At 48.3% G+C, this 140,551-nt stretch overlaps 7 protein-coding genes across 7 annotated transcripts; 5 read left to right on the top strand and 2 right to left on the bottom strand.

Annotated features, from left to right (window-relative positions):
* Positions 1 to 10,668: 10,668 nt before the first annotated feature.
* Positions 10,669 to 12,338, top strand: GFER (growth factor, augmenter of liver regeneration; the record flags this gene model as incomplete). The annotated part of the gene is made up of 3 exons (XM_079542866.1): positions 10,669 to 10,875; positions 11,092 to 11,297; positions 12,176 to 12,338. The coding sequence occupies 3 exons, from the start codon at positions 10,669 to 10,671 to the stop codon at positions 12,336 to 12,338; spliced, it is 576 nt and encodes a 191-aa protein (XP_079398992.1).
* A 9,696-nt stretch (positions 12,339 to 22,034) lies between these two features.
* Positions 22,035 to 38,766, top strand: SYNGR3 (synaptogyrin 3; the record flags this gene model as incomplete). The annotated part of the gene is made up of 4 exons (XM_079542925.1): positions 22,035 to 22,133; positions 31,386 to 31,626; positions 36,980 to 37,122; positions 38,557 to 38,766. The coding sequence occupies 4 exons, from the start codon at positions 22,035 to 22,037 to the stop codon at positions 38,764 to 38,766; spliced, it is 693 nt and encodes a 230-aa protein (XP_079399051.1).
* Positions 38,767 to 45,486: 6,720 nt separating this feature from the next.
* ZNF598 (zinc finger protein 598, E3 ubiquitin ligase) lies at positions 45,487 to 57,874 on the bottom strand (the record flags this gene model as incomplete). Its single annotated transcript, XM_079542813.1, has 12 exons — positions 45,487 to 45,834; positions 46,080 to 46,224; positions 46,467 to 46,602; positions 46,919 to 47,679; positions 48,347 to 48,419; positions 49,590 to 49,771; positions 50,798 to 50,915; positions 51,344 to 51,561; positions 51,858 to 52,069; positions 54,037 to 54,166; positions 55,242 to 55,354; positions 57,677 to 57,874. 12 exons carry the CDS (start codon positions 57,872 to 57,874, stop codon positions 45,487 to 45,489), a joined length of 2,634 nt encoding a protein of 877 aa, XP_079398939.1.
* Positions 57,875 to 69,297: 11,423 nt separating this feature from the next.
* On the top strand, positions 69,298 to 70,746 carry NPW (neuropeptide W; the record flags this gene model as incomplete). Its single annotated transcript, XM_079542991.1, has 2 exons — positions 69,298 to 69,681; positions 70,711 to 70,746. 2 exons carry the CDS (start codon positions 69,298 to 69,300, stop codon positions 70,744 to 70,746), a joined length of 420 nt encoding a protein of 139 aa, XP_079399117.1.
* A 6,563-nt stretch (positions 70,747 to 77,309) lies between these two features.
* NHERF2 (NHERF family PDZ scaffold protein 2) lies at positions 77,310 to 103,266 on the top strand (the record flags this gene model as incomplete). Its single annotated transcript, XM_079542817.1, has 7 exons — positions 77,310 to 77,519; positions 82,018 to 82,275; positions 97,635 to 97,811; positions 99,238 to 99,391; positions 101,236 to 101,279; positions 101,598 to 101,660; positions 103,108 to 103,266. The coding sequence occupies 7 exons, from the start codon at positions 77,310 to 77,312 to the stop codon at positions 103,264 to 103,266; spliced, it is 1,065 nt and encodes a 354-aa protein (XP_079398943.1).
* A 3,037-nt stretch (positions 103,267 to 106,303) lies between these two features.
* NTHL1 (nth like DNA glycosylase 1) lies at positions 106,304 to 111,021 on the bottom strand (the record flags this gene model as incomplete). Its single annotated transcript, XM_079542922.1, has 6 exons — positions 106,304 to 106,427; positions 107,067 to 107,172; positions 108,627 to 108,786; positions 109,321 to 109,491; positions 110,361 to 110,581; positions 110,958 to 111,021. The coding sequence occupies 6 exons, from the start codon at positions 111,019 to 111,021 to the stop codon at positions 106,304 to 106,306; spliced, it is 846 nt and encodes a 281-aa protein (XP_079399048.1).
* Positions 111,022 to 111,959: 938 nt separating this feature from the next.
* Positions 111,960 to 140,275, top strand: TSC2 (TSC complex subunit 2; the record flags this gene model as incomplete). Its single annotated transcript, XM_079543106.1, has 41 exons — positions 111,960 to 112,097; positions 112,945 to 113,031; positions 113,674 to 113,784; positions 114,503 to 114,647; positions 114,780 to 114,897; positions 115,329 to 115,377; positions 115,786 to 115,911; positions 116,238 to 116,311; positions 116,631 to 116,757; positions 117,397 to 117,540; positions 117,763 to 117,900; positions 118,112 to 118,215; positions 119,027 to 119,108; positions 119,989 to 120,144; positions 120,455 to 120,571; positions 121,089 to 121,211; positions 121,442 to 121,548; positions 121,991 to 122,087; positions 122,813 to 122,935; positions 123,265 to 123,399; positions 123,891 to 124,080; positions 124,505 to 124,598; positions 124,926 to 125,028; positions 125,227 to 125,321; positions 127,851 to 127,979; positions 129,658 to 129,822; positions 130,426 to 130,578; positions 130,760 to 130,872; positions 131,335 to 131,556; positions 132,364 to 132,579; positions 133,708 to 133,776; positions 135,640 to 135,800; positions 135,959 to 136,461; positions 137,288 to 137,363; positions 137,500 to 137,586; positions 137,824 to 138,010; positions 138,498 to 138,637; positions 138,840 to 138,918; positions 139,276 to 139,367; positions 139,642 to 139,740; positions 140,153 to 140,275. 41 exons carry the CDS (start codon positions 111,960 to 111,962, stop codon positions 140,273 to 140,275), a joined length of 5,397 nt encoding a protein of 1,798 aa, XP_079399232.1.
* Between the last annotated feature and the right edge of the window lie 276 nt (positions 140,276 to 140,551).

Here is a 140,551-nt window from a genome sequence, read left to right as displayed (position 1 = left end):
ACCACTACGCCTTTGTTCAGAGAGAGCTCGTCTGCTTTCTGCGACTCATAGGCCCGCATGACAAAGTACAGGCTGCCTGGGGGGAGAAGGGAAGGCTGCGTTGTCTTACAGAGGGAAAGTTGGGCAAGAGCTCTGCCAACCTCCTCAGAACCCATTCTGTGAAGGATGAGCAAGGTGTGACCTTGAAACCAGAGTTGCTGCCTCAGCACAGAAGCATACTCACCCTCCTCATCTGAACTCCTGACGTTCTGGATATCCTTGTGAACACTCATCTGTTCCAGGTATGAGGCTGGGAACCAGGCTATCTGCTTGTCTGCATTTTCCACAAGCCACCACCCTGCAGCAAAGAGTAGAACAAAATTTGTAAAGCCAGTAGAAAGCAGAGAGATGATCAATAACACCTCAGGGTAGGGGCACAGGCAGGAGCCATAGGCAGATGTTCCATGGACCAGCTCAGTGCTGGCACTTTGGCAGAGCTCTATCTAGACCAGAGTGCAGCATGCAGATGTGTTGGGCTCTGCAAAGCACGAAAAGCTTTCTGTTGGGAATAAGGTCCTAGGTCTCAGCTCAGACCCATGCATCCCTCGATTAGAAAAGAACAGACCACTTGTTTCCTCCTGTTTAAATCCAGGTAAACACCCTACATGTACCAACGTCACCCATGTGCTTGATGTTACAGCCTTAATGTTTGCCGAGCCTTAAATCAATCTAGAAATCTTTCAGCACGCATCCCTGAAATGGAAGGATCTGAATCAAACCTACCAGTCATGTCCTTCAGTAACACTTCAACAATTTCCTTCTTAGCGACGTTGAAAGTCTTGTTCTTTGTGTCTTTGGTTTCAAAGGTTTCAATGCATCGGTAGCTCTGAGACACCTGAGGGTACGTAATGGAAAGCTGCTGCTGCTGCTGCTGCTGCTGCACCTCTTTCTTCTTTTCCCCTCCAATTTCTGATGGCATGATTACTACACTGAAAAGCAAAGTTTGATGTTGGTTTACTGAAAGCTCCCGTAGAAGGCTGTCAAGTAGTAATTTCAGTAAAATCATGGTTATTCTGTAGACTAAGAGCAGCTTAGATATCAAAACAGTAGAAAATTTGGGTAGAACATCTCTGCTCTTCTGCTCCAAAATGTAACTGGTATTTCTCTGTAACATTTTTACGAAGAGATACACAAACAAAAAATACAAATAGGATTTCACACCTGTCTTCAGGAAAGCAGGGATCGAGGTCTTGTGTTTGTGCCTTGAAAAACTGAATCACATCTTCACCCTGGGAGATTTTAGCATCCACTTTCAGCAGTTCCTGCGAGTAAGTTTCCAGCAATTTCAGTCGCTCCAGGGACCTGCTTATCTTCCCACTCTTCCTCTGTTTCCCATTTATATCTTCAAAATAACAAAAGCAAAGTTGATCCAAGACAATAGCAGACCTGGATCAGAGCAGCTGTGCCTGAGCACAGCACTGCCCCGCTTACTGCACCCCCACCCAAAGCATATGCAGCTGCCTCTGCCTCCTTGTTTTAAATAGCTCCTGATAACATTTTTGCCTATCTAAAATTTGTTGTAGTTCATCTGTAAATGTTACTAAGAGACAGAAGCCAATAAAAGTGTAATACTCATCTACCAAGTGCATTTATACCCAAAACCAGGTGTTTCTACGCTATTGTAAGTCAATGGCAGCTAGTGACTAAGGTCTATGTCATCCACAACAGCTGTTCCCAATGGCTGTGTTGTGTCTGCTGATCCCTCAGTGAGTTTTCCTCCCTACCTTTAAACCTGGGTATGATCCGGTCAGATCTCCTGAGCGATCCACTCTCAATGGGGAATTTTCTCTTCAGTTCTTTCTAAAAGTGAGACAAAGCAGTGAGTAGGGATGCTGATCTCCTTCCTCCTTCCCCAGGATGTGGATGTTATTTCAGGGAGATATTCACTTACATGGAATCTCTTAAATTCTTCAAGTGTCCGGTAGATGAGAATGTTGTTTTGATCTGACCAGGACACGAACATCATATACTTCTGGGAAAATAGAAGAGAAAAGGAATGCATCCTTATCATGATGTTCAATACTGGATGTTTTCAAGCAATGAGCATTTGACGGGATCTGTGATTTAGTTTTTTGTTTGGGCTGCCAGACTGTCACATAAGAGATGAAATTAAAAACTAAACCTACCAAGATATTTCCTTAATTTTAGGGTCCCAAATGAGCATTAAAAACAGAAAGAAAGTCTGAAACAGCAAAAAGGAAAACAGCAGAGTCTCAGATAACCACTTTCTTATGAGCTGGACAATTATAAACAAGTCTAAGGGACCCACGTCCTAAATAATAACACTTTAATAACACTGAAGGTTAATGAGCATGCATACTCCTGAAATAACTAAAAATAAATAACATTTAAGGAAAAAAAACCATATCAGGTTAAAATACCTTTTGCTTTCTGCATTGCATCAAGCCTACAGCCTTCACATCCACTGGGAACCGGCTCATCTTCCCTCACTGCCTGTCCTGCAGCTGGAGGCTGAGCAGGGCACGGCCTCCTGCAGTTTAAATACTGTGGGCTGGAGGGAGGGCACCGGCTCTTTGGGCCACACTCCTTCACTGCTTCCTCCTCCGCCCAGCAGCTTGAGGAAAAACTCTGTCATTTTGCAATTATCGCATGCCTTTTTTCTGCTCCCCTGTCTTTAATGTGCAAATACTGAGCACAGGTGGTGGGGCATAGTTCAGGGAGCTGGAGAAAAGCGCTTTATCTTATCGCATGCTTTAGAGAACGGTGCCTGTAAATGGTCCTCCCTGCTGCCAGGAAGGTTTGTCATCGCTAGGTGCATCATTTCTGGGTTTCTATCATCCTTGGGTTTCTGTTATCACTGGGTTCATCACCCCCTGGCGTTAGCAGAGCTCTCTGGGCAGCAGCAGCAGCTGTTCTCAGACAGCGCACTGCGTTTCCTTCAACGGATGCATTTATGGCTCTGCTGCACCAACGCCCTTATGGGAGCCATCCGTGGCCATAACAGCTTAGGCTGCAATCACAGCAGTCCCCAGAGCTGATCACGAACATGGTTGTAAAGAACAAATCAGACAGGATTTCATGTGCATGCCAGCTGCTACAAATCTCTCTTCTTCACGAGTGATTCCTACCTGTTTAGTAAAAGGTGCTCGACTCCAAAAGGAGCCCTGGTAGCCCTATCCACACTCGTATTGAGAAAGAAATGGGAGACACTGATGCTTACACTGCTACAGCAAAGGGTGAACGGGTCCCAGGGGCATAACTGAAGAAATCCCAAAGATTTTGATGTGTTTAAACATGCACCTAAAGCACCCTGAGGTCCTGCCTCAGGCCTGGGCATCCACCTGCACTCAATGCAGTAGACAGGGAGGTGGAGAACCACTCCCAGGAGAGCCCCAGGCCTATGGATCAGCAATGGCAGCCAGCACTGCGCAGCACAGCCCGCCTGGTGGGAAAAGCTGAGCGAGGAGATGGATTTGCTTCATTGCAGCAATTGCTCCTTGCTGCCCTCAGGCACTGCCTGGTTGGTAATTACAGCCCTGGAAGGCCGTCCTCTCCCTGACCTGTGGCTGTGGCATGCCTCAGGTTATGGCTTGGTGTAGGGGCATCTGTGTGATCTGGCCGCTTGCCCTGCCTGCTCTCCATTCTTTGATGAAGCCTGAATTGAATCATTATCATTATTGGAGCCCAAATGGAGAGGCTCAGCCCTGCCTTCCCTTCCATTTTCTGATTACACTGGGCTTCTTAAATCCCTTAGCAACAGGTGCAGAGTACCTTTCATCTATTAAAAAAAATAAAAATCACAATCAACTGATACAGAATCCCATTGGGAAGTCAGACAAAATGACTTCGGAGCATCTAGAAAATACACTAATTAGGGCTTTGGTTTCATGAAAACATGTGAGGCTGCCCCTGCCTGCAGGGTGGCAGCTGCTGGGGACAAAGGAAGTGTGTTGGTGAAGTCTGATCTATTGCTGCTGGACCCCTGGTCTCCTTTGTTAAGGAAAAGTTGTACAGCAAGCACTTCGGTCCCATGCATGCATCTGGTGGGAAAACCCCTTCCCTGCCTTCTCTGGACACTCCCCGGCTGATAGGGTGACACGGATACAAGGCAGACTTGCTGCACGAGGGTTAGATCCTCCATCTCTGCTTGCAGCTGGTCAGCAAAGTCACGTGCTGCTAAACCTGGCTGGCTTTTGTGGCGAGAGAAGGAGATCTTTGCATCCAGAGAGATTGTTCTTTATGACTGTTAGCATTTGCAAGCCACCAACAGAAGTGGCAGCTCCTCCAGCAGCACAGCTGTGCTCTGGGATGGGGTCATGTGTGCTGGTGCCATTGAGTGGCCAACACCAAGCAAAACACGCCGTGTTGGTTTTCTGTCCCAGAGAAAACACAAACTCAGTGTATTTCCAAAAGTGTATAGGTTTAAAGCTGTTTACCCTAAGTGGAAAAAGCCAGAGACAGTCGAAGTCTTCAGAAAATCTGAACTCTGAACACGTACCAAACCGCTGGAGGAAGTTTAGACATATTTTCATTCTATGTAAATACTGTGATTGCCAGTAATGCAAGAAGAGTAGGTAATGGCCTTGTGTTTGACAATTCCAAAAGCTTTGCCACATTTCAAAGCTCTCAGTGCAATCATGTAGAGGGGTGGCTGTAAAGCAGAAGTGAGATACAGAAAGCATCACTCAGCGCCACAACATAAGGGTGAGACTATGTGGAGGCTTGGGATCACCTGGGGCTGGCAATCCACCCCACTGCATGGAGAGCTGATGTTCTGAGATAGACTGCTTGGTGACAGGGATCTCAAAGCAAAGCATGAGCAAAACTGGTGCCCGTGGTACTGCTCCTAGAGCACCCTCAAATCACTCCAAAACCATGGCAGGTCAGTGTCACGCCTGCAGAGAAAAATGGAGAACGGTCCAAAAAAATCTATTAACTCCACTTCTGCGTGGGCTCATTTGGGCACACATCTCCTCAACAGCGTGTTGTGCTTACTGTGTCTCCTGCTACTTCCACACCACCCTGCCCAGAATCAGTACCTGCAGGTGTGTAACTATTAGCAGCAGTCAGAAATGACTGCCAGGAAGGAGAGCATTTGACTCCAAGTATCAGGAGCTGTCATTGCATCATCAGTGTATATTTACACAGTTTTTGAGATACAGCAATTAATTTGTCTTTGATCGTTTTATGGGGTACAAAAGAGATCATCAAATAGCAGGTAATACATAGCAGGGGACTGTCCAGCTTTGAGAAAGCAGCAAAACCTGGATTTTTCTCCACAATTACCTCTGCCTCTGCCTGAGCATGAGAGCAATAGCAGAGCAGCTGCCTCTAAAAGCCTGCAGTCTGATAACTGAGCAGAGCTCATTTGGTGCTGCTGCAGGGCTGCACAAAGGCCCAGAAGCTTTCCCTGCCGTATTTCAATAGCAAAAACAACTTTCCATGTGTAAAAATGTCCATATGAAATAGACACCAAGGGATTTACTTTTCATTTCATATGAACCAGGAATAACTTTTAATTGGTATATTGAACTGGAGGGCAAACAGACAGAGTGAGAGAATCATCTGAACCAATCCTACATCCACAAGAGCCGGAACTTGAGCCTTGCAGCAGCCTCTTTTAAACCCCAACAAGCAGTGGTCACCTCAAATACACAAGGATGAAAAAAAAACAAACCCGTGTTACAAACATCCTCTTCTACACATAGGATTGGGTCTGAGCTGCTCAAGCTGAGACCTGAACTCATGCATTTATCTTTTTACGTCCAACACGGTAGGAACTGCTGGACTCAGTGATCCCCTGCAAGCTCTCTAGGGAAAGGCAGAGAGACAAAGTCCTCAGAGCACACTTAAGCTCCTGTAGCTGCAAGACAGAGAGCAGAAGGAAGGTGCTGTACCATGGGCAAGGCAGAGGGGGGCATTTGCTGGGAGTGATGCTGGTATGAGAGCTCAGACTTCATGAGAGCTCAGACTTCTCCCCCATCACCTTCAGGATCAAAACCTGCCCTTTGCTGTTCTTGGAGGTCACCTTATGTGATAGCACATAACCTATCAGCACCTCTAATGAAAAGGCCAGCTGCTAAAAGCTGATTTTAAGAGTACAAAGAGGTTTTAGACTTCTATTAAATAGATAAACAGACACTGATTAAAAGGGAAAAAAATCAAACACCAGAGTTGACAGTAATATCCTTCACTTCATGAACAATAAGAAGTCCAACAATCACAAAGCCTGGGATGAGAGATTTTACAGTACTTAATCCAGAAGAAGGTATTTGATTTCCTCCTAACTCCTGCAGCTGCTGCACAGAATGAGGCATTTTTCAGCATGCAGCTGAATCCAATTCAGGACACGGCAATCCCCAGGGCTGAACTTCAGCAGTGGCTTCACTCCCTCATGAAAGATTTCCTTAATGATAATCAGTGAGGGACTGAGCAAGAAGAGCTGTGATAATGACCTCATGTGTGTAACAACTGGAGCCTGATGCAGTGGGGCTGCAGGACCTCTCTGTCTAGGTGATGAACTTGCAGAGTCTGCCCAGCACCAAAAATGCATTCTGCAATATCCAGCAGTGGAGTTTTCGTTTGAATCACAGCAAATTGCCCACGGTGCAGGCTGATCTGCCATGGGCAGGTGCCAGGAACACCCCCATCGTTGTCTCCATGCTCTGGGGTCCAGACCATTCTCAGGCCACTGGCAGCACAATCCCAGCCCCAGTTGGTAAAAACCATTGCAGCATGGCAACCCCCAGACCTCACAGCCACCACTGAGGGTGAAAGTACAGAGCAGATTTGTTGGTTTTCCCTTAAATGCCCTCAGCACACAGCTGCCAAGGGCAGGGGGAAAGCCGCCTTCCTCATCTGGTGTGCTTAGAACCCATAAAATACTAAAAGGACATTTACAAAGCACCTGTTGCAACCATAGCTCCTTTGTAAAAGCTGTGTGTTTTCCTAAGGTCATACAAAGGGCAAAAACGTGATTCAAGAATAAAGCTTCCAGGAAGGATAAGAATGAAACTTAAGCCTGTGACAAGAGAAAGTTTCCTGCATCATTTCCTAGAGCAAAGAAACAAGAGGTGTTTGATGAATGCTTTTTGTGGTAAGAGCACAGTGTGTTTGTGCTGAGACCCACGGCAGGGCGGGATGGAACCTCAGGAACCCTGTGGGGATCCTCAGAAGCACAACCCAATGGAAACCAAGCAAGGATTGGCCAATGTGCAGAAATACTCTTTTGAAGCAGGTAAAATCTATTCTTGCTTCACACTAAGTGTGGTAAAATCTGGTCACAGACAAAACCACTGTATTCCTTGCAGATTAGTCAGAGAAATGCTAATTCTTCTGTTATCCTTTCCTCATTCCCCACCACCAACAAGCAGAATATGCAAAGTGTCTTACTTATCTGTCTGGAGTTTCCTCCAGCTCTGGGAGTCTAACTTAAAAATGCACCTTTATTTCAGAGTGAAGACTACATGTTTGTGTTCCTATTTCTTTTCATAAAGCAGAGAAATTAATGCTTCGTCCTCACTCAACAATGTAGTGTAGAGAAGAGTCTACTGGAAAGCAAACTGTTGCTTTGTGGTGTTAATCCCTAAAAAGTCAACACGCTTTCATCAGAATTGTTATATGAGGAAAATCTCTTCCTCCACCACCTGTTAAGATTTACTGCTGTCTACTTGCTTTGACCTACTTCTGGAAAAAGGAACCATGCAAAAGTCAGGGAGAGCTGCAGAAGGGTGAGGAAGAAGACTGAACCCCCAGCAGCACTGATCCCATACAGTCACTTCTGAACAGATCTCAGTATTCCAGGACAGATGTGGTCAGGGTCTGATGTCTCTGGCAGTGAGGTGTGAGGTATGGCAGTGAACTCCTTCCTGATAACAGGAGACAGGTTCGTGTCTTGTGAAACTCTGCAAGCAATGTTTTTCTTGGGTAAAGCTGTTCAGTATATATGAATCATATACCTAGAAATATACACTGTGTTTTTCAGCTGCCATTTCCTAGTTCACTGTGAGTTCTCAGCAAACTGCGTGACTAATTCTTAATGTTGTCTTTCTAATTAGTTGGACTTGTGGCTCACATTCTGACCCGTGCACAGGTGTCAACTTCCTGGCAGAGTAACTGTTATATTCAACTGGAAGTATCTACACAACCATCCCAAAAATGCAGTGACAGTCCTGAGAGACATAGGGTAAGTCCTGAGAGGCATGGGGATGCCCTGAGAGATTGTGGGGTCTCCCCTCTAGACTTGTCCAGTCCCACCTGGATGTGATGCGGGGCATCTGCTCTGGAGCAGGGTGGGACCAGAGGGACCCGGAGATGCCTCCAGCCTCAACCAGTCTGGGATCCTGTGAAAATTCTCTAAAGCACTTAAAATACATTCATGAAAAGTCAGTGATGTTTAGGTTCCAAAGTGAAGCAAAAGCCTCTGCAAGTATCATTCCCCATTCTCTGCTCAAAATCTAGTTACAGAGACAGTTACAAGCCAGCAGGCTGCCTGGACTGAGTATTACCTTTCCATATCCTTTGCATCCTAGAAAGTGGGCCATAAGGGTAGCAGCAAAAGTTGTGTCCTCTCTCTGTTAGTTGCACCAATTATCTGTGAAAATTAGCAGGTTTTCTGTCAACGTAACCATACCCGAATGCACACGCACCCGCTGTAGCTGGGGGCCCAACTGCAGTGAGAAGAGCTGCTTCCTTGGTGTCTCCCTTCCTCCCCTCTTCCCTCCTGCCTTGCTGCTGCTTTCAGCCCCCACTCCTGTGTGGGACTTGGAGGTGCCCAATCCAGCTGGCCAGAGGGTGAGCAGCAGGATGCGTGCCTGGCCTCACGCACAGCTCAACTCCCACTACTGCCCCACTTCTGCTTCCTTCCCTGTGCAGTCGCTGTCATCTGCCAGCTTGTGAGCTAATTTAATGAATGCCAAGATAAGAGCAGAACATCAAACAGCAGTCTTCCTCTCAGAAACACAAACACACCCTTCACTTTTTCTCCAGAACAGAGTTTACCAATGCTTCCTGGTAATTAGCGTCATTACATCCCCTATTCCAGTTACTGAGCGACTGTTCGGAAGATGTACCTATCCAGTAAGCTTTGGTGAGCCCTGTCTTCCAGATACAATTACATTAAGCAAGATATAGGTGTGTTGTTAGCAGAGCCTGCTGCAGGTTACTGCGTGCCCGGACTGGGGCTGAGGAAGCCTCACCTGGGCAGTACAAGTATGCTTCATCCCCACTGCAGGAGACAGTCAGACTGCACTTAGATTCAGTCAGAGACAGGAAAGTGGATTTCCTCGCTATTATTTGTATGTGAGCATTGCAATGTTTCCAATGTTTCTGTTCTTCTTGCTCCCTCTGACCAGAAAAGGGGCAGGGAGAACAACACTGAGCACAGATCGCACATTAGGCGACAGCTTTCTCTGAGTTTATGAACTATTTGCTTTCAAATAAAAATCAATCTTGCTTATAATTTAACTGACTACATAAATGTAATCACTAACAAGAAAGCAAACAGACTGTTAACAGTCAATCAAGGACGCTGCTTTGACTTACAAGCATCTCTGCAACTACGTAATTGTCAGAAGGCTGAGCAGTAAGGAGCTGCAGGAAATTCCCATGATGTCTCTTCTATATACCAGCATACTCTTTTTTTCAGAATTTGAAAAAAAGCATGAGGTCATCAGCATCACTTAAATATTTACTGGCAGGCAGGAAAACAAATATAAAGACTATATTTTCCTTTACTAGGTTGTCCCTTTCATACATGAGATATTTTTGTATTTATGGTTGTCTGCGACTTCAGACAAAGCCAGTAGCTGCAGTTGCTCATGTTTCTTCTCCTTCCCTTGTGAATGATTGAAACAAAATGTTTTCATGAAATTGCAAATATGAATAACAGAGCCAGGCCTGAGGACAGAGATCATCAATGCAGTGCTGTGTGGACCGGGAAACACATGGGCCATTCCCATGCAGAGCACGCTAAGTTTTGAAATCTTTTCTAAGGGCAAATCTTTGAAGCATTTTCTTTGATGCATTATCTACCAAAAACGTTTCACCACGCTGGGTTAAATATATCAGAACGTAAGAGCTGAAAATGAGCAGTACTTTTCCAGCCCCTTTCATGCAAATCGTGTCTCTGCAGAATCTGCAACAGTACAGCACTTAATTTAACATCAGAGAAAAGACTCAGGGTGCATTTCAAGTAGCTATAGAACATCCAGGAAGGAACAGCGTGTGGAGATGTGCAGGGACATGGGAGGATGGTGCTGTCTGAATGGGAACTGGGCTGTGTGTCAAAAATCCTACACAAACTGATGATTTAAATCATCCTAAGCTGCTGTTTTGGCCCACCTTCATCCCAGCCACTCATGTATTAAAGAGAATGCTGTGTTTTTCACTTGGCCTGCGGGACATGGAGAGGTGCAAACTGTGTTCTAGAGCTCATGGTGGGATTTCCACCCTACAGCCTGGAAACCCCTCTGAGGGCACAACAGCACTGAACCAAACGAAAGAAAAGAGCAACCCTCTCACTTCACATCCTCAAAACCCCCTTCAAAATCTTGAGGGGCACTTCCATGACTTTTAGACCCAAACCGCCCTCCCAGGGCCGGGCAGTCACAGCCCCGCGCTGCCAAAGGACGCGGCCGCCCCCGGCCCACAGTGCACCGCGGCGCCAAGATGGCGGCGCCCAGTGAGGGCCGGCCTGGCCGCGGCGCCTCGACGTTCCCCGGCACTGAAGGCGGCCCTTTCGCTTTTCCTTTCACTGTCCCTCCCGGGGCTGCCGGCTCCGGAGCGGAGGACCAACCTAAGAAGCCTTGCAGGGCCTGTACGGATTTCAAGAGCTGGCTCCGCGAGCAGAGGAAGCAGGCGGAGGCGAGCGGCGTGGTAAGGCGGGGTGTGGGCCGGGGTCGTGGCGAGTAGCGGGCTTCCCCCCCGCCCCCAGCGCTGTGGGGCCGCACCCTCCCGCTTCCCCCTCCCCGGGGGTGCCAGGGAGCTCACATTTTCTCCCCGTCGTGCGTGTGGCTCTGGGCTCTGTTGCCATCCCTTCACCGCGATGCTTTCCTCCGCCGCCCCCACAGCTCTCTCCCTCCCCTCCCTCAGGCAGCGGTGGAAGAGAAGGAGCCGCCCCCCGACTGCCCCCTGGACAGCGAGCAGCTGGGCCGCAGCACCTGGGCCTTCCTGCACACCATGGCGGCCTATTACCCTGAGCGCCCCTCGGGCACCCAGCAGCAGGAGATGAGGGACTTCATCCACCTCTTCTCCAAGTTCTACCCGTGTGAGCACTGCGCTGAGGATCTGAGGGAAAGGTGGGTTGCCTCATCGGTTTCTTCTGTTTTTTTTTGTTTTGTTTTGTTACTGCTGAAGGGGACTGAAGTGCTGGCCTGCCGTGGGTATTTGCATATCTTTGCTCTTCCTGCTGTTGGGGTTTATAGACAACTGAACTGGTTTCTTCCGCTGCATAGATCAAAGAAAGACTTATTCAGAAAACAAATACTTTTAATAGTGCTGCTGGTTAAGTAGTGCTGCCTCCAAGGCCTCCCTGAGGCAGTTTATGGCCTTCTGGTTCAGACTAGACTTGCACGCAACCTGGACTTGAAATGATTCAGGGTTTGGTAGGCAAGCGTGCTTATATTTCAGAATAGCCACAACCTCACAGCAGGGGAGGCAAATACTTGAAACGAGCTGTTGTATGTGGTAGTTTTCTGCCCCTGTCACCATCAACGTGTTTCTCAAAAATTTGAACTTTTCTTTTCTTTTTTTTTTTTTTTGGATAATGAACATGAAAAAAACACTTGAAACAAAATTATCAAGTATGACGTGGCAAAAAACCTGCTTAATGTTTTTCATGTATTGCTATGCTAAGAATCCTTAAAAAAAAAAAATCAGTGTATTGATGACCACAGATAATTCTTGCTGTTTATCACAGCTAAGCCTTTTGATGCCTCTGCCTTTTACAATTGACAAGACTAGGAGCTGAATGAAACCAGGTTAGTTGTGATCACTGGCATTTTACTGTGGAGATTCAGCCTCTGAGAATTACAGTGTGCTCTGTCCTAGGGTCCATTTTGTGTTCCTCTCATGGTAACAGAAATGGAGACTAGCTGTCTGCGTGCTACGTGCCTGATTTGGGTATTGAGATTGGTGACTAAAGCAGTAACACTTGTTTCCTCTTCCCTGTTTGCAGATTGCGAACAAATCAGCCTGATACTAGCAACAGAAATAACTTCTCCCAGTGGTTATGTCTTCTTCACAATGAAGTGAACAGGAAACTGGGCAAATCTGAATTTGACTGCTCTCGTGTGGATGAGCGCTGGCGAGATGGTTGGAAAGATGGTAGTTGTGATTAATTCATAGGGGTCTGCTTTGGAAATCCAACAGATTCTCTCTGGTGTTGAGTCACATGTAGAGATGGGCAAGTAAATATGTGTGAGCGTGTGTGTGCATGGCTGAGATAACTTGTGGAAATAAAGGTGGAACCAATTCTGAAAGCCAATTTGAACATCTTGTGCTAACCTTGATAAATGGTCATATCAAATGCATTGTCTGAGGAACTGAGGCCTTACAGGTGGCACAGAAATTGCCAGAAATGTGTTAAACTGAGTTACTTGACAAACTTGTGGATACTTTTTCATTACATTTCCTTATTATAGGGGCATTTGCTGTATCTTTGACTTGAATTCCTGTTACTTGCACGCAGTTGTAGAGAGCTGCCCTGTGACATTTCATGCTTGTTTGCAGTTGCTATCCTGATGTGTTAGAAATTTCACTGTCATTTTAACTTCTTTTGTTCTGATAGGGCAAATTCCTGCTGTCTGTATCCCTTAAACTTCTTTTGAGATCTCTGTTGCTTGTTAGACTTGCTAAAAGACCTGAAATCAGGTATGTTTAATTTAAATGCTAAAATCATGGAACCTTGATTTCTCATTTTATTTTTGTGTTTCAGTTTAGCATGTAAGAAGGTATCATAGAAAAAGGAGACTAGAACAGGACCAAAATAATTATCATGAAGTTTCAGCTGGTTTAAATGCAGATGTTTTAAATTGATTCCTCTTTTTCTTTCAATTCAGAAGCAGTATGACAAGTTCTGCTGAGCTGTTTGCTTTTAAAAGTGATAACTTTTCATCTCTGCTATGAATTTTTGTCAATTGTGAAGATCGCTGTAATGTTCTGAGACTGATATCTGTAATGAAGCACATTCAGATTTAGCATTCAGTGTTTCTGAGGCATTGCTTGTGTTTTGAAATTCATGATTGTTACTTACTGATTTGGTTGATATTTTGGTGTTTTTACCTAGATAAAAATCTCTCTGTAACAAAAGAGCTTTAAATACCCTTACAGTATTTGAGTCTTCCTTAAGACTGATGTCAGCTTTAGATAGAATTATTGCACAGAAGACTCAAAGGATTCCCTCTGTAAAACTGGTCTGTTCCATTGGCATTTTCTCTTTGTCAGCAATATTGCATCAGTGTTACTGATACATAAGTGTGAATTTCAGTTTCAAGTGAAATAGCAGCATAAATGATTTAATGAGTATAAATGCATTTCTCTTTAAAGCCACACACACAAAGAAGTCTAAATACTTTCAAACTCTTAAAGTATGTAGTGATTTTATGCCCTTGTTGCATTTTTGTCTGGGAAAGTTTGCAGGAGTTTGCACAACTTGTGATAATAGGGAGCTTTTCCTTCTGTACTTCCTGCTGAGCTTTTCCTTGTGTGTTTTAGTAAGCTTCCTTATTTTGTGCACTACAGTGGGTTTGTAAATCTGCTTTTGATAGAGTGAGAGGTTCGTGGAAATGGTGATAGTACTTTTATAACAGTACTAGGGTGATGATAGCCTGTATCTGAGAACTTTGATCCCCAAACCTTCACGTGTGGAGCTCCTTACTGTTTAGAAAAGCAATCAGAACTTTGGAAATACGTTTGAATGTTTTATGGTGTACTGAAGCCCTTTCAAGTCGGAGCTGTTAAAACAGTGAGACACAAATTTTTATGGACTGGTTATTCTGGGAAGTTCTATTTATCAATGCTTCTAAACTCAAAACCAGCAAAACTGGTAAGTGTTGTATGAAGTATGCAGTCTGACTTCCTACCTCATGGTGTTGTGTGGGCTATTAAAAGTGCTCAGAAAGTTTCCCTCTTGGCATGTTGATGTCCTTAGAATAAATAAATTCAGCCCTTAATTCTTGTTTTTTGTTTATAAAAATAAAAAACAACAAACAAAATTCCCCAAATACATCGCCACTGGGTGGGGTGAAGACCAAGAAAAAGGATGTAGAAAGAAAAAGTACCCTTCTCCTTGTCAGGCATGGCTTAAGTTGCCCAGTTCTGTCACAGTTTTAGCACCTGGGGTGTTGACAGGCATTTTCTTCTGCACTTGGTTGTGCAGAAGAAACTTGCTATTCTTCTTTCCTAATTTGCCCTCCACTACTCTGTGACAGTTCTGTTGCCCACTATGAGATTATGAGATTTCTCACTGATTTGCATCAGCATAAATGAGCAGGTTGGTAAAGCAACAGCCTTGTCCCACTTCATATTAATACTAAAAATGAGCTAGGCCAGAGAACTGTGCCAAGTGTGCTTTGCTGGTAAGTCCTTGGACCTGCTGTTCCTTGTGCTGGCCAGCAGCTGGTGGTACGGAGGAGGGCTGGTGCTTCTGTCCATGTCTTAACAGTGTGGAGAGGAAAAAAGATTAAAAAATTGTGTATCCCTCTCAAAATCAGAGAGAGTGGCTGTGGCAACACAGAACCTTTGTCTCCTTGTGTTGTGCAAGGAAAAGCTCCTGCCAGCAGGTGCTGCTTTGTTCTGACAGTGGTGCAGAGGAGGAATTGCCTTAAAGCTGAAGCCATCGTTTTCAGCGGATGAGTCCATACAATGAGGGCACAAGCTCTGACTGCCAGGATGTTATTAGGGCAGTTTGTAACTTTGCTAAATGGCCATTTGGTTAAAATTTATGCTTACGCTCTGTTCTCTCATATTTGTGGCTTTGCAGAAGAGCTCTAACTTACTGTTTCTCAGACATAAAATCTCTGTGAACTTGCCTGTCCAAGGGAGGATGTTTTGCTGCTCGTTTATAACACATTCAGTGTTTTAATTGTATGTATGGAATTTCTATTGAAGGTTTGTGTACATAAAAAGAAGGGGAAAAATGTAAATTCTAAATGCACTTGATTAAACCTAGTTTTAAAAATAACTGTATTCAAATCATATTTCCTGTCAATGTGAAAATAATAAAGCAACTGAGTTTATTCCTAGCTTCCCTGCTGCATGAAGTCTTAGGAGGAGGTATCACAGTGTAGTGGTATACCTAACCTTCTGCTGTCTGTGTTTGACTGCTCTGCTGAAGTGTGTATTGATTGGCTGAGGTGGGGCTGCAGCTGATTCTTTTCTGTTGTGCTTCCGAGTTCAGGCAATTCCCTTCAAACCATGAAGCTATAAAAAATAGCAGTGATTTTGCAGACCAGGTCCTCGCCTGTTTATTTAGAGGTGTTTGTTTTGTTTTTTTTTTTTTTTTTTTTTTTTTTTTTTTTTTTTTTTTAATCTGGGGACCAGTAGGATAGTTTTTGTGATGTGCTTCTAGCAGCAACGAAGGTAGCATTGCAGTTGTAGTAGCTTAAATCTTGCTGCATTTTTGCAAGATGGCAGTTGAGGGTGTCATCCACTGGAGGGCGAAGTCTTTTAACTGCAAATTCACGGCCATGCAGAGACAGTGAGGGGAAGCTGCTTCCTATCAGTATGAGGAACCCTTGGCAAGAAAAGTGCAGTCAGCAGGTGGTGCTTAAGGAGAGGTTGTGAGACCTTGCTCGGTCAGTGCTGCAATGTAACTGGCACCTAGATAATCCTTCAGCTTCACAAAGGACTTGATGTTTTCATGGACTGGTTCCCATTCATGACTGACATCTCTTTCCTCTAAAAGCAAAGAGCAGGGAGCCACAAGGGGATTGTCTTCATGAATGGGAAGCAGATTTGCTCGAGCAAGTGGCAAGTGCAGATGTTGACGGAAGCAACGCTATGCCTTCAACATTTGTTCAGGGATTAGCTGTTCCTTTGCAGTGTGTTGGGTGTATGCAGTCTCCAACTTGCATTAAGATTCTCTGGAGTGGCTTTGAGTGCAGGTCTTTGCAGCCTGCTACAGGTTGTGGGTGTTATTTCTTCCTGTTGCAGTTTTGCTTGGAGAGGGTAAGGGGTTTGCTCTCCCCCATGCTCCCCTCTCTTTCAGCATTATCTTTTGGTTGTTTTTTTTTCCCCCATTCTATGAATGGCAGTTCAGGCTTTTTGTCTGAGTGATGGAGAGGAACTGCTCAGTATTTTGTATAGTCAGGAATAAGCACTTCAGTAGAAACTGCAAGTAAGATTGTGTGAAGTCAACTCTTTTTTTAAGGCTAATAGAAGAATGGAGGTAAAAGAAGGAAAGCAAAACCTGTAGCACATAAGGTAGCCATCAGCTAGAACAGGCAGGACTGTCAGCACTGAATTCAGCTGGAGCTCTGGCCTGTGTTGGCACACATTGGGAGGAAGGGATATATTCCCTTTTGGGAATAGTAGCACCATGCTACTTTCTTGCCAGCTCAGGTGTTTGTATCAATGCACAATGAATTCATAGTCAAGGTTATTGAAGGCTAATCCAGCCCTGAAAATTGCACTGATGGACTCTCAGCATCCAGCACTGTCTAGGCAGTGACACTGGCATTCAGGCCTGTTGAGTTCTGCTCCTGTTTACTGTGGCCTTGTTTCATTGCTTGCTGCTGAAAGGTGCCCTCTGTCTCTATGCTTTGTCCTTGTGCAGGCTGTTGGGTTTTCTTTAGAGCACTCCTAGTGCAGAAGTCTCTTCCTAGCCCAAGATTTTTTTCTCCCAAATATTACATACCATCATGCATCTTAGCTTGCGTCATCTGTTACTGCAGCATTCTTCTCAGGTCTGTAGTGTTAACTACAGAGAAAATTTGCTTTGACATTAACCATATGAACAGTAGAGGGCAACAAAGTGTGTGTTTAGTTGGCTTTCCCATTTCTTTCTTCCTCTTCTTTAGAACAGCAAGCTGCTTCAGTCTCTTTTGTGGGTCTGTGGGTGGAGATTTTGGTAACTTCAGTTACTTTGTAATACGTGCAATACCTCTTCTCTAATTGCATGAGTTGTGGGCAAATAACTTCTGCTGTGACCAGCCCTCAGAAAGAAAGGGAACAGCTGAGTTGAATTACTGTTTTTCCCACAGTGGACACCAGGTAGCAATCTCACGAGTTCTCTCAGAGCTTCTGTTTTACCCAGAACGCCAAACTTTAGTTCTAACTTAAGTCCTGGTGCTTGGTGGGGACTTTCTTATAAAACACAGAGTTCGGTCAGGCAAAGCCAGGCTTTCCCTGCTTCCTCTGTCATTGACATGTCGCTCACAGTAGAGTGAACAGTGGATACTGAGACTGTGCTTCACATGATGCTTCTTAGGTGGGGTAAAAGGTGAGACAGATGAGATGAGGCCCGTGTGGGCAGAGCATGTGGCTGCAGAATCTGACTTCTTGCTAAATTCCAGGTCAATCACTTTATCTTCTGTAGCCACACTTCAACTTCTGCAAAATGGGGATAAAAATAGCCGTTTCACCGGCCTTTGCTTGTGTTTTGCATTTAGATGGCAGTCTCTTTGAGGGAGGCTATTTTGAAGTGTTTGCACTGCGCAGCCCTGGGTCCCAGGTTGTTCAACTGTAATAAAATCACTCATCTTAATCTGTCCCACAGATCTACTTTATGTCGGGTTACATCTTTCTTTGAAGTCCAAGGACCCTATTTGATATTTGCTGTGTTAAGCAAGAAGGCATTTCTTATTTTTGGTATGTCACTAAAGTGCCATGTTCACTGTGCAAATGTTCTAGCCCTTTTTTTGCTCGGAACTTGCACTGTGGGTTGCAGTGTAACACAGGTAGAAACAACAATAACAAAATACTTGAGATGAGTGAGCTCTTTTGAACACAGAGCTGAATGTAACTCAAATGAGAACTGCAGAAGCTGTGCATGTCAGAGCACAGCTTGAGCTGTTCAGAGGCTGCCCCGTGTCCTTGTAGCTGTCAGCTCTGCTCTCATTACCATACCTCCTTAGCTGTAACAGCATCATGCAGGTAGCAGAATACGAGCAATGAAGTCAACTTTTTTGACCAAGACCTACACAGTGTGACTGTTTGTCGTGGTCCTAATGAAATCAGTTTGGAAAGTAGCGAGGGATCTTATTTCCCTCTTGCCTCGCTCTTTGCGGTTTGTTTGCTATCACACAGCAGAGTTCAGCCCAGGTACTGAATCAGGTCAGATTGATTTGCAGAAAGCCCCAAACTTTTTGTGCTATGAAATATTTTGAGAAGAAACAAAGAAGTATAGCAGGTAAGATATCAAGCCTGCAACTTCACCACTGAGAGCATTTGGAAACCTGGTTCATTTTTCACGCAAGTTCTGACATCTCTCCTAAACAAATGCTATCTTGATTAATTGAACTCTGCTACCAAGATCTTCCCCCAGTGACTTCAGTGAGTAAAGCTTTCTGAATGTTTTTGTAGCATACTTTTGTTTATACTTCCATGGTAAGTGCTGAATCCCACCTAAGAAATGGCTGCATTTCAGAAGTGGATGAGTAACCATCTAATAAGGGATCTTCCAGGTATTTTTTTGATCTCTTAGAGCGCGGGGCAGGAAGTAGGTTTCTAGGGATGCAGTTCTAAGGTATTGATAATCAGGACATCCACTCTCTCTGTTACTGGATCCTGAATTTCTAAGCACCTCTCAAAAAATAATTTCATTGGCTATCCTGTTTTCTAAAGACCAATGGCCAAAAGCAGTGTTAGCCAAGCTCTAATGAATGTAATGCAAAGCATTTCAGAGTAAGAAGTAAATGAACATATATCAAAAGGGCTGCTTCAAGCATGCTGTTCAAGCAGTGTAAAGGGCAAGCTCTTCTACCGCCTGCGCCTGTGGAAAAGACATCAGGCCTGGTGGAACTGCTGAAATCAATGGGCTGTAAACCATGGCTGAAGCCTGCCTGTCTCCCTCGGGCCATGCTGCTGCTGCAGAGTGCTTGCTTTCATTTGAATTGCTAGGCTGAAGCAGCTTCGCTGTAAATACATTGTCAAAGCTATTCTGTGGGCTGGGCATCTTCACATCAGTATTTTTCTTTGGGGTTATTGAAGTAGTAATTGAGGCCAACCGGTTGGTTCATTTGCAGTAGCAGTGGGGCATTTCACTGCTCCCCTCCGCCACAGAGAAAACCTGATCTGTCTTGCTGGAAGAACTTGTGTTAACTCTTCTTGTCCGTGACCAGATCCCCAGGTGTGGCAGCACTCACAGTGTGGAGCAGGATGCATTAACCTCAGCAGTCTGCTGGGAAACTTTTGCGAATAATGTTCTGCATCACAGAATGGTGCTGGCATAGCTTATGGTCATTAAGCTGACAAAGTGGGAAGCTTTCATACATTGGTTATGTTCAGTCATACGCCCTTGAACAAGGCGTTGCCACTCTTACCTCTGTGGAGCTGGCTGAAACCAGCCCTTCACTGAGTGAGCAGAGCTGACCTGAACGGGTTTGGAAGTGGTGGCCCCTCATCTTGTTTCCTCAGGGTCATTGTGTCCAGGTACTTACCCCACATGAAAAACAAACTGGGTTTTTTTTTGTGTGTGCACTGGTGGCAAATTAGGAAGTTGCTGTGATTATAGGCAGCATGAGGCAAATCCTTGTTTTGCACCACTGAACTCATGTAAAATGGAAATGTGTGCATATCTCATATAACCTGTCTGCTTGCTGCTCCATTTTTTTTTCCTTGTCACTGAAATCTGGGGGGAACAGTAAATGCAAACAGCTTGTGAAAGCTGAATGAATGCTCTGGGAAGTGCATTTCCAAACACTTTTTCCCCATTTGATGAGGAAAGTATTCAAGATCTTTGCCTATTGCTGCTGTCTCACTGTACCTGTGAGCTTATTTGCAGCAAGAGGAAGTGAAATAGAAATACAGTTTACATGCAGACTAGAGATGGCTACTAAACAGATTCAGGCAGTACCCTGGTCTTGTTCTTTGTGTCACCCAGAACGTGCCCTGATGGCCCAGCTGGGCAGCAGAGCTGTGGCAGTGGGAGCAGTGCTGTAACCCTGGGCTAACAGAGACAAGATGACTTTTTCTCAAAGCATCAAAATGATTTTTGAGCTCACTGCAACAGCGGCTTGTAAACTTTTGAAGCTCTTTGAAAATTTCATCTGTGATAACCCTTTAGGTGAATGTTTTCTTAGCTCTTAACCTGCAATTCAGATGATGCTCTTGGTGCTGGGGTGAAAGCCCTGGCCAGGCCCATGGGACTGCTTTCTGTGGGAGGAAAGCAGAAGGTCCCAGTGTGGCATTTTCTTCTTTTTCATGTAGTAAAATGGGAATTGTACTGAGCTGGTGGCATTGAGGAATGAAAGGCTGAATCATGCTTTTCCTACTGAGAATCAGAAATAAACCCTGATGCCACCAGCCAGAAAGAACAGACTCGCAAACGTGCAAGAGGCTCCAGTGAGCTGGAGATGTGGCCCAGCATGTGGCAATCCTCTGCTTTTTGCAGTATTTTGTGCAATAAGGGATTAGCACTCCTGCTCCACCCATACCCCATGTGATCCAGCAGCAACAGCACAGGTCCCCCTGCAGGGACAGTGAGCTGCACAGGTCTGAGGGAGGTGGTGATGGAGCCCCTGCAGCCCCCAGCTTTGCCTGCAGGCCTGCTGAGTGCCAGCCGTGCATGCGTGCTGCTCCCTGCGCCTTCCCTGCAGTTCCTGTCCGAAGCAGAGATGATGTCAGAGTTGTCATGGTATCGGTATCTATGGAACCAGCATCATCGTCACGGTGCTAAAAAAGCTAAGGAGCCAGGTCCTGGAGCTGTGGGGGAAACTCCCTTTGTAATAATTAAGGGTTTCCCTCTGTAAGCTTCTTGTCCTTCCTCTCTTTTGTCTTCTCTGGGAAAGGGATGGTTCTTGGCCTCTTCCTCTCCCACAGCTCTGGTTGCCTCCCTTCACACTCAAGCAAAGTGGGAGCTCCATCTCCATCACTATTTACTCTCTGTTTGTGCTTGGAATCACGGCACCTCTGCTCCAGCGGCACAGGTTGCTCTGGCTCTGCGTGGTGACCACAGCTGTAGCAAGGTGTTCCAGCTGCAGTGTGGTTGCTGCAGCAGGCTGGCTGTGTTCAGCAAGGTGGCCTCAGCCACAGCACAGCGACTGCTGGATCATGGGGGACTCCAGCAGCAGCAGCACATGTTCCTCAGCTGTAGCACTGTGCATGGCTGTCGCTCAGTGATGATGGCTGCAGCATGATGTCCCAAGTTACAGCACAATGTCCCTGATTGTAGTGTTTTCATCATGGCTGCAGCACGGTGCCTGTGGCCATTGCACGGCGTTCCTGTCTATAACTTGCTGTCCCGGTCATTGCACAGCGCTCATGGTTATTGCATGATATCCCTGGCTGCAGCATCATGCTTACAGCCATTGCATGGTGTCTCTTGGCTGCGGTACAATGTTTTTAATCATTGCATGGTGCTCATGGACATTGCATGGTGTCTGTAGTAGTAGTATGGTGCTTCTGGTCATTACATGGTGTCCCTGGCTGTGGCACGATGCTCATTGGCATGGCATGGTGTCCCTGGCTGTAGCGTGGTGCTCACGGCCGTTGCATGCTGTCTCTAGCTGTAGTATGCTGCTCACGGGCATGGCACGACGTCCCTGGCTGTGGCATGACGCTCATGGCCGTTGATGCCGTTTGAGGTCATTGCGCGGTGTTCCCGTCTGCAGCGCGGTGCCCGTGCCGATGGCCCGCAGCGCCCGCACCGCTCGCTGAGCTCGGCCTCCCGCCATGAGAGGCGGTCGCGTTGCGGTGAGCGGCACGCCGGGCGCGTGCACCTGCCGCCGCCCCCCCGCCCCTCGGCTGCTTCTTCCCGCTGCCCGCGCGCGGCGCTGCGGACGAACCCACGCGAAAAGCGCGCGGCCGGCGCGAGGAGCGCGCGCGGCTCGGCTCGGAGCGGCGCCGGAGCGGAGCGGAGCGGGCGGTGGGGGAAGATGGAAGGAGCGTCCTTCGGAGCGGGCCGGGCCGGCGGCGCCGTCGATCCTCTGGATTTCCTTAAGCAGCCGCAAACCATCCTGCGGGCGACGGCTTGGGTAAGGCGGGGAGGGCAGCGTGCGGTGGCCGGGCGCGGAGCGGCGCCCGTTGCAGCGTGCGGTGCCCGTGCGGTCTGCAGTGCCCGGGTATTGTGCGTGCGGTGCGCGGTGTGCGGTGCCGTGCGGCGTGCAGCCTGCAGGCACCGTGCAACGGGCAGCGCTTTGGCCGCTGGCTCCCGTGGGAAGTTCGGTGGGGACGGGCACGGTGCGGCGGGTGGCCGATGCCGTAGCCCTGCAGTGGTTTTATCCCTGGTGTTTGAGCGTGAGAGAGCAGGGTGCAGCACAGAAGCAGAGGACATTTTCTTCCCATCCGTGCTCTCTGTGTGCATGTGTAAGAGAGATGAAATCTTACAGCCAGCCCTGCCCAGCTCCCCCTGTTCATCCAAATCGATGTTATGTTTGCTGGTCCTTTCCCATACGTGAGTTCTGCCGTGCAAGGGGCAACAAGAGGTGGGATCCGTGCTGCAGCCACTCAGTGAAGTCTTTGCCCATTGCTGCTCCATGAATAAGCAGCCAGAGAGCTGTGCTGCCAGGCTGCAGTGCTCAGCTCTCACCTGCTACAATCTAAAAGTGTGCATGGCTGGAGAGCTCTGCAATGCCCAAAGTCCCCGGCATGGAGTCTCAGCCCTGCTCCTGCAGGCTCTGGTTCTCAAAGCTGGGCCCTGGACGCTCATCCTCGCTCGTGCATGGAGGCCATGGCTGCTGGCTCTGTGTCACCTTCAGCAGTGCCACGTGCATGCAGCAAGGGAAGGAGAGGTGTTGAGGGAAGGGGCTGCCTGTGCAGCTGCCATCGCACTGTGCAGGGGGACCCTGGGGTGCCTGAGCAGCATAACATGGGAGCATGCACTTATCTTCAAGCACATGAGCAGTTCCAGCGGCAATCACATGCCTAAAGTTCAACCACATGCTTAATTGTTTGGCTGGATTGGAGCCAGTGAACTTGCCAGGGCTTTAAAAAAGCCCTTTGCTCCATTACTGGAGGAGAGTGGAGTTTATGGATATGGCGCATCCAGATGTGGGGCAGGGTTTGTGAGGCTCCTGCTGGCAGGCATTTCCTAGAAGTATCATTTCAACCTGGAGTACTTGGTTGGGATCCAGTGGGATCCTCCACAAGGCAAATCATTGGCAACATGTTGGTTTGGGCATGGTCAGATAAATCAGTGGCCAACAGGTGTTGAGTTGGGCTCCCTTTAAAAAGATCTGCCAGCACCCAGCCAGAGAGCTCACCCTTCTAGGACTTATGGGCAACAGGAACAGCATATAGGAGATGAACTAAAAATTCCAGCTTAGAAGATATGTGTGTGTACTTGTTGGCTGTTCAGTAGAGAAGTCATTCATTTTGTAGGTTCTGGGTTCAGAAAACTGAACATGTATAACTACAGAACGGGTCAACTTTAATCAGGTGGAGGGGCCCTTTGGCTTTCATGAACGTGACGTGCACAGGGTTTGCAACGTGAAGATTCAATAAGGCTTAGAAAGTACATGTTGAAGCCATGTGGATGCTTCCCTTGTCTCACTTCTGCTGGAAGATCTGTTGTGAATCTCCCTTGCAGATGCAGCACAGGGGTGTGGAGTCCCCATGCTGTGATGCTGTGACCCAGCTGTGTGCCACTGGCTGCCCTTCAGCACAAGCAGGGATGTGGTCGGTGTGAGCTGGGTACTTGGGGCCAGTTTCCGTTCCACCTGGTGCATGGCTGCTGTTACTTCTTGCAAAGTGTGCCCAGGCTCTTTTTAGCTTTACTGCTCGTGCCAGATCAAACCCACAGCCTGTTTTAAGATGGAGAGCTTGGACGGAGGCGGCAGGCGATGCACTACAAAGCAGTATCTGTTTAAGATCTTGCTCCCTTTCTGTTCCAACTTGAAGCTTCCCTTTGCCAGGCTGGGGTGTGCAGCACAACCCCACAGCCATTGCAACACTCCATTACTTGCTTCACAACCTCCACCTTTGCTTTGCATAGCCACAGCAGAGCTTGTTCAGAAACCCCTTGAGCTGGGTGTAGGTGTGGGGGCATTTTTTTTTAAAATGTGATTCCCCTTCCTATTGCTTGTTGTCACATCTTTTTAAGCATGTTTAACCCGTGTTGTAGGAGCAAACCTTGGAGGCTTAATCCTTGCTGCCATTATAGAATCACAGAATGGTTGGGTTGGAAAGGACCATAAAGCCACCCCAGCCTTCTTTTCTCCAAGCTGAACACCCCCAGCTCCTGCAAGCTGTCCTCACAGCAGAGGTGCTCCAGTCCTCTAAGCATCCCCGTGCCCTCTGCTGGCTCTGCTCCAACAGCCCCACTTTTTGCCCCAACCCAAGTGCATTACTTCACATTGGGCCTTGTTGTACCTCATTCAGTTCTTGTGAGCCCACGTTTCAAACCAGTCCAGGTCCATCTGGATAGTGTTTCTTTTGGAGGAGGGAGCTGCCTTGGTGGCCCTTTGAGATGTGCTGGTTCAAATGAGATGTGAGCAGTGGAGACCCTCGCTTTAAGCAGCCAGTCAAAGCAGGCTGCTGCCTGCTGATGGGGTTTCACAACCTGTCATTGCCAAGCAGGATGCAGCTCCTGTTCTGCAGCTCCATTCTGCAGTTCCAGCGGTTACTTTGGGGCTATGGGTTCAGCTCTGGTGCTTACAAACATCTGAGGGACCTGTGGGTGAATGGTGACTTTGGGTTAGAAATTCCCAAATGTAAGTTTTGGTGAAAGGGGATTCCTGATCCTACCTCATACTGTGACCTCTCCATACATTGCAATTCTGAATATCTGAAAGGAAAAAAAACCTATCCTGGTATAAGCTGTAAAACCAAAAGCTGGACAGAACCATTTAACAGTTCCTCATTCATCTCTTCCCCCTGTGTCTGATGCAGTTTGTCAGAAGAAGATGTGATCACTCTTGTGGTTTCCTTTTTGGGCGTTTTTTGCACAACAAAACAAAGTTGGTGCTCACCAAGGCCTGCCTGCAGAACCATGAGCTCCCTTCTCTGTCATGCCACGGCTGTACGTGCTTCTAAGCAGCCATGCAGCTTTTAAGGGGAATTGTTTGCTTAATGCACCTTTAGATTTGACTTTTAAAAGCAGTTATGGTAAATATGCTATTAAAGTAAATGTTTTTAGTAATTGGTATGAATTTCAATAACAGCAACACTAAAAGCCTTTTTCCTTGACATGTCAGCTTTCAACCCAAGAGCCTCAGCATGTGTGCTTTGGGGTTTCTTCTGCCATGCTGGATCTCTGCAAGTTTCCTACAGCTTCAAGGGCTTCAGCATTTCCTTACAGTGACTTTGGTGTGACTCAGAGTTGCTCCACTTACCCAGGGTGTGTGCCATGGTACAGCATTGCCTGTGGCTGGCACTTGCCCTGCCCTGCCTAGAGCCTTTCTGGTTTCCTAAAGCTGAATGGAAGTGTAGTGCATCACCTGTTGGCTGGTGCAGCTCCAGCCCAGGGCCCAGTGGGGGCTAAAATGCCCAGTGCTGGGCAGGATGTGGCCTGTGTGTGTCTGACCTTGGTAATTTTTCCTTCTTGTTTGCTGCCCATCCTCACTCAGGGATGGTTCAAGGAGCAGAGGGGGCTGGAGAAGGCAGCATCTGACAAGAGCTCGCCCTGTTCCTGTACAGTGTTAGCTCATTGAGCCCAGCATTTTGCCTTTAGGAGCATAACCTTTATTACAGGATGGACCAACAGCAGCCAAAACTGATTGCCTAGCCATGGGCATAGCAAGTGGAAATCCCCATAACCTTTGATATGAGGTAGTGAATTTATAGGACCAGAGAATGCTTTGGCTCAGATCCGGGAGAAGTCTTTATGTGCTGGCTTTTCACAGAGCTGTGTATTAGTCCATAATGTGGTAAATCATTATCTTTCAGTGAGACACGTGTGCTTTGCTGAGGGATGAGTTAGGTAAGAACTGGGATGGATGTGTTATGGGTAGGAGATTCATTCTTGGAGTGGGCAGTGGGCCCTTTCTGCCCTCTTTCAGGTTTGTTTGGTTTCTTTGGGAGGGTGAAAGGTGCTGCTGCCTGCTGTGTGCTCATTGTATAGGCTGCTTGTTTTTAGCAGGAAAAAAAAAGAACAGCATAGGAGCAGAGCAGCCAAACTGCAGCAGGAGAGCAAGGGGTGGCCACTGTGCTGCACCCTGGGCATGGGAGGGAATCAGGCAGTGTCCCTCCTGCCTTCCTGAGGAACCTCTGCCCCGGCTGCAGGGTCGTCCCCAGCATGGAGGGCTTGTGGCTCTCAGAGAGGGGCTGCATGGCTGGGCTGTGCCTCAGGAGCTTGTGGCAATGCTCAGAGTCAGTGCTGTGATCTTGGCTGCCCTGGGCTTTGTCTAGCACTAGCTGCTTTCAGTAAGGTCACCAGATTTCCGTCTTAATTTTCCTTTTCCGTGGGCTGTAGATATTAAAGGCTGACCTTTAGCTTTACATTTTTGTTAATGAAATTATACAGAAGTTTCACCACATCTGAGCTTAAAATGCAGCTGAATTTCCGTTTTCCTGTCATCACTGATTCCAAACACTGTCAGTTTGATGCGTGCTCAGATTGTGCCACTAGACCATGAACTTTGAATGGATGCTTTGTTTCAACCAACATCTTTTGCCGCATTAGAAAAGGTAATTCAGTACAAAGCAGTCATGTGGTCATCAACATACATCCTTCACAGTCTGATTAGCCCATTAGACATGTCCATAACCTTATTAGGGTTGCCATCACGCTATCCGGTTCTGTGCCAGAAACTGCATCAGGTCTTTCCTTTGTGGTCACATCCTCAGTCCTCATGGGAGATCTGGCAGTGCTTAGGTTGGTTGTTGGCCTTCACGTACCCCAGTAAATTATGCAGCTGCGTGCAGAAAACTTTGCTGTTACTGACAGCTGTAAGGATGAAATGGGGAGGACAGGGGCCTAGATTCCCCCAGAATTTGAGCTTGGAAGGTGTGAAGCACTGAGGTGCAGCCCAGATCCAAGCAGGGTGTCCTTGTGGTACAGGGCAGCTCCAGCCCAGGGCCCAGTGGGGGCTAAAATGCCCAGTGCTGGGCAGGATGTGGCCTGTGTGTGTCTGACCTTGGTAATTTTTCCTTCTTGTTTGCTGCCCATCCTCACTCAGGGATGGTTCAAGGAGCAGAGGGGGCTGGAGAAGGCAGCATCTGACAAGAGCTCGCCCTGATGTCGGTGTTGGCTCTGTCCACCTGGGTTGTGCCTATCACCACTGACTGAGAGCTACTGCAGAGCAAATTAGGGGTAGATCATTCTTCTCCATGCGTCAAATTTCCTCAATGTTAACGTTAGCAGTTGCTTGTGTGTGTAATCAAAGCAAGGTTCTGCAGTCTCCTACAAACCCACACCTTCTGGCAGTGTTTTTTCATAGGCCCCCGATTGAAGCACAGTGCATCAACACTGGAAACATCTCACCTTAAAATGGCTGACAGCTCACACACTGGTGCTTTCAGCTCATGCTCTCGCATTTCTTGCTTTTTGTTTTCCTTGTGATGACTGTGCTTAGATTGTCAGAACTCCATATGCACATTTCAGGTGCCTGGGTGACAGAAGGCTGAAAGCAGTGTGGATAGAATACCTGCAGGTCTGGGGTCTGGCAGACTGATGCTGCAGGAAGGAATGTAAATCTGCAAAGTGTGATGGCAGACCCAAGCCAGGGCAGCCTGGCCAGCCATCCATATCCAGATGGCAAAAGCCTGGTGTGAGCAAACTCTGTGGCAGGCTGCTCCTTCTCTTTAGAAGAAAGTAGGTGTCATTCAGCAGTGTGCTGCCCACCAACTGGGCGCTGTCACCTGTCTGTCCCAAAGCCCCTGGGGTGCACCACTGGAGCACTGGTCATAGGGCGATGCTCAAAGCCCTCTGGTTTCAGCTGTGTAGCAGTTGTTTTCCAGAGTCATGGTCTGTACTCAAACCCCATCATAGGTTGCTGTACTCACACCCCTTTGACCTGTGCTACAGGAGAGCTTGCTGCCTGACAGTGTCCCCTCTTGCTCAGGGATACTGGACAGCTCTGCATTTGCACAAGCAGCTCATCTGTGTTGCAGTGTGTACAGCTCTTCTTGCATCCTCCTAACCAGAGTGCTTCTCCAGCCACTTGTGGAGAGTCTGACCTTGCATTTTCTCTCTCAGGTCTCTGATGAACTGGTTGAGAGCTTGAGCAAGCAAGGGCTGTGGAGGTAGTTAGGGACTGGCACTTGTTTTTCATGAACTTAAAAAAGTCCTGTGGGTTTTACTTTTCCCCCATCTACTCCCCTTTCCTTAACTTTCTTTTAACCTACACATGGCAAAACAACACCAAGTCTATTCTCATTAAAATGAGAATTACCAGCAGCAGTTGTTGTTTTGTTTTTAAAGAAAATTAATATCAATCATGAGGAGAGGGAGAGAAAAAACATGGAAAGACTTGTTCTCACTGACAAGCTTGTTTTGACAGGCGTCCTTCAGTCAGCATGATGATTTTGTACCTCCATCCAACACATGCACTCACTGTTGCTGGGCTGTGCATCCGATGGCTGTCTCACCTCTCAGCCCCTTTCTGCGGGATGCTCCAGCTGCAAGACAGGTGCAATTCTCTGCACTGAACAGAGCAAAACTCACTGGAAGTTAAAGCTAAGCAGTAGGATATCTGCAAGTACCATCTCTGGTGACATCTGCATTGGTCCCAGGTGTGTGCATTACGGGCACCTTTTGGCTTTTGTGCTCCTCCATGATTGCTCTCTGGGCATTCTCCTTTAACAGACCTGGGTATCCGATCCTGCCTTCCAGCCATGATCCTTTTGATGTGCTCTGCTCAGCATAGGTTTTGCTTTCCCCCAGGAGCAGCACCAACTCTGTGGGCAACCATGGTACTGCATCACCCAGCCAAGCTGTGAGCACAGGAGGCATCTGAAAGCACCAAGAAATAAGGCAGGTTGCTAATCCTGGGAGGATTTAGTAAAAACACTTATCTGAGAAGCTAAGTGCAAGTTCACTGGCCTGCCAGAGAAATAATCGAGTGGAATCAGAGGTTCTCAATTATTCATGTTTTCCAGAATCACATTATTTATTCCAGGGGCTGTTTTATAAATGCTGCTGCTATTTCTGATAGTAAATAACAATTTTGCATTATTTATGAACAGATTTTTACAACTGCTGATATTACAGCTGCTGCCAAAGCTCTGGGAAAATTATTATTGCTGTTTGTTGTTGTTTGTTGCTTCCTTCTTACAATGCAGCCCTGTTGTTCTTTACATGATGATGCGGCCGTCACGGTGAGACGAGAAGCTGGGTGTGAATGCAGGCAGTGACTCACGTTAGCAGTGAGCTTGTGGTGGTGCTTGGGGCTGAGAGGAGTGGGGAAAGAACCCCAGGCCTTGGTTAAATTTGAAGATGAGGGGATGCTTGGAAGGAAAGCAGGATGTCTGGGTAGCACGGAGATGCCTGCTCAATTGACAGGCAGGTCCTAGAGCATCTCCAACATCCAGCATGGCCCAGCAGTGAGCTAACTTGAAATGCAAGTGCAAGAGGAGTGAGCTCCTAGCTGACAGTTTAAAGATGATCTCTGTCCTTGGTTGTCCTGCTCATGGGTTTGTGGAACTGGGAGTGAGCATGGGGCAGGTGCTCTGGTATCTGCTTGCACACCTAAGGCAGGATGTTCTCTAGGGACTGTTAGCACTCCTTCTGCTCATCATTTATTTCAGATGATGCCTCACAGAGAAAGAAAATACCCTGCACCTATCTGTCATGTTTGCACTCCTGAAGACATGCTTCTTTGTTGTTCCCTCCAATATGGAGCGGAGTTAGTGGAGAGGATCTAAGACAGGTTTGCTGATGAGACATTTGCATTTGCAAGTATGTTCAGTTGGAACTGCCTCTGTCCCAGCTTCAACCCAGCTGGGAAGAGTGTGGAGGAGAGGGAGAAGGGCTGTCCATGTAGAATACTGCAGGGTAGCCAGGATAGAGACACGTGGCCAGTGCTCGTGCTGTCACAGCATTACATTGCAGTGCTGGAAGCCTTCTGAATGGTTTGTTTGTTGTTGGTTCTGCTGCCCCTATGCACTAGGGAGCAAGGTGAAGTGTCAGCAGGCAGTTACTGCAAGAGCCGTGGACTGCAGGTGGCTGTGAGCTGCTGCATCTGGCTGTCGCTCGTTTCGGTCTTGTGTCTCAGTACAGGGCTGTGACTGCAGAGAAAGCAGTGAGGAGCTGTGTGTGGTCTCTGCCTGGATACGTTGCCTCTGGATGCATCCTGGGAGCCAGCAGGGTAAGGAGGTATGCAGCGATCCTGTGGTGCTGGCAGCAAGTGACAAGATCAGAGATGCACAGTGTGGTGCAAGGGCATCCACAGGTCTTGCTACTCTAAGCCCAGCAATGGAAGCAGCAGCACAGTGCTTCCCAGGTTGCAAGAGTGAATGCAGCTGGTCCTGTGGCTTCTGCTTGCTGCCTTTGGTTTTGGAGAGGAATAAGGGATTTACCTAGGCGTGCAGCACTGTGAATGGCATTCATGGACACAGCCACATGACCCAGCTATGACCCAGCTCCCTTTCTGCAGCCAGGATGTGAGGCAAAGCCCTAGGGAGCTGGAGTTGAAGCTACTGTGGAGCAGCTGCTTCTCTCCATTGCTGTGTGCTGGGGGGCTGGGAAGCTACTCTTAGCTCTGCTGTGGGTCCCAGCAGTCAGCAGTGGGAATGGGGCAGCCACCAGTGAGCTCCTTCTCTACTGTCCTTTGCAGGGCTGGAACTGGGTCACTGCATAACAGATGCAGGCACTGCATCCTTCAGCCTCTGCTATGGGGTTGAATTGGCCAATGTTTGCATGGCAGCACAACCATAACTTCTTCCTCCTTCCCATGACACCCACGTGAGCTGCTCCCCATGTCCCCAAGCACCCCATCCACCCTCCAGTGTGCATTCAGCATCTCCATTATCTGTAGCTTCATTTCTCTCTGCTCTGCAGTTACACAAGGGGGTTCATTGAGTGCGGTCTGATGGTGCAAAGCAGCACAAGCAGAAAGACTGTTCAGAGACCTGACCAATCTGTTTAGTTTCCCTTCCCCTCCTTCCCCATCTCTTAAAACACACTGCAAGCCAAACCATTGAAAACAAGCAGGCTCACAGCATCTGGAGCCCTAGATGCCATCCGCCAGCCCATCGCATAGAACCACCAGCCAGCTGAGTGTGGGGATCTATCTAGCAAATGCCATGTTGCTGTAGAGCCTCACAAGACTGAATCCAATTATTTTGCTGTTGGAAAACAGAGTTAAATGTAAGCAGCTGCAAGTTGTGTTTTCTCCTTCCTTTTGCAGATCTTTTCCATCGTGGTGTTCGGCTCCATTGTGAACGAGTGCTATGTGAACAAGGATGGCACAGACCCTGAGCTACATTGCATCTTCAATGAGAATGAGAGTGCCTGCAGCTATGGCATTGCCATTGGCATTATTGCCTTCTTCGGATGCATCTTCTTCCTTGTTGTGGACCTCCAGTTCCAGCAGATCAGTAGCGTGAAGGACCGCAAACGAGCTGTCCTGCTGGACCTGGGCTTTTCAGGTACAACTTTGGCTTTGCTAATGGACACTGTTTGTCATGGACACTGCTGGTTCCATGGGGTGTGCAGGGTCATTGCAGTGCCTGCAGCTCCATGCTTGAGTCCTGCTCTCATCTCTCAGGCCATGGCACAACTCATGTCTTAGGGAGAAGGATGGGTTGTCTTGTTCAACAGTGAATCCAAAGGCAGCAGTGGGGAAGCCAATGTGTGGTAGTTTGAGGTCAGTGGGGTGTCCTGCTCACTGGTGTTGCTTCTGAAGCTGGGATCACGGGGGTCACTTGGGGAAGAAAAGCTTGGCAGTCACATTTTACCCTGTCACATCTCCTGTTTCTGCCTCTTAACAAGAGTCACTTCATCAGTTACATCTGGATCTGTTTTCACTTTGTGCATGTGTTTCTGCACAAAGCAGAAGTGTGCTTCTACAGCAGGAGCTAAGACACCATTGCCATCCGTCACTGCCTCCAGGGCTGGGGTTTGCTAGTAGCTCTGGATTTCCCAAGGACTCACGTGGATTTTCTGTGCTGTCCCAAGCCCTTGACTCAGCCACATGAACAGGAGCTGAAGGGCTGTGCTGTGCTGGGAGACACTGTCCTCTGCTTGGCTGCTCTGGGAGTTTTCTGGCTGAATTTGCAGCTGATGTTCTCGATTTCCAGGTTCTTGTGTTAGCAAAGTCTGAAGGTGATTTATCCAGCACAAACACAGCTGATGACTCTGGTCCCAGATGAAAACATCCATCATCATCTGCCTGTGCTTGGCTGTAGTTAAGAATGTCCTCTCCTTGCTGGAAAGCTCATTTCCATGGTGCTAGAGCTTCAGTGCCCAGCCATTGTGAGCTGGTATTTACAGCCCTTTCTGTGGGGCTTGGGGCCTGCAGCTCTGCAATTCAAATGGGAGTGTCCACATCCATCTTCTGCCTGGATGTGTGTCTTGGTGTGAGGCTGTGATCCTTCCCTGATTTTCACCTTGTACCAGCTGCACTGTCCCTTGCCAGGCTTGTATGAAATGGGGCCATCTCTGCCTTGTTCCTCTGTTGTCCTTGTCATACAGTGTGCATAGTCATGGGGCTCTGCAGAAAGCTGCAGAAGATGGGCTTCTGCCCACAGGCATTGCTCTGCTCATGGGGACAGGCTCCAGTATTGCACCAGGGCTCTGTCCTGGTAAAATCCTCCCCATCCACAAATTTCAAATACGGTTGACCTGCCAGTGCTGACTTTATTACTGGGACCAGGGGATGAGTGTGCTACTCTCGAGTGCCTTGTGTCACCTGCAAGGCTCCTTCCTCCTCCCTTGCTTCTTCCCCTCTGCATGCATTTTGGTAGAAAACGGACAGACCACTTCCATGTTGCAAAGCAAACCACTTACAGGCAAGTTGTGCTGCTGGGAGGGATGTGTGAGTGGCAGCATGCTTCTTACTCAGCTGGGTGCCAGTGTCTGCCAGTGACCTTCCCCTGCTGCTTGTGCAGGCTTGAGTTGAGGGTCTCGTCATGGGACATGGGTATGGAGGGGACTTCCAGCTCTTTGGCTTCAGACCCTGTTTTTGCACCGTGTATCCTGCTTCATACCTTAATCAAACTCCTTCTTGGAACTCTCATTTGCTGATTGAGAGCCTCACTGCATGTCTCCTCACACCAGATGGACTCTCTGTTCCCTTCCACATGCCTGCAGTTCGTACCTCAGCTTGTATTTGTCTCTCTTGATCATGGGTGGCCAGAGCTGTGCATGTGGAGCTGTTATTAGTGCCCTTGGTGTGCAAAACACCCTTCTGCTGCAAGTTTTCACATTTCAATGGGAGATCTCAGGGTGGATTCATGCCTGCTGCATCTTATTCCATTCCTATTTCTGTGCCTTCATTTTTCTAAGATTATAGCTGCCCCAAACCTTCTGTATTACTGTAGCCCATACACACGCTCGTGCAGAAACTCCAGGCAGTTGGTTGATTCCAGAAGCAGATCTTGCAGCACAGATCAAATTCAGGGTTTTGCTGGCATGTGAACCCAAGCAGCCTGGGGCTTGCAGCCCATGGGCTCTGTGTCCTCAGAGCCAACCTGTACATATGTGATAGAGTGCAAACTGCAAGTTATTTGCATTGGCTGCCTCTGTATTAATCTCTAGGAACTTTATCTGTGGGACTTCTACACTGCACCCTTCCTCTTCTTTTCCTCCTTGGCTCTTGATTTCCTCCTACTTGTGACTGTTTCATCCTTTCTCTCTGCATGTCATCTCTGCATTACTGTATGCTTTAATATAAAAGCTGAAAATGCATTTGGGAAATAAGAGGATGAGGAGCATCAAGTAGGAAGTGGGTGGGGTGAGAGAGAAGAAGGTCACTTCTGTCCCTGTGCCTGGATTCCCCCAGTGCGTGGTGCTGGCTGCACGGAAGCAGAAGTGGCAGCTGCTGCCTATGAAGGTCATGGGAGGAGTTGGTCTAATTGCTAACCCACAGCTTCCTTTCACTTGAAGGAGGGAGGATCAGTGGTGGGTGAGAGGGCTTATACCGACAGCTTGCTGCTCCCACCCCAGCTGTACAAGGAGCATTAGCTGCCTGCAGTACAAAGGTTGTCCCCACAGTGGGCTGCCCCACGGGGCACTGGGGGCTCTGCCTCTTGCAGCCCCTGAGTCCACAGGTAGATGATGCTGGGTGCAAGCAGGACAGCCATAGTGCTATGTGCCACAGTGGCACTTGCAACTTCATCCTCCATCTGCACTTACAGCTGCTCCTGTAGATGTGCGTTGCTTGGAACCAGGCTGTAATTACGACTGTAATGTATATTTCCTGGTGTTTGCATTCTGTTGTCTGCAATCCTAAAACTATAATTAACAGCTATTCCTGGTATTTTCCTTCTCTCTGGTATGCTGGAGGGTGCAGAGCTGCTCCTGTGTGTTTCCGCCAGGAGTCAGGAGCGGTGCTTGTGGCCACAGCAACCCACTGTCAGAACAGCCCCCTCCTCAGGGTCTTGAAATCCATGAATATCAACCCACACCTCCCAAATGCCCATTTCCACTTGGTCCTGGAAATATACTGAAGCTATGAGATGGTACCCAGCTGGCACCAGGGCAGCCTGGACCCTGGGATATGCAGGTGAGAGGAGGCAGCAGTGATCCCAGGCATGAGTCAGTGTTGGGCATAGAGTCTCATCGCACAGGAGTGCTAACAGAGGGTGAACATGATCACAAATGGAAACGGGTGCTGGTACAGAACAAAAATAGTTCCTCCTAGAGCCCACTGGGAAGCCTGATCTCACACACAGGCATGTGTCAGCTTTTCAAATGGCATAAACACCGCCTGGTACTTCTGGAGGTGCTCTGAATACCTGACACTGTCTTGTCCACTGGCAGCAATACTGCATTTCCCCTTTCCCAGAGCCTGCAGAGAACCAGTTTTCTTCTCAGAAACTCAGCAGAGCTGTCCTGATGTCAGGAGGACAGAGGCTTGTGTGCATCGTGAAACCTCAGTGAGGTGCACGTGGGCAGCAGCAGGAGCAACACCACTCAGGCATTTCCCACTGAAGGTCTCAGACCCCAGCAATCAGCACTGGGCAGGTCAGCAGCTCCAGTATCTGTGTTGCAGAGGAAGTTGTTAGCTGCAGTACCCAGCACAGCCGGTGCACGGTCAGAGATGTGCATGATGTCATTTTAAGTCCTGAAAACCCTTGGAAGATACTGCTGACACACTGACAGATGGAGCTTAGAGCACTGGGCGGTGGGGAGTCCCTGTGTCATGGCTGTGCCACAGCATCAGCTTTGTGACACTGAGATTCTTGCAAACAATTCCACTCCCTGTAAACCAGTGATGAAGCCTAATCCTGCTGGAGAACCCCACTGTCCCTTTGTGGATGGCCCCAGAGGAACGATGCCCCTGAGCATGCACAACAATGGTGTGAGTTAACCTGCTATGAGTTGCTCTCACATTTCATCTCTGGTCTTTCATCTTCCCAATACTGCTGTGTCCAAAATGTGTGGATTTGAAGCGAGAAACTTCTTCCTGAATTTTGCTCTGTGAGCATGGGAGGTCTCGTTTACCACTGAGGACAAGTGGATCATCCTGACGGTGAAGATGGATATACAGAGGTGGCTTTGGTAGCAGGCATTAGCCATCTTATGCAAAAAAAAAAAAAAAAAAAAAAGCTGTTTTGTTAGTCTGAGATTTGGAAGAGGAAGGTAGGGGTGATCCTAGCTGGAGGGTGTGTTGCTGTAAGAGCAGATCAAGGGCCTGACTTGGCTAAGCTGTCCAAAGTATCTTCCCCAGGTCCAGTTGTGTAAGAAAAGGAAACAAGGAGCGTGTTTTCCAAAATTGCAGCTAGGCACAAATTCTAAACTAAAGGCAAGAAGCCTTATAAATCTTGCACAGTGTTTGGACGAGCATGCATCTTTTATTGTACTTTAGAGCTGGTAAGATAAAGAGGGGAAAAAAGGAAGCTGCTTGCCTCTCCCTGCGGCCAGACTGTGCTATGCCCACAGGGCTGGCAGTGTGGCTGCTCACTCTGATGTGCTGATAATCCCTGGGAAGAGGCTTGTAGCTCAGCATCCTGCTGCTGGGCCTGGATCTCTGTGTGCACATTGGCAAATGCAGGGAGCTTTGTGCTGGGGATGCTTAGAAAGCTGGAGGCCCTTTAAACAGCATCATGGAAGGCTCCAGGTTATGCAACTTCTTTTCACAGCGCTGTAAAGTGTAACTGCTTGTTATTACTGCTTGTTACAGTGTGTGCTTGTGGGTAGCTTTGTGTCTGTTCCAAGCTCCCTGACATCAGGCAATGCTGTTGGTTGGTGATTGAATTAGAGGAGCTGCAGCCCTATCTTGATAAGCCAGCCTTGGTTCCAGTAAGAAATAATCATTGGAGCATTTTCACTTGATCCCTGAAGCGCAGTGAGGCTGGGAGCAGGCACACAGCCCCCTCCACCTGCTGAGCAACTGTGCAGTGCCCAGCCCTAAGGTTCTGAAAGCCACAGGTTTCCAGGAAACAAAAGGTGAGCAGCACAGCAGGGTGCTGGGGAGTGGGCTGGCAGCATCTTGGTGCCTGTGAGCAGGCTGCAGTCCCACCGAGTGCAAGAAGGCTGTGTCTAGAGGTTGTGCTGTCCCTGCAAAGCTTAAGATGAAGGTAAGATTTAAACTGAAGATAGACAACAGACAAGATAATGCTACAAGTTCCTCCAGTTCAATTTTTTCAGCAATTGTAAATTCACCTCTTTCAAAATAGCTCTGTTTGGGTCATGCCAGAGGATAAGGCACCCAGGACCTCTGTTGCTGCTTGAATGTCTTGGTGGCAGTGTTTGTGCATCAACACCCAGATCTCTGGGGTTCTTGGAGCAGAGGAGGTGATGGCAGTATCAGCACTGACTGGCTCTGTTCTCCTCCAGGTTTCTTGTCCTTCCTTTGGTTTGTAGCCTTCTGCTTCCTAGCAAACCAGTGGCAGCGGACAACAATGAGCAAAGGGGCTTCGCAAGGAGCAGATGCTGCCCGGGCATCAATTGCCTTCTCCTTCTTCTCCATCATCGTCTGGGTGAGTTCAGCTTCTGGACTTTTCAAGGGCCCTACCTGTGAGACCTGCAGCTTTTTATGTAGGGGTACAGCTACTGCACCCAGGGCATTAAGGTACAAGTGCTGCCTACCACTGTCATGGCGAGGGTCCAATACGTGGGGCAGATACTTATCCCCAGAGCTGGGCTTTGTCCACAGGGCACAGATTTAATTACAGAAGAAACTACCCAACTCAGCTAGGCTGGGGAGAGGAGAAATGAAACCTACTGCAGGCTCAGCAGTGAGCTGAAGGAGGAATCTGGGGCACAGTTTGGGGAAGTGAAGCCTGGTGAGTGGTGAAGGGCTGTACTGAAGGAACCTGCAGTTCGTCCTTCTCCCTCTGCAGGGAGCTGAAACTGTGGTTGCTTACCCAGGAAGCCCCAGCTCCAGTCCCCTCTCCCTGGGAACTTCCAAACTTCTCCTCCTGCAGCTAGCAAGTTGCATTTCCATCAAAAACATGTTGCTGCCCACGTGCTGCCCTCGTTTCAGACCCCAGGGAGGAGTTTGGTTTGAAGCAAATGAGTCCCCAGGAGTACACCATGATGTGCCTGTCCCATAGGGTGTGGGGGATTTTGACAGCCCCTCGGGGAAACCAGACTGTCTGCTCTGCTGCTTTCCTCAGGAGAGGTGCAAAATGCTGCAGCAAATACATAAGGTCCATTGCAGACAGTTGCTGCCAGGGCCAGGGAAACAGTGTTGGGCCAGAGGAAATGCCGAAGGGCCGTAAGTGTACAGCAGGGGAGCACCCGTTGCCCTTGGGGCTTACAGGGGGGGCTAAGGCCGTGCCGTCTTGGTGTCTGTGGGCAGGTTTTCTTTATCCTGAGTCTGTCATTTAAAAATTAATTGAATTGTTAATGAAACCTCTTGAAATAAAGGTGAGTGCAGGTCTCTCACAGCTCTGCTGCTTCCATTTCCCACAATTTGTGACCTGAATACTTGCAACCTGGAAAAGGGTGAAGGAGTCTCTGCAGGACTGACCTATTTCACTGGCCTGGGACAGTTTCCACTCGTTGCAGTGGTTGGTTTGATGGTGCCACTTCCTTGATGACAATGGGAACCTGATCTGAACACAGTGTGGGCTTTGGTTTTGCATGGGGAGAACTCGTAGGTCTCAATGGAAGGTTTTGCTTTGCAGCATGAATATGAACAGTGTTAGGAGGCTGAAGGGCAAGCATCTCTGTGAGGCCTCTTCTGTGATTTGGGAGGCACGGAGAGGGGGAAAGGATGGCAGAGGGAAGCACAGAGTGCTGATGCAAGGTGGTGCCGTGTGGCACAGCGGTGCACGGTGGTGCAGCACCGATATGCCCTGCACACCTGGCTCCTCCTGGGCCAGTGGTTCCTATGGCTGCAGAGGAGCAGGAGGCAGCAGTCACCCACGGTGCTTGGCTCTCCCCCCAAATCTCTTCATCCCTTGCAGGTCGCACTGGCACTGAAAGCCCTGCAGCGGTACCGCCTGGGCACCGACATGTCGCTCTTTGCCACCGACCAGTTTGCCACCGACCCCAATGCTGCGTATCCCGGGTACCCCACTGGCAGTGGCATTGAGAGCACAGAGACCTACCAGAGTCCCCCGTTCACCGAGACCTCGGACGCCAACCCGAAAGGTTACCAAGTGCCAGCATACTGAGGGAGGAGGGCGTGCGGCCGTGTACAAATAGACCGAGTCCTATGGTGCAGTACAGTTAACCGGTTGATTGCAAATGTATTCAGTACCATTTCCTTAATGTGGCAAGTCAGTGCTGGGTTCCTTACTATTAGCTAGTTGTGCAGTGAATTCTGTACAGTGGTATTGGTTCTTGTCTTACCTGTCCAAGGGTTTTATAAAAGCAGTGTTCCCTCTAAGTCGGAAGAAAGAAGGCCGCTACTCCATGTGGCAGAAGATAAGTCAGTACCTTCTTCGAGGCTTGTTTTAGCACCACTGGGCACTAGGTGCCACAGAGTGCCTGGGAAAGCCAAAAATACCTTTTCCTGCTAGAAAACAAGGTAGCTGATGAGTTGTTCATCTCGTTCTTCCAGAGCTAACACAGATGTGGCCTCATTGCAGTGAGCGGGGCTGCAGCTGGGGCGGTTGGTCCTGGCCTAGTCCCACTCCTGATAGAGCTTTCATGTACAGCACAGAGAGGCCATGGAAAGTGCCAAATTTACAAAGAAAAAAGTGGTGTCTGTGTTACTTTTATTTGTATATATTTATTGTACAAAAAACCACGACCAAACGGGTGTTTCAAACATAGTTCAGGGTGCGGGGGGACATGGGGGCGCAGAAGTTTGGGTTTTATCTTGAATATCCAAATAGCTTCTATGCTTCCATGCGGTTTTGGTTGAGGATACAGAAAGTTGTGTTTGAAACTTGCTTTGGAAACGAATTTAGCAATAGTTGTCTGCTAATTAGAAATAGGCTTTTATCAGTGGAAAATATGGCGTGTTACAGTTCCACTTCATTGTGGGGTTGTTGAAGTTTGCAAATTTCCAAACAGTTCTGATTGGCAACACTGAACTCTTGCTCACCCTCAGACCCAGAGCTGCCAACACAAAAGGTGTGGGTGCCTCAGTGACTCAAATTCTAAGTCAATTAGGAAGCAGATTGTAACTTGTGTTTTTCTACTGGGAGCAGCCACCATCTGTCGTAATTGCAGCAAAATCCTCAGGTGTAAATGTGTGTGTTGCACTGCAGTCCCTGGTGATGCAGAATTCAAAGCAAGCACCGAAAGGACTCGGTGGGCTTTGAAGTCTGTTGTGGGGGTGCATGTGGCACACGTTTGCCCATCGTGGGAGAATAGAGTGGATGATAAACGCCTGAGGACGAGGCTGTTTGGTTTCCAGCAGCAGAATTACAGCCTTGTTAATACCAAGTCAATCTGAAAAGTGCAGCAGATGCTCATCAGCGGCTGACGTGCTGGGTGTGCAGTGGCTGTGAGCAGAGCCGGGTGCTGCTGAGGACAGAGCACGGTGGCTGAGCAGTGGGCCTGTCTGGCAGAGTCCTCCCGGCCCCCCTCCTCACCTGGCTGCAGGGATCCTTCGCTGCACTGTTGTTGCTGGCAGAGCTGTGTGTTGCCTTCTGACCTCACAAGCAATAGATAAATGACTGCCCCAGCTGTTCTTGTAGCAAAAAAATCCAGCAGTTTTTTGTCATCATCATTAGCACAGCTCATTTCTGCTGCTAAATAGCAAATAAATGCATTAATTAATAAGCAGCAAACCTCATCACAGGCAGTCGTTAGCGGTGACAAAATGCATAACTTGAATACCCCCACTATTCAGGTCAGATTAAAACTTGCATTTACGGTGAGCGCTGGCTTTCCTGGATCCGGATCTGCCTGGCAGCACCCAGTGCTGATGGAGCTGTGCGGGCATTTCCCAGCTCAGACATTTTTCCTGCAGAGCCCAACTCTCCGTGTGTGGTGACAAAGGGACCTGGCATCCCTTACAGCTTTTCCTTACAGTGACAACTCCACAGCATCTCCCCAGTACCTTTGCCATCCACTCTGAAGTGAACTTAGTATTAGGAAGAGCTCAGCCCCGCTGCCAGCATAGCTGCTCCCTGCAGCAACAGGAGGATGCTGCACTGCTGATGGAGGAGGCACCTGGAGCTGATGCAAGAAGCAAGAAAGGTGCCCTGGGGGCATCTGCTATCAGCCTGTGCTGGTTGGGGTAGGTGAGCAGTGAGAGAAATTTGTGCACTGAGTGGGGACACCCAAACCCCAGTAGAGTATAAGCCTAAGTTAATTCTCGAACCCTTGTGATTTTTCTAGAGCCAGTCTTGATGAAAATAAAAGGGCAAAAGATTTTAATACAGGGTACAGTAGAACTGTAGCAATATTTTCCTTAGAGGGAACACTGAAATTTTAGCAGCACAAACAGTACTTGTGTTAATATTTTAGTAAAATTATAATCAATTTAAATGTTTAAATTGATTGTATGTGAGATAATGTTTGTTCGGTACATTGTATCTTTTCTAACTATATAACTGTTCCAGAGTTTCCTTGTAACCGTAAAGAACTAAAGTTCTGTCTGACTGCGAGAAGTGTCCTGGTCAGTGGTGTAAACGTGCTGAATATTACAACATCTGAATGTACGCACCCCAGGCCTACATTGCATTTCTTTTCTTTCCACCCCTCCCACCCGTGGCTGTGGGACATGGATGCACATCCCCACGCCGTCCCTGACCTGAGAGCAGCCACTACGGCATGGGGGCAGCAGCACAACTGTGACTTCGTCCCCAGGCCGGGCAGCGTCGTTCTTCTCAAGGTCAGCTTCTTCTTGCAGTCATTTCTCCCCAGAATGTGTTGTTATGTTTAAATTCTGCTTGGCGCTGTGCGTGAGAACCTGGATGTGCTGCACTCAGCAGGAGAGGAAGGGGCTTTGGTGCCTGGGTTTCCTGGCAGGGGTGAGGCAGAGCAGGAGCTGCTCCATGGCCGTGGTCTGGCTACTGCCAGAGAAACCTCCCCCTGCTCCGGGTGCTGCTGGGGCAGCAGGAGCCGGCAGACATCCCTCAGTTGGTGCAGTTTTTGCAGGTCAGCACAGTCATTCCTCAGTCTACATCAGGGTGGGAAAAAATGTAATTAAGGTGGCACTGCGACACCTAAGATACTCATGCCTTGGAAACAGCCGTCAGCCACCTTGAAGGAAAAACATTTCCTGGTTTGTTGGCGACTGTTGCTCAGCTCCTGTGTAATTCCTCATCCCCCAGGCTGGTAGCACAAGGCCCTGCTGAATTAAAACCTTAATTAAGGAAGCGTGAGACATCAGCCCTCTCCCTGGCAGTGATGACTCATGCCTACCCCTTGCACAGCGTCCTGTTTCCAAGCACTTTGCAAGGCCCTGCAGTGCTCCCACTGTCTGCTCTGTGTTACCAGTGCTGTCTGTTAACTGTTACAGCATCTTCATGATGGGTCAGTCAGACTGTGTGTGCAGGTATGGGCTGTAACAGCAGAATTATTGGATCCCTGCAGTATCTCATGTGAGGTTCAGACTGTCTTAGCATCACTTTCATACTTCTTTCACCCACTCTTTTTCTCTCCGTAAGTTCACTGTGGTACAGTGGACAGTAGCTGCTTTCCTTGTAACCCTGCAGACCAGCCCTTACAGACATGCCAGCATTTTGCTGCAAATTCATGCCCTGCTGGCTGCTAGCCCCATGCTGCTCAGAAGCCATTGTAGAGTCCTCCAGAAATCTTGCAGCTGACCAGGCTGCCCTCAGCCTCACGTGCTGACAGCTCCTGTGTAGTGTCAGGGCTGAATTTCAACATAGACTATGAGCAAGCCTGTACCTTTTCTTCCTGGAGATTTATTCTACCAGATCCTTGTGCTCAATGAGGCTCTGTTGGGACAACACAGGCATTTCTCAGCATTGAAATTAAACCACATTATGGGTAGTTTTTTTTGTTTGTTTGTTTGTTTGTTTTTGCATGAACTTATACTTTAAACCCATTAGAAAAGGATTTGGAATAGACATTAATTGGAAATTGCTCCCGGCATCGTACGCTATTCTGAGCAAGGTAGAAGTTTTGTTTAACCAACACTCAGCAAAATCATCTCCCCAACAATGTGCTTCACCACCTCCTGCAGTTTAACCATGTCCATGAGCAGTTGGATTTCACTTGCTGTTTTGGTGAGACACGTTGTAAGATGAGTTTCCCATTGGGCAATCTGCAGGTAGCAGCACAGCACTGCTGAGTTCATGCCACAACAGTGACAGCTCTGGCATCTCTGCTTTTTCCATTGGCTGCTCTTTACTGGGGGATATCAGTCCCCTTCCCTCTCCTGCACAGCACTGTCCCATTCCCCAAACTCACATCTACTGCCTTCTGCCTGCTGCAGCCATGAGAGCAGTTGAATAGAATTAAGCCAACTGCGATCATTGTCTATTCATTAGTAAAAGTGTAGAATCAATATTCCTCTCTCTAAAAGCTGTGTAATATTTGCAGACTTCCTTTCAGCCTTCTTTGTCTTCCTGGGGAGAGCACACAAGTCGAGTTCCACTCTGTTTCATTCATAATGCTACTCTAGATTGCATTTAGAAGCTGTGTGTCAACCTCCCACCACCCATGAGGCTCAGACATGGCCTTTGCTGTACCAACTTGAAACCCAAGTTCAGCTGCCTGTATTTCGTTGCAATATGCATTTAAACCTCAGATTCTTTATAAGTTTTAATAACAACCAGATACCAAATGTGGTTTGCAAATTTAAGTTCTTTTGCAGATACCTCTGTATGAGCAGACCGCTTCCACGAGTTGCAGTTGTCACTAACCTTACGTGGATTGTAGTATAAAGTGGACTGTGTATGGAAATAAGTTAAAAATGTTTACAACTTTTGTATATATATATAAATATATATAAAAAAATATCTTTTGAGAGAGCAATCTGTGATGATGTATTTTCAGTGTCTGTGTACCAACTGCAACTTATTTTCAATAAAGAGTTTAAAATGAATAGAAGCAGCCTGAACAAATTTGGTAATGCTTTATTTAATCGGGTGAGCACAGGGAGCAAGGAAACTGCATCGTCAGGCCAAGGAGAACCGAGCACCTCGAGGAAACTTAGAGCAGCACCGTGAGTTCTCAACCTGCCGGCTGGGAACTTACCTATTTGCTAACACAGAGGAAAATAAACTGAAAAATAGAGGGAAGACGTCAGAGACTCCTGCAGAAGATACGTGCTTTGTTTCCTCTGAGCTTTTCAAACCCAAGGGGCAGTCAGGGGAAAGAACTGAGGATGCAGATCTGTTGCTGACTTGGGCAGCCGGCATCCAAGCTGGAGCACCGGCGTGTGGTGGCACCTGGCTCTGCTCGAGAGGCAGCGCCTTGCACCATGAACACGGCAGCGTTACGGGTCACCACGTATTCATGCATTCTGTCAACAGCCGTGCAGCCTAATGCTCCTCCCTCCCTCTTTCAGGGCATGCAGTCTGGCCCCTGTGCTGAATACAACACATCCAGGAATTCAAAACAGTCTGAATTATTTGGAAAAAGAAACCGAAAGCACTTTGCAGCCTGACAGCAAGCAAAATTAACAAGTATAAGGCAAGGAAGAAATGCTGTAGCCAGGGCTAGCTCTTCAGTAATAGACTGAGCTCAATTTCATAGAAACGCTTATATAAAAGCAGTGTTTTGTCACTTAAAAATTACATAAATTAATCTCAACATGTTAAAAATAACTAAACCTGGTCTGCAAAGATGGGCAAGAATCAGATGCTTCATTATAGCCATGGAAGTGCACTACAGGGAGCACGTGTCACTCCGTCACGTCATAGCTGCTGCTGGAGAAGTTATTTCAAATGATGAGCAGATTCAGCTCCTGTTTTCCTAGAGGTGGAAGTTACAGATGGCAAGCAATGTGAGCAAAGCTACTGCAGACCAACATCACCAAGGGAGATACAGGATGTAAACACTCCATAGACTGAACAAATTATCCTCGTTAGTGCAGACCGCTGTAAACAGATAAATGCACTTGAAGGCACTGCAGATAAACATGGTCAGTGATCAGCAGCATTTAATATCCCAATATGCCGTTGGTTGGAGCTACCACCATTAATACATCCAAGAAATAGAAACGTGGCAATCATTAAATAAAATCACTGTGAAGTGTGCTTTACGGAAAGTAAAGCCTGGACATCACCGTTCTACATGCAGTGCTACAAAAGTTTCTTTAAAGAACATGTTACATAAAAGGTCAGAGGCAACTTCAAACCTCAGGTTCAACTCATCACACAGATCAGTCCAATTCTTCAAGTAGTAGAATTAATTCAGTTTTCAGACAGGAATATTCTTAGCTATACGAGCAGCCCAACGTTTACAGACACACAACTGGAACGGCCCTATTCACCAGTGAGTAGGAGCAGTTCTGCATCTCTGCACCCCTGACTGCTTCCATTTCTGCGGTCACAGAAACAGCACAAAAATCAGAATGTAAGGGAACTCACTTCTGCTTCTATTCACTTCAGTGATTCAATCTCTCCCCCCTCTGCTCCCACCCTTCCCTAAAGAAAGAAAACCCCCCAAGCCAGATGCATATTCCCCTATTGTGTCCCCAGTCAGACTTCAGATCAGAAAGTATTTTCTCAGCTATTGCATGTTACAGGAGAAAGGTGGCCCCCTGCCTGCCCACCCTGCAATTTTGGCCTAACTCTACTCAGGCATTTTGGAAGCTCAGACTTTGGATGTTAATTAGCTACGGCGCAGTCCAGTGATCCCTTTGCACAGTATTTATGAACAGCACTGAGGGCTCTCTAACAGTTCCCTGTGTATCAGTACTCAACTGGCACCAGCTCTCAGCCACACTACGCTGTCAAACCTCATTCCAAAAAGTGCATATTCATAGACAGAAACTGTTTTATTGGTCTTCATAAGAGCTAACTGATGATTCTACTGATTGCTTGTAAGGAAGGGAACTCCTCATCCTCAATATGCAAAGCTTTATGAGTGACAATGTCCTGCTGCGTTAGCACTTGCTTACATGTTGGGCAGATGCAGCAGTCGAGATCAGAGTTGGAGTCCGTTTGCCAAACATTCTTCTTGTTCTTTTTGGATTTGTTTGAACTTTGCTTTTCCTTGATTTTGAAATCATTGTGAGCAGAAAGCAGTTCTTGTTGCTTAACTGTGTCTGGCAACAACACCAGCAACTCGTTAAAAATTTTCCTGAAATTATCTCCAAGCAGTTCTCGGCAACTTTTGTAATACTCTGCTGCAGAAATCAGACCCTTCAGTGAAAAGGAAATTGGAATAATTAGAAACTTCAAAAATAATAATCTGATTCATCTATTAAAAGATTCACGTTCTTCCAGGCCACGCTACGTGCACTTTGCTGTGCTACAGAAGAGCTACAGTGGAGCATGCAGTTCAAAAAGAAAACCTGCATCTAGTCCACTCACCAACCACAAACAGAGGCACTACATGAACTGAGCTGGGGAGGATTTCGGGAAGGCAAAGGTTCTTGCCCACTCACCTGTCTGAATTGCCCAGAATGAGTTTTAAATTTATTGAACTTGGACTCATCACTTTGGAGGAATTCTTTAATGGATTGTATTAGCTGAATGTTCCTTTGCTGAAAGTTTTCAGGTATCAAGTATGTCCCTTGGCTGGATTTTGGCCTGCATTTGGGGGAAAAAAAGTAATGCAATTAGATACTGCCTCATATTACAGAAATATGCTGCAGACACACATTACATGATTATTCTTTTCTCCCTTTCTCCACCCAACTACACGTGCAATTTCTGCCAGCAGCACATGGATACAGTAATCCTATCAGTGTTTTGTGCTTCGTCTGAAGCTTCTATGGCATATCTCGAGATGCAGTGTGTAAAGTAACTCTAACAAAAGGACTTTTACTTACTCTTTCAAAGATGTAGTGACAGGTTCAGAGATATTGGTGGATGGAATAACAGCAAAACCTGGTGGGGGTTTACTAACAGGCACTGACAGTCCTGGAGGCGGAGGAGGACTCTTTAATAGCACCACAGTGTTAAAGCCTAAATGAAAGCAGAAATGAGCAGGAAGTTAGAGCACATATCTGTGGCACCCACATACCAGCAAGTAAAATTAACACCAACAGTCTGACGTACTCTCCAGAGGCATCAAGAAGTAACAGTCAACAGTGCAGTCATCACTGTTTCAGAAGAAACCTGAATATTAAAGAGGTGGAAATCTGTTGCCTTATCGTTTGGGTCAGGAAGTGCTTCACAGCACCTGATATGTCTTTACAAAGAGAGAGGACTTTCAAGACACTGTTACTCAGGCTGCCTTGTAACTGCAGCCCAGAAGCTGTCAGTGCCCTGAAGTGCTTACCCGGTGGCGGTGGCATTCGAGCTGATCCTGAGCTCCCAAGAGCTGGGAAATCTTCCTGAGGTAAAGGGCACTGGTTCGTCACTGTGGGCTTTTTAAGGCCAGGGGGCTCTTTGGGTGTACTACAGAGTGCTAACGATTTTTCTGAATGACCATTCACGACAGCTGCAGATCTGTCAGAGGCATGAAGAGCAGAAGCAGCGTTTGATGTCCGCTCTGCTTCTGGCAGCTTTTCAATACAAGACCTGGGCAATGACGTCTCCTGTAACAGGTGTGGGGATGATGGTCTCTGCTTCTCAACCCCCATCCTCTTTTTCTTGCTCACTTTTGTGAAAGTCTGTGAGGTAGAAGCTGCCAGCAAGGACGATACATCAAACATTGTCGGTGTGTTCCTTATCTCCTGGGTTGTCAAGCCACTACTGCCGTCTTCCTCATCTGACTGAGAGAGTTTATTGCTCTTCTTATTTCCTTTAGTGCTATTCAAGGAGTATGATTTTTTGGCTATCTGATTGACGCAAGGGTTGCTAATGGCTTTGACCACATTTTTACTGGAACCACTGTTCCATGCAGATGTGATGTTAGTTACTGTTTTATTGTTAGGCCTCATTTTGGACACCAGAGCTGGAAAATCCTCCTCTTGAAAAGCTGTTTTCTTTGCAGTCGCTGTGTACGTCAAAGACATCCCAGAAGAGACAGCGGGTGCTGCGGAGGATGACAAGCTTGGGAAATCTTCTTTAAGCTTAACTGCTGCTAGCTGAGCAGAGCTGCGAGAAAGGAAGAGTGCACCCAGTTACACCACCTCTGCACAGACAGCAAAACTCCCAAAACTCCACCAGGCAAAAGAGGCTCCAGGCCTGACTGCATTCTTCAATCCATCACTTAGAGTGGCACAGCTGCCACAACCATTAACAGGATGCAGATACATAAACCGTGTCTGGATGAGTCTCTTCAAAGAGTCTCACTAGCCTCGCTGTCTTATCTGTGCTGTCTTAGCACACCTTACCTTGACCAGGAAGCCATACATGCAGGCTTCTAGTGCATCCTAGTGTCCACATCCTGCAAAGACTCTATTTATAGTTACCACCCATTTAACGAGATGATGAATTTAAAAACCCCAACAGCATATGGCTCCCTCAAGATAAGCTAGTGAGTTAAAAATGAGTGGAGTCAGGAATACTGAAAAGTTCCCTGGAACTGCACTACAAAAATAAAATAAAATAAAATAAAATAAAAATCAAGCTGCAAACTGAAGCAACAGCCTGTGCTGTTCATGCAGCAGCTGACACAGAAACAGGTCAAAGCAGAAGAGGAACTGAGAGAGGGGAGCACCTGCAGTTCAAGAGATCTATAAAACTAATTCTTCCAGAAACACGCAACCCATGTAAGTTTCTAAATCAGCTTTCTCATTGCTGCAGTCTTGAACAAACTTACCCTTGTAGAGGTCCTACTGCAGAACCAATTGCTGGAAAGTCATCTTGGCTTAAAGCACCATTAGCAGCTGCTTCTTTTGGGGTATTGACAAAAAGAGCAAAGAAATATATTCAACTAAAATCCAGTAGTTTCAAAGTGGAAGCTATCAACGAACACAACAGCAGCAATAACAAGTTCTATTTTCAGCAGCTGCTGATGTCATTAACCAACATTCCAAAAGGGCAATAAGTCTACGTATCAACATTTCCTTCAGTTAACCACATTCACCATTATGACATCAGGTACGAGCTCCAGCATACAGGCAATTCATGGAACTTAATATGAGCAAAACACTGGTTGATAAGACAGTCTCCAGATGATTCCTTCACAACTGAGAAGCCAATGCCCCCAGCTGCCTGCTCTATGCTTCCCCCAGAGGCCAGCAATCAGCTGCCTGCACAGGGTTAGGATACTGTGACTCAGTATGCTGATTCTCCACTTGGAAAGCTGCTCCTCTGAGCTGTTCAACACCTCTGCTGAACAGATGCCCACACTGCTAAGCAATTAGCTCCTGGGCAGTCAGTTTTCATCAAAACATAAATCATTCCCAATTAGGCTTAGTCTTAAAATGCAGTGCTGTGAACTGCATCAGCTTAAATACAGACTGATAACAGCTTTGACACACATGCAGCAAAAGCTGGGCTAGCAGCAGGGTAAGATAGCCTTGCCCGTCATCCCCAGCTGAGCTGTACCCATTAGACAACCAAGCTCTCAGCAGCTCTCAGCTCATTATGAAAGCATATAAAATTTGAGCAGGAACCCCTGTTGTAGAACCAATAAAACAGTGGAAAAGGGATTTGGAGCAGCAGTAACATCAAAACAATTCTATCAACAAGTTACAAACTTTTACTGGGACTAAATCCCAAGCATCACAATACATCAGTTCTTGCATGCTACAGTAGGAATATGGCAGAGTCTTAGATAGTATTATTTGGATAAACATCACAAATACTGTCATACCTTAACTGCTTGGTATTTCTACCCAGCTTCATTTTACATCTAACTGGCTGTGCAAACCCCAGCCCACTTGGACACCTTTCACAGTAAGTGAGTGTTGCTGGATTAAGACTCTGCACAGCTCTCTCCTCATCCACTGGCTTTTGAGAACAATGTATGGCAATTCACACTTTGGCCAGCCTGATCTCCAGACCCATCACCACACCCTTGTGTCTCCCTGCAGCTGCAGAAAATGCTCAATACTGACCTGTAGCTTCACTTGAAGACTTTGGCACACGTTTGGAGCTGGGTACCTCCGAATCTCTCAAGTCCTCCTTTTTACCTCTACTGCTGCCGTCCTCTTTGTCTTCTCCCCGTTTCTTCTCTTCTTGTCGTTTAGCAGCCACAGATGCCCTGACTGCTGCTGCAACATCTCTGTCTTCTTCTTCCCTACAGGACAGGGCAGATTTTCTTGGTAAAAGAGCAAGGATTACGAAGCACCTTTGCCTCACACTCCACCCCTCACCTCTCGGCAGTAAGCTCTGATGACTGTCCCTGGCCTTGTGCTGCCACCTGCTGAGAAGGCTGACACAAACCCACTCTTCCCTTGGCTAGTGAGAAAGACAACATTTTACCCGGGGATCAGCGAGTTCTGCATGTGGTGGTAACAATCCAGGATAGAAGAAATCAATTGGAGTGAACTGGGAGAGACAGTACCACGGATGACAGCAGACACCTACTTCTCTTGTTTTCAAATGTGCAGTCTTATCTGACTTATTAGACCAAAGTGATTCTTTGAAATACGGCTCATAACAAACTCTCAATGAATGCAAAATCCACATATAAAGGTTTAGAGATGGACTTCTTCCCCAGTGAAATTACCAGTAATGAACCAGCTGACCATCCAGTGAGAAAAAGAAGAACAAGAGAGGTGCAGTATGTAAAAAGCACTCAGGTCTCATATGCATGAAGAGACAAATGAATGCAAACTTTCATTTCAATACTTAACCCTCTTCTTTCTCCAAAGCACTCAGTCTGGCCACACAGAGATCTGTTTGTTCAATGAAAAGCACGAGCCTCAGAATAGGAATTTCACAGTTACCCAGACCAAAAAGTCCAATAAACTTCCAAGTATTTATCATTCACTTTGGAAAAATCCTTCTAAAAAGAAGCTAGCACAACCATAGTTGCTGAAATTAAGAATTCTCATTTCAGATAACCATGTGACAAAGATCACAGTGATTGCTTTCTTTGGCAAGTCCAGGAAGCTTAAACTTCAGAGAGTAATTTCACTTTCACGAGGCACGCAGCCAGCACACAGGCTTAGACTGAAAACTGGCTGTACTCTCAGTTAAGAATTCACTATGGAAGCTTCCAAACTTTGTCCCTACCTCCTTCCAACCTGTGCACCAAAGCTCTGTTAATTGAAAAAGAACTAAGCAGCAACAGAAATCCACACAATGCTGTGCTACTCACCTCTTGTATCTCCAGCTGCCTCTTCTGTTCTGCTGACTTCCTCGGCCACCCAATCTGCCTGACCTTCCTTGCCTGTTGAACCTGTCAACTTCTTCATAGTCCTCTCCACCTATAACACCTGAACAGGAGGGATGGTTATCATTCTTGAAGTTATTTCTCTAATCTGGGCACCATACTATGCCTGAAAAAGAGCAAAACTACACTACTACAAATAAATCTATCTTGACTTCCTTCTGATGATTAAGCAGTCTATCAAACCTCCAGGAATGGTAGAAGTCTGTTCCACATGGAAGGAAAGTCTGCTTCATCCCCTCACTCAAAGAAAGGCCAACTCTGACATCATATTCAAGATGCTTGTGGCTCTGTCAACTTCTGGTTATCTTCAAGAACAAACTTCCCCAGCCTCTCAGAGCCCTGGTTCCAGGTTTCTCCACCCTCTAGCAAAGAAACTTCCTAGCCAGGAGGTCTTCACCCGTTATTTCTGCATACCAAAGCAGTAAGAATGAACACATCCCCGGCCATCGCAACACCCCCAGCCACACTCACCCTCGTTTCTCCTCTGGTGCCGAGGAGCGTAATTAAACTGCAGATCTATCTGCCGGTTCTGCCTGGCCTCAGCCCTGTTCTTGCTGTGGCAGGCTGTTTTGTGTGCTTTGTAATCTATTTCAGTGCGGAAAGCGTGGGTAAACTGCTCTGTACTGCACCGTCCCTCTTCACAAAGGAAATGCTTCTCGCGGAAGTGTTCGCGAAGGTATTCGTAATCGCTGCAGGAAGAAAAGAGGCTGAGCTGCAATTCTCCACACGTATTTCGCCTATGCTATATGATTATCCTTCACTCCATCTGTCAACGCTTAACATTAACACCAAAGAGGAAGACTTTAAGACATGAACTAAACAGAAAGTGGTTACTGCAGCTGCTGGCTTAAGGAGCAAAAGAGCCCACAGCCAACCTTCCTGCACTCCCACTTCAAGCACTGCTTTCCAGAAAACTCACGGATCCAAAACTATTTTTCTAAAATGTAAGCTTTTTTTTCAGAAAAAGAAAACTATTTCTGCAAACCTGTAGTACTCCTGGGCACCATCAGAGTCACAGAAGTGACAAAAATAGTGATCTCTTCTCAGATGTTTGAGCAGCTCATCGTTATCCAAATAACGCTCGTCACAGAATTTACACAGCGGATGCCCACGATGAGAGGTGTCATCTGGATCTCCATGGATTCGATGGCGAGCAAGGTCCTTACGAGTGTACCATTTCCTTTCATATGTAAAAATCTGGAGAGATAAGTAAGAATGGAATAAGCCAGGCTCTGCATAACTTGCCTGAAGAAGTCACAGATTTGCTTGAAAAAGATGCAATCTGACAACTCACAACTCAAATTTTCAGTGACTAGGAACTAAGATTCAAGTGATACATCTTGACTGCATCTCACTTACACTTCACTCACCTCAAACACTGGAAACAGATCAACTTCACCCTTTCTCCTCTCCTGAGAACAATGCTGTTCAGTGAACAAATTCTGCACTGAGAGCCAATCTTCTGCCCCTACAAACACACAGGCTGTTTTGATAGAAAGGGTTCTGAAGACACCAGGAAGATCAGCGTATCCTTGAGAACAGAACATCCCTTATTTCTTATCTCTTTAACAAGGAATCTTAACTCACTCTGGGAAAAGGTTCACTTGGCTTTGCTTGCACTGATGGACTGCAGCTTCTGTGAGTTTAAGAATTCATCTGCAGTGGGTATTAACAACACTGAAGCTTTCTCCAGAATAAAAGGATTTCTTCAGTATTGTGAAATTAGAAGCCAACATATTCTACTAGTTTACCACTCTAGTGCTGCCTACCTAGGCTGCCTGCAGAAGCACCTCTTCAGCAGTGTTCAAAGGACACTGCAACTAAAAGAGGCTGCCTTGTCTTCCCCTTCTCTTGACTCAGCACTAATGATCAGAGAGTCAAATCAGTTCAGTGAAAACTAACCCTGCACAAAAGATGTCTTGGTCTTCATCCAAGTCAACCCTGACCAATCCTGGATCCTGTCCCTTCGGGCAACAACCTGCAGTCTGACCTGCAGGAGCCAACTGTGAAATCAGAACATAAATGCATTTCTCTGATTCGATATTCGATTGGTTTCAGAGAAAACAAACGTACAAAACCACATGTAATGAGTCTCAAAACATGTACTCGTGCATTAAATTCCCTCCTACAACAATAAACGACGCTGACAACTGTAGGACACAAAGGTTAGCAGCCCCAGCATTCAATGAGCAACAACGGCTGACTTTGCCTGACACATCACTGAGAACTGCAAAAAAAACCCAAACAACAAAACCCTGAGCTCCAGGGAAAGGTGAAATTTGGACTTTCAGGCTGAAAAAAGCATTGCTCGGCTGACAGAACAGCAGCTGTTCTAAGTCAAATTCAAATGGGTTAAGAAACAAACAAACAAAGAAGCCAGTAATGGCAGCAGTAAGATGAGCAGTTCTCAGGCTCAGTACTGACATGCCACTCAGCTTTCCACTAAGTGCTTTGCTTTGCATTTTAAACCAGCCCAGGTGTGTTCTGTGTGTATACATTGAACAGCAGCAGACCTCAACTGCAGACACTCATGTTTCACTTTCCAACCAAACCAACGAGATACAGGAAATTCACTCTGTACAAATGAAATAAACAAATGAAATGTAATTATATTTCATTAAACCAACAAGATGGATTCTCATCCTGTCCATGATTCAACTGTAAACGCTACATTGGCTCGGAGCTGAGAGAGAAATCCATCACTCCATGATGCACTCTGCTTACTGGACCACCACTAATATTTTCTCAGTTACAGATTTAGCTCATAAAGTCATCGTAAGTCCTAATAGATATCTAAATCACTACAGTTAGAGCTGTAACAAAGCCTGCCTATAACTCAGGATTAACTTCCTATCAGACAGATAGGGTTTGGTATTTACAGGCATCGTGGGGGAGGAGCTGACCTCAGAAGCTTATTAATATGGTTGGGCTTAATTTAAAACACAATCCATTTAGAACCTCCAGGACTCTTTCATTAATCAGTTTATGGAAGAAGAAAGTCTCAGAAGAAATCAACTGACCTGACTGCAGGCAGACAGGAGAAACCTAAGCAGCAGAGTGGTGCTGTTCAGCATCTCCTTCTCCCCACCTCCACAAGTACTCCAGCAGGTCACATAAGGAACCACCCTCTCTTTTCATCACATTAAAGCATTGAACCAACTCACCTTTAAGTGTTTAACACAGAGTTTGCAACAGAAGAGTTCATGCTGCTTTCTCATGTGCTGTTCCAGATCCGCAAAGGTATTGAACGGCTTCAAATCTGGACATAAAAAGCATTCATGCTGCAGCAGCTTCCTAAGGGACAAAGAAAGATTTGCTAAAAGTTATTCAGTTCCCTCTCAGCAATCTTTATTGAAAGATAAACATTCTGTCCACAGAAGAATTCTGCATTCTTATTGCTCCCCCAGCTATTTGTAATGAGGTTAGAATTTTGTTTATTCCAAAGATACTTTGTCATCAGTCAGGAACAGAAGAGAGCAAAGTTACATGGAGACTTGAACTATAAGAAGCCAGCTGAGCAGTCACTCAGTAAGCAGCACAGTACCAGCACACAGCCTGAGATGGACTGGAACACGTCTGTGCAACACATTCCTGCCTTACTGAAGATTCAGATGATGTGGGCTTTGCTCACATCTGATTTAGTTATGGTTTATACTGACAACAACTGAAGTATATGATGGGGTGGGGAGATAAAAAAGTAAGCATGATTCCCAGCAAGAGCTGAAGGCAGAGCACTGGTCTCAGTGGGAACCCCCCACTCACTCACACTTGATTACTGTTCTGTGGGCAGTGATCTCAGCAGCCCTCCAGAAACACTACCATCAAAAGTAATTTCCAAGGCTGGTGTATAATTAATCAGAACATGTTTCCAACTGCTTCTGCTTACAAAAACCCACTGCCCAACCTCATGAAATGCAAAGTATAAACATACCACAAAGTTACATTTTCACCTTTTTTCTCCCATTTATAACCAAGACCTTTGCAGGAAGAGGATGCTCTTCTCTTCATATGATGTATGGTGCAATTGGTTTTGATTACTCCTTATGCAACGCAAGGATAAATACCATTATAGCAGTAATTTTGCCTTTACTGATTTACACAGCAGCCAGGCAAGGAATGAAGAGCCTTGCAGCAATTTTGCCCTTGGTAAAGAAGCAAAAAGCAACTTTTGTTGCCAGAGCTTCTGTATATCCAACAGAGGAGCTGCTCCCTTCCCACCTGTGCTGCCCAGTGACCAATGGACACTGCATCAAAGTCACCATTTCCATAAAACCACACTTTTCCATTAAAGAAGGCACTTCTGGCCACGTAACATAGATAAAAAAGTGATGTTTTAGGGACCAATTACAGAAAGGATTCTCGTATTTACCTGTACAGCCCATAAACTTCTCCATCCATAAAATAAATGTCATACTTCTTCTCATGCTGCAACTTGTTTAGTGCTATCGTCGAGAAAGACGTGAGCTTCCGCCCGAAGACGACCTACAGGCAACACAACACAGGGATCAGAGATGGCACATATGGGCCGTGCAGTATTCAGGATGGCAGAGCAACTCCTCAGCACAACGTCTGTTTGTCGGGATCTCACCACAGCCAAAGGCTTAGACATCAGGGCCAGAGCTGTGTGTCACCACTGCTCGCTGTCCCTACAACTGTCAGCAACTGCGACTGCTTATCAGCTTCCAGCAAGAGCACCACGCAGGGTGAGTTGGACTTGCCTGGTCTTTGGATTTTGAACTACATTAGGAAACTCTTTTATGATGCTTGGCTCCCACAGGGCATAAATATCTCCAAGCAATGCAATCCACTCGTTGCCCGGAGCCCTGCGCTCAGCTGCCTCCTATCTCCCAGTAGGAGACCACACAAACAGCCTGCGAGGGAAAGGGACATGGCTCAGGGTCTGATGGAGAGACCAGTGCTTCCTCTTCCCTCAAATATCAGTAAAGTGAGGGAAAATGCTACATCACTTCCCAAATTATTTGTACGGTGCATCCATTCTAAGAGAACCTGGTTGCTCCCACTGCTGCCCAGTCTGGGCAGTGCTGGTGTAGCAGCAGCCTTAATGGAACAGCTGTGATAGAACACACGTTCAGTGCAGTCTTGTGAAGTCACTCCTCTACCCCTGCTGGGGTGAAACACCTCAGACCAAATCTTTTGGGTTGAGCTTTTTGGCTAGGTTAGTTTTTAAAGCTTTCTTTACAGCGAAGCTACTATTAAAATATACGTTATACTGAAGAATATACATGCATATACACACAGCTCTCTGAAGTGCCAGGCTTAAAACAAAGTGACCACAAGTCTGAGATTTTTGGATAAATGCCAAACTCACGTTATTTTTAAAAACATTTGTTTTTGTAAACTTCATTTCATTTCAACCTGAAGAAAGTTTCAGAAGGGAGAACAAACTGCAGAAAAGCAGATTTTATCACTGGAGTCCATCACAGATTCCTGCAGCAGTTCCAAGGACAAACACACGTGTGTATAACAAACACACTGACCAGTCCTCCAAGCCTAACCCAAGCACACGTCAGGGTGACTTTACAGGTCAACAAGCAATCCTGCCTAACTCCAGCACAGCAATTACACACCTCTCAGAGCACATATTACCATAACAAGTATATCCTGCTTTCTCCTTCATCACACAGTGCAATGCCAGCCATCTTTAAAGTTATTTCCATTTCTTCTGGACACCACGCTGTGACACAGTTCAACCTACACTGACCAGGACAGCATCAGTTGAGATGTGATGAGATGTATGTGGCTCTTCTAACAATACACACTACTACTGAGTCAACTGCAATGAAAAGATCATTTTTAACAATTAATAAATGAGAGGAGAAGATGTCTTGATGAAGTGAGGTTCAGGCCACACAAATACACCAACTATTATAGAGCTGAAGTGCTCCCAGTCCATCTGCAACACTGAAAGCAGTGGTTTTATGGCAGCCAATCAACACCACAGATTGCTTCCTAAGAGAGGAGGTGTGCAGAGAGGTAATGGCCTTAAGTTGCAACAGGGGAAGCTCAGGATGGCTACTGGGAAACCCTTCTTCAGAATAGCAGTCGGGCACTGGCACTGCTGCCCAGGGAGGGGATGGGATCACTGTTCCTGGAGGTGTTAAGAACCATAGAGATGTGGCACTGAGGAACGTGGTCAGCAGGCATGGTGAGATGAGTTCGGGACCTCAGAGGTTTCTTCCAACCTTAGTGATTCTGCGGTAAAATCAGGTCCAAAGGAGATCTGTGTCCTTCCCTGCATGGACACCACTCGCGTGCCGATGAGCTCAGTTACAAAACCAAACCCAACGCAGCAAAACTACAGCATGTGGCACCCACCAACTCGGAGACCTTCAGGGATCTTCAGTCCCCGCCGCCATTTGAGCGGCACGAGAAGCAGCCAGGGTAAACACGCAGCTTTTGTCAGAGGAAGGCAGCGAAAAACCCCCTCCCCCGTGGCACCGCTTTGACTTCACCTCCACCTCTCTGCGATCTCTCACCCGACGCAGCAGCTCTTCTCCTCTTGCAGCATTCCTCCTTCCCCACATCGCTGCACGCTCTTACAGCCATATCCCTGAGCGAAGTTTCCCCAACCCCACAGCCCCTCATCCCACCCCTGGCCCCATCCCCGCCGCGTGGCGACGCGCTGAGCGGCACGCGGGGCGACCAAAACCCGGCAGCATTGCGGGACGGCGGGGCACCGCCTCGTTAACACCCGCACAGCGGAGCCCGACGCCGCGACCCCCGCCCGCCTTTCGTTTCGTCGGACCGCGAGAAACGCGGCGCCGCGCCACGCCGAGGCCTCACCTGACCCAGCTCCTCCCGGCACACGGCGCAGTACCGCACTCCGCACAGCGCCCGCATCCGCACCGAGCAGCGGTAGCAGATGGGGTGATCGCAGCGGCCCAGCGCAACCACCTCCAGCTCCCCGCAGCACAGCACGCACGGGCCCTCCGCCGGCCCCAACGCCGCCGCTGCCGCCACGCCCGAGGCCGAGGCGGCCATGGCGGCGCCGACCCGCCGCGGCCTAGGCCCCGCACCACCTAGCAACCGCCAGCACCATCGAGAGGAAGCCTAGAGCGCCGCCCTGGACAGACTCCGCTCAGCGACTCTCTGCCTGACTGACGACCATAGAGATCCGCCTCCACGGCGCCGCTCTGGGTGGACCATAGAGTTTTTGCCTAGAGCGCCACCTCGCTCTCCCGATTATCCTCCGAAGACATCCGGTGCACCACCCCTCTGGCGTCAGCCCGCGTCCTCCGGCGTGCGACCATAGAGAGCGAGGTCAGGGTGCCCCCGGCTCTTCCGGGCCCCTAGCTTGGAGGAGCGCCGCCTGCAGCTCTTCCGCGCCAGGGCCCCTCTCGCTACGTTGAGTTTGGGGTCGAGTTTTGGGTGGTTTTTAATGGAGTCGGGCTCTGTGATCCTTGTCCATGCCTTCAAGATGTTTATAGAATCATAGAATGGATTGAAAAGGACCACAATGATTACGCAGTTTGCTATGTGCAGTGTCGCCAACCACCAGACCAGGCTGCTCAGCTCTGTGATTCTGTTGTGGTTTGGGCTCTGTTATGCCCTGGTGGTGCAAACAGCCCCATGGTGGATGAGTGAGGTCAGAGGCTCTGCCCTGTGATCAGATTTTATCTTAGAATCATCAAAGTCAGCAAAGACCTCCAAGGTCCCCAAGTCCAACTCATCCCACCATGCCTACTGACCACGTCCCTGAGTGCCACATCCACATGGATGTTCTTGAACACCTCCAGGGATGGCCACCCCCTTACTGCTGGGCAGCAGTGCCACTGGCTGACTGCTCTTTCAGAGAAGAAATCTTTCTCAATGCCCAACCTGAACCTGGGCACACTGTTGGCTCATGTTCACTGGTGGTCAACCAACAGTACCAGATCCTTTTCCTCTGCACAGCTCTCAGCCAATCTGGCCCACACCTGCAGCAATGCATGGGTTGTTGTGACCAAAGCACAGGACGTGGCACTTGGCCTTGCTGAAGTTCAGTCTGTTCACCTCAACACACAGATGCAGCTCATCCAGGTCCATCTGTAGGGCCTTCCTACCTTCAGGCAGATCAACGCTTTCTTCCAACTTTGTGTTATCTGCACGCTTACAGCAGATGCACTCAATCCCCTCATCCAAAAGGGGATTACGTAGGTGTCTGGAAAGCTGTGTGTAAGTGACAAAAAACTCCCAAAAATGTACACGAAAAATTACAGAAAATTGAATATTGCACACATTAGAACAGGAACACAAATAGATCGTATTTGTGTTCGCACATACATTAGTTACAGTGTTTAGAGAAAAACGATGTTGTTTGGGTATGTGCTGCAGGCAGTGATTCATGCGTTCAGTATCTGAGCACATGACAGCTGCCCGGTGCTTCAGGAACGAGGTAATGGAGCTCGAGTTGATCATCGACACGTCAGGTTGTTGGCTGAGGAACCTGCACTCCCGCACTTGCTTTGAGGATTGAGCTCACCTCTTAAAGGTCGTGCTGTCATGTTGGTGCTCACAGAGCAGAGTCGCAGCCCCTCAGACAGAAGAGGGTGCTCCAGGAGCACTGAGAGCGGAGGCAGCGCGGCTCACAGCCATGTTCCTCTGGAGGTGAAGTCGAAAAGCATAAATGCTATTTGATATGGCACGAGATGGTCACAAATTGGGTTTTATTTCAGACTTCCTTGGTGTCCCATCTTTCTTTCTCCTGGATTCCTCTGTGAAAAATCAGAGCAGATCCCCTTCAAAGGCAGGAATGCTGCTGGATCTGTCAAAAAGTCCAAAGAAAAGCCAAGGTCTTGGCACGGTGTGCTTGTTCTACCACATCATCATATGTGTCACCAATGAGCATCATGGCTCCGCAATTAGCAAACATTCCTGGAGTCCCATCCCCTGAATCAAGGCTGCCATCTGTCTTGGAAATGACACAGTGGTTCCATTTTCCATGGGTCCCTCCTGTGAGTGGTGTTCAAGAGGCCTGAGGAGTGACCCCAAGACACTCAGCATGGTGGACTGTCACCCAGGTTACTTGGTGACACAACATATTGACTTCGTGATAAAACATCTCAAAATGAAGTCACTTTTCTAGGAAGGGAAATGGTGACAAACCATATTAAATCACATATTATATGTACGGTAAGTTCTTAGGATCTACTCTCGTTCATCATTGCTAGCTGAAAGCCCGGATGAGCAACACCTCCATCATTCAGATCTGCTTTCTTTTCAGTGAATTCCTTGCCCGTTGTCTTAAAAGAGGGTCTTCATTTCTCTGATGCATAAATGATCATTTAACAAAACATAGCAAGTCCATTACAACGTGTCACGATGTTATCTTGTCCAAACCAGCAGCACTGAACAACATCTGTGCTGTAGAATAAATAAAGTAATATATGAGGTGAGCATTTTGGAAAACAGATCAACTAAGTAATTCCACATTTTGGGTCGTTGTGTACAACAGGTAATATTTACTTCCTCCTAAAGAGACCCATTTATCATACTTCAAAGTAGAGAGCAGATAATCGACACCGAAGTGGGTTTGGATGGGGCTGTATTAAATAATTAGGAATGGCCGAGAATGTTGGCTGCAATTACTTCAGGAAATGTACCCCCCCCCCCCTCCGAATTAATGATACTGTTGGAAATGTTTTTGTGCCCAAACTGCATCACACCATTTTGGAGAGCAATTAGCATGAAATGAGATGGAGGCTGCCGACAGTAATGTGCTGTCTTAAGTGTCACTCGTCTGTGAAATTACGCAAGTACCCCAGCGCCGTGGCCGAGCTTAGGATAATAAATACACCTGCATAATTAGGCTTAAAAGTGATATTACTCATCACAATGAACATTGTGACAAAGCCACAGGGCACAACCGGAGTTTGTGCTTGGCAGATTCCAGCTCTGGGTTTCGTGGTAGGGACGGACCGCTGACGACTTCGTGTCCCTTTGCCAACAAGCTCAACTCCCATCAGCAGTACAAGCTCAGAGTGACTTTTCCTACTGATGGGAGTTTGCAGTCTCAGACAGTCCTTGGCTTAAAGTGAATGCAGGAATCATAGAATCATAGCATCATAGAATCACCAAGGTGAGAGAAGACCTACAAGATCATCCAGTCCAACTGCCCACCTACCACCAATAAGAAGTTCCTTTCTAATAGAGAGCTGTAAGGTGCAAGCTGGGGGCAGCTCCAGGCCTGCAAACACAATTCTAACAAACATTATCCCCACACTTCTGGTTTCTGCAGCCTTCAGCAGAGCTCAGGCCTGCTTAACACCTGCTTCTGGTCCTCACTGCACGGCTCTGCCCAAGAGCAGGAACCTTTTGGCAGCATCCCTGCTTGTGCCACTGTGTGCTGGCTCTGTGCACGGGTGTAAAATGGAAGGAAAACCTCTGTGCCATCTCTGTGTCATTGCAGAAGATGCTCCTGCTTTCCTGACATCTGGAACTCCAACAAGAAGAATGAAGAATTGCTAAAAAGCCAATGCCCAAACTTTCTTTCCGAAGCCGTTTTTCAGCTCATCGTCATTCTGAAGAATCACACTGCCAGCATGTGTGAGTCATGGGTGTGGATTAATTTATTTTGTGGTGCAAAGAGGTTTTTATAATAGTCTTTCAGTGGATTGAATCATTCTTTGCTGATGGGTTAAGGATGTTGGTTTATTTCTCCCTGGATTGCAGATGGAGTCCGGATCTGAGCACTACGTGTGACCCAAAACCATAAAGAGATGCAATCATATCCAATTAACTAAGCTTTGGTGTCTATTGCAAATAACTTGGTTGGTACTTGGCTCTATGTGTTGTCAAGATGGTGGTGTTTTCTCCCAAAAATGAAGGGTTAACATTGATCTAGTGGTAGCTAATTTCCGTGCTTACTCCCTAAATATCACACGATAATATCAGAAGAAAAAGGCACTCTTTGAGTCATTTAATCAGCAATAAATATACTGCGGAATAATTGATAACCTGCAGATGAGCACAACAAATCCACTTTATTCAGAAGAGCAACAGATCAAATATTTATGACTTAGCACTAAAGTACTGTCAGAGTGCAGACCTAAAGGTTATGCCTAAGATTAATTTCAGCCTCGCAGCTTGAGGCAGACGCGGTTCATTTGCAGCGAAGACACTTAGAGCACAACACTGAGACACGCTTTCACTGGACAAAGTTTCTCTTCAAAGCAATAGCTTCCTCACTTTTCCTGCGTTTCCGACCCTTTGCTGAGCTTTCCCTGTTGGCTGTGACACACTGCAGCCTATTGTGCAGCATTTCAAGCTACACAGTGTCAGCAGGTTTGGTCCTTTTTTTGCTCTCCATTTGGGATCAAACATGCCAACAGTTGTATCTGTGGGACTGACAGAGAGGAGCTCTGTTAGTTCCCCACTAGTTTCCAGTTTAATACCCTCGTCTGCAATGACTTTAAACAAGAGCATGTTTTTGTTTGCAGCAGTTGGGTGGCAGAGAGGCACACACACGCTTCTGCCCTTTGATTTGCCAGGAGGCACAACACGCTTTGCACAATTTCAGATTCACGAGGGAATTTTCCTCCAAAATCTATATTTGAGAACAAACATAATTTGGTAATACGAGCTTCTCTCTTCTGAAAAGCAGTGATTCCTTAAAGGGGGCGAGGAGCAGGGAGGGAACCATCCCTACAGCACAAACAGAGGTACATGCTGGGAAGCAGAGGTGTATTTTAAGGCATTTGAAGCCTGGTGGTAGGGTTTTCTTTAGCAACTGCTCTCTGGAGGATGAGAGCACAATAAGTGCAGCTAACAGAGGCACAGTGCCTCGACAGGAATTCAGAGAACAGCAGGGAGAAGAGGCAGCATTAAGCTTTCAAGGTGAAGAGCCGATGTGCAAAATCCCAGAACAGAGTGAAGGCCCAGGGAGAGCTCAGCTTCCAACGAGCATTAAGGCAGCAAACATCCATGGACAAAGCAATGCAGCTTGACTGCACCAGCCCCATGGTTGCTTGTGCCACTGTAGCTGGTATGGAGAGCAGGACATTGCTTCCTTTTAGTGCAACACAATTTATCACTCATTTAATTCTGCTCGCAGTGATGATCCATGAGACTGCTATGTGCCTCCTTTCTGCTATCTCAAAGGGTTTCACCAACACAGCTCCTAACCCAGCATCACTCATGCCAAACTGAACAAGCTCCACTCGTACAGATTTGCTTACAGGCAAATTTGTTTCTCAGCTCCATGCCTTGCAGCTCTCTGCTCAATTCTATATATACAGAAGTGCATATAACTGCATGTGCAATCCAGCCTCATCTAATTAAATTTTGGAAAAAAATAGGAGAGCGCTTTTGGGTTGTTTGGGATTTGGTTAAGAGATCTCGGAGCTGTCAAAGTACAGATTCATTTCACAACTCTTCCCCCTTACAGTAAACATGCCTTCGACTGGAGCCAAATATACTCTGTGCATACATACACATCTGAGCATTAGCTCGCTTTCGTTATTGAAAATTACTTCCAGGAGAAAGACTGAATCATGGAATGGAGGGGGTTGAGAAATCTGCTCGCCTTAGACACAACCATTTGACAAAGCCTTTGTATTTTTTCCCCCTGCTCTTCTGCTGCTTTTGAGATTCTTGTCTTTGCTGCTTCCCTACTGCTTTTGAAGGCAATGTCACAGCACATCCTCATGACTTTTCATCATGATCGTCGGTGTTGCTGTGCCGTGTCCGCAGTGCTCTTGGTGGTGCCATGTCGTTGAGTCACATCAGAGCTGAGCTGCTCTGCGGAGCTGGGCCATGCAGAGCCCATGAGCCCAATGTGCCTCTGCCCAGGCTTTGTCTCCCATCACTGATTCAGTCAATCCCTCTCCATCCCTCAGTTTGAAGCAGAAGTAAAGCCACTGACTCAACTGGGTGCCACTGACTCAACTGGGTGCAACGGGGCTTAATTACTCTCTATACAGGGCTTACAATCTGCAGTGATCGAAGGTGCGGCGGTGTGAGCTCAGCTGCACAGTTTGAGGGAACAAAGAAAGTTCCTATGGCTCAGAGCCCCAAGTTCTATGCAACTGTGAGAAAGGGCTGCGAGACCGGGCTCTTTTTTTTCTCAAGCTCAGTGCTAATGGATCCATTGTTTCATGTAAAGGTTTCTGCTGCTCTTGTAATAGTGTGTGTGACATTTGCAGCACGCTTTGTTCCATGAGCAAAGTAATTTGAGATAGTTTATTATCCTTTGGAGACTTTGCTGCTCGCTGTTTAACTTCCATGTGACTGGACCCTGGAAAAATCTCTCAAAATAGTGTGCAAGCCTAAAAATAGGGATGAATATGCTGTTTCTTAGGAATAAAATAATGAATGCAGGGCACTATGATAGGAAGAGCTGAAACATTAGGAAAAGCCATTTACTGCTTCCGCTTTCTCTCCAGAGCCTCCCAAGCACACGGGAGGTCTCAGCACTGAGCCGAGGTGCCGCTTTGCTCACATGAGATGCTGCAGTTTGTTTGGATCTGTTTCAGGGGAACAAAGAAACAGTGTTTAATCAGCATGTTCTGAATCACTGATGAGAGGAATCGCTTCCAAACTTGAATTGATTCTGTTGGGATGGAGTGGAGATGTGAGGAGTGGCAACTGTTATCCCAGGGTACCTGTGGGTCCCAGTCTGCATGGCTCATTCTGCTGAGCAGAACTCATGGGCTGATCCAGCGGTGAGTTCCGCGTCAGGAACCACCAGAGTTCACTGAGCCACAGCTGTGGGAATTGTTTCTTCTTGCTGTTAAACCACAGTCACTCGGGGTTGAAATAAAGCAGAAGTCGGTGAAGGGTGAGCAGCAGTAATTTGGTGCGGGGAGATGGATTGTGGGGACCCTGAGTGCTGGCCCTGGGCAGCAGGGAGTCGACCGTGCTCACCTTCTCTGGTGGGATCTGTGCCTCTGGTGCTTTGGGTGCTGAGCTTCACACCCTGCCTGAAGGACAGCTGTCTGCAGCAGCACTGCACTTTGTGCAGCCTCGGGGAGTGGCACTGACTGTGGAATAGAGGAAAAGACCAGAACAGAATGGAATAGGGTAGGATGGAATGGAATGAAACAGAACAGAAGGGAATGGAACAGAACGGGATGGAATGGAGTGGAATGGAACGGAATCGTGTAGGGTAGGGTAGGGTAGAACAGGTTGGAATGGAATGGAAAGAAATGGAGTGGAATAGGATAAGAGAGGACTGCACAGTGCAGGACACGATAGGGTGGAATTGAATAGAATAGAACAGAATAGAATGGAATCTAGTGGAATAAGATAAGATAGGATTGGAAGGGATTAGGATGAGATGGGATGGGATGGAATAGTACAGAGCAGAATGGAATCTAATGGAGTAAGATGGGATGGGGTGTGGTGGAATGGAATGAGATAAAATGGAATGGAATGGAATGGAATGGAATGGAACAGAAGAGAATGGAATGGAATGGAATGGAATGGAATGGAATGGAATGGAATGGAATGGAACAGAAGAGAATGGAATGGAATGGAATGGAATGGAATGGAACGGAATGGAATGGAATGGAACGGAACGGAATGGAATGGAATGGAATGGAATGGAATGGAACAGAAGAGAATGGAATGGAATGGAATGGAATGGAATGGAGTGGAATAGGATAAGAGAGGACTGCACAGTGCAGGACACGATAGGGTGGAATTGAATAGAATAGAACAGAATAGAATGGAATCTAGTGGAATAAGATAAGATAGGATTGGAAGGGATTAGGATGAGATGGGATGGGATGGAATAGTACAGAGCAGAATGGAATCTAATGGAGTAAGATGGGATGGGGTGTGGTGGAATGGAATGAGATAAAATGGAATGGAATGGAATGGAATGGAATGGAATGGAATGGAATGGAATGGAATGGAACAGAAGAGAATGGAATGGAATGGAATGGAATGGAACAGAATGGAACAGAAGAGAATGGAATGGAATGGAATGGAATGGAATGGAATGGAATGGAATGGAATGGAATGGAATGGAATGGAACAGAAGAGAATGGAATGGAATGGAATGGAATGGAATGGAATGGAATGGAATAGAATAGAATAGAATAGAATAGAATAGAATAGAATAGAATAGAATAGAATAGAATAGAATAGAATAGAATAGAATAGAATAGAATAGAATAGAATAGAATAGAATGGAATGGAATGGAATGGAATGGAATGGAATAGAATAAAGTGCAGTTGAAAGGGACCTTCAAAGATCATTGAGTCCATCTGGTTACTTCAAAAATTAATCAAAAATTAAAGCATATTAGTGAGGACATTGTCCAAACGCTGGCAGGCATAAAGCATCACCCAGCTCTCCAGAAGCCTGTTCCATGGTTTGACCACTCTCAAGTTAAAGAAATTGCTGCCAGTACCCAGTCTGGTTCAGCTCTGTGCCATCCTCGCACTCCCTTCAGTTACCAGGAGAGGAGTCCATCACCTCTCTCTCCTTTTCCCCTCCTCCGAAGAAAGAATCACCTTTTGGCCTCCTTTTCTCCAGGCTGGACATCCTAAATTCTTGGCCTCAGCTTCCCAACCAAGATGAGTCAGGACTGTAGCTCTGCAGAGCACTCTGCAGCCAGAGGAGGACAGGTTCTCTTCTTGCCTATATCCAAAATGATGCCTCCGTCATCCCATCGAACACCCACACTGAGATGCTGAAGAGCCCAGATGGCCAAAAAGTGTCGTATACAGGAGGAGCAGTATGACTGAGTGTGCCAAAGACCCCATCAAAGGCTGGCCTTTTAAATTGCCTTGTTTTCATGCTCGGATGAGTTGCTAACCTTCCAATAAACACCAGAGTCATTATAATAAAAATGTGGAAAATGCTACCATTAAACCACGCCGGTTTATTTTTCAAGTGCCTCTTTCTGGGACATCAAATTCATTTAGATCATTCTCAAAAGCCACAAATCCTGAATGGGTGCAGTAATGCGTGTGGTGGGAGGCGAGAGCACAACGTGCGTTACATCGGGTGGCGGCAGGGCTCCAACAAGAGCTGGCTGGGTTTATTGCAGGAGTTAAGGTGTGACGCTCAGGCTGCTCACCCCTCTTGCCCCTCAGTTTTGCAGGCTGAAGTTCTGGTTCATACTCTGATGCTTGAGCCCTGCAGAGATGTGGAACCAAGCACAGATCCGTGACCAGGAGGAAGCGGAGTCTTCCCCTCACAAAAAGGTATTTTGGTCCAGAACTAAAGAAGAATCTTTCAGCAGCACAACCAGGTGGTTAGATCCCAATCCTCTTCACTTCTACCTATTTGGAGTAACTTCACCAGTGGTTAGCCTGAGCACTGGGGGAGTGGAGCAATCTTGCCTCAGCCCCCATGTTGTTGGTAAATATGATGTTGGGGTTTACTGTGTTAATTAAGTGAGAACATAGAAGGGGGTGTTTCAAAAGGTCTTGAGATTGGCTTGACTCTGCTTGGGTGAAAAGAAGCCCCTGGAGTTACAAGAGTGACCCAAAAGGCTGACATCTTAATAGTGGGGACCACCTTGGAGCAGTGCAGCAGGAAACCTGCGGGCATGGGGAGGAAAGAGTTCAGCTCAGTTCCCAGGGAGCTTGTCAGCGTGACACGTTATTCAAGTTATGCCAAAAATACGTGGAGGAGACACTTCAGGCAGATGTCTGGGAATGCAAAATTTTCTCTCTTGGTAGGAAGTTTGAGCCCACGTCTGCACATTGATGCAGCACAGCACAAGCTGCTGAGCTGCCTGCTTGATCGGGAGCAGGAGGCAGAACTCTGCCTGTTCCAGACCTGACATCGGTTGCTTGGGGCTCTTGATCTCGGGGTGAGAGGACGTATAATGGCTTTTTACTGAGGGAAATAAACCCAGCAGTGTGTGTTCCATCGTGAACCGAGGTTTGATGGCCGGGGCTGCGATGTGATTCTGTGTGCTGTACTGCTGCCATTCATTAATGGCTCTGCTGAAACACAGGAGCAATGCGGCCTTTCATCATCTCCAGAGCAATGAAAGTGTGGCAAAAAATAGCCTGTCCATCTGCTTGGGATGGATGAAGCCAGGCTCAGTTCTTATTCTAAGTCCAGGTGCTTCCAGGAAGTTACGCCATGGATAAGTTTGACTCTCTGATTCCAGATCAATAACAAAAACATTTCCTGTTCTGCACGCATGTGACTTCTCAGCATGGGAAAAGGCCAGAACTCTCCTCTTAGCAATTAGGAATTGTACTCCTTTCTGGAGGAGCACAGAACCTGTGTGTGCTGAGCACGTGGGGCACAAGAAAGCTTTGCTCCCAAGGAACTTCCAGCATAGGCTGGAAGGAAGAGGCTGGGAGCTGGGTAAGGGAAGCCTGCCTGCATGGGAATGGGTTAAAATAACAGCAGAGAGTGAAATAGGCACACAGGAGCATGCAAGATGCTGAGAGGAAAATGAATCAAGTTGCTGTTCCAAGAGATGGTTTAGACATAGATCAGCATGATAAGCCAACAAACTGGGTAATAAACAGAAGGAACTAGAATTGCTCTGATGAGATAAATTTGACCTACTTCGTTTTATTAGGGGATCTAGAGGGGAAAAGTCACCTGAGGGAAGTTGTGAAATTAGTGATGATAACCTATTTAAGAAGAACTGAGTTGCAGAAGAGGAAGGGCAGCAGCACTCACGAACCCCACTGCAAACAGCTGTGAATGCAGCAGAAGTGCAATAGGTTTTGGGAAGAGGAGCACAAGGTGTTCCATGGGAATCAGGTGTTGCAGTGGCTCCTCCAGGCCATGTCCCTGTGCCTTGCAGCTGGCCCTCAGTGAGGCTGGTGGTGTTTGCAGATCCCCTCTGTGGTTCCTCACTTGCGGTCAGTTTAAGATGTTTCTCTTCCTCCAGCAATAAATCCTGCTGCTGTCGCTGGCTGCTGCAGGACGCGAGGCTGGTCCTGGGGGCGAAGGGAGAATGCGGAGCTGAGGAGAAGTGCACAGGGCTGTGGACAGATGCTTGGCACCACGCAGAGGATGCTCAGGGCTGAAGAGGGGAAGCTAAAATTTGCATGGAAAACCCTCAGGGCTGTGAAGAGGACCTTGGGGACGATGCTTGAACCATGAGTTGTATGCTTGGGGCTGCAGGGAAATGCTCACGGAAAGGAGAGATGCTGGAAGCTGTAGAGGAGATGCTTGGGGATGTGAGGAGGATGCTCAAGGAGGGAAGGGATGCTTGAAGCTGCAGGGAGGATGCTCGGGGCGGCACGATTGATGCGATTGATGCTCGGTGCTGCAGGGGATGCTCACAAGGGACGCTCGGGGCCACGGGAGAGGGCGAGGAGGGGCGGGCGGCGGGGAGGAGGTTCGCGGGGCAGGGGCTGCCGGGGGGCGGCCGGGGGCTGCCGGGGCGGAGCCGCGGGGTGCCCCTCCCGGCTCCAGTATAAACCGGCGGGGCGCGGGCGCGGGGCTGCCTTCTCTGGGGCGCCCGGGGCCGCCGAGACGCCTCTTGCCCGCAGCCATGGCGAGGGGGCAGCTGTCGGGGGGCGCTTGGGGGGCTCTGGTGCTGTTGGGGCTGATGCTGCCGGCTGCACCGGCGGGAGCTTGGTACAAGCACGTCGCCAGCCCGCGGTACCACACGGTGGGACGCGCCTCGGGGCTGCTGATGGGCGTCCGCCGCTCCCCGTACCTCTGGCGCCGGGAGCTGCCGGCAGAACCTCCGCACCGCCCTGGGGGCACCGCGTCCGCCGCAGCCCCGCAGCCCCCGGGGAGCCTCGCGGGGGACCCTCCGCCACCGCCGCCCGGCCCCGGCCGCCTCCTGCAGCGCCTGCTCCGCCGGGGCTGGGGCTGGGGGGGCCCGCGTCCCGCACCCGCCCGGCCGCCGCCCTCCGCCCGCGGAGCTCAGGTAAAGCCGGGAACCGACGGGCAGAGCGGCCACCGGGGTGCCGGCGTGGGGCTTGGGGCGCGGGGTCGGTGTTCAGGAGATTTGGCATCGCTGGGTGCGAGGAGCGTCTCGCTGCCTTCAGCATCCCGGCATCGGGTGGTACGGAGTGAAGGGACCCCGCGGGACAGCCCGGCTCCTGATGGGGGGGGGCGGTTGCATCCTCGTCATCGGGTGGGTGCGATCGTGTGAGTTTGCAGAAGTCTGTGCTGCATTTTGACACTTGGACCACGAGGTCCCAGCGTAGTGAGCTAGGATGGACAGATCTGTTCAGAGAGGCTACGCTTGGATTTTAGGGTGAAAAAAAGGGCTGGGTGATTTCTGTGCCCCTGACTGGGGGATGACATGCCTGCACCCCGAGCTGTCAGTGCATCACAGGGGTGTTTGTGGGGTTGAGGAGCTCCCAGCATCGCCCCTCCCACATTCCCTTTCCCTGCCCTCTCTGCTTTGCTCAACTGCGTGGGACTGTTTGAGGGCTGTTTCCAAACATTAAACCTCTTTCCTCTTACGTCAGTAAGGATCCAACATCCAACTGAAATCCAGGGATGCTTCAACACGTTGGATCAGCCCCAAAACATGTAGCCACATCCCCTTCCCCCTTCCTTTTTTTTTTTGGTGGAAATCTAGGAATAGTGCCTTTTTGGGAAAGTCCAGGTGTATCAGCTGTGCTACGCCTGTGCTGCCCTGGTGACTCCTGGCTGGAAGCAGAGGCAGAGTGGTGCTGGGCACCACACTTGTGGCCCAGACCTGTGTGTAGGATGCAGTGCTCTGATTTCACGGTAAAATCTCCTCTGGAGCCTTGAGGGCAGGGCTGAGCCCAGGACTGGGGTGTTTATAGGGTTGCTTGCAGCTGCAGAGCTCAGTCTGCATACACAGTGGGGCAGAAAGGGTCTGCAATGATGGTAGGTGAGCTCTGAGCCCACAGCAGGGAGCACGAAGCGTGGTGGTATATAATAATCATAATGTAACACAGGGTCCCTTTTCTCCTTGCAGCCTCGCCCGATTGAAGACATCGCTGTGCTGCGCTGAAGGCCGGGCAGGGATGCTCCAGGAGCTGAGCAGTGCCAGCTGCCCACGGTGGGGACTTTTCAGTGGCTGCTGAGTTCCATCGGCGCTTCTCCGGCTGCTCTGACCTCTGAAAGCATACAGACAATTGCATTCAAAACTAAATAAATAATATACATATCAGATTTTTTCTCACCCACTGTCCAAGCGCAGTGGTAAATTCATCTTGTTTTCAGGTCAATTTAGTGCTATGAACTTGGGGAGAAACCAACAGGGAAGATATTTATTTTATTTTTTTTTTTAGATTTCTGTACTTGCTTGTTTGCAATATGACACAAACACATACTGTTTGCTTCCTAGGATCTTGCCCTCATTAAACTGAGACTCAATCAAAGGAAACGCGTGTCATTGTGCAATCTTCTTATCCTTTCAGCATAGGTTGGTGTGGCTCAGCCAGGGCAGGCGCTGCAGCATTCTGGTCACTCCCAGATTTTTCTGACGTGATTTAACTTCTCGATACAGTTTTTTGGTTTTTTTTTCTCTGCAGTATTGTGGTGAATTACTTTCAGTGCCCGTGAGGGAGTTGCTGCCAGGCTGGGTGTCAGTTCAGATGTCAAAGATCGAGCCAGGACTGAGGATGGCTCCTGTGCTGGAATCCCCACTGAGTCCCCTCTCAATTTTCCCAGAGCGTTCAAGTTTCTGTTCATCACTATAACAGGATGGTACATGGATGGCACAAATGATGTGAGATTGCCATTAGGGCACTCTAACAAGGCTGTGTCTGCTGCACTGTCCATCAGGCACTGGAGCAGCCAAAGAGGCAAATTTCTGCTCTTGATGGAAGTGAGTGACAACAGGAGGTGAGAAATGCAAAAGTCAGTGTTGCACAGGGGATTCAGAGAGGGCGATGAAGGGCGCTGGGGTGGGAAATGTGGCTGCATCGTGCAGCAAAAACACACTGCAATGCTCCAATATTGGGGCAATCCCGGTGAGACTCTTAGTTAACCTCCAGCCTTCCACTACTCACCTCATAAAATCATTCCTCCTGCAGCTGTGAAGCATGGGCTGATTATTTCTCACCTGGGGCCACAAAGTGATTTCCTCTGTGCTCTGAAGAAGTCTGGGCCTTCCCTGGGGGTCAGCAATCCCAGCCAACAGGAAGAAGCCTTCCCAAGGTGTTTAATTACTCCTCTCCCACGGGCACTGAAGCAATCTCTCCTTTATGAGCAGCCTCAGGAGAGCTCTGCCTCTCTCCTGCCTGCAGCCATATGGGCTGTGGATGGGATGTGGAAGCCTAGAGCTGCCCCATGGAGACTCTGAAATGAATTGTAGCCTCAGGGGTTGTGGGGAGGTTGTGAGCAGGAGGTGCTAGGGGAGTGCAGTGGCACGCGATGGCTTTGCCATGCCATCTTGTGGCCATGGGGTGCTGTGAGATGAGGGAGAGCAGGAAGGAGGCAGGAGGAATAGGTCTTTATCCTGACACCATGTCCCCATACCACAGTCCCCGTGCAGAGCACAGTGTCTGCTCTCTGCAGAGTCCCTTCCAGAAACATGAGGCCGTTCACTATGGCGAGGCCCATCCCATAAGTCCCACAGGGATGGGGCTGTTCTGGGGCTCCTTGCGTGCCATGTGGGGCTCTGCATGCCCAGCCTGGCTCTAGCGGACACAGTGATGCTGCCACCTACCCCTCCATGCCAGCGGGCGCGTTGTGTCCCAGCCCTGCAGCAGGCGAACCCTGGGGGCTGCGGCGGGCAGGAAGACATCCCACCCCACCCAGTCCAAGTCTGGGGCGGCTCCGCTTCCTTCCCGGTTCCTGGCCTCTCCCAGGAGCCCAGCAGCATCCAGGGGGCAGCGGGCACAGCAGGGCCCAGGCTTGGCAGGAACAGGCGGCCCAGGAGGAACCGCTGTGGTCTCCACGCACACACAATGGCCACAGGGCCCCGTGTGCTCTGGAGGAAGAAAACTCCCCAAGGAATTTCCTCCCTTCTTAGATCTGCTCCTCGCCCTGCTGAGTTGAGCCTTGCTATGGTGTGGTGATGGAGGGGGTGGAGATCCCTGGGCAGGGCTGGTAGTCCCGTTGGTGGTGGATGTCCCTGTGGTGCCAGGTTATGCTGGGTCCTACAGCCCCTGCCCCATTGGACTGCAGCAGCCGTGGGGCTGGCCCGTGGCCTGTCCACACCATCACGCTTATGCTGCTTTGGGAAATTGAAAGGCCAGAGATAAGGAGTAGGAGATGTACAGAGCAGGGAGATAAAGCTATCTCTGTGCTTTCTGTGCTTTAGCCTATTCCAAAGTTGTCCAGAGTGCTGATAAGGATAGAGTGCTCAGAGACATGAGCAGAGATCTCCCTCAGCTGAGCCTGTGGGGTTAACCTACCGAGATTAAATCCAGGCTGAACCACCAGCACGGAGCTTCCATGCACTCAGCATCCTGTGTCTGGATGAGCACCCCAGCTGCAAGGGGCAGGGCTGATCCCAGGACACCCCCCCCCCAGCTCAGACTGCTTCTGTTACTCTTCCACACGTCTAACCCAGGCTCTGGATCCAATCCAGCTCCTATGGCTTGAGATGCAAGGAGGAAGCAGCTACAGTTGAGTGAAATGTGGATTAACACCGAATTTCTCTTCCAGGTCTGGCAACGACCTTGCAGGCACATTCCTGCCCTGGGAGTTCCCCTCTACACTGTTGATATTTCCGTGGACGTGGTCACCTGTGCTGCTCAGCTGCCAGACTCAACTGGGGTGGGTGCTCTGGGGATGGGTGCATTCAGGGGTGGGTGCTCACAGGGTGTGTGTCCATAGGGTGGATGCCCATAGGGTGGAAGCTACAGAGATGGGTACTCCTAGGGATGGGTGCTCCAGGGATGGAGCCAACTGCAGGGTCTGGTGCTGCTCTCCCTTTTATCCACATCCAGCTCTGATTTACTGAGCTTGAAGCAAAGCAAGCAATTAGCATGGAATGGCTATTTAATAAAATGAACAGGGCTAATTGCTTAGTAGCAGAGCCTGTCATTCTTGGTGCTGTGCCAAGCTGAGCAGGGTGGTAATTGCAAGCATCTGCATCAAGGCTCGGAAAGGCACCGGGCATCCCAATGGGCTCACTGAACCCTGGCACTGCTGTATGCCTAGGGCCCTTCCTGCTATGGCTTGCTGCACCACCTGAGGGCACCAACTGAATTCACAGCCCTTTTAGTGCCGTTTTCCCTGATTATAGTGTGCTGGAACGATATGGACAACATAACATATGGGGAGAGTGCAGGATGCCTTCCTTGGAACTGTATTTGAGTATATTCTGCCTTACCTTGCAGATATCCAGGTACTCCTTGGATAGGGACAGATGGAGCTGGACTGACACCAGCCACGTTTCTGCACAACATCAAGTGCAGTCAGTCCCTCTCTGGCACAGCACTGATAGCTCTGTTCTCTGCTTGCAAATCCCAAAGGACCTGGGCAGATTCTCATCTGCCAGCTTGTGAAAGAGGCATCTCCCAGCTCCTGGGAGCATCACTGAGTTGTCTGGACTTTCACAACTCACAAAGCATGTTATTAATCCTCCTGCTGATTAATCCTCCTTCTATCCCTATCAACCTCACTTGTTTACAACTCAATAGTGCCACACACAGAAACCTTATGAAAACGAGACGATGCATTTCAGGAGCCTTCCTGTCCCTCTTGCAGCACAAATGCTTCACTGGGACTGCGCTTATTAACGGCCTGGGATAATTATAGCAGTGACAATGGGTTATCCACAACTGCCTGCGGAGGATGAGTGAACACTGTTGCCGACACCAGCCAGAGGAAGGGAGGAAGAGGAAGAGCATCGCCCCAGCAGCAGCTGCCAGTTCCAACACCAGAGGTGCAAACTGGTTCTGATGTGTGCTATTTGCAGAGGGAAGCACTGGGAGCCTTCATCACCCTCCTCCCACCTGCTGCAGCAGGACCAAAGGTGTGCAAAAGCTGAACTGCATTGAAATTGCAGCCCATTATCAGCACTGGGACACCACCCTCCACCTCTCACCCCGCTGCCCTTCCAACAGCCTCAAAGGCAGGGCTGCAGAGCAGAGATGTGCTGGACGTAGGCAGACCTCTGAGCTATGAGACTGTCCTGCTCCTCCCACGCCGGTCTGCCCACATTGCTGCCCTGCTGCAACCTCTCGTTGTGGTGTGTGTGTTTCACATGGGTTGCACAACGTCGGCAGACCGAAAGCAAACAGAGCTGTACACAGGTGTAGTTCCGTGTAACTGCAGCACGCAGCGAGTGGGATGCAAGCAAATGTCAAATGGAAAGAGCTCCCAGCCCTCCCAGCACAAAGGTCCCATAAATTTCCCCAGCCTCCAGGGGAACGCAATTAGGATCCGCATATTGGGATGAGTCAGAACACACCAAAATTTAAATGGAATAAGAATTAATCTGTGCAATATGTGCTGAATATCTGGGCTCCTGGGGTTCTGCTGCCCTTTGTCAGCTCTGCCTTCAGCTTTGCAAAAGGCTTTTCCAGAGCGGCTCTCACAAATCTCAGCATCTGTGCTGGGCTGCATCTTCTCACACCTGATGCACTCAGTGCCAGGACAGACCCCACTTCACTTCTCTACAGTTAATACAATTAATTTCTTTTTGTTTTTTTTTTTGATGCTTTTTGGGTATAAGCCTGAAAAAAAGTCAACAAATTTAGGTCACAGTTGAGAAAACGTTTATGCTCAAACAAATAAGCACTTGGGAAACATTCAAACATTTCATTTTTACCTCGTTGAAACAGTATTTCTCCCCCCCTTTTTACTTTGTAAGATACCAACGCTTCCTAGAAACAGTATTCAAAAGGGTTAAAACGTTCCACCCGACCACCCAAAAGATTTTCTCCCTTCTGTTTTTATTGCACTGAATAAAAACTTCTTTTGGTTCAGATAAACTTGAAACAATCCCTTCTCCTCCCTCCCTCTCTCCAGTGTTTCTTTTCTTTTTTTTTGGTTTGGCCAGAGAGCGGAAAAATCAATTATTCGCACTCCTCTAAACTGATTAAAAAAGCTTCAGGACTCCACAAAGAGGCTCAAGGGAGCAGTTATGTTGTACAGCAGATAAAATGCTCTCTGGATTCTCCACTTGCCTGCAGCAGCAGCAGTGCTGCAGGGACAAACCCAAAGGAGCTGAGCTGGCACCCAATGCACTGCAACCTCTTCTTTGTGTCCAGCACAGCCCCTGCTGGTGTGCAGCACCCAAACATCCACACTGCCTGCAGGAAACGTGGGTGGAAAGAGAAAAATAATGCTTTCTTTTAATTCTTTTTGGTTCGAACATCCATTGAAAAGTGACTTAATGCAGAACTTCAGTAGAAGCCCTCTCCTCTCCTTCCTCTATAAAAATCTGCTAGGAAAGCAGTTGGGGCATTGGAACAAGCCCCTTGACATTGGAACAAGACCCACAGCACCAGTGCTGTGACAACAGATCTGGGTTATTTCCTCCTGTAAAAGCTCTCAAGGAAATGAAATCAGAGATGCAAAGGGGTGAAGATGGGAATCTCTGCGTTTCAGCACAGCTGATGACAGTGAGCCAAGGGCAGCTCAGCCGGGCAATGAGTGCAGCACAGCTCTGCTGCTGGAGGCTGGAGCTGGTGAGCCCTTCCCTGCAGCCTGGCACTGGGGGACACTAAGTCCGAGGCTACACATGGACCAAGGTGGGGAAATGGCTGGGGGAACCTCAGTGCCCTGCAGACACAGAGACAAGCGGGATGTGGGGAGGGCATTGGGGCAGCTGAGCCCATGGCGGTCCTTGGTGAAATAGCTGTGTGCCATCTCAGAACTCTTTCCCAGGAACATCCGGAGCTTGTCAGGCCAGCAGTTCTGCCGGTGCCCGGCTGGGTGGACCAGCAGACATCCCCAAAGGGCTCTCCATCTCCAGGCTGGGCTGCAACCTCCCCTCTCTGAACCCATCACATCTCAGCAGCTCTCTGGGAGCGAGGGGTCCCCATTCCCTCCCGTTCTCCTGCTGGAGAGCTGTGCTGCTCTGCTCTGCGTTCCATGCGTCCCCATCCCTGGGGAGAATGGATTAGGGCTAGGGCCTGGCTCTGGCACTGCTGCGGTACCTTCTGGGAGTTCCTGCTCCCTCCAGCTCGGGGGTCTCCGAGCGGCCCCGCGGGAGCCGCGGCAGCCAAAGCAGAGCCCAGGGAGGCCCCGCTCTGCGCTCCCCGCACGGTCCCGATCGACTCCGCTCTGAGCAGCCCCGGGCGGCCCCGATCCCCGACACCCCCGCTCCGCGGGCATCCCCTCACCACCCGCCCCCGGGACACCACCGGATCCGTCCGCCCCGTTCCCGGCTCCGCCCGCCCCGTCCCCATCCCCAGCTCCGCCCCTTCCATCCCCATCCCCGTCCCCATCCCCTCCCCACTCTCCGCGCTCCCGGGCAGCGCGCAGTATGGCCGCGCTGCGCAGCGCCCCGACCCCAACGCCGGCCCCGACCGCGGCCCCGGCCCGGGCCCGCCCCTCCGCGCCCCGCCGCCCCGCGCCCGCCCCGCGCCGCGCATAAAAGGGCCCCGCGGCCGCCCGCCCCCGTTCCGCTTCGCTCCGTTCCGCCGCGCTCCTCCGCTCGCCCCGGCCATGGCTAAGGACCAGCTGAAACCGCGGCTGTGCCATATGCTGAAAGGGGAGAACGGCTACGGCTTCCACCTGCACGGCGAGAAGGGCAAGAGCGGGCAGTTCATCCGTAAAGTGGAGCCCGGTTCGCCCGCCGAAGCGGCGGGGCTGCGCGCTGGGGACCGAGTCGTGGAGGTGAACGGGCTCAACGTGGAGCAGGAAACGCACCACCAGGTCCGGGGCTGCGGGAGTGGGAAGGGGGGAGGAGGGGTGGGAGGAGTGCGGGGATCCCCACTCCCCCATCCCCCGAGGCTGAGCTCCCCAGCCGCCGTGCAGGCATCACCCCGGGTCCAATCGGAGCATCCCGTCCCAGTGCGGTGCCGGGGGTGCCCGGTAGGGTGGGTGACCCAACGCAGGTCTCGGCCTGTTTGGAGTTCTTGCAGCCCGGAACACCTCGTTCCCACGAGAACGGCCGTGTCCCCGCTGCAGGAGGATGTTGTAATCGCGGCAGCCAGGAGAGCGAGGTGGGAGAGCTGGAGGTGTTTTGGCATGGGCAGGGCACTGCTGTGTTATGCAATCTATGGCGAAAAGGAATCGGGAGACCCGGGCTTTATTTCCGGCTCTGCTCGGTGCTTTTTTCGGCCACTTTAGGCAAGCTGCTGCAGCCTGGACTGGGCAAAGAAGCCTCAAAATCTACAGATAGAGCCCTGCAGATGTTCAGCGGTTTGAGTGGCTGAAAGGTGATAGGGCTTTGTAGGGTTTAGTATCTGCTGTAGGGCACGGACAGAACTGGAGGGGATCCAAGTAAGACGGGTCCCAGTTCTGCAGGAAGAGCTGCACGCTTCAGGCCGTGTCCATTTCTGTTTATAAAACCAAATGTTTGTTAAATAGTTCAGCACAGAGGACAAGCAGTGAGTCTGGGGCAGCCACTGCATGGCACCATGGTGTATTGGGTCCAAGGCTTGAGTGCAGGCACCTGGCATCTCTGCTAGTGATGCGTTGTTGCACAGCAGGGTTGTGCCTTGTGCAGCCTTCGGTTCCAGCACTCTTTTGGGGTGTGTGTATGGGTTCCGAGTTCCACCTACAGGCATGGATACGGTGTTCTCCAGGGCAGAACCTTTCAGGGCACGGTGAGCAGCTCGAGTGTCTCCACTAAAGCCTTCAATTCCCCGCCCCGTGCTTAGATTCATAGGTTCCCATGCTGATTTTGCCTGTTTGGATAATCTGAGCCAGCTCTGTGAAAGTTGATGTTTGTCTTGAATGCGATTTCAAAACCACCCGAGGAGGCTCCATGCTTTGATCCTGCTGGGCAGCGAGGCGGGCGGCGCTCTCCTGTTGGAAAGCATTGCAGCTCCCCGCTGGAATTCGGATGCTGGGGAAGGAGCGATAGCAGATCCAAGGTGGCCTGCTGTGGCTTTGAAATGAGCAGGGGCTTCTTGAAGGCCAAAGGGAATAGGGGAGACTTTTCCTCTCCTGTTTCCAGCTGGTGGAAGAAGGATGGAGCTGTGGCATTACTGCTGTGGAACATAGGACGGGGTGTCCTATGGGGCTGGGGCTGTTGGGGAGCAAACAGGCCCAGATTGTTCCTGCTGCAATGACACCAGTGCCTGAGCATGCCCCAGGACCTGCTCTTCTTGCCCAGCCAAAAATGACTTTCCCCAGTAAAATGCCAACCAAGGGCATGCTGCAGGATGGGTGATGCTGCTCTGGTGCATGAGCACAGCTGGAACTGAGCACTGCTGCAGTCTCTCCTCTTCACACTGTTTTGATTGCTGTCCTTGGACAAGTAACGCTTCTCCATGCACATCTGAAGCTGCAACAGGATGGCAATGGGAGCAAACAAGGCTTTGCTGTTCAGTGTAACTGTTTCTGGCCAAAGCTAGCTCTATAAGGAGCAGGAGGTGTTCCCACGGTGTCCTGTTCTGCCAGGGATGCAGCACTGCAGCCTGCTTCTGGTGGTGGGCAGAATAGTTGGATGCCACAATTCGGATCCCGTGGCACAGTGAAACCTTGGAGGGGGCTGAAACGGGGCTGTGTGTGGGACACTTTGTGTCCTGTGGCTGTGACAGCTCATGGGGTGCCCACAGTGCTGGTGACCAAGAGCAGCCCCTTTGTGTGGCTATGGCACATCCTGGGGAGTGTGTGGAAGCTTGTCCTATGGTGGTCTCGGGTAGAATGCCTTCTTCTTCTGCTCATGCATCTGCACCAGCAAAGCAAGCCCAGAGGTGACCAAGCTGTGCTGGTTGCATGGGAAAGCCTCTAGGTCCACTCTGGTGACACCAGAGCTCTGTGCGAAGAGGCACTGCATCCAGAGTGGAAGGGAAAAACTGAGCCCCTGCCAGCACCCTCTCTGGAGCTGCAAGGTTCTGCTCTGGGCCAGTACTGGCTCCCAGGGTGGGAGCGGGTTTGGGTGGAGCCGTGGAGGATGTGGGGCAGGGAGCTGTGCGGAGCAGATCCAGAGGTGCCAGATGCAGAGCGGAGACTGAGCCGTCCTCAGAGCTGCGGGTCTGGGTCCTGGCCATGGCTCGGAGGCGGGTAGGAGATGGGGTGCTTTGCTTGGGTACCTGCTTTGCTCTCAACCCTGCTACTCCATCTCTAAGGATGTAGCTCCTGTAGGAGCTGGAGGCAGCTTGGCTGTTGTGCCATGGGCAGTGCTTCATAGCGCCTGTGTTGGGTTGGGATGCTTCTGCTGTCCTGTTCTGCTTTGCTGTTCCAGTGCTGCAGCTGTTTGGAAGGACTTGGGGGCTTGTGATATGAGCTCCCCAGTGCTCACAGTGCAGTTTGCATGGTACTTGAGTTCCAGTGGCAGTCTGGGGGTTTCCCGAAAAGGAGAACACTTTGCTTTGTGCAGCTGCTTTGAGGAACATGCCCTGGCAACTGTGGTTTCCCCAACATGTGGTGCTTGGCAGGGACCAGCCCAGCTCCTGTGCCAGTGGCAGATCTGCTGTGCTACATCGGATCTGTGCGACTTTTCTCGCTGCCAGTAGTGAGAACTACTGTGCTGCAATGGTGCCTGCAGGACCCAAACTCTAGGCCTGAGAAGGAGGGAGGAATGTGCAGGACTCTACCATTGCTTTTCCTGCATGCTTCCCCCACCTTTCTGCCCATTTGCACCTCCTACCCCCGCACATCAGCTGTTTGCTCCCAGTGCCTTTCTGGAGATGTGCCCTGTCACAGGTACTGGTGTAAGCAGCATCACCTGGTGTTGCACAGAAGTGGATCTGAAAAGGAGCAGATGGGTTTTCTGGGGCTCGGTGGAGCAGCAGACTGCAGACAGCTTATGGCTGGGAGCCCTTCTGGTGTGGGGCAACAGGTGTTGGTGCTCGCTGGGTTGGTTTGCTCAGCACATGCAGCCATGTCTGCAGTCTATAAATTTCATCTTGGTTGTTTTTTTTTCATTTGCAGATACTGGCTCTGTTGACCTTGAATGGAGCTTGCAGGGGAGTAAATAAATGCTGGCTAATTGCACATTAGGCTCGTTTGTCACTTCTAACCTTGGCGGTTGCAGTATCTGGCTGGCCTGACCTAGATAGGGCAGGAGCTGTAAGGAACCCTTCTCTGCTTCAGGGCTTCCCCAGCAAATGCAGGCTGTCACAGGGCCATGAGAGGTGGCAATGTCCCCCTGCAGCTGGGGAGGGTGGCAGAGCTGTGATACCATCCTCCTCTTCGTAATGAAGGCCTATGCAGGCAGCAGGTGATGCCCAGTGAGTTACCACCCTGAGGCTGCAGGCAGAGGGTTCTGGAGTCTGTTTCTGCCCTTTTCCCTCATATGTCCTCGATTATTCCCCATTCCCACCCCATCCTGCTGTGCTGTACTCATGTGCCCGCTCGACTGCCCTGGAGCTGAGCGCAGCTCTCCACTTTCCCACGTGTGAGCTGCCCTGTGCTCCCCTTCCTCCCTGCTGGGCTGACACCGCCAGCTCCTTTCAGAGGATCTGCAGTCACAAAAAAAAAAAAAAGTGAAAAAGTGAGGCTGTATGAGGACAATGGTCCCATTCAGCTGTGCCTGGAGCTGGAGAACAGCAGGGACAGGCTCATCTCCTGGTGCTGGTTTCCCTTATCTCTGCTGTCCCATCGCACGGAGGGATGAATGCAAGGATCAGATTGTTGCTTTCATAAATCAGCTCCGGGGATGTGGGGGGGGGGTTGGGGAGGGAGGGGGGTCAGGATGCTGATGTTGAGAGTGCAGCAAAGGCAGTTGAGACACTGCATTTGTGCTCTGGTTCTTGGTGCAACCTAGTTTTCCACCTTGTGTCTGGTTCTCTGCCCTGTCCCTGGGTATGGGGGGAGAAAGAAGCCCCAGGTAAGGGGGGGAGGAAAGGGGGGTAAGGGTTTGCAGGGCTCTTTATGCAGTGGAACTGCACTGTCCCTGTGAAGGATGAAGCCAGGCAGCAGGATTCAGAATGCATGTTGTATGATGGAGCAGCACACTTGCAAGTGGAGCAGAGGGGATGATGTCCAGCAGTGTGTGTGCAGCTGGGCAGATCCATCATTTAGGTTGGGCTGGAAGGAATTGTCACTGTCACCCATGGCCGTAGGCTGTGCCATCGTGAAGGATGCCAAATCTTTGCTCTCCTCCCCTGTTGCCTATAGAGACAGCAACGGTTGTGTACCCTGCAGTGAAATGGAAGCAGCAGGAGAGCACCAATGGGCTGAGGGTCCTGAGATACAGCTCCCCCCCAAGAAGTGGGGAATCTCTGGGCTTCTGCTCACTTCTCCTTCTCCTTTGCAGGTGGTGCAGCGCATCAAAGCAGTGGAGACAGAGACCCGTCTGCTGGTGGTGGACAAGGAGACAGATGAGTACCTGTGCAGCCTGCGCCTGACGTGCACAGAGGAGATGGCACACAGTGGGATCCTGCTGGGCTCCAGCATCTCGCCCTCCAAGTCAGTGGGCAGCGACAACGGGGAGGTGTGGAAGCCACAGCTGGAGCTGAGCGCGGGCAGCCTGCAGCGACACTCACACAGCTTCTCCTCACACGGCAGCAGGAAGGTGAGGGCAGAGCTGGTGGCATGATGTGTGGCTGGACAGCAGGATGTGTCCCATTGCAAGTGTGCTTCCCATCAGCAAAACCTTCTGTATGTGGCTTTGGGGAACTCAGTGTGTCCCAAAGCTGTGGGTGAGCTGCCCCATGGCCTTGTTTGCTCTGCTGGAAGCAGTGTTGGCTGCTCCTTGAGGACCTACAGAGAGCAGCCAGACTTGGGGACAACCAGGCTGCCCTGGCTGATGTTGTTGTCCCTGTCTGGGGGCAGGCAGCTCATGGTGTGGATGTGATGAAGCTGTGCTCCTTAACTCAGTCCGTTTCTTCTCTGTTACTGCTAGGATGGAGGGAACAGCTGGATTGAATGTGTTCTCAGCTTTTTGCTGAAATAGGAAGGAAATAAGCTCTTTTTCAAGTGGTCTGAGTCTGGACTGTGATTCTGCAGTAAGCGCCTTTTATTGGTAAACTCCTTTTCAGCAAGGAAAGAATTTGAGGTGGAAGATGTCCAGTTTCCATGGCTGGCTCCCTGCTGGGAGGGCGGTGATGGCACAGCCTTGCACACACAGATATGCAGCACTCAGCCCCAGCACTGCTCATGCATGGGGTGTGAACATGACAGTCAGCACCATGCAGCTGGCTGTCCCCACCTGAATCACTGAGGGGGTGAACCCTGCAGCCCTGTGGTGCTGCTTACAACCAGGCTGTGCAAGGCTTTCCCTGCTCCCAAATCCAGCTTTAGCACTTGTTGCCCTCAGGAGCCCCTGTGGGGTAACAGCTCAAGCAAATTCTGCATGGGGATGAGGCATAGAGAAGGCAGTGGAGTTATGAGTGGGGTTCTGCCTCTGACATTTCCCCCCCTTGTATGAGCTGCTTGTGTTGGGCAGGGCTTTGCCTGTTCCAGGGCTGTGCTGATCTGGGGGGCCGCCCTTCCTGGGGGTGCTTTAGGCTGTGATGTGAAGGTATCCTAAGGGCTCTGGGTGACAATGGAAGTCAGTGTTGTGGGACTCGTAACCCCCTGGGGTGGTTGGTGGGACAGGAGAAGGGAACTGGGGAGAGAGGGGCTGCAGTGGGGAGGGCCATGCACGGCTTCCCAGGCTGGGGGTTTCCTATCCTGTCTCTGTTCCTTTTGCTGGGTGAAATCCAACAGTTTGTGCTGACGGGAAGTTGGGCGCGGGGAACGGGCTGGTCCTTTCCGGCCTTTGGGTTTCGGCTCCTCCAAGGAGAGGGTGGGACAGGGAGAGCTGAGCAGGAGGGGGGTGCAGTGTGGGGGGAGAGCCTGGACCCCCCTGCGGAGAGGCTGTGGGGTTGGTGAGGGTAAGCGCATGGAGCAACTGCTGTGTTTGAGGCCGGTGGTGCCAGAACCCCTGCTGGTATTCAGCAGATGCATTGCCCAAAAAGGACTTAGTGACCTGTGGTGCCTTTGCTTTGGGGAGAGCTCAGTGGGACTGTCCCAGGTAGATACCATCCATGGGACACCTCAGAAGCCGTGGCTCCTGGAGCGTCACTGCCCCCAATGGGGCTCTTTGTGGGGCTGCTGAGCAGCTCTGAGCCTGCTGGGTGCTTGCAGTGGCTCTGCAGTTGTTTTGTTCCTGCAGCAGCGCTTCGAACAGCTGAGTGCTGTGGGATTTCCTGTCCAAGGTCACTGCTGCACTGCGGCCACAGGTGGCTGGAGCTGCAGGACCTGGTCTGCGCATTGCAGCCCGGCTTGCTTCAGGGAGGCAGCACCCTACATCCTGCAGTGCAGGCTTCAGACAGGCAGACGGCCCTGCAGTTGGGCTCCCCTAAATCAGGTCTGTTCAGCACCAGGCATTGGGCAGTTGTTCAATACAGCAAGGAGCAACTGGAGATGAGGAGGGAAATGTGGCAGCAGGGGTGTGATGCAGTAGGCAGGGTGGGCACAGCTCTGCCAGCCTCCCCCCATGCTTGTTTTAGAGCAAGAAGTGCCAGCAGCTCTGGGCAGTGAGGTTAAGGTGTGACCTGGTGTGCTGGACGCAGTGCCTCCAGCAAGCACTGTAGTGCTATGAATAATTCAGCACCTATTTAAAATCAGGGAGCAGGGTGGCAGGGCTGGCTGCCAGCAGTGTGTGCCTGGTGGAGCACAGCACCATGGGGACTTAGGGCTGTGGTGCCACAAGGACTGCAAGGCCCCACTTCTGCAGTGCTGCCTCCCTTACTGCTGAAGGAGACGCACCTGAGTGCCCAAAATCTTCTCTAGAAGAATCCTGCTGTGAATTTGAGGTGCAGTTTTCCCTGCAGGCAAACAAAGCTGGTTACCCTGATGCCTCCCACAGGGAGGTGAGATGTGACTCCATCTCTGCAAGGTTGCTGTATGTGCCTGCTGGGAGCTGCTGTTATTGCAAAGGTGCCTTTGGGGCAGCACTGTTAAATGAAAGCTTGGGCTGACGAGGCAGCAGGGGTGCGTGCTGCAGTGCGTAGGCAGCTGAGGTCCAGGGCTGTGGTGTAGGGCTGCCTGTGGCTGTTGGGATTGGTGCCTCGCTGTTCTCCAGCTGTGTTTGCAGGAAAAACAAGAACAGCAAGGCCTTTGGGACGCGATTGGAATGGTGCAATTCTCTCATTGCTGTTCTTGTCGCACCAAAGCATGATTTAGGGATGCAAAGGGACTGCCGTGACACCTTTATCATTTGCATAGCGAGCACACATCTTTAGTAGCTCCTGGCCTCAAGCAGCCTACTGTTCTCACAGGGGAATTCTTATGCAGGGGAATTCGTGTCCAGGTGTTAAATAGGAATGCTGGGGCTGTGCTGCATGCTGGGCTTGGCTGTATCCCTGCAGCTGGGTGATGGGCTCAGCGCTGCAGGCAGAGGTCTGGTCCCGTTGCCACACTACACAGTCTGTGTGCAGTGCAAGCAGTGATGTGGGCAGTTGCTGAGTGGTGTCCTTCAGCTCTTGATACTGGAAATCCTGGAGGAGCCTGGCTATGCTGGGGGAATGGTGCAGCCTTAGCTTTGCTCCGCAAGCCATAAACAGCTGGAAAATGGGTGATCTCTTTGGACTTAGGGCATTGCAGTGACAGTGCAGTGTGCCACCAGCCTACCACGTACCAGGAACAGCTGTGGGCCTGAAGATGGCTGTGCTGCTCCCCAAGGAGCACTGAGCCCAGGGGTCCTGCAGGTGTGAGCAGTGCTGACTTCAGGGGGGTAAATATTTACCCTTCTGTTTGGGGTCAGGAATAAGAGCTTTGTTTCTATTGCAAACAAAACTCTGCATTGCAACATCTTGTGCCGCCAGCTTTCTGCCGGAGTGCTGAGAAAGGAGTAACATAGCACAGATGTTTTTGGAGAACTTGGCCAATTCAGTTGAGGCCCAAAATTTAGGGCTTGTAGAGTAACCACAGAGATGTAATAAAGCCTAACATGAGCAGAAGTGTCTGGAGTAATTATGAACTTTGGAGAGAAAGGAGGGGGAAAAAAAAAAGCAACAAAACTTAAATAAATGTGTGGCTTAAATTAAAGCACTTCCCTACAGCATCCTGTGCTGCTCAGTCTCAGTGGCTGAGAGCAGAGGGAACAGCAGGACCCATCCCTGATTCCCCTGCCCAGGGCAGGTAAAGGCTCAGATAAACCCTCCAGCATGGAGCAGGGGAGCTGTGTGGCTGCATCCCTGTTGTGTTCCCTGCTATTCTTGCAGCATCTTTCTGTGGACACTGCGGTAGTTGCAGCTTTATTTCTGCTTGAGTTTGCTTCAGGCTGCAGCTGGGTCCCAGCTTGGCGTGGTGTAGGGATGCAGCCTGGCAGCAGGAGCACTCCCTTACAAGCACCAACCTTACCAAGCCATTTCTGCTCTGGAGCTGCTGCATCAGCAATGCCCTTGGCAGTTTGGGTTACTGCTCTGCTGTGTGCTGTGGGTCTGAGATGGAGTGTGGTATCCTATGCTCTTGCTGGAAAAGGGGAAATGGCTGCAAGGAGCCTGGGGGCAGCGCCCTGTGATGCTGGAACTCAGCCCCGGGAGCTGAGGCTGGGCTTGTTTTTGGGATTAGCATATTAATCCAGTCCCAGAGGCAGAGCTGGCATGTGGGGAAGCCGGCAGCCTTGTGCTAGCACTGACCCCACTGCATTATTGATGGAGCTGTGCTCGCTGGCATCGTGTGTCGCTCGACATGGGAGCAGCTCCAGCTCACAGCGACATGGGAACTGGGGAAATGCACACAAATAGCCATTTTTCAGACCATTGTCTTCCCTGACCACCCAGGAAGGTGGTGCTTACTGAAAAGGAGGGGTATGAAACCTGTATTTTTGCAGACTACCTTCCCAGGAGCGTTAGGGACTTCCAGGAACTGAATGTGTTTCTGCAGCTCTCTGTAGTGCAGCACTGTGCAGGCAGCTGAGGGCCTTTTGGGTCTATGCAGTCTGGGGCTCTGTCCCATTGCCTCGCTGGGGACAGGTCCAATCCCATCCTTGTGCTTTCCAATCTTCTCTGCTCTCCCCTTGAGCATCAGCAATCTGTTAACTTCTGACTTTATTTGTTCTGCTGTCAACTTTAGGCTGGCACTGTGGCATGTGAGATGTGCTGGAGTCTCGGACTGTGATGAACCCGCAGAGGAGAAGGGTTCATTGGGCATTGCCACAGCACTGGGAGAAGGGGCTCTGCAGGGCAACGTGCAGCTCACTGGGGGGGATTTTCATGCCGGGTGGTGCAGGAAGCCCATCCCCGGAGGAGAGCATCCACCCCGCGGCTGAAACTTCCTCCGGGGGATATTTTTAGTGAAACACAAAAGTGAGAGGCAGATAGAGACAGGAGGAGCTGCGCCCTGCCGAGTGCCTTTGTTCCTGGGGCTGTGTGCTCCCAAAGGGACAGAGAGGTCAGCCCTGGAGACCTGTGAGGGGACAGCAGTGCGGGTGGGTGAGCGCATCCTGGAGTGGTGACACTGCTGACACCAGGAGATGTGACCCTTCTGCATCCCCTGGGTCCTGCATCCCATGGTCCCTCCCATCTGCATCCCTGGATAATTGAAGGCTTTCCTTCAACGTGTTTTAAAACACCAATATCCAATGGGAGTGGTTCAGAGCGCAGTGTGCTCTGGCACAGTCAGCCCCAGCCCCTCTTGCTCATGGGGATGCTCTGAGCAGATTGGTTTAATAACAGCCTGCTCCCTGCCAGTCGCTTGGAGGTTCTGTTCAATAGCACAGTTATTAAATGGTTTCCAATAAATTGAAATTGTTCTGGCAGGAGCTGGGCCTTCTGCATGCGCCTTGGCAGCAGTGCTGTGTCTGTGCTGTGACTGCTGTGTCCCTGTGAGCAGTTTGGGGCCAGGGTGGTGGTCTCATTGTGGTGCAGGGGCTGCAGCTCTGGGGAGTGGCACAAGCTATGGAGCTGGAAATCAGCAGGGCAGATTTTATTTATTAATTTTGCAACATGTTTCTTGTGATGAGTTTGTTTTCGTATGCAAAGCTGTCTGCTTTTGTAAGTCCTTTGATTTCTAATGTGCTCAACGGTTCAGAGCTCATTGCCTTAAAACCACACTGCTTTTGTGCTGTGTTATTTATTCCTAAGCCCCCACAAAATGAACTGTGGAGACCATGCAGTCGTGTTGTCCCTCCAGCACCATCCCCAGTGCCCAGCAATGCGTGCCTGGCTCCCGTGGTGGTGCTGCTGTGGATGATGCTCTGGGCACAGCCCTGCTCCGTGTTGGTGCATGGGACTGGAGATTTGCTGTGACCGAGGGAGGCAGCAGGTGTGGGGGAAGGTGTCAGGGTGACATCAGTGCTTGTGGGGAGTGGAAACACGTGGAGCAAACATGCAGCATATGGTGGCTTTGTGGCACACATTCCTGGGCTGGAGGGGGCTGCGGTTTCTAGCTGTTGGGCAGGCGTGCTGCTTCCAAATGGGGGTTCAAAGAGCTCTCTTTAATCTGCAGGGCAGTATCCTGTGCCGATTGCAGCCATCACAGTGCACAAGTGAGACGCCATGGCTGTCTCATTGCCTCTTAATGTGTTTTGTTCTGCTCTTTGGTTGGGGAGACCGAGACTGAGAAGTTCAGTGATTTACCCAATGTTGTAGGAGAGCTCAGCGCATTCGATTCAGGTCCAGTTTTGGCTCTCAGCACTTGGCTCTGTCTCTCGGCATGGAGCTTTCACAGGCAGTGGCCTCTGGAGGCTCCAGGTTGGAAAATAAGAGAAAACTAAACTCTTAATCAGCACAGGGCTTCTCCTGGTCCATACGTTTCTATATGTAAGGAATTAAAACCTGGATTGTAGACATAATTATTTCTGGCAAGATCCATATTGTAATTTCATTTCACTGCTGCTCTTGCCTGTACCCCCCAGTGTTTTGGTTCCACTGCTGCATGCCCTTGAGCCATAGCCAGACTTGGAGCTGGGTTTTTGGCCAAGTCTCTCTTTTCCCGCTAACATCGTGCATGAGTCTGCTATGGGGTGAGTGCAAAGATCCTTTAGCAGTGAGTCCTGAAAGCTATGCTCAAAGCAGTGTCTCCAGCAGGGAAAGGGCTGTTTCCTATGGGCACTGGTGCTGCAGCAGCATGTGGGGTGGCTTTGTGCACTCCTCCCCTCTGTTGAAGGGCACTGAGCTGTGCTCCCCAAGGTGCTGGAGTGGCAGATGGAGGGGATGGGGCTGTGGTGAGTTGGTGGGGTTCTGACACAGACCCTCGGAGCTGCCAATCCTGTTAAGTGCAGCCCCTGTCCCCCCAGGAGTCCCTGCAGCGTTATGTCACTAAACCCTCTTAGGGATTTACAGGGCTTAATCCCCTTGAAGAAATGAGTGGCACAAAGGGCAGCGGGTGGGCTAATCCCTGCTCACTACTCGGTGGGTTGACCTCCTGCCCCAGTGTGTTCCATGGGAATGGGACTGTATCACCCCCCAAGTGCCTGATGGGGCTCGTGGGGCTTCAGCTGCTCCTGCCATGCGTGGCATTCAGCCTCAGTGCTCCCCATCCCTGCAGGCTGAGCATCCCTCATGAGCAACTAGAGAGCATCCCAGGTAAAGCGGTTAATTCTGGCCCTGTGGGTGCTCACAGTTAGTGGGATTTAATTAAGACAAGCCCTAATTTGTACTAAGAAGGATGAATAGTACTTTGCCTAGAAAAGCGCCCTGCTCTTGCCTGGAAGCTCTGTATAAGCACAGGGCTTGCACTGATATAGGGGCTGTGTGTGCGCTGGGGATGGAATGTGTGTGCAGTATGCTGGAGGGGCATCCCTAAGGCAGGAGTAAAAGCTGTTCATTGGTTGCTGAGCATCCCAGAACCCTGACCCTTCTCTGCCAGCCCAGGCCATGCCTGGGGGGGCTGTTTCTGGTCTTGCTTTGGAGCTCTCATTTCTATTCTGCTCTTCCCACAGAGGCAGCCTGCAGCAGGGGGATTCAGAAAGGGAAAATGGTGTCAGCCAAACACTGGGCTGCTGGGAACCATGTGCTCACTTCCCCGTGGTTATCATTGCCCGCAGCCAGGGCCCGGTGCTGGCACCAGTGGTTATCAGGCCTCCTTGTGCCTGTGCTGCACGTGTCTGGCATGCAGGGCTGTGCCACAGCTGCCCCTTATCTGCCCCAGCACGGCTGCCTTGGTGGTGATAAATGCTTGATGCCTTGCAGCCTTAAAGGTGATTGCTAAGGTTGTTTCCAACCCCAGCCCTTCTATGATCTTCTGCTGCCATTTGGAGCTGGGTTTAAAATGAGGGTTTGGAGCAGAGTGATACAGCTGTATGGGAAGTAGCTTTGTTCCCCATCGTGTCAGTTCTCAGTTCAGTCCTGGGTCCCAATGCTAGTGACAGCTTACATCCCTTCACATCACTGCAGAAGAGGCTGGGTTACAGACATGGAGGAGGGGCTCTGTCAAAGCTTAGGATATGGGTGGTGTGCCCAGCTCTGCTGTGGGCAGGTTTAGTGCAAAAGCCATGAGCTGTGGGGCTTGGGAAGGAGGGGATAGTTAGTGGGACATGCTGAGAGCCAGGGGCCTCATTCTGTGGGAGCTGCACCCCCGGATATTTTATTGCATGGCTTTTTAAAACCAAGAGGCCTACCAGTGAGCTAACCCCCCGGCATGGGTGCTGCAGTACTGCCTTTACTTTCATTCTAAGGAATGCAGAGGATGTAGGGAGCCCTCCCCCTGCCCCGTTTCCTCCAGCGATCCGTGCCGCCTGGCCAAGACAAATATTAGTGGTAAACTATTGAACTTCCCCGGTGCTCCTGGAGCTCACAGAGCAGTGCCTGTTCCCCTGCTCTGGGCATGGGGCTGGGCACTGGGGCTTTGGGGTGGGCACCAGGCATGGGTTGTGTTGCAAACAGCACCCATGGCTCTGCCTTTGGCTTTACCCTAGGGCTGGGGGAGGCTGCATGGGGTCAACAGGGGTGGGAGCCCTGGGACGTGCCCTATGCAATGTTTTGCAGGCACTGGGGTTTAGCAGTGAGTGGCCTTGCAGTGTCCATTCATGGTGGGAGCCCCCGCAGCATGACATGGGAGCTCTGCCATTCCCAGGAGGGTTTTCCTGAGCAGTTGTGGTCACTGCAGGGCATGTGCTTGCCGCGGGGCTGGGGGCATCGCGGTGACACCCAGTGCTCCCCCCATGCAGTGGGAGCACAAAGCTGATAAGACTGGATTCCTGCTAATGACCGGGATTATTAAAGGCAGTTAACGGGGTCAGCATTAATGAATGATGCAGTGATTGCTCAAGACTTGGCCTTGGTGAGAAGCTGGGGAGTCCAAAGGGCAGCTGATGCTGTGAGGTCGGTGCTTTTACGGGGGTGGCTCTGGCAAGAGCTGTTGTCCCAGCTCCTCTGTCAGCAATCTCAGCCCACGTGTGGGATGTGCTGGAGCTCTGCCCTGTGAGGTGGCAGGTCTGTGCTCCATTGCCTGCACATGGAGAGGTGCTGGGGGCGTGGAGACGTGGTGGCAGTGGGCTTTGGGACAGAGTGGGATTTACGGTGGGTGTGGGAAGGATATGGGAAAGACATTTTCCCCCTTTCCTCAGCCTGGCACAGTGCAGCCACTGCTCCTTGCCTTCCACCTACCCACAGACACAGCTCCATTGGCTCTGCTGTATTGCTGGAATGTCGATCCCATGTTTTTCTTTGTGAATACATTCCCAGCCCACAAGGACTTGCTTTACTGCCTTGTTATCCTATACAATTCCCCTCTGGAGCAGGGAGCTCACGGGCTTCTCGACTGTGTGTTTCCTTGGCAGATTGCACTGGAAAAGTTTCTCTCTCTGAAAGCAAACACATGCACGTGGCGTTTTCTGTTTCTCTGTCCTGCCCCCTCCGTTTTTCTTCCACCACTGGGGCCAGCTGCTCCCTGCCAAGCAGGCGCTGCTGCACCCGCCCCGTCAGGCGGGAATGCATGTGCTGGGGGAGAGGGGTTCCCTCAGTGTCCGAATCTGCTCCAACAGCAGCCAAGGGGGAGGGAAAAAGGCTGCATCTTGCAGTGTCTTGCTGGGAAATTCCCCAGCTAGAAGGGATTCCTGAGAAATGACATGGAGATTGCAGTGCTTGGCACTTGTATCAGCAGGGCTGGGCTGAGCTCATGGTGCATGGGGAGGATGGTGGTGCCCAGCATAGGGCAGCTGCATTGCCCTGGGCTCCCTATCTGGCATGTCCCTACTGGGGACATGCGGCCATCACCAGGGGATGCTGGCTATGGCAATCCTTTGCATGCCCTGTGCTGTGTGGGGATTTGTTGTGCTGGGGGGTGTGGAGAGAAGTGAATCCAGGCTTAACCCTGCTGCTTAGGGCATCAGCACTCAGTGAGGCCATGGTCTTGTTTCTTTGGCAGCAAGTTACTGGGAGGTGACACGTGGGTGGAAGGCAGGCTGCCAGCAGGATGCTCTCCCTATCGTTCTCCCTGGTGTGAGATGCCCATGGGGTGCCTGAGTCTGGCAGCACAGACACAGCAGGGCTGAGGCTCCATCACTGCCTTTTCTTTCCCTTTGCATCCTGCTTATGCTCCCTCCTGCTTGGCATTTTCTGAGGGGACCATGGGTGTCCTAGGAGGGGCTGTTGTCAGGTCTCAGCTCTGTGTTATAGCATGGTGCAGCTCAGGTGAGACCTGGGTGCTTCAGAGCATGGCTTGGGGAGGGTGATGCACAGCGTGGTGCTGATCTGAGCGAAGTGCCCACTGCTCTCGAGGAAGCACAGCATTTTGGCACTCCCTCTGCTCTCGAGAGCTGGCAGGGTTGGGGCTGGCAGGCGCAGGGAGCGTTATCTTACAGCAACACGCAGCCCTGAGCAGCTGAGGCTTAGGGGCTTTGTGCTGAACCAGAGTGCTTGCGCTGCACATGGGTGTCCTCCTGCCTGCAGTGCTCAGTACATGGCTCATCCCATCCTTGCAGGGCTGTGCCCAAGGCCAGAGCAGGACCAGGTGAGGGACAAACCTTCTCAGGGGGCTTTGTGGCTGTGGACTGAGCTTGCTGTCAGTCCCCATATGCAATTGGATGGGGACAGTGCTGCCACCACTCTGACTTCAGCGCTTTCTCTACTGCATCAGTCCTGATAGGAGCTGAGACCTCACTCACCAAAAATATCCAAATTCCGCTATCAGCTGCAGCTTGGCTGTAGGTCCTGCTGAGTACCCGAGTTGGATGCTTTCCACTGCTAATTGGAATCACTTTGCTGTCTGTGAGCCTGCCTGCGATGCTCGTTTGCTCCCTTTGTGCTGTGCATTGGGCAGCATCCAGCCGGCGCCGTGCCTCGTTTCTGTGCTCAGCGCCCGGAGCAGCACTGTCAGAACCGAGTTCCTGGAGCACCTGCCTGCTGCAGGGCTGCTTGCAGGAGGAGTGATGTTAAAGAAAACAGTGCAAATCTGTATAATGACTTTTGTCCTTAAATAAATAAATAAATAAATACATTTTTTTGGGGGTGCTTCTATCGCTCCAACCCAGCTGGTGCAATAGAGATAATTGAAGCAATTTGAATAATGGAAGCCATTGTGATACTTTGCAGAAGCCTGGAGCTCACGTTTGGTGCTGGCAGTGGTGTTGTGCTGCGCTTTGGGGCAGTGGTGGCAAAGCTGTGGGGCTGGCAGTGATGGGGACACTGCATCCTGAGGTCACACTGCTTGTCTCCTCCCCTTTGAGATGCATGGTGGCAGAGATGTCCAGGCTTTGTGGTGGCAGCTGGCTGATTTGGGACGTTTTCAGGTCTCTGCCTGTTTGCCCTCAGCACTATTTTGGGCAGAGGGGCTGCAGTTTTGGGGTGCCATTAGCACTGCTGTACCCATTGTGCATCGTTCCTTCAGCATTTTGTGCCTTCGTCTTGATGTTTGTCCTCTGGGGAATGCACAGAACTTTCTCCTGGCTGCTGTGTTGTGCTGGTGTGGGGAGGACACTTTAAGGAAAGGAGTTGTAGAGCTGCTGTCAGTCAGCTGCTGGGTCTGGGTTGCAGAACAAAGTAAGATTTTCACTCCTGGCTGTGGCTGTCTGAGCCAGGACACCTTGGGTGATGAGCAGGGTGATAATTAGGGCTATGGCTGTATAAAAATGGCAGCAGCGTGATTACTGTGTGGAGGCTGAGCTGCTCCTACCCTGGGGTTATTCCTGGCCTGGGAGAGAGCAGCAGTCTCCTGGCTGAAAAACCTTTCAATTAGAGCCAATAAAGTGAACCTTGTGGCTGTGGCACCTCTGGGTGCTGGAAATGCCACTTTCCTCCCCAAAGCCTTTCCAAGCAGCCCACACATCCCAGCTCCTCCCCGGCACCACAAGGGGGGAACATCTGCTGTGCTTCATGGGACTGACATCCAACTGGCCCTCCCCCCTCCCCCCTTGTTATTTATAGCTTTCCACCAACATCTGGAGCTGTGTTTGGCTCTGGCTGCCTCCAGGGCTGTGGGATGAAGCTGGGTGAAATGTGCGGCTGCAGGGAGCCTCCAGCACCCTGGGTTACATCTGGGACTGTCAAGGGGTTCGGGGAGCCGTGCAGCATCCTGTTCCTGTGCTTCCTGAAGCTGAGCAGCAAACCCCTGCTGATAGCAGGGGCAGAGACTGAGTGGACCTGGGGATGCTGTGTGCGGGGACCCTGTGCTGTTGTTCTATGTGCTGCAGCCCTTCCTGCTTTGGGTTTTCCCCTTCATGGCATCTCCAGTGTTGGTGCTGTCACCTGGGGTGAGAGCAAAGCAGGCAAGCAAAGGGGCCATTTTCTGCCCAAAACTGTGTGCAAAAGGAGAGGAAACGCCATGGGAGCTGGCTTGAAAGAAAGTATGTGAGCAATGCAAATTAGACAGGAGTGATACTGCCTGTGTTTTCTCCAACTCCACTTGCAGAGGTGGAAAAGCTGGATGTGGCGCATGATCTGCACTTGGAGGGTATCCATCTCCTATAGCAGTACTTGGGGATGGTGTGGCTGCACCAGATAAACAGCAGTGACCCTAGCTGGGGTGGGTGTAGGGCTGGGGGCTCGTGCTGGGGCACCCTGGTACTGAGGAGCTCCATCATTTTGTCCTTTTTCCATGGGAGTGAATTGCGTGTGCTCCATCCTCATTGTCCTGTCCAGGACAGCTCTGCATTCACACTGGATCCAATGAGGTATTTCTGGAATAACCCCTATAGCGTGGCTTTGTAAGGGATTTTAGCCTTTAGTGTTCACCCACAAAGCATGAGCAGTGGGAGGGTGATGCTAGAGCAGTGCTCGATTCTGAGCATCCCAGCAGGGTGAGCCTCATTGCATGAAGGCATGATGGGTTCTGGGAGTTCCATGGGGCAAATGGGTTTTGTTGCAGGGTGGGATGCTGCTCCCACAGCCCTTGCTCCAAACTTGGGGATGGTAATGCTGAAACAGCAGGTGCTGCAATAAAATAATGAGAACTGGCAGCGCCCAAAGAGATTATTATTATTATTATTATTTTAAATTTTCCCTTTTAAATTGGAAGTGTTTCATTGTTACTTAATGTCTTGTTTGTGCCTTATTAATGGAGCCGGCTTGCACGACTTCCTTCTGGTATGGTGGTGGTGTGCCTGGAACTGTGGCACTGCAGCTTTGTGTTGGTGCAGCTCTTATCTGCACGGACACATCCGCACCAGTGAGTATGTGCACGGAGCAGCAATGTAGGGCAAATGTGACATCCATGGCTTTTTAATCCCGTGTATGAGATCAGTGGGTGCTGTAGCGTCTGGATGCCCCCAAAGAAGATCGCTGATTGCATGCAAGGAGAGAAATACGAAGTCATTTTTGTTGGTTTTGCATTGTGTGAGTGCAGCCGTGGGAAGGAGCGGAACTTTTGCAGGACTTTGGGGTCAGGTGGGAGTGTGGTTGGGGTGTCCCAAAGGCAGAACACCCCTGGGAGCTCAGGAAACATCGTCCTAACAGGGAAATGTTAGCACAAGTTGCGAAGAGAATGAGTAGCAGAGCTGGCAGGAGGAACGGAGTACATTGGTGCAGAGAGCTTCATTGTGTGCTTGAGGCTGAGCAGGGGGAACTTGGGTTTGCTCATACCCAGAGGGGGGTTTGTTGGAGCCCCATGGGTTCCAGCAGCTGCAGACAGCCACAGCTGGGAACTCTGGGATCAGTGACAGCACTCAGACAGGTCTTCCTGGGAAGTTCTGGAGCTGATGCTGGGGCTGAAATGAGAAAGATTTTGAATCATCTCAGTGGTGGATCTTGGCTTCAGGACACGGTGGTGAGAGCAGAGCGTGCCCATGCAGGGCACAGTGCTGGGTACCCCACAAAGCTGCTGCAGAAGTCCTCTTCCAAGCAGCTTCTGTGCAATTTATTTTAGAGATGACGCTGGCAGAGCCCAGTGGCACTGTGCTCGTTTGGTGACTGTTTGGTGCTTTGGAACTGCTGCTGTAGCCACGACTCCTTAAAACTGAAGTAAAATGGCTCTTAAAGGTAATTTCTATGCCCCAGTAGGTGATTCTGGACGTGTTCCTTTCTGCAGCCTCTGTTCCCAGTGCTCGAAGCCCTGCGCATCCCTTGAGGTCACACCGAACCCGCTCCAGCATTGAATCATTTCCTGTTTTCCTCGGCTGCTGCAGAGCTGGAAGTGTTTGCAGATGGGTTGAACCCACAGTGTGGGGGCATGGGAACGCAGGGCTGAGCCTGCAATGAGCCCCGAGTGCTGCGCACCGTGTGTGCTGTATGGGAGCTTTCCTTTGGGGAAAATGTGTGTGGAGGGGTCACTGCCGAGTGGGTGTATAAGGGTGAAAGAAGCCCCAGGTGTTTCTTGGGTAGAAGTGCCCAAAGGAGGTCCCCACCCACCTCTACCATTTGCCTTTAGCTGGGGGGTAGGGATGTCTTTTCCAGTTTTTTTGTTTTGTTTTGGTTTTTTGGCCAAGTTGGGAACATTGGGGGGAAATTTCGCATGTTTTTATAGTTGTTTTAAATGAAAGGTTGTAAGAGATCGTCCTACCGATAGATAGATAGATAGATATCTGAGGTCTGATAGCAGGTGGGAGCAGTGTCGCTTTCCATGCAGATTTAAAATGGGAATGTTTTCCTTAAACCACAGACCAAAAAAAAAAACAAACCCAAAGGCATTTCTATTTCTGAGCAGCTCCTGCCCAGGACATGGCTGTGCCGCTGTGCCTGGTGCACGAGAACAGCAGAAGGATGAAACCTGCTGTGTGCTGCTCCCTGTTAGCCCCAAGGAGCCATAAAGCATGTTGCACGTGATAGAGGTGAAGCGCCAAACTCCTCACATGCTCCACTAATATTTGCAGTGACCTCAGCCTGGATGTGCTGCGGGCACCTGGGGCAGCACCGTGTGCAGGGATGGTGCTTCCTGTCTGCAAAAACCCAGCTGCTCTGCAAAGACATCTGCAGGGCTTTCCCTCTCTGCCCAGCTCAGTGTTTCCATAGGCTCACTGCTAAGTGGCAGCAGAGCAGCTGTGCTGCGTGGCTCCAGGTGGGCACACAGATGATCCATCTCTGCACTGAGTGTGCTCAGTACTCCCAGTGATTCATGGTCATTTTTGAGCTGGTTGCAGGACAGGGCTGCCCATCCCTTGGTGTCCATCTCTACGGTGGCCAAGGATGCAGCTCCAGATCTGGGCATCACCCAGCTTGCCCAGAGCATCCCCGCAGGGAGGGACCAGTAGCAAGGTGAGGAGAAAACCTTGAGCCATGCTGGAGTCACTGGGAGCCAGGCACGGTGCTGCCATCAATCAGTGCTGAGGGTTAAGGTGGCCGTGGGGTGGCAGCCCCAGGGTGGGGTGGGTGGGTCTGGGCTGCTGTTGGCTGAGGAAATGCATTTTTTGTTGTTGTTGTTTCAATTTCTCTGGAATGGTTTTGGACAATCAGTTTTCTAAAATAAACTCAATGAGAGGAAATCCATTTGTTAACCTGTCCCTGTTGAGCTGGAAGGAGGGGATGGTGTGCAGATATGTTGCTTCCTTCTCAACTTAATTCTGACCAAAGCCTATAAATCCAACACAATATCTTATCCTCCCTCCTCCCTCCTCTTTCTTTTTTAAATCAGGATTTAAATGGACAGAAAGAGCTGTGTCCACGCCTCTGCCACCTGAAGAAAGGCCCCAATGGTTATGGCTTTAACCTGCACAGTGAGAAGTCCCGCCCAGGGCAGTTCATCCGCTCGGTTGACCCCGACTCACCAGCATCCAGAGCAGGCCTGCGGCCCCAGGACCGCCTGGTGGAGGTAACCCACATGCAGCATGGTGCTTTGAGGCCCTTTTGTTGGGTTTTTGGGTCCTACTAACATGGGTCCTCCTGAAGATGGAGTGCAAAAGGGATGTGATGCTTATCTGGGAAGCGTGATGCTGAATCCAGCCCCAGTCCTGTGCCCTTTTCCATCAGATCCATCATGCTGCTGGGCAGGGCAGGAGCCTGGAGCCAGGGAAAACACTTGGCAGAGAGATCTTAAAGCATAGGATTGTGAAAGATGGGGGGAAAAAAACCACTCTTGGAAGCGATTTCCTGTCCGCTTAGTGCTGAACAACAGAATTTTTGATGTTGCACAGAATCGCCCTCCCCTCGCCCTGTTTGTCTCTTGATGTTTTTACTGAAGAATGAGTTCCCCCATTCAAAGCGGCATGGACAGATGGACAGACAGCACTTGTTCCCAGCTGGGCACCACACCGTGCCCCCAGCCTGGCTCTGTCCCAGCACCGTGGCGATTTAATGCTGGGGCTGGGACACCCATGGCTGTGGTTAATAGCAGCGAGGGGTTTTGTTATTTATTTATCATCCCTTGGTCGAGTGCCCAGCACACACAAAGCAGCAAGGGGTGAGTTAGAGAGCTTGGAAACCTGATGCCCCCGCTTCGGCTCTTTGGGGCTCTGATAAATAATCGATGCTCGCAGCCCTGCTGTACAGTGTTGGGGTGGGAGAGCAGGGCAGCCCCCTTTGGGGTCCCCCTATGGGTCAGTGTAGACAGGGTGAACCCTAGGGCAGGACTGGGGTGATGGTGGGGTGCCTGTGGGGTGATGGTGGGGTGACCGTGGGATGCTATTGGTGAAAGTGGTGTGACTATGGGGTGCTGGTGAGGGTGGAGCATGGCTACAAGCCGGGCTGGCTCCTTGAGACTCTGTCTCCTGCAGTCTAAATGCTGGCACTGCAGGGGCTGCGCCAGCCCCAGGCAATGGGTGTGTTCATTTCTGAGCACGAACAATGCCTAGAAATCACAATTGTTCCCTTTCTGCCTGGGAGGAGAAATCCCATCCGCTGGTGGCTCCCAGGTCGCGTGTGGTGAAGGGAAAATGAGTCAATACGTCAGGGACTGACAAGCACCGTGCTCTGCCTGGCCACTGGGACACGGGATATCCTCCCTTGTTGGAGGGGGACACCCAGATGAGCTCAGGCAGGATGAGGTTTTGGGAGCAAATTGAAGGTGAAGTCATTAGAAGGGAACCAGCAAGGTCCTGAGCACTCGTGTAGGTTGGGAGGTGGCAGAGCCTGGAGGCCCGGTGGAATTCAGGAGATAGAACCATAGAATCCTTTGAGTTGGAATGAACCTTTAAAGGTCATCTGGCCAACTTCCTGCAGTAAACAGATGGAGCATGTGCAGAGGTTTTTGGGGGACGTCAGAGATGTCTCTGCTGCCACTTGACGCTGCTGCTTTGCAGGTGAATGGGATAAACGTGGAGGGGCTGCGGCACTCAGAAGTGGTGTCCCATATCAAGGCCAGAGAGAGCGAAGCCAGGTTGTTGGTGGTGGACCCTGAGACAGATGAGTACTTCAAGAAGCTGGGGGTGACCCCCACTGAGGAGCACACCAAAGGTGAGAGCCCGGTTCTGCCCCTGTGACTCACCAGGACACGGGTGGGATTTCAGGAGTGACAGAGTCATGTTTCCCTTGTCTCATCCCTGAGTGGTTTCCTGAGCACCACCCAGCTATTTATAAACAGTGAGAATACTCCCAGCCACAAAACAACTCATTATATTTACACCGTGAATAATTAACAGAGGGACTGGCTGCCAGAAGGTGGCTGTGGGGTGACGATGCTGTGGGATGTGGCGATGGGTGCAGCAGCACTTGGTGTAGGTGGTTCAGCTGTGGGGATGCTGTGCTGGTGGCACATCCCAGGGCTGCCTGGAGTCTGAGAGCAGAACACTGCTGTGGGGCTGCAGGGCGTGATGACCCCTGGCAGAGGAGCCTGAGGGTGCAGAGAGAATTGCAGAGAAGCCCCCATGTGCACACGCAGAGAAGGGCTTCACGCAGCAGCGATCACACAGATGTCCGCTGCAGGAATGTTTCCCTTGCTGCTGGAACCTGGCAGGGAAAGCAGTCTGTCCACTCCACACCCTGTCACCATCCAACCCAAGCTCGGTCAGGTGCTCCGTGGGAAGATTGGTTCAGAGAAATAGAGTCAAAGCATTCTGAGAGGTGAGAGTGGTGTCAGATGCTCTGAGTGGGCTCAAAGAGGAGCGGTGTGAGCTCTGTCTGCTGGCACGAGCACAAAGGGGACCTTGTTCTCAGCAGCAGGGACACAGCCAGGGCGCGAGTGCCGGGTGCTGGCTCCCTGCTCCTGCACCAGGGGGATGGGGGTGTAGTGAGGGGGAAGTCGGCCTCTTCTCTCAGGTAACAGCAATAGAATAAGAGGTGATGGCTTTGTGTTACGCTAAGGAGGGTTCAGGCTGGATATTGGGAAACATTTCTTCTCTGAAAGAGTGCTCAGACACCGGCACTGACACCGCCCTGGAGGTGATAAGAACTGTGGAGATGTGGCACTGAGGGACGTGGACAGTAGGCATGGTGGGATGAGGTGGGGATGGGCTTAGTTATCTTGGAGGTCTTTTCCAACCTTACTGATGCCATGATGCACAATGGCTGTGGAGCTGTAAGTTAGAAGCCCTAGGTTGCTGCAGTTGCAAGCTGCTCTGGCACCGAGTGCTGCTCTTGCTTCACTGGGTGCTGTGTTGCACAATGAGTGCACACAGTGGTGTTCTCTGCTCGGCTGCTGTAGGCTGGGGCTGCTCAGGGTCCCACTGGGGCGACAGAGAAGCACAGAATGGGGTCTGTGCCCGCAGAAAGTCTTTGTGCTAAGTATAATTCAGTCACTAACACTGTCACAATTAGCACATCTGTAGCACTGTGTCTCATCTGTCCCAGGCTGCCTTGAGCAGTGACTTGGCTGTGGGAACTGGCAGCTCATCTGCATTGAATTTGCCATTGTATGGAACATTATTAACACAAATTATTGGAAGTGGGCAATAATGTGCCAAGGTCCATGAAAGGCAGCAGGGTTGCTTGCCACAGGCTGTTGCAACACCAAGATGCTGATTTCAGCAAAGAATGTTGGGCTGGTCTGTAAGATTTCCGATTAAACAATTCCCAGGAAAAATGATTTCACTGTCAAAAACAGGAATGCACTGGGAGTGCAGCTTAGGAAGTGGCTTAGTCCACCTCCTGGAAGGGGAGCTGTGATGAAAACAGGGTGCAATCAAATAAGGTTGGGATTGCAGAACATGGTTTTGGGGGACACACGCTGGGTCTGGCTGAAGCTCCAGGGCAGGGGGCACGCAGGGCTTACTGGGGCCATGTTGGGACTGCAGCCCCTGTGATGGAGCCCAGCCTGGCAGTCCCCATGAGTGCACTCACTGTTTCCTCTGCCTGTTCTGCAGGTGTGGTACCTCAGCCCATGACGAACGGATCTGCACAGATGCAGGTGAGTCCCTACCTGCTCCCGGGTTGCCTCAGAGCAGAGGGAACCTCCAAGCATTGCCGAGGTTCATTGAGCTCAATTAGCCGCTGCTGGCTAATTAGAATTGCGTCCTGCTGTAGCTTTAATTTCAGGCTTGCACAAGGCTGGGCTCAGCCCCTTTTGTGCCTTTTCCCCAGGAATGGCACCCTGCATGTGCCATCGTCCCCGCAGGCGCTGGAGTGCTGCACTGGGGGCTGGCTGTGAAGTTTGTCCCCACGTGGTTATTGGCTTTCATTGTTTCTGCCCCTGCACAACCTGAGCTAATGTTTCCATTTCCCACAGCTGAATGGAGGATCCACATCTTCATCTCACAGTGACCTTCAGAGTCCTGGGAAGGAATCTGAGGTAAAAACCCCAAACGCATGCTGCCTTCTTTTCCCATACATATGTACATGTTTATGCCATGGTAAAAAACACATTTACATGCAATTTCAGTTTCAAATTGTAGGCTTAGGAACGCCTGCATCCACCCAGCAATCAATACAGGGAGTTCTGTCATGCCTTGCCCTGTAAATCTGTGTGAGGTGCAGCCGTGAATGACTGCATTCCTTTCCCTTCACCAGGGGTGAAGATGTGCAGTGCCACATGGCTGTGCTCCCAGCAGTGCTCTGCAGCAGGGATGCACCACCTGAGCACCCAGAGCTGGCCGGGCAGGGGGGGCTGTGAGCAGCAGCTGCGTTCAGGGCAGAGTCAGGCGCTTGCAGGCTGGCAGCTCCGTTTTGCTCTGAGCATTAAATAATGCATGGCCCAATTGCACAGTGCATCTGTGAGCCAGAGCGAAGCTGGAAAGGTCCTCTTGCAGGAAGCACCGTGTGTGTATGCATTAGGGCAGCAATGCCAGAAAGCAGGACAGCCTTTAAGATGTTAAAAGTGAAGGTCTTTGTTTTTTGTGTTTGCCTGCTGTGCTTATGTGAGCATGGTGCATGCAAAGCACTGCACTAGGGCACTTCTGCAGGCATAAAGACGAGGAGTTGTATCGTGTGCCAAAACGATGGCACAGATGTGGTGCTGGTGCAGAGCCGGAGCTGCACATTGCAGCTGCTCTGGAGCTCACCTACTGAAAGTAGCTCTGGTGCAGCACCCAGCAGAGTCAGTCCTTCTTTGCCCTGTAGACCCCAAGGAAAGGTGAGGGCTGGGATAACCCAGTGCTGCGTGTTTAGCACAAAGCATTTGGGCTTGCGTATTAACTGTACCCCAGGGTACAATGTGTTTGTCAAATTTAACCTATTACAGGAATTAGATGGGCAATGGGGGCTTTTGGCTTGAGGGCACGTTGCAGCAGTGGCAGTGACTTTAGAAAGTCACTGATTTTCTTCCCATAAAGCACTTTTATCAGGCAGATAGAAAGCTGCACCCTTTTGTACAGTGCCCAAAGGAGAATGCCCTGGGCAAGGCCAGGTGGGCAGGCAGGAGCCACTGGCTGCAGTGCAGTGATGAACTCTGTGGCCCTGCAGCTCCTGTGCTGGTTAAATCACAGACAGCACAGGGCAGGGGCTTTGACCTAGCACTGTGTGTGACGTAGAATATAGGATGATTGGGTTGGAAAGGACTTTGAAGATCATCCAGTTCCAATCCCCTGCTGCGGGCAGGGTAATTACTGCACTGATTTCCCAGCCTTGATCAGACGTAAGAGCCAGTGTTCCAGGTAAGGTGCCCAGAGAACACGTTCCTCATCCTTTGACATTAACAGAGCCTTGGGTGCACAGGGCTTGGATGCTGCTCGGTGGTTCCAACAGCCAGAGTAACAATTCCAATAAGGTCATCTGCTGATTCCATCTGTTCCTCCCTGCAGGATGGAGACTCAGAGAAGAGGGACCCGTTTGAGGAGAGTGGGCTGAGCCTGAGCCCCACAGCAGCTGAGGCCAAGGAGAAGGTGAGGGCCAAGAGGGTGAAGAAGAGGGCTCCGCAGATGGACTGGAACAAGAAGAGGGAGATCTTCAGCAATTTCTGAGCCCTGCTGGAAGCAGTGCTCATTGCCCTGCCCGGACGTTTGGAGGTGCCCGCAGCTCTCCTGCAGTGTCCACGTGAGATGCTTTGTGCTCTGCTCTTCACTGGTTGCTTTTATGAAGCGTATTTTAAAGTCTTTTTTTTTTTTTAATTGTTATTATTATTATTGTTATTATTATTATTGTTACTCACCAGCGATTCTCATAAGACAAATGTGACCAAAGCTCCTTTCCTTGCTCGCTTTCAGCCTGGATGGCTTCCCGCTGTCCCCATTCCTGCTGAGAAAGGACTGGAAGAGTTTCACTCTTGTTTCTTACCTGCGTTATTTAGGCTTTTGTTACTGTTTTTTATTTGGGGTGTTCTGGGTCTGCAGGTGTCCCAGGCTGAGCCCCATGGGATGTTCTGTGCTCCTGTGCAGATGGGGGCACCTCACCGTGGTGGAGGGCTGGCATGCCCCTCATGATAGGAAAACAGACAGAGGCTGTGAATCACTCGCTAGCTTTGCTATGGGAATGAAAGTATTCTCATTGCTGTTGTTTTGAATGAAACCCCATCTGTTTCCAGTTAATGTAGGGACCTCCCTCCCCAGCAGCGACTCCTGTCCTGGCCCTGGCAACCCCTTTTCCACTTCTCAGTGCTGCAGAGGGGGATGCACAAACAGCACAAACCCAGTACCAGATGCCACCAACCTCACGAACTTCACAGTGTGAGAGATGCTGCAGGGCTGTGTGTGTCACTGCAGAGCCCTTGGGGTGGGCACACTGAGCCTGGCCCCACTCCCTCTGTGCTCCTTGGCCACAGGGTCAGCTATGGAGTAAACTCTGGTTAGGAGAGGTTTGATGTTGGGGCAATTGCTTTGGTTTTGTGTCCTCCTTTTAATACCAGGAATGTTTTCAAATCCTCCAAATGTAAAGCATGACAGCTGAAGTTGTTTTAAGCTCTTTATTGCTTGCCTTTGGCTGTGAAGGAGGAAAATGGAATGCAGTGCACCACAGAGAGTCCGGCTGTGAGGTCTGCTCCCCCCAGCTCCACTGTGTGCTGGCCGTGCAGCAGTGGGGAGGGACTGGGCATCTGGTAAAGCCATGTTCCCCAGCTGAATGCAAATGGGCAGCGATAACTTGGGTGTTGATGACTCATCTAAACAAAAGACGAGGCTGCGACTTTGCTCTGTTACTCCCCAGAGCTGCTGTATTACAAGGTAGAGGCCTTTGGATTAGTCAGTGCACTATGGATATTGCCATGGCTCTGTGTTTCCTAAACACTGAACTAAAAGGTGCCTTATACCACGTGCTGCTCTCCTGGCTGCAGCATAGGGCCAGTGCTTGGCTGCTGGCTGGAGGGAGCACGGAACCCTCAGGGGCAGAGGAAAGGATTTCTCTTTTATGAAAGTGCAAACTGTAGATGGGCTGAATAGGTTGGGGAAAAAAAAAAAAAGGAGAGGGTCTGGTGCAGGTGTTGGATTATTGAGGATGAGACTGGCAGCAGGATGATGGCTCAGGATAAGGGGAGATTTTTTTTTTCTTCCCCTCCAGGACTCTGCCATTAGCTACAGACCTCTTTCCTACCCCACTTCAAAGACGATTAGCTCCTCTCATTTTAGTCCCTGAAATATTTGCTTCTACAAGAACTGAGAAAGTACTGAAGGAGCCCCACATTTCCACGGTATGCACATTGTTCCCAGTGCCTGCATAGCCAAACCCCACAGTACTCTGCTCTGTGCAGGGCAGAGTGCTCCCCACTACACCACGAACTTAATCTATGATGCACGTTAAGAGCAAAGACTCATTTGTAAATACCACGTTTCTCATACAAGACTGGACCACTGTAGTTAAGGGGGGAGGAAAAAGAAAGAACGTGTCGTTCTGAAAGCAGATCAAAAGAAATCAGGTGTGCAAATGCATACTGATAAGATTTTAAAATCTTAATCTCTGCTTAGTCCATGGAAATTGCTCCTGGTTAAAGCACTTATCGTATTTCTGACATCTTGTAGCTCAGTAGTAATTATTCAGTTCCTGTACATTTAACTTGGAAAAAAAAAAAAAAAAAAATCAATAAAGTATAAGGCTGTTAGTTGTATTGTAAAAACATAATATACACTGTAATGTCAGTAATAAACTTTGTTTTCCCATGTACCACTTATTTGCTCATTCCTCATCTGTGTGGTGAGAACTTGAGGGTGGTATTACTGCCTTCTTTAGCACATTATAAACTTTGCTTCCTCCCTTGCCTGTTTAAAGTGTAGCTGAAATGATCCCTTTGAAGCTCTGCACTGAAGTCAGCATTGCCCTTTCTTTGAAGAACAAAACACACGCAGTGGTGGTGGTGGCCCTTGTGTCAGCTTCTGAGGTACGCACTAACCTGGATCCTGCAGCTACTGGAAACCCTGTCAGCATATTCAAAGAGTGTGAAGCTGGCTCTGTTACCTGCTGCCATGCTGTGCCTCCCCCATGACTCCTCTGCAAGCAGAACTCAAAGGTCGCTTGTTCAGACTGTGGCTGCCTCTGACCCTAGCTTGTGACATCTCTAGCTGGACCTTACTGACCATCGTTCTCACTGCCAGGGCCAGGCAGGAGACTTAGCTGCCTGATCTCAGCTGCTGGGCTGGTTGCTATGAGCTCACTGGTCACTGTGAGCTCTTCTTCCCCCACCCTGTGTTACAGAGATGCCAGCAAACCTCATGGGTAGAAAAAATAACCCACCACCTTTATTCAACACATATTTACAAGCAGCAGGAAGTCTTGCATTTCTCCAGCTGTTCCTGACACTGCACAGCCTGCTGCGCTGTTGGGGCGCACTCAAGCATTCACATGGGGGCTGGAGCTGGCAGCACTGATGCAGCAGGACTACTGTGCTTTGAAGGACCCTTTTTCCTCTTGAGAGCTCAGCCACCAACAGCAGCTTCCCCTCCCTAAGAACGCTGAGCTGGTTGCAGCAGCCTCCTGTTTCTCTACAGTCACACAGCCCCATGCAAAGCACAACATTCCTACCGCTTGGCTCTGGGTTGAAGTGGCCTTCTTACTCTAGGCAGCCAGAATGGATTCTCAGAATCTCTTAGCAGCAGGGCATATGTCTTGATTAAGGCATTCTTTGCAGCGAGGATTCACAGGCAGGCAGGTCTGCTGGCCAAAGCCCACCAAGAGCCAGTTGATCTCCCTCCAGAGATCCCTGCAGTGAGAGAGAGAGTGAGCTTTTCAGTGCAGCTGCTTAGAGGGGTTAAGCAGCCCGTGTTATTACACCGATACCTTTCGCCTATTTTCCCAAACCACCTGGAAGCTAAGGACAGCCCTAGCTCCTCTTGATCCTTCTGAAGTGTGGGGGATGTGGAAGGACCATCACATAAAGCACATGTGGTCATTTCTTTGTGCTAAGGCATGTGTCAGATGTGGAGATGTGACATTAGAATGTTCCACTTGTCAGTTGGTACTTGATACTGAAGATTAAGCATCTCTGAAGGTCGGAATCCAACCATGGCCTGCTACTGCTATGGCCATTAGGCTCAGCAGGGCCCCAAACAGAAAGGCACCTGGCTTGCATCATAATAAGTTTGTCTAGGAAAGTGAGTGTGCTATCAAGACCTCCAGGTACTTTCCTGAACTAGTGCTGACTGACACATTTAATAGCAAAGAAACCACTCAGTAGTTGAGACGCTGCTGAAACACCCTGAGAGCAGAGAGACATCTGCAGACAAGTTCATCCATAAGAAGGAGATCCACACTGCAGCCACTGAAAATGCAATAGGATTTATGCAGATGTGGCTCCTCTGTCTAGCACAAGGCAGAAGGAGGCTGGGGGCTCACACCTCACCTGGGCAGCCAGTCCTCCAGTGCTACCCGAGTTTCCTCAGGGTATCTGGTCTCCTTCTTCACCCACTTCAGCCTGTTTGTGATCCTGTGCACATGGGTGTCCACAGCTAGGAAGGGAGAGCCCAGAGTTTAGGTGGGAAACAAACATGCCTGAATGCAGAGAGCACAGCCAGGGCTGCCTGTCACAGCAAACCAGGTACAATGCCCTGCAATGGGCTTCCTTTGTAGCCCTGCAGGAATAGGGCAGGTGAAACACAAGGGGAAGCTCACTCACAATACAAACATGTTGGTTTCTTCCTAAGCTCAGAGCCAAAAGCAGACAGGGTGGGTATCTCATACCACACAGCTAGCAACACACTGACACAATCTTAGGCAGCCTTCCTACAAAGGTTTCCGCACTGTGATCTAGCAGGCACAGGGCAGCCTGTCCCAGGTTCTCTTCCTCCGGGTATTTCAGCTGCTGTTACGCAAGTTGCAATCTCTGCCCCTCAGTTTACCCAGATGGAAAACACATTTCATAATACCTACTAACACAAGAGGGTTTGTGAGGTTTAAACAAATGTTTATAAAGTGCTTTGAGCTAAAAAGCTCAGAATGCAAAGTATATTATTGTTAGATCAGCAGCGATAAACCTGTCTCTGTGGCTAATTGGGCAAAACCCAGGAAATTGCTGTAAACAGGAAGACTAAGCCTTGCCTCTTAAATCAAAACTGAGCACGCAATTATTTGGAAAACAGTTGGCTAGTTTGGCTCCCAGTGGACTTCCCTCCCCCATAGCAGGGAGAGAACAACAGACCCTGAACACTGTTGAGCTCTCACACAAGAGCCACATTTTGCACAGCTGACAGTCACCAGTGGAGCTACAGGGGTCAGCTGCTGCCCGCACTGACCTTGGGTTGTGGCAGTCATTCATCAGGTGGCACCACTATTGACTTTCCCAGGGCCCTCCATTAAGCAGCAAATTCACTTGGAATATTAATCCATCCCCAGAGTCCTTGGGTTGTGCTGATCTTCCAGCCCCATCTGCTGGCTCTGCAGGGCAGCCCTTTCTCTCTATAGTGTATCATGAACCACTGAACTGATTTCAAGCAACTGGCACTAGAGACTAAGCTACACTTCTACCCCCCTAACAGCTTGCAGAAGCAACCTACCAAGCCTCAGGTCACCCTAAAACTACCTGCAAATCACAAAATTATCTCTTTCACTTGAAACCAATGAAACTTCAAAGTTCTATTTTACTAACACATCTTTTTGGATGCCTACCCAATTAAGCAATATTTGCTCTGCTTATCAGCATCTGAGCAGAAGGAGTGACTGCACTTGGGGATTTTTGCTTCAAATTTTGGGCAAAACAGTAAATGGGTCCACGCAATACATTCACTTTGAATGGTTGAGGATTGCACCCTGCATCCACCCAAGCACAACATACACTCTGCACATGACTCAAGTGATGCTATTAGGTTTCCTTAGGGCAGGTAGCTTGCAACGAGCCCTCTCTGCTCAGGGATGGATCATGGAGGATTCAGGAACAGAGAAATGTGGAAAACACAGTTCAACCTACCTATCCCAGATACGCTGTTCCAAGCAATGTTCATGGCCAAATGGGCCATTTTGGGCCCAACTCCTGGCAGCTTCACCAACTCTTCCACAGTGCTTGGTATGTCACCCCCATAATTCTGCTTCAGGATGGCTGTTGTCTGCTTTATGTACTTTACCTTGTTCTGGAAAACCAAAGGGAAAAGCAGAAAAATCAAGTTGCCCTCCAATACAGGGGAAAGAAACAAAAACATTCCTTGGTGTGGGTTATGTGTGAGTCCATTTACTGGAGTTTGCAGAGAGGTGACAGAGATCTTAGATTTCTCTCTGAAAGCAAAATACTGAAAGCTGATTAGCTCTAAACTCCTCTGCACTCTGCAGGCACTGCAGCAAACAATCTTACTGTGAATACAAATCGCTAAAACCAGCATAAAAATACAGCCTTCAGCTTGACTCCAGGGAAAAGATCACCATAGGGCATGGAATAAAGGCTGAACACAGTAGGAAGTCTCAGACACAGGGCTGATTCACACCCACCTTCCGCCTTCAGCACTTACTTTCTGCACAGGTACGGACCATGAGATACAGCCTGCAAAGGCCAAGCCACCCTCCTTGTGTCCCCCTCCTGGGCTTCTAAGCAGTCCCAGACACAGGACTTTGCATGGGAACAGGGGAAGGTGGAGGAGGTTAATGCACACAAACGTTAATCCTGCACTTACTCTCCAGAATCCAACAGGATAAATGATTTGCCCAAGCGTTGCATCATCCATCTGCAAAATGCTGTCAACTGTGAGGCCACGCTGCCTCAGGCGGAGCATGGCAGCTGATGTCACCTGGTCCTTAGTCTGGCTAGAGAGCATCAGAGACAGCAGAACTTGGTAGCGCATAACCTGGGGGAAAGGAGACGCCGAAAGGCTCTCTGAGATCCTTTTGCAGCTGGATTCTCCCACCCAGCACAACGCTGCTGAGCCAGTCTGTGTGTTCCCTCTGTGTCCCCCATGTCCCCAGTGCACAAAGAGCAGAGCCCTGCACTGTGTCCTTGCCTTGCTTTGTTTTTAGCACTGATGCAAATGCCCCCCTTTCCCACTGTTCCCATTCTGAGGGAACACACTGCCACTCCAGCAGGCCCCCGTCTTTCAACCGGCATCCCCTTAAAGGAGAGCTGCAAGAAGGAAGAAAGCCAATTTGCACTTCTATGTTGCTCTAAGAGCACAACAGCAGGTTGGAGAGTTATCAGCTCTTTCACCTTCTCCCTGAACTGTTTTTCCTCTGTGCTACAGAGCCATCTTGACGAGCACCCTCCTTGGACTGCTGCAGAAACTTTTAAAGAAAGAAAGACATGCCTTCCTGAAAGCACAGCCCTAATATGTTGTTGAGGTTTCCACTCTGAGTCCAAATTCATCTCATTTTTGCCTCATCCTCTGCTGTTGGTTCAAGCTGGCAACTCTCCAGTTTAAGCAGAGGACGAGCATATTTCATAGCTGTGTTTGCTAGTTAGAATGGGCTAAATGGGAGCACAGAACCCAGAACCACATCACAAGGACTGTCTGAAGGCACTGAGCCAAGCACAGGACAGCAAGCAGCTGGCTCTTCTCTGCCCACAGGATAAGCCAGCTCCCTCCCACATGTACCTGTGCCATAACCTCCTGCACGACTGATCTCTGCCTTCAGACTGGATGCACTCTGTGTTTATTTTGATGTTATGGAGATGCCCAAACCAGCACTATGCAGCCTAGTGATGCTCCTGGGGTGACATTACCTGCGGTGGTGCACTGGTGTCGTAGCATTTATCCACTCCCATTTCATCCACGGGAGCATCTCGGTGCCTCCTCATCTCCCGGATACGCTCCAGCTGCTGCCGCCAGTTCTCTGGCTCCCATTTGGGGCCAGGGGACTCAGGCCTGGGTTCAGCTTCATAAGCAATAGGGACCCGCCTTGTCCTCCTGCTGTACCTCGGGGCTGCACTGGGGACCCGTCCCCCTGCAAGAGGGAGATGTTCATGCCTGAAGCCAACACTTGCTGTCAGATACCATCACCTGCCCTACACCCAGTGTTCTGAGTGGAGACAAACACACCTTCCCCATAACCTCAAACCAACAGCACTTCCTGTGCGGGCACAGCCGAAATCGGGAGCACCGCAAGAGAGCAAAGAAGGCCCTTACAGAGAGGCAGTGTCCCCACAGACAGATAACAGCCCTTCAAAACCCATCCCAAAGCCCCTCAACAACCCCAGCTGGGCTGCTGCTTTGAGAATGGCCCAGACTCCGCCCCCTACCCCGTCGGATACGCATCTAGGCCTAGCCCCTACCCCAGCCCTAGCACTAATCCTGACCCTCACCCTAGCCCCACCCCGTACCTGCCCTCGCAGCTCCGAACCTCCGAGCCGCCCGCCCACCGCCGCCAGGCGCAGCCGCGCACATGGCAGCAGCCCGGTACATCCGGGACTACCAATCCCAGAATGCCCTGCGAAGCAGAAGGCACCGGAAGTGTCTGGAGGGACTTCCGCCAGGGGCGGGGTCGGCGCGGCGCGTAGAGGGGCCGGGGCGGCGGGGCCGGGCCTGCGGCGGGTGAGCGGCCCCGGGCGCGGGGCTGCGGCCTATGGCTACCGCCTATGGCTGCCGCGGGTCTCCGGGGAGCGGTTGGGGTACGGGGTGCTGGGGGTCTGGGTGCCTGCGGGGCTGCTGCGGCGCTTGTGCTGTGTCCCCGGGACGCAGCGATGGGTGTCCTGACGTGGGGGGCGGAGTGCTGGGCTGACCCTTGGAGGGCAGGGTGCCCCGCTGTGCTGAAGGCCGTCATGCTTAACGTGCTGCGTGCTTTGTCGTGGAGTCGTGTAATATCACCGGTTGAGTGGGACCCACGCACTGCTTTTGGGTTGGGAGTAATGGAAAGCGTGTTAGAAAGGCCCCCAGAGCCCCCCAGCCCCATGCCTCTGTGGGCTGGTTGTCTGCAATGGATCATACCGGGGCCCCGTGCAGCCTGGCCTGGAACACCTCCAGGGATGGGGCACCCGTGGTTGAAGAGAGTGAGGACTTTGGTGCATGTCTGCCTCAAAGCGTGCGTGTCTGTGATTCAAAAATCAATTCAGTGGTGGTAAAATGGAGATTGCCATGTGCAGGCTGTGGTGGCGTTGGTCACTCAGAGCTCCCAGCAGATGGTTACTCAGTGCTGTCAGCCCTGGGCAGCTCAGTGTTGTCCTCGGCATTGGGCTTCTCTGTAAACAGCTTGAAACAACAGAGCTGTTTGTAAATGCTGCATTGTGAAGGTTGTTTTTTTTTCATACTTAAAGATTCTGCCTGGGCCTCCCTGAACAGTCACTGCTCTGTGTTTGCAGGGGCTCAGCGCTGCTTTCTTGTCAGCTATGGCAAAGCCTCAAAGCAAGGATTCGGGGCTGAAGGAGAAGTTCAAGAATCTCTTGGGGCTGGGATCATCCCGGGGAAGTTCAAAGTCATCAGAGGGCAAGCAAACGGAATTCATCATCACTGCAGAAGTACTCAAGGTGTGAGAAATGTGTGTAAAGGTGTAGTCCAGATTGCTTGGAAGGCAGAGGGCTCTCAGTCAGTTGTTCTGCTTTCTTTGTTGCCATGTGTTCTTGCCTTTTTACCTTATCTCTCAATTCACTCTCTAGTGAAATGCATGTAAAATTCATGGAGTTAGAAGTTATAGTGTTTTAATTAAGTGTTCAAGTAGTTTTGAGATATTTTATGAGGTGATGTTATTCTCAGTTGTGACAGATTACAGACTCAAAGTAAGTTGCTTTGCATTGATAGTCTGAGCTTGATGAAGTTTATGTAGTGGCAGTTAGCGCAAGCTGAACACTATTTCTATTTTATGAAAGCTTAAATTTTTGTGGAAGAAAAACTCAGATGGTTCCAGTAATTGGTCTGGTGAGTCTGTAAAAGGAATAGTTAGCAGACAGAGAGGGTGACACGTAGAAGGGGGAAAGAGATCGGGATCTCTTATTGTCTGTGCTGAAGCAGCTGAACTTTTACCAGCTGGAAACTGGAGAGAGACTTATGTCCATCCTTTCCCTGCCTCCTGTGTGCTCAGTAAATGCCACCACCAGAGTTATTAAATTTTCTGAAGAAAGAAATCGAGTTGTTCTGTCCTGGAGGTGAAAAGCTGCTTGGCTCCAGATCTGGGAAGGTTCTCGTTTTGGTGAATCATCATGTGCTCATGCAAAAATGTTGTTGGAGAGATTCCTGAAAAGCTCCAGTGATGATGACTAATAGATAATTTTGGGCAAATGTCTTAATTCCTTTTTCAACGGCCCTGTAACCCTTTGAGAAATGACTTACTGTTTCTAGAAAGATAAACTGTTGGCTTATTTCTGCATTTTATTCCAGGAACTGAGCATAGAATGTGGATTAAGTAATAGGATACGAGCAATCAGCCAAATCTGTGAAGTGGCAAAAACAAAAAAAATTGAAGAGGTAAGTTTCAAAGTGTTCAGTGAGTGTTTGAAGCATAAAATGTAAACAGCAACTCTTAGCCTACCATAAGAAGTTCCTGTAGTTCAGACTGCCTTTTCAAATTGTTAATTCCAGAAGCTACATGTTGTGCTGTCCAAACCTGTAGTAAGATGGCTCACGTGCCAAGGAAATTAGTCTTGTTCAGTCTGCCAGCTGTGGTGGAGAGAGCATGTAGCTGTTGGGCTTTATGCATGAAATGGAAGGATAATGCTGTAAATATTTTGGTCTGATCAGGACAGTGAACAGGAGATGATGTTAATCCTGCAGGGACGGCGTTTACTGGCTTCCTGTCCTGTTAATAAGCTACTTCCAATTGGCTTTAAACTCACCGTGTGTTTGGGTGAAGGTTTCTGCACAAATGTCATGTGAATGAGGAACTTCAGTGATGGGTGCAGGTTGTCATACGGGCCAGGAACTGGTGTCTCACATCCTTCACCAGAGCTTATGACAGGCAGGTGGGAGTGTCCCTCAAAAGGAGAACTCTGGACGTGAAATCCTGAGGATCTTGTTTATTAACGTGCAGTAATTAGTGACTGACCTGCTGGGTGAAGTTCCTAGAAGAAGCTTACCTTTCCTTATACTGCCTCTCATGTTTGTTTGCAGCATGCAGTGGAAGCAATATGGAAGGTGGTAGCTGATATGCTCCAGCCCGAGCGCCCAGCTGAAGCCAGACATGCTGTTCTTCATCTCCTAAAGTCAATCATTCAAGGGCAGGTGAAAACAAACTATAGAAAAAACACTATACTTAAACTTGGATTTGTGTCGAGTATGAATGTGAAAAGATATTGGGCAGCCTTTTTCTACGACTTTCCACATTTCTTATTTTGGTGCTTTAATTTAAATCTGGGCACAATGCAGCAAACTTCATACAGTCTTTGTCCAGACGTGTCAGTCCCAGTCTGCAGCAGTTTTTGATATTTCAGCATGTCAAAAGTGCAGCAAGTTCTCTATGAGATACTTTCCTAGTCTGGCCAAGTTAAGCATGCTGTGAATTCTTCAGATGTCACAGTGTGCTGTTCAAACATAAGACTGTATCAGACCAAAGTTCTACTTTGCTGTATCCTGTAAGGGTAGTGGGAGATGCTTAGGAAAAGAGTAAGCATCAATTCTGTTTCACTCTGTTTTATAAATGCTCTCCTGGCAGTGCTGTCAGTTGTGGTTTCTGTGGGTTGCTTTGTGTATTGGATGCTGTCTGTGTGGTGCTGGACAAAATAGCTTTCAAGTCCTGAATGCTGATAAAGAAATGTTAGAGCAGTCCTGTGCAATTGCCAGTAGAGACAGAGAATTATTTCTATAGCCTGTAGAAAAATAAAATAATGTCAAGCATCGAGTTTATTGCTACAGCTTTTGATCAGCTCTGGGCCTTCTTTAGTGACACTGTTATTTCTCCACCTTCTTCTCCTACCCCTACCCCCCTTCTTTTTTTCCTAAGGGTGAGAGATTAGGAATCCTTAGAGCACATTTTTTTAAAGTTATTAAGGACTATCCCTCCAATGAAGACTTGCACGAACGGCTTGAAGTGTTTAAGGCTCTAACAGAAAATGGACGATACATCACTTACTTAGAAGAAGAGTTAGGTGAGTATTTATTCCTCTAACGTTTGCCTGCAATAAGCCAAGTGAGAGGCATCCAGCAGTGTGAGAAAAAGGCAGTAGAGATAACGCTTCTGGACAGAAAGCTGGCTGTAATGATTTGTTTTCTCCCTTCAGCTGACTTTGTGCTGCAGTGGATGGATGTTGGTTTGTCTTCAGAGTTCCTTTTGGTTTTAGTGAACCTGGTGAAATTCAACAGCTGCTATCTGGAAGACTATGTAGCTGACATGGTCCAGTGAGTTTTTTTTTACCCTTTAATTGTTTACAGGGCAAAGCTGCAGATTAATATGCAGATTAGTGGAATCTTTTTAATCTGATCTGGATCTCTTTTGTTCTGGGTCATATCTGACAATTCTGACAAATATTTGAGTTTTTTACAATGTTCAGATCCATTTTAGTTTAAAATGTTGCATGTAATTTCCTCGTTTCATATGATGTCTGTTTTATTAACAAAGGCATAATGAGAGGTTATTCAAGTGCAACTTTAAGCTAACAGTTTATAAAAGGTTGTACTGTCCAGTGTCCTTAGGAATGTTATAAAATGCCGAAGTAGGGAGAGTGATAAGAGAAAACTGCATGCCAATTTACTTTTTTGTTTTACGTCTTTGTAATTTGCTTAAATCTATACTAAGCAAACAATTATAATTAAATGTTCTTTCTTAACAGCAAGATATGCATCTTGTGCATTCAGACTTCATCGTCTGTGGACATTGAGGTCAGTGGTTTGAGTCTGTGTTAATACTTCAGAGTTCTTTGAAATTCTTTGAAACCAAATCTGTTAGAAACAAAATCAGGTCATCAGACTCTCATTCCAGTTTATTCTCATCTTAGAAGAGAACTAATACAGTGTTATGAAGTGTTTGTAAGCCAGAATATCTCTTACAACAAAACTAATTTTATTCCAAAAGAAGCAGAGCATGCATAAATTTGTTAAGCAAATTTTTAACAGTGGTTTTTATGGGTTACTTTTTATCCTGCATCAAAAAAAAGAAAAAAAAAAAAGAAGAAAGATGTATCTCAGTCTTTATTAACTTCCACAAGATTTCCTGCACCTGTCAGCCTAGGATTTAACCTGCTTTATTCCTAAGGAAGTGTGTAACCATGTTATCTTTCTCTCTCAAAGATTTCCTTGCAAGTTTTAGATGCTGTTGTTTGCTATAACTGCCTGCCGTCAGAGAACCTGCCAGTATTTATCATCACGTTGTGCCGTACCATCAATGTGAAGGAACTCTGTGAGCCATGCTGGAAGGTCAGAACTTTTAATGAGTTCACTGTTTCTTCCTCGCAGATGAAGAGCCACATGCCTGTGAACATATGTCATGCTTCTAAAAACAAACCAGAAATTAAATTGTTTCAAGCATCAAGGGCTCAGCACATTGTTCATGTAAATTCTGTCATTTGCATGCACTGAGCTGTGCTTTCAGCTGATATGGCAGGCTCCTTTCTCTGTTGTGGCATGGAAATGGCATGGAGCACATTTATTTTCCATAAGCAGTTATTATCCAGCTGAATGCACGTTTAGGGTCACGAGTGTTTTAACAGTTGGATATGTGAGTGTTGTCTTTGCACTTCCAGCTCATGCGCAACCTTTTGGGAACTCATTTGGGACACAGTGCCATTTACAACATGTGCAGGATCATGGAAGACAGGTAAAGAGAGCATATAACAAAACCCTAGTAATTCAGTAGAAGTCCCACTGAGGTAAACTGGGGAGCCACTAACCTCAGTAGGACAGGCTGGGAGTTCTGGTTCTTAGAAGTGAATCCTTTTCCTAATGAAACTGCCAGAAATGCTCATTTTTCAGCTTTTCTAAATGTAGTTTTCCTTCATTTAAAAATAAAATCATGCTAAAAGGTTTTCTAGATTTTATGTTTATAAATTGCAATGCTCTAATGTGTACAGCTGGAAATTATGGCAGTGTGTATTGCTATTGAGTCTTTTGCCCCAAAATAATCTGTCTGTTTGCAGAGCTTACATGGCAGATGCAGCCCTGCTGAGAGGAGCGGTGTTCTTTGTTGGGATGGCTCTCTGGGGTGCTCATCGCCTCAATTCACTCAAGAATTCCCCAACTTCTGTGCTGCCTTCGTTCCTCAAGGTAGGATGGGATGCTGGAGAAATGTTTTAATCAGTTGTGTGTCTGGACCTGTACAAGTTTAGAGTAAAACTGTGATCCCCTTCACCAAAGGGATCTTTGTGTGGCTGAAAGATATCAGTTGGGTGATGTGTAAGGGAATAAAACAACAAAGCTTTTAGGTTTAAAACTGAGACTTCCTTCTAGGATATTTCTTTAACTGTTGGCCAGCAACGCAAACTCTGAATTCCCTTTATTAAAAGTCTACATTGTGGATGCTAACTTAAAAAATAAAGATGAAGCATAAGCTTGCACTCTTCCTAATGTGTGGTACAGAAGTCTGAGGGACAGTATCTTCAGAGCTCCCTTAAAATTTTCTCATTCAGGAGAATGAAGCAGGAGTTACTAGCTTTAAAACCTCACAAGCCTATTCTTCTAGGATAGGGCTGAATTTGGCAGTTGATCGACAGCTACTTGCGGGAGGGTGTAACTGTGCTTCATAAGAGTTCTTTGCTTTGGCCTTTGTGTGAATAGACTTGGGTGCATTTATCACAGGCCTTCATGCTACCTTTTTAATGAGTAAGGCGTGTTTCATTTGAATTCAAGAGGGTTTCTGACCACTGTTTTCCAGTTATTAACTGACTGAAGCACTTTGTATTCCAGGCCATGACATGTCCCAATGCAGTTGTATCTTATGAGATAGTTCTGTCCATCACCCGCCTCATAAAGAAGTATGGGAAGGAACTGCAAGCTGTAACCTGGGATATCCTCTTGGACATCATGGAGCGATTACTGCAACAGCTGCAGGTAAGTGTTGAGCCTATCTTGATGCACTTTCAATTAAAAGATCTTCCCATAAATATTTCTGCAAATTGATCTCATTTGTACACTCTGGTGACCTTTGAAGTCAAAGGAAGGTTTAGCCCAATTCTTGATGCTGTGCTTGTCAGCTGAGTTTTCTGTTTGTTAACAGTTGATATTTTCTGGTAAAGTGTAAGTCTTCCAGGAATGTTTTTATCTCTGTTTCAGAGTTTAGAGAGCCAGGAACTTAAGTCCATTGTACACGATCTTTTGACTACAGTAGAAGAACTTTGTGACCAGAATGAATTTCATGGTTCTGAGGAGAGATTTTTTGAGCTGGTGGAAAGATGTGCTGATCAGAGACCGGTAAGACGTTCCCTGATAGCTTCTTTATGGTCAGATGAAACTGTTTTGTTACTTGGTACAGTTGAAAACAGTGAGTCCTGAAATAGCAAGTGGTTAGAAAACCTCAGCAAGGATTTACATTCGCATGAACCTTGTTCTTAGAGGGAGGACAAAAATGAATGTATTGCTTTTGCTTATACACTAAAAAAAATTCTTGATCTTTCCATGAAAGGAATCTTCTGTATTAAACTTGATAGCATACAGAGCTCAATCCATTCATCCTGCCAAAGATGGCTGGATCCACAACCTGCAGATGTTAATGGAGAGATTCTTCAGGTATGAAATCATAACTTTATGAATACAAGGTATTTTTGAATGTTTCTTGCCACCTTTCCCTGTTAAATAATTTTGTTTTCTGAAGTTCTAATGTTAGTGAATGACTGCTAAGAAGTACAGTAGTTCCAGGGCACAGTAGGTGAAAAGGATTTGTTTAGAAGAAGAAAAACATTCCAGTGAGTTAAGTTCCTTTTTTTTCCCCCCTGTCCTTTATTACCATTGGTTGGTGCTATTTCACTTCACTTAAGCAGTTACATGCTCCACTGCACAACACTCTAGTTCTGAGAGCAAACAAGACTTTGCTGTTCAGCCACGTGATTGTATGTGGCAGTCCAGTATTAAAGTAATAACTGTTGTTGAGTTGGCACTCCTAGAAGTACTTCCATGCTCTAAAATACCACCATGTAGCAATAAAAAAACCTTAGGTCTCATTTGTGAAATGTTGCTGAAGAGCAGATCCTTCCCTCTGCTGTCTGTTTGGTTTTGAATTTGCTCACTGGAGTGCTTGCCCTTCAATACTTCTAGTTTGGACTGGAAGTGGAAAAAATGCAGTTATAGGTCTTCAGTAGGAGTAAAAGCTGAATTGTAGGAAAAATCTGAATTGGGATTCGTTTCCATTTGTTCCTGAATCCAATCCTATATAGGGAGATATTGACTGAAGGCTGAACTGATCTCTAATGTTTATTGCTCTGACTCAAAAAGTTTCTTAGTTTATTTTTTAGTTTTACTTTCCTTTTTTCCCTGTCCCCTCCCTCCCCTAAATAGCAGCAACTTTATTTTACTCATCTTGAATTTGCTCTTCCTATTTTAGGAACGAAAGTCGCAGTGCTGTTCGTATTAAAGTTCTGGATGTCTTGTCCTTTGTACTGAGTATTAACAGACAGTTCTATGAGGTGTGTGTTAATCTGTTTCTGATGATTGCATGTGTGATCTTAAGGGGGTGGGAAAGGCTTTGATGTGGCACATCTTGTGGTGTTGTCTCTTCCACTGAACGGTGCACAGAATTGTGTGCTTTCAGCGTGACACACAACAAATGTTATTTCCAAATGTTTGTAGGAGGAGTTGCCTTTTAATTGTCCTCAGCCAAATAAAGGTGTATGCAAGTTGCAGTGTGAGGTGCTGTGAAATGTTTTGAGGACATCATGGCTTATGGGTTTGCTTCCCTGTTTTAAAATCAGTGATTTCATTTATGTTTTGTTTGGAAAAACAGAATTGGTCTGAGAGACAGAGTTGATACAAAAGTTTTGTGAAGACGTGAGGTTTGGGCAGGTCTGACATGAGCGGATTGACTTGACTTGGTGCTTCCAGTTACCATCCAAGATAGAAGCTGTCTAAAAGAGAAGTTGCTCAAGAGCTTTGGGGATGTCTTCAGCTCCCTGGAATGTACCCAGAGCGTGTCAGAGGGCAGGAAGGGGCAGAGTTGCTTCTTGGATTTCTTGAGGGTTTATGAAAACTTGTTGCTGTTGTATGTTTCCTGCCCGTCAGGAAACCAAGTCATAGAATTCCCTTAGCCCAGGTTCAAATAGACTGATGTCATCTGTAGGATAGTTGAAAAGCCAAACACTAAGTCTAAGTTCAGCAAAAAGCCATACATATTTTGCAGAGGGGTGTAAAGAAATACTCAGCTGGAGGGAAGTGTAAAGATCAAGGCACATAACAGTTGAGAATCAAGCCCGGTACCAGTGTTCTTTTCATGCTGTTTGTCTCTTTAACATGCTTATTGACAAACTGACAGCAAAATGTCCAGGCTTATTCACGTCTGTTCTCTTGCAGGAAGAGCTGATAAACTTGGTTGTGATCTCTCAGCTGGCTCACATTCCAGAGGATAAAGACCATCAAGTTCGAAAACTGGCCACTCAGCTACTTGTAGACCTTGCTGAAGGCTGCAACACACACCACTTTAACAGCTTGCTTGATATCATAGAGAAGGTGAGGTGGATTTTGGTCAGCTGTCAGAAGCATCAGACTGGCTTTAGGCAGATCCTCCTGCTGTGGCTGAGACTAAACTGAATGTCATCACTTGCATAGGTCAATGGGTGCTGTAAAATCACGGGGTTTTGTGGGATGCAGATAGTGGAATTGAACTTTAAAAACCTTACCAGCACCCATCCAAGCTACGTGACGGGGCTTGCAGAATTTCTGGCAAGGATAAGCTGCTGTAGTCTTGTTTGACCTTTCAGGATAGAATTATGGAGAATTTGTGTTCTAGATCTCAAGTGTTCTGCTTTGTTTTAAAAAGGTGGCTGCTCATTCTCTCTCATCTCCATCTGAGCTGGAAGAGAGGGATTTGCTATCATATTCAGCTTCTTTGGAGGATGTGAAGACAGCAGTTCTTGGACTTCTGATAATTCTTCAGGTAAATCTGGAAGAGCATTAAACAGATCCTCTTCCAAATAGCCTTCTACCGGACTGCAGCTTTTTTAGATAACTGTTTTGTTATTAAATGCTCTGTCTTTTGTTTTATCACTTAACATTTAACTCTTTTGGTCATTTCTTTTGTTTTTGGGTATTGTGCGACTGTTTGCTAGATGTTTTATTTTCTCTTCTTTCCACTGCACAGCAAATACACAAACATTTTCTTGTGTGCAGGGCAGATGTGTTCATAAATTGTAGTAGAAGGGGAGTAGCTTATAACCTTGAATTGTGTTTGGACAGCATATCTTGAGATGCATCTTAAGCAGTTGTGAAAAGCTAGTTGTTCTGGACTCTGCAGAAATCAGTTATTATTCTGGAATCTGCAGCAGTTCTGATCAGAAATGTCCTTTTATCTTGCTTTCAGGAGCCAAAATTAGCAACGTTCTTGAATTCTCAGTGCAGATTTCTGAATAACTAGCATCAGTCTGCCTTTAGATTGTGTTTCTGTTCCTCTGTAGACAAAACTCTACAGCTTACCTTCCAGCCATGCCACGCGGGTGTACGAGATGCTGATTCACCACATCCAGCGCCACTATCTGTATGCCTACAGCCTTGCTGTTGCTAGCAGCATCAGATTGCAGGTATGAGCAGTAACACATGCATGCTGTCTCTGAAAATCTTGGGATGCAGGTGGGAAATGTGTTATGTAGAACTTGTCAGAAGCAAAATGAAGTGTTTCTTGGCTGGTACATGTACAGAACTAACTACAGCATCCTGAAAAAAATCCCTTTGTCTATACCTGCAGGGGGGAGTTGGGAGAATATTCCACTGGCCTGAGTTTTCAGTTACTCCAGTGTCTTCTCTGTTGCAGGTATTTGATTTCCTCTTGATGCTTCGAGCTGACTCCCTCCACCGTCTTGGCCTTTCTAACAAGGATGGAGCAGTGAGATTCAGCCCTTACTGTCTGTGTGATTTTGTGTAGGTTTCTCATAGCATTCAGCAAGTGCTGTTTTTGGAACTGTTCTACATTCTTGCATGTGTTTAATAATTTATCTCCAGTTTGTCCGAATCGTTCAAATCCTGATGAATCTGTTACGAGACAATTCTATAGTTACAGCCTAGAATGGTCCCAGCTAATGACTACATGCTCCTCTGTAGAGCCCTCAGTCTTACACATGGAATTTCTGTTTCTGTCACAAGCACTTAACAAGAACATCTGCAGTTTCCTGCCTGGAACCAATTCTTATGTTGAGATTTGATTCAATGATTTGTATAGATCTATCTATTCCAGTTTTATAGCTTGCTCTGATGTTTTTTGTGTAACATACCCCAGAATATGTTAAAGAGTACATCACTAAAATTCCCAATGTTCTGTTCTTTAGTTTACCTTATGTTGTTTTTCTGCCTTCATGTGTTGTAGAGAAGCAGAGAAGAGAGCTTCTGAGAAGAAGCCTACTGGTACGCTCTCTCCACCTTCAGGCAGTCCCAGTGTGCCTTCCCAGAACAGCACCATTCGAGTAGGGCATTTGCCATACTCAATGGTCTTTGGTGTCCTTCTGCAGTGTTTGAAGCAAGTATGTCTCCTCTTAATGACAGTTGTTATCTTTGTGTGAAATATGACAGATTAAAAGGTCTGGATAGAGAGCACTCTCCCTGAGCATGTAAATAATGCCTGAGAAGCAAGACTTAAATCCTCCTTCGTGGGCATCTGAGTATAACTGTGCAACTTTACAACCACCAGTGGGAGCACTAGTTCAGCTCTCCAGAAGTTCAGCAAGACTTTCATTGCATGCTGCTTCACGTTGGACAAAGGCAAAAATGTGTTTGTTAAACAAAGATGAAAGAACTCATCCTATTTCTGAAAGGGCATTTGGAACTGTAAATGTAAATTGCTTGTTAATGTTGGATTTGGACAGAGCTGTGTTCTGAAAAGAGTGTCTTGCTCTGGAGGCTAATTTGTACTAGCAGTTATAAGACTTGAACTCTGGCTCTGTGTGGTTGAGCTCTGTTGAGTCTGGATACAAGTCATCTTTCAGCATGCAGTGCCAATATTGCACCTAGAGCTGGATGAGAAAAAGGAAGTAACATGTGACAGTTAAATGTCATTTTTTTTGTGTAGCTACCATTCCAAGACACACGTCTGCCTAGGAAATGGCATGCTGTCTGAAATTTGATGAGTCTTACCTTCAAACAGAAAGAAAATCATCCAAAAATGTTCCACCCAAACTCTCTTTCTTTCCAGGAGACAGACTGGAAGGTACTGAAGTTGGTCCTCAACAAACTACCAGAATCCCTCCGCTATAAAGTGCTGTTTTTAACCTCTCCTTGTAACATAGACCTCCTGGCTTCTGCACTGAGCTACATGGTAATGCCACTCACCCTATAGATGTATAATTACCATATTTAAACAAATCCTCTGTTTACTTGCTACTGTTTTTGAGATTTTTTTTTTATTTGCTCATTTGTTTTGCTTCACTCTAGTAATAACAAGATTATCATGCCTGTTGCCAGTCCTTGCTCACCTTCTCTTTTTGTGGGGATCATTTTGGGTGTTTAGTAATCAGTGTTTTTCTTCTCTGTGTATGTATTCTATATGTATACATGTGGAAAGGAAGCTGTGGGCTATGCCTTTCCACTGCCTTGTAGAGAGTATTCTTAATGTAAGATATCCTAACTTAATGTATGACGCATCAGCTCACAGACAAGAAGACGACCGACAGGCTGCATGGTACCCCAGAGGGCTTTTCCCGCACCGATTTGCACCTGGCTGTAGTTCCAGTACTGACAGCGTTGATATCTTATCATAATTATCTGGACAAAGCTAAACAGGTACAGGAAAAGCCAGAGGATGTGTTGGGAGCAGGGGCTGGGCCTTTACTGTAGAGCATTTTCTTTCTTTTTTACTTTCTGTCTGGTTGGTTGGTTTTACTGTTGTCCATCCGTACCTGTTCCCCTGCTCACTCACTGCTGGGTGGCTTTACCTTCAGCTGGAAGACCCTGGTAAATGTGAAAACTGAACAGAAAGACAGTATTTTCCATAAGAAGGCTCTGATACATCTCTGTGTTTGGTTAGAAGCTTAAGGAATAATTTCTAAAATTTCTATGTGGTTCAAGTTCCATCAAAAGATTTGGCCTAGAACATGAGCAGCGTTTCTTAGAGATCTGTGTTAGCGCATTTTCAGTAGTGTGTGTCATACAGGCACTGCAGTGGTGGTGCCCTGTAAGCTGTTCTGAAATGCTAATTGAAGTCAGGAGATTGGATTTCGCAGGTTTTCTCTTTATTAAGACTCTTTTCCTTTTTTTTTCCTGTTGTTTTCCAGCGTGAAATCGTGTACTGCCTGGAACACGGGCTTATCTATCGCTGTGCAAACCAGTGCGTCGTGGCGCTCTCTGTCTGCAGCGTTGAGATGCCTGACATCATCATAAAGGCGCTTCCTGTCTTAATAGTCAAACTAACCCACATCTCTGCTACAGCCAATATGGCAATCCCTCTCTTAGAATTTCTTTCAAGTAAGTTGTAAGGTTCTTCCGTGCTTGATCTTGCAGTTATAAACGTTTAGACCCGAGTGTGACTGTTTTGATTAGTCAGATGCATCGTGCTGTGAGGGTTTATTGTTCTTTTGGTGATGCCTTTTCACCGTCCTCGAAATGAAAATGTTTGATTATCTCATTTGTTACTGTTTTTAAGACACTTGCTCATACTTACACTGTAGCTGTAGAGGGTGGGAAATAGAAAGCTGTGCTCCCTCCGTTGTTTATAACGTAAGCAGTGTGAAATTACTGTGATGTTAACCATGATGTTATGGTCAGCATGACTTCTATGTCAGCTGATGATTTAGAAGAAACAAAACAATTCAAATTAAGCCAAATTCTGGTATTGAATGGCTTGTGTTCAGAACTCACCTGTGTTGGTTTTCTTCTTCAACCATTCTAGCTCTAGCAAGGCTGCCTCACCTCTACAGGAACTTTGCTGCAGAGCAGTATGCCAGTGTGTTTGCCATCTCCCTGCCATACACAAACCCTTCCAAGTAAGTTTATAGCAAATCTGCTTCATCCCCCACCTCACCTGTTAGGTGAAGAGGCTAAGATAGGCTTTTCTGTAGCGCTTGAGTCTAGATTGTTTATGGAATATTGCTCATGTTGGTGGCTCCAAGCCTTTTCTGAAGGTGGACCATATTCACCTGGGACTCAATGTCTGTTTTTCTTAAATAGAAGTCTGCTTTTCTCTTTTTTTTTTTTTTTCTAATTTGCAGTAGGTAGAAGAACAGTTGTATTTCTCAGACAGACAAGTCCCTGTGTTCAGTTCTGGAATGATATCATGTTGCAACATTAAACTGTGGTTTTTGCCTCTCTAGGTTTAACCAGTACATTGTTTGCCTGGCCCACCATGTGATAGCTATGTGGTTCATTCGGTGTCGCCTTCCCTTCCGAAAGGACTTTGTTCCCTATATTACAAAGGTAATGGATACTACTGAATCAATCAGCACGCAATAAAAATGGTGACTGATACTCGTTCAAGAAGTGTAATGGTTTCTGTATGAAGCCAGCATCTTTTTTAAAACCACATGCAAGTTCTTGTGCATTAGCCCATGATTACAGTCTTTCAGCTGCAAGCCCTAGTCATTCAAACCTGTGTCTGTTGGTCTCATTTGACAGGGTTTGCGTTCCAATGTGCTGCTCTCCTTTGATGACACACCTGAGAAGGACAGTTTCAGGGCTCGTAGTACAAGCCTCAATGAGAGGCCAAAAAGGTAAATGATGTTAGATTCCAGCAGGGTCCTGTGTTGCTCGGATAGTGCTCACACCCTTCCCTGAGTTTATTCTGAAGGAGGCTGTTTAGTTATCTGGAGTATGACTGCATTTAAGCAAGCCAAGTAAACCTCTTTAGGGAATTGGTAAAAGATGAACTGAGGTTAGTAAGAAGTTGAACTCAAACCAAGCTGGCAGTCTGATAGTACATATTAAAGTGTTGCTGTCTGTTCTGTAAGTTTTTACAGTTAAGTGTGAATTGTTTTTATTGTTAGTTTTTGGAAAGCAGCAGTTCTTTCAGTCACAGTGCTACCAGGGATGAGAAGGGTAGTAGAAGTAATAAAGAATCGTATTTATAGTGTTTACTTCTTTTAATAACTGATTGGCAGTGACTTTTATAAATGATTGCCAGGGAAATTATTGTAATCAGTATAAACTGAGATAACAGAATCTGTGTTTTTCCGTAGGGATATCTATTAAGTCATTGTACATGACTAAATGACTGAAGGCAGGTAGCTGCCTTGTGTATGTGTGAATGGCTTGTTATTTCATTTGAATTTTGAAACCAGTATGTCAGTTTGAAGCAAAAGTTGATATCTGTAGAATTCAGAATGTACCTTGCCAGTGGTCTTTCAAAATAACATTTGCAAAGATGGAAAAATATTGCTTGGAAGGCATTGTGGGTCCCTTCCAACTTGGGTTACTCCATGCTTCTATTATTCTAAGGCATTCAAAATTTATTCAATGTCCTTTTACCTAGGACATACCTAAATTGGTTCACTTAACTTGCTTCAGTGTTAATGTGCAGTAAGCATACAGTGGCATTTGAACCCTGGGGAAAGTGCCTCTACTTTAACTGCAAGGCTCAGTAGTGTCTTGCAATGAAGAAACACCACCCCTTCCCTAGTGCTATAGCTGTAAACCCTGTTTTGTGTTTCATCTCTCCCATCTCCTCTTCTTTCATTCAGAAATTTGGAAGAGAAGCCTTTTGACAATCGTCTCTCAAATTAGAATTTCAACTAATCTATTTTTTTTTTTTCCTCCAAAAACCTGTTTAATTCAACTAGGTTGGAATACTACTGTATCTAAAGGTTTTTGCTAGCTGCTGGATGGCCTCCCCAGAAATCTCTGCTAAGCAGTGTGAGCTCAGGCAGCAACTGAAACGCCAGAATGGCAGCGATGTCTCTGAGTCTGAGTTTGGATTCTGGTCAAATGAAAAAAGAAATAGCTTTGAGTAGATACCTGTTCCTTGCTTCAGAAACCTTGTGTGCTTGGTTTTTGCTCTGTAAGCCCAAAGAATAAGCATTTATTTGCTTTAAGTAGGGTGCTTTGTGTTGACAAAGATCCCAACACTTCCCATGGCTGCTGAATGGCATGATGTTGGTGTAGGTGATAAACTCAGTATGGGCTTCTGCTCTCTGTGGTTACATCTCCAGTTGTGGCCAAAATCTCTGTCAGAGATTGGTAGGAGGGAGAGGAGGAGAAATAAATAGTAATCCTTCCAAGTGGCTGTGTGAAATGTGATCGTTCACTGGAAGGACAGCAAGTAAATCATGTTTAGGAATGTTAATTGGCCTCTGTATCTTATGTACAGTGATGTAAAAAGCTGGACCAACTGTTATGTCCAGATTGGACTCAGCAAGGCATGTGTCTCAGCTGTGACTGATTCAAGTGCTGTCATCTCCCACATGTGCTTAGCACCAGGCAGAGTGAAGGCTTACCTTCTTTCTGTTTCAATTGCAAGTCAAGTAGGTTACTTGTTTGCCACCTGCAATAAGGTAGCTTGTGGGACAGAAAATACATACATCAGCAGCCAAGGGAATGTTTGCCCTTCTCCCTCCATCCACACCGTGCAGGAAGTGTCAGTTTCGTTCGGATGGGCTGAATATCCCCCAGTGTCTCAAGGTCTGAGCCAGGGGACGCCTCTCTCTGACCCTGGGACGTTTTTGTAGTTCAGCTGAAGCTCAAACTCGGACCAGGCATAACAACACAGAGATGGGCAGAAAGATCCCTGTCTCTCTTTTAGAAGAATGCGCTGCTACGTGGGTTTGGAAAAGCGCTTTAAGATCTGGGGATCTTTGTGGAAGTAGTCAGTGTTTGTGGTGTCCTGAAGCAGTGAGGTGAGGTAAGAGGAGGTGGCTGAACTGCACGAAACATCTTGGGCTTGAGAAATTTATGCCAAGTGAGCATTTCGATGCTTTTGCCTTTGTTTAACAGTTCAGTATTCCAACTGTCATTTCAATCAGCTTTTTTGTTTTGTTTTGTTTTAACTTGTACTAATTTCATTTGTTTCGTAGCACATTTAAAATCTTGTTTTCAAAATGTGGTTTGTCTTTTTAAAGCTTTCAGCTCTGCTTGTTTGTACATTTTAATTTTTATTTTCCTTTTTTGGCATTTGTTTTATTTTACATCACCCTCCGGGATCCCCCAATATTGACCCTGTGACCTGTGACCTTTCAACCTACATCCCTACAATGATTTCCTCCCTTCCTGTGACCTCTTTTGGGGCTTGGTGCTTCTCCACCTAGTAGTTTAAGACTAGCAAAAAATGCAAAGCAAGGCTTGAATAACTCTCCTCCAGTGAAAGAGCTGAAAGAATCCTCTGCAGTTGATGCCTTCCGATCCCGCAGCATCAGTGTGTCTGAACATGTGGTCCGCAGGTAGAGGCACTTTAAATGGGGAGAATCCAAGAGCAATTCAGCACTTGGAAATTTTACTGCAAGGGTGGGTGGTAGCAGGGTGGATTTGCATGTGGGATGCTTGCATGATTCTGCAATACAAACCTGATCTTAGCTACAGGCTGGTTTTTGGAAAGGTATCACGGATAAGCCGTGGCTTCCTAGCGCTGGCTGTCGAGTGGTCGCATCACCCCGTGTTGTGTGTGCCTGCTTTCCCTATGCTCTGGTGCTTTAGGAACAAATCTGTCTATTTGCAAAGTAAAGGTGGTGATGGAGAGGAAAAAGGAAAAAGAAAAACGTTGCATTCTGTGCAAGTGAGTGAAAATCAGAGTTAAACTACAGCTTTGGAAGCGGTGATGCCACAGGAGGGGCTGGTGGTACTCTGCTAACTGATTGACAGGCCCTCCTCCCAAACTGAGAGCAGTGGTTCTGGGTTTGGGATTTGTTCCTTGACACAGCTGACTGAAGTATTTTGACCAGAATATGAGGTAATAAAAACCTTTTCATCTGTGTCTCCATAGAGCAGTTAAAGGTGAACTGTACTCTTAGAGCACTTAGCCAATATGAAGCTACTGCTTTCATTGCTAAAGAAAACAAGTTTTAATCGCAGAAGTTGATTTTTCTCCCATGAAAGATGAAATGGCTTGTGTTAGTTTTTTAAACCCATTTCTGGATCATTTCCCTTGAGTGTTAAATTTCTGTCAATAATACATTGGTTGGAAATCTGAGCTTGAAGTATTGTGCCTCAATCCATAAGGATTCCTATCCACAAGAGAAGTGTGCTGAAGTGGCTGGATTGTGAATATAATTCTGGCACTTAATTCTGTGATGTCCTCATTAAACTATCAGGTGATTTTCTTCTCTTCTGTTTTTATTTGAATTGTAGCTACTAAAAGTTCAGACGTTTAACCTTAGTGATACCAAGTAAGTTATTGTGTTGCAAAAATTTGGCTGCATCTCAGTGTACCTTTTCATTATAATGGCATAAGGATTTCTTGTTATAAAAACATCCCAATCCAATGCAAGTTTTTTAAACTGTGTTGCTGATTTTGTTAATTGGAAGGCAGAATTGCTGTGTATTCTTCTGCCAACATCTTGTTCGGAGTGCAATCTTTTTCTATTTCAAATTACATTTGATTTTATGTATCAATTGAACTAGTTTGGAGAAAAAAGTTCAGTAGGTGGAAGAGCTGCAGCAGAGGAAAAAGGAAGCCACAGTGTTATAAAGTGAAGTCTAGAAAGATGCAGTTTATGGCTCATGGGCAACACACTGCCTGGGGAACTCAGCAGGTTGCTTATGTCACAGGATGCTTGCCCTCACTGTAGAATAGTGAGCTCCAAGCATGGTGCTGCACTCACTGGTTGCTTGGTGTCCTTGCCCATGGGCCTCCTGACATCTGAGAGAACTGGCCTCACTCAGCTGAATTATTTAAATGTTTCTCAGTCTCAAGATAAAATACACATTCTCCAGTAAAAATCTAGGAAGCACAACATGAGGGTGATCCAAAAATACTTTATTTACATCCTGGGTTTACTGTCTGGCACTTCTCTGTTGGGGCACATGCATGTATTGCAGGTGGTTCTGCGTCCTTCTGTCTGCTGGGTGATGGGGACAAACATTTTGCAGTGTGATCTGTCAGCTGGAAATGTTCTCTTCCAGTCGGATACAAACATCCATCACTAGTTCCAGCTTGGGCTCTGCAGATGAAAATTCAATGGCTCAGGCTGATGACAACTTAAAAAATCTCCATCTGGAACTCACTGAGACTTGTCTGGATATGATGGCCCGATACGTCTTCTCCAACTTCACCGCGGTGCCTAAGAGGTCAGTGATGGGAGGGGTGGTTTGGTTTGAAGTTCGTGTTTCATCTTATTAGTGGAAAATTGCTGTGACATCCTTGAGATTGTGACAGGCCCATTTCTTGCAGATTCAAGCTGGCTTGTGTGAATAAAAAAGTTTGATGAGAGCAGTCCATTCTAGCTTAATCTTGTCCTGAGCCTTCAGCCATCCAGGGGAATGCACTGAAGGTTGTGTAGCCCCCAGAGGCGTGCTGTTTTTGAGCACTGATTTGCTCCCTGGCCTTTCTGGATGGTCACAGTCTTTGTTACAGAGCTGGGTATCATGTCAGCTGGCTTCAAATCAAGGGCACTCTTTTATTGTGTTAAACCCTTCCAGGGAGACACATAGCTCAGACAAACTCTTACTTCTCTGTAATTTGTGTCCAGGATTGTAGTAGTAGTACTACTGTCTGCTGTTACTAAAGTCAGATCATCCATTGTCCTGATGGATAATGTGTTAATTGACTGAAGAGTGCTAAAAATGCCATAAAAAGGAGAAAAGCAGACAGTATCTCCTACACAGAGGAAATCAGCTGTCTGTGTAGGCTCTGTAGTCTGAGAGCTGCATTCATCACAAATGTGTTTCTAGGTCTCCTGTGGGTGAGTTTCTGTTGGCTGGAGGAAGGACAAAAACATGGCTGGTTGGCAACAAGCTGGTGACCATCACTACGAGTGTCGGAACAGGGACAAGGTCCTTGCTTGGCCTAGACTCTGGAGATCTCCAAAGCAGCACAGAATCAGGGTAATTACTGCTCCCAGTTCTAGAAATTTCCACCTAATGGCACTTGAATGGCTGACCATCATTACTGTGTTTTGTTGTTGTTGTTTTTAAAAGGTTTTCCTGTTATTGTAAGGGGACTGTTGTATTTGTTCGTCATGACCAACTCCTCTCTCAGTATCACTGATATCTTCTTTTTCCCCAGCTCAGACCCTGTTTTGCAAGTGAGACAAACTAAAGAAGCTCCAGCAAAACTCGAATCTCAAGCTGGGCAGCAGGTTTGCAGAAGCTCTCGCAACAGAGTCAGATCCATGTCTGGTAAATTCCTGTCCTGGCGTCTAACTGCTGGCTCTGTGTTGCAGGCTTAAGTGTTCTAGCACCTACTGCTAAACTCATTTGAGAATCTGAACTTGTCTGGTATTTAATAGTGAGCAGGTAGCAGCAGCTGTTGGCCTCAGTAGTGCTGGTATTTTTCCTGCTTGCCTTCCTCTCAGGAAAATTGGCAGCTGTTGTAAGTCTCACTGCAATTGCATTTGCAATGAGAATCGCCTAGATCTGTCAGACCTTATTGTTTATAAGAAACAGATGCAAGGTAAAGCTCTCCTAGGTTCCCAATATTAAGAGCAAAACTGCTAGAGGATCTCAACAGACTTGCTGATATTTTTTTTGTATTTATGAAATTTCTCTGATTTTTTTTGTTCACTATGCTAGTAAGTACTTATTGTAAAGATCTTTAGTATCAGCTGAACATGGCTCTCCCTTCTGTGCCCGTCTTGCTAGGTGGTCATGCCTTACGTGTTGGTGCCTTAGACAGCACAGCCTCCCACTTTCCTGGTGGCTCGACTTCCCAAGGGACACAGAGTCCCCCTGCTCCTGCATCTCGGTCAGAGAAGACTAATCCTGCTCCACAGACACCTCTGCAGAAAGAAAAAGCAAACTTAGCTGCTTATGTCCCACTGCTGACACAGGGCTGGGCAGAAATCCTCGTGCGCAGACCCACAGGTATCGTGATCTGGGTATGGAATGAGGTCTTCTGACTTGCTGAGAAACTGGAGCCTGGATGAAAAGGAAAAATCCTTTTTTTTAGTGCAAATTGATCACTTTGATTGCTTACTGACTCTTTAAAGCAATTTATCTTATATTTGATCCTATGAAACCACTCATGTTTTTAACTCCAAAAGACCTGTGAAAAGATAATTGTAGTTTATGAACTACTGCAGAAGTTGTGTATCCTGGTTTATCTGTCTGTAAGTAAGGCTGATACTGACACTGGTGTGTGATCTTTCTTGAAAATCTCTCTACAATGCGTTTCATCTTCCCATGCTGGAGTTAAGATGGTTGAAGTTTATGGCTAGAGCAGTTGCAGAGTTGAGTCTGCTGTTAGGGAAGGAGTAATGACAGATGTTGAAGTTCAAAATTCTTGAATACTGCAGTACGTTAACTGGGAATTGTCAGTTTCAGCTGGAATGCCCTTCCTGGCAAAATAACTGACTCAGTATCGTTAATTAAAATACCTGAGTATTTCACTTTTGGGAACCTGCTGTGATAATGAGTTTACCAAGGATTGTTTTCGAAGAGCTTGGGGTGAAGGATGAAGTACTGGGAGCTCCATACTGAAAATAAGAAGTCAGTGGAGGGATCCTGCCAAGCGTCAGAGAAACTGAGAACTTTCACTGTTTGGATTTTTATTTACATAATCCAAAACAATTTGTGCTTTTTTTTTTTTCTTTTTTTTTTTTCTTCCCAATGTGAGTTGTGAACTTTCTGGAGTGAAATTACTCAGCACCCTTCCCTGTTTGTCTTCATCAGGTAACACGAGCTGGCTAATGAGTCTGGAGAACCCGCTCAGTCCCTTTTCTTCAGACATCAACAATATGCCCCTGCAAGAGCTGTCCAATGCACTCATGGCTGCAGAGCGTTTTAAAGAGCACCGAGAAACGGCTCTCTACAAGTCCCTGTCTGTCCCCTCCTCCAGCTTGGCCACTGGGACAGCCAAGCCTTCGCTTCTCCAGCGTTCCAACACAGGTGAGAGATGTCAAGGCAGCTTTGTGTCTAGCATAGCTGCCACTAGGCTGTTTCACATCTGTTGAATTTATGGCAGATCTTCCTGAACAGTAAGTTAGTAGCTTGAGGAATAACACAGATGAGAAGGGGAATGGATTCTTCTCCTTGGGAGTTTGCAATGCAACATTCCCTACCTCCTTGCTTCTGATGTTCCATCAGAAAAGCATCTCTCATCCTTGAAGAAAGAGGGGAGCAGTGGAGCTTCTTTGGAGGAGTTATGTCTTCCATGATAACTGCTTGCCAAATGGAAATGAACAAAGTCATGGATCTTTTGCCTTTCTTATTTGTTTGGGGTTGATCTGAGCATCCCATGTTTGGATAGACCTTCCCATGCAGCGCATCCATTTATGTTCAGTTTAACAGTTTTTCTGGAGCACTGGCAGTGCTGTGTTCATAGGAAGGTGGCCTATGCAGCCTTGCCAGCTAGGGCCAGTTCCCACTGGCTTTTACATGTGATAGTAGAATGCCAGTGCTATGGTGTATAGGCCTTAACTGGTGAGTTAAAAGAAGCCCCTAATTGCCATTCCTTTGGCAATCTGTGATGAAGTCTTTTGGGCCTTGTTCTTCTTAACTTGACTTCTGCAGCAGACAGCCAGCTGTGACAAGTCAAGTGAATGTTCTGAAGGAGTTTTACTGTCAGACTGTCATGACTTAACCTTAAGAGGTTAGGTCATTCCTGCTCCTCAGGCTTTTCTGTGCATTTAAAAGTGATCTTTTGCCAAAAGCATATAGCTCAGGAAAAGCTCAGGCAAGTGTTCTGCGTGTGCTAGGATATCACTGAGCAATTTTCTATTTCTGTAACTCAAAAGATGCATTTTCCAAAGAGAGCAGTTTGAGTCTGCATTGTTTGGATGTGTTTATGCCTTCTTATTCGTGTTGAAACCTTGCACCCTTGAAGTATCCCTTTGCATCTAGTGAGCTTATCCCAGCTTGTTCTTTCCTTTGTTTTTTAAATTTTATTTTTTTATTTTAATTTTTAAATAGGCTCTTGGTTACATTTTAAACTCTGTGCTTTTTAATTTTTTTTTTTTTTTTCATATAGTCTCTCCTTCCTTTTGATGTAGCTGCTCACTTGATTTCCCTTTGCAGTGGCCTCTTTCTCTTCCATGTACCAGTCCAGTTGTCAAGGGAAGTTGCACAGGAGCATATCCTGGGCAGGTATATTTATATATCTTTAAGGAAAAAAAAAAAGTATTGCCATAGAAGAACACCTCTGATTCATAGAAAATATATCCCTCATACTTCATTTTTCCCTTCCATGTCTCCTGTCTGTTCCCGGTCTCATTGCTCTCAACAAATGGGATCCTGACTAGCATGAAGAAGTCCAAGCCAGATGCAACATTTGCAAGTGCAGATAATTTCTTAAAAATACCTTTCCTTTTAGCTGGGGTGCATTGTGAGTTGCGAGGCACAGAGTTCAGCGGCCTCTCAAGTAATCATTTATTTTCAGCTTCATTTTACAATTGGCTCAATGCTTTGCTAAAGGCAAAAGCTCTCACTTCTGAGAAGGACATGCAGTATCCAATGGGACAGAAATCAAGTCCTGTGCTACTCAGTCCAAAATGAGACACAGAATCTGATAAAAGAAGCTGATGTATGTGTGTGTGCATACATTTCCTCCTGCCTTCTTTCCTTCAGTGGAAAACTCTCTGTAGAGCACCAGGGTATTCTTAACCACTGTTGTTTTTTGACTTAGGCCTCTTAAAGCATCGCAGCAATGCTGCAGTAAAATATTGTTCTGTTTTTCCTCTCTGCTCATATTGTTCCCACCTACAGCATAATTAGCAACTGCTCACTTTATTCAAAAGCACTGGCAATCTTGGCAGTAATGCAAGAGCTAGAGGAGCCTGGAAATGCTGGGTGTGTGCAGGTGTGTTCTGGCTTGGACAGCTAACCAGATCAGCACGTGTTTTGGTTGTTGGTTTTTGTTTGTTTGTTTTTTTAGAAGGTATGTGTGTGCAATGCTAACTCTTAATTGCTTCTTTGAAATAACTTTTGGTCCTGCGACCTGAAATCAATCCAGGAAAAGCTGCTTTCGTGATTTCTTTTTTTTTTTTTTTAATGTTTTGCTGATTTTTTTTATTTTTATTTTTTGTGTGTGCTTTTTTTTTTTTTTTTTTTTTTTAATTTGGAAAACAAATCTTGGCCTTTCAGATTGGTCCTCCAGTCTCTTGTGTGCGTAATGGAAAGCCTCCTGTTCTCCAGCCTTTTCCTCAGGACAAAAAACAAGGCCAGGAGGAGCCCTTGGTCACACTCAGCCCTATGGTCAGGGCACAGCCTGGAGTAGCTACAAGGTTAAATCTGCAAGTGCTTCCTCCACCACAGACAGGGCTTCCAAGGAGCTTTCTTGTCAGTGTGGTTTGTTAACCATTTGTCTGATCAGATGCCACATGCAGGTTTCCCAGTATTGCTGCAGTGCATGTTTTACTCTTGCTCTCTTGTCCTTTCACATATCTAGGGCTGAATTAGTTTGCTTCTACTGAGACATACTAGGAAAACTGCCAAACTGCAAGGAAATGGCTCCTAGGAAAACGTCTTACCTCCTTCTAGGCCACTACAAGGCACAGGAGTGTACAAGAAAAACTTGTATTTTGCATACTTGCATAGAACTGATGTCTTCATTGCTTGGATGATGATGAACTTTTAATACCAGTCTTGTATTTTCTTGCACCTCTGTAGTTCCTGTGTGTCCTGATAGCTGAGCATTGATGTACAAGGTCCCATTTCCTTCATTCTGTCCCCTACTTGTTCATCAGTGACAATTGGAAACAACTGCACTTGTTTTGACAAAAGCAGCTGCAGCCCTTTGCTATGAGGGTAAGGCGATCAGTGATTCTGTACAAAAGGGAAAGCAGGAGCAAGTGTGATAAAACACGAAATCAAAGAACCAGACCACTCATTCCATATGGCCTTCCATTGAGATCCCGTAGGGAAAAGGCTGGTGCTTGAGAGGAAAGGATGGGGGCCTGCTGGTCCGTGCCTCTGTGCAGACTTCAGTTCTTCTGCATTGTGTCTTGGTAGAGTCTGCGGTCGTGCTGGAGGAAGGGAGCCCCTTGGAAATGGAGCTGAAGGAAACCGAGTCCCCAGCTGAGTCTCCAGAGAGCGAGGATTTTGAGACGTCGTGTTCTGAGCAGATCCTGAGCGAGGAAAGGTTTGGTAAAGCCCAGGAGTCTTACAGCAGGGTAAGCAGCAGCGGCGGCTCCGTGCTACGTTACAGCCCTGTCCTCAGAAAGGTGTGAGAGGTGTCTGTGCTCTGCCTGGGGCTGCCTCAGTGTCACTGTTGTCGGCTGCTGCTCTGTGAATTAGGAAAAACGTTTGTATTTGTTTCTTCTTCTTTAAGTCATCCTCGACCTCTAGCCAAGATGAAAAATCTCTGAAGTCAGACGAGCTGGTGGAGGGCGGAATTCCCATCGGGAGAGTGCTGCCAGCAGAGGATGGCCGGGCACTGGAGGAGCTCTCCTTCCAGCCCTCCCAGCCGCTCAGCAAGTCGAGCTCTTCCCCCGAGCTGCAGACTCTGCAGGAGATCCTCAAGGATGCAAACGGCAGAGAAGTAACAAGGAGGCTGAGCACGGAAGTGAAGTCCAAATCTCAGTCTGGGAACCTGGAAGGGGAAGGACTGGGCAGTTGGCTGAGCAAGGGTGAGGACACCAGAGCAGTGGGCTCGGGGGGGTTGGATGGCAGTGGCCCCACCACCTCTCCACGCTCCCCATCTGGGCACCGGCCCAGGGGTTACACCATCTCTGACTCTGCCCCATCACGGAGAGGGAAGAGGATGGAAAGAGATGCCTTCAAGAGCAGAACAGCAGCCACCAATGCTGAGAAAGTACCTGGAATAAACCCAAGGTATGTTGAGGAGCATATGGACTAGATAATGTGTGAGGTCTTTTTCAACCTTAATGGTTCTACAGTTCTATGATGTGGAACTTGAGCTAATGAGCTTGTAATTGCTGGAGCCGTGGCTGGATTTGTTCCAATGTGTCTGCGGGTTTTATGGGATCTACAAAACAGTAACTGGTTAAAAAGATAATTATTGCTTGTCTTCTCAGGCCTTAATATAGAGATGTTGAACCTACTATCACCAAATTAACTTTGCAATCTTAGGAAATACATCTCCTAAGTGGTTCCCAGTTTATTCAGGTCCCATAGAGTCAACTTTGCTGTGAACAGGATGAATTGCCCATCATGCTGCTTGGGAAATGTCACGTGCAAAATACTATGAAAAAGGAAGATGATAGGATATGGTAGTTTGAACTTCAGGTATTCAGTTTTCCCCCAGATTGTGTTCTGAGACAATCTTCATCTTATGAGGGGAAGATCATTCTGTAAAGGGCAAGTGTCTGTACAATCATTTGTGCTGCAGGATGGAAGTACCCCGTGTAACTGTGAGGCAGCAGTGTGTTCCTGCTCCTTTGTTACAAGTGAAGATTGCCTTTTGAATGGGGAATTTATGCAGCTGCCACTGTTTGACGTGCTGATTGTTTTTTGTGACAGGGGTTTATTATAGGCCGCAGGTAGTCAGGCACCCATTGGCTCTAGAAGATGAGTAATACTCAGCTAGAATTTTAATTGCCCCTATTTTTAATTCTTTACAGAAAGTTCTTACATACAGCAGGTCAAAATGAACTGAAAGTTTATGGTAACAGAACATGTTTTCCCCTCTCTCCCTTAGCTTTGTGTTTTTACAATTGTACCATTCTCCGTTCTTTGGTGATGAAAACAACAAGCCCCTCCTGTTGCCAAATGAGGTAGGCAAGGATTTCTATTATTATTATTTTTTTAAGTCTTGTAGTTAATTTTTCCAACCCCATTAACATTTTAGGGAGAGCAGTGGGTGTTGGGAGATGATTGCTTTTAAAGATGTGACAAATGTTTTGATTGTAGACGTTTGAAAAATCGGTGCAGCTCCTGGATCAAATTCCCTCGTATGACACCCACAAGATCGCAGTGCTGTACGTTGGAGAGGGCCAGGTGAGTTGCATGCAGGTGCATTCAGCATTTGATGGTTCCATCTCGGCAGAAGGGCAGGCACTGTTACCCCAACAGTGAGGTTTGCACTGCTGCTGCAGGAGCTGAGCTTTTCCTTAGTTTCTTGTGTTAGAAATCAGTGCCTGTGTGAATCCCTTCTGGGGAGGTGGTGGCCTAATCACTCGTGCTGATGGAGTGCTCTTTGCATTCATTGTGGGGCTCTGTGCTCCTGTTTCCTAGAGCAACAATGAAATTGCCATTCTGTCAAATGAGCACGGCTCCTATCGCTACACCGAGTTCCTGACAGGCTTAGGGAAGCTCATCGAGCTCAAAGACTGCCAGCCAGACAAAATCTACCTCGGTGGCCTGGATGTGTGTGGGGAGGACGGGCAGTTTACCTACTGCTGGCACGATGACATCATGCAAGGTATGGTATCTCCAGAAGGCAGAAGTGGAAGGCTGGTTTCTTCTCATTTTAAGACTGAACCTCTTTCTACAAACCTTTTCCATTCTGAGGGTGCAGTGAGGATGACCTGGGACTGTGTTTTCCCTCTGTTATCTCTCTGAAGTCTCTGCAAGCCATGAGTTCAGGAGAGGTGCATACATGCCTTCTGTAAAAAAGTCACACCAGCTGCTGGAGCGAACCATGGAGGGCAGCACCAAAGAGTGGCAGGTGCAGATGCTGTGCTTCCCTGGCAGAGCTGCACACTGTTCTCTGTGCTCAGCTACTGCTGGAGCAGTCCAGTAGCACTGGATTCAGCTGTCACAAACGGGGACGAACCTGTCAAGGGAACACAGTGTGGTCTTTTCATTACAGTGCTGCCAATACTACTTTGTCTTTCAGGCAAATGCTGAGATAAACATTACTGCTTGCAGCTAAGCTCAGCCTAAGGGTCCTTCTGTTTCCTCTTCAGCCATTTTTCACATTGCTACACTGATGCCCACAAAGGATTTGGATAAATATCGCTGCGACAAGAAGAGGCACCTTGGGAATGATTTTGTTTCTATTGTTTACAATGATTCTGGTGAGGACTTCAAACTGGGAACAATAAAGGTACAGGATTTTACCTCCAGGCCTGTTATAAAACAGGCGTTTGGCTGTAAAACCTTGATCTGACGTGTTCTTTGAGTACACAGTGATCATGAACTGAGGTTATTTGCCTTGGTGGGTTTATGCATGCTAGCACATGGCATTCAACAGAATCACGACAGCTGCCAGTAACGTGTGTTTGACTGTTTTATTGTTTTCCTATTAGGGGCAGTTCAATTTTGTGCATGTCATCATAACACCACTTGACTACGACTGCAACCTGGTCACACTGCAATGTCGAAAAGGTAGGAATCCCCCCAGCATTTCTTCTCAGTCTTTCCTTTATTGCCAGTGCAATAACGGACATCACTTTGCAATGTTTTTGCATTCCAAAAGTAAATGCTTCCAAGAGGAACTCTCTGAAACCAATTTGCTGCATAGCAACATCTGTATACATTCTGTATCTTCCCCTATAGAGCAGCCATAGGGTCAGCTGTGTTCAGTTGCAGTGTAAGTTCTGTCTGTCACAGTTGGAGCTGTGGTGCTTGGTGGGAAGTTCGGAGGTTCTGTGATGCAGTCCTTCAGGTTTAGTTACTGGCAGCTTTTTGTCTTCATCTTCTTTCTTAACTGACAAGAATTTTTGTTTTGCCTTTAAAATAAAGACATGGAGGGGCTTGTAGACACGAGTGTTGCTAAGATCATCTCTGACAAGAACCTGCCATTCGTCGCCCGTCAGATGGCCCTGCATGCTAACGTGAGTACCCTGAACTCCTTGGGACTTTCTGTCTTTCAGCTGGCAACTTCCTTCACCAGATATGAAGGAGACAAGAAGGGCTTGCTAAAGCAGGTCAACTTTCTCCCTCAGTTATTTCTGTCGACCTTCGAGTCAGTAACCTATAACATGAACAGTTAGAGCTGTATTTCAGCTGCTGTCAGACTGGACTGAAACATTCAGTTGATTTTATTGCCATGGTTATGTTCATGTGCATTCTCTCTTTCCTTGCTTCTCCGCACTCTTCCCAAACCAGATGGCTTCCCAGGTTCACCACAGTCGATCCAACCCTACTGACACCTACCCTTCCAAGTGGATCGCGCGGCTGCGGCACATCAAGCGGCTGAGGCACCGGGTAAGTGAAGGTGTCTGCAGGGATGCTGAGAACTAATCTCTGCCTTACGAAGCGTTGTTACAAATAAGGCAGATAAAATCAGCTAACAGAACTTGACAAATAGGAGGAATAAAGTCTGTATGAAGATTAGAATCCAGCTCTTGTGGGAACAAGAAGTGTAGGGACTTGCGAGCTTCCAAACAGCTCCCCTTGCAGCAACTGCACTGGGAGCCCTGATATTTGAAGACAGATCTGCTTGTGCTCAGCACTGTAGTAGAGAATGTAGGAAAAGCTGTACTGAGTAACCTGTCCTGCTCTGACCAAATGGAGCGTGAGTATGAAAAGTTGCAGAGAACATGGAGCTCATCTGTTCTCATTTGGCTTTCAGCTACGTGAAGAAACCCAGTACCAAACTCCTGGCCTTCCCCTGCAGATGCACCCATCTGCTCCAACAAAGCCCTCTCCCCAGATGCCTCAGGACCCACCGCCAGCCTACGAGACCGGTCAGAGGAAGCGGCTGATCTCCTCAGTTGATGACTTCACTGAGTTTGTGTAGGTCCCTGCAGGTTGGTGTGTCTGTTCTGGGATGGGTAAGGCAGTGAATGTGTTACACCTGCGTGCTGACTCCGTGCAGCTGCATGGACATAGAAGAGAAGGATTTGGCACACGCAGGGTGACTGTGCTGCTTTCATGTGGACTCGGCACTGAACCTTACTTACCAGGAGGATTGAACATTTTGCTGCCCCAACCTGCCACTGCTGTCTGATGAAAAGACTGTGTATCCCCAGCAGATGCTCCAAAAGAGAACCAACTCCGCATGCTTTGTTTTTAT

The sequence above is a fragment of the Tetrao urogallus genome (genome assembly GCF_951394365.1).
Source record: "Tetrao urogallus genome assembly, chromosome: 15".
Taxonomy (NCBI): domain Eukaryota; kingdom Metazoa; phylum Chordata; class Aves; order Galliformes; family Phasianidae; genus Tetrao; species Tetrao urogallus.
Note: the sequence above shows the minus strand (reverse complement) of the source record. Positions and strands in the feature narration are given on the sequence as shown.